The 120,888-nt window shown below is 39.6% G+C and overlaps 3 protein-coding genes across 6 annotated transcripts; 2 read left to right on the top strand and 1 right to left on the bottom strand.

Annotated features, from left to right (window-relative positions):
- The first annotated feature begins 19,892 nt into the window (after window positions 1-19,892).
- Window positions 19,893-20,931, top strand: LOC137297877 (uncharacterized). The gene is made up of 2 exons (XM_067829850.1): window positions 19,893-20,124; window positions 20,360-20,931. The coding sequence occupies exons 1-2, from the start codon at window positions 19,893-19,895 to the stop codon at window positions 20,929-20,931; spliced, it is 804 nt and encodes a 267-aa protein (XP_067685951.1).
- Window positions 20,932-33,100: 12,169 nt separating this feature from the next.
- LOC137299086 (uncharacterized) lies at window positions 33,101-48,936 on the top strand. Its single transcript, XM_067831581.1, has 8 exons — window positions 33,101-33,292; window positions 42,129-42,200; window positions 42,813-42,842; window positions 43,000-43,190; window positions 43,482-43,570; window positions 44,208-44,468; window positions 45,165-45,295; window positions 45,538-48,936. Exons 1-8 carry the CDS (start codon window positions 33,168-33,170, stop codon window positions 47,084-47,086), a joined length of 2,448 nt encoding a protein of 815 aa, XP_067687682.1. The 5' UTR covers window positions 33,101-33,167; the 3' UTR covers window positions 47,087-48,936.
- Window positions 48,937-58,052: 9,116 nt separating this feature from the next.
- On the bottom strand, window positions 58,053-113,769 carry LOC137297705 (uncharacterized). 4 transcript variants are annotated; one of them, XM_067829629.1, is made up of 7 exons: window positions 113,685-113,769; window positions 94,419-94,593; window positions 70,283-72,944; window positions 69,552-69,664; window positions 67,665-67,814; window positions 61,762-61,944; window positions 58,053-61,240 (listed from the first exon to the last, which is right to left on the bottom strand). In XM_067829629.1, exons 1-7 carry the CDS (start codon window positions 113,708-113,710, stop codon window positions 61,070-61,072), a joined length of 3,480 nt encoding a protein of 1,159 aa, XP_067685730.1. In that variant the 5' UTR covers window positions 113,711-113,769; the 3' UTR covers window positions 58,053-61,069. The 4 variants fall into 4 exon arrangements, with proteins under 4 accessions (XP_067685730.1, XP_067685731.1, XP_067685732.1 ...); XM_067829630.1 differs by lacking the exon at window positions 113,685-113,769 and adding an exon at window positions 112,976-113,100; XM_067829631.1 differs by lacking the exon at window positions 113,685-113,769 and adding an exon at window positions 112,831-112,869.
- Window positions 113,770-120,888: the final 7,119 nt, after the last annotated feature.

Genomic DNA, 120,888 nt, shown 5'->3' with positions numbered 1-120,888 from the left:
ATAAAATGAAACAGGCTGATACCCACCCGGTGCATCATGAGAATCAACTTGCTGGGTGTCACCCTCCTGTTAGATATTATGACGTTCATCTTTAAACGCTTGCTTCACTGGAGGATCAATTTCTAGTTTCTGTTCCCCTTCCAGGAGTCCTATAGTTGTATCGTCGAAGAGATCTTGGTAATTTTCGAGAATGTCTGCCTTTGAAACAAAGTCTCCTATCACTGTGGTCTGGAGAATAGCTCTTACATGACTTTGAGAAACTCCATATCTTGAGCACTGAGAAAACCGATGAACCATGTTTGAGGGTCTGCTATAACCACATACCTTACTTGGTAAAATTTAGAGTTCTTCAGGGATTGGGTAAGAGAACTTAGACAATGAACCATTTTCCGGATTATTAGCCATTTTCTGAATTTAGAATAGGCCATTGCCCTTGTATCAATAGTAAATTTTAATGGGCCATTTTTCATTCTAATGTGCAAAATGGCCAACGGCCCCTGCATTTTCTAATCCGCGGTTCTTAGGTTTTATGAGTTTCAAAGTAGTCAAACCTTCTGCAGGAATGATAGTATTGTTCCACATGCGTAACTTGTAACTTGGAGTCTTCAAGCTTTGTATTCGCAGGTAGGTTAGACTGAGATAACGTTACATGTTGCCCACACTCAGTCTGAAACGTTTTGAGAGAGTCATCCACTTCAAGGTGAGTGAAGATTTAGTCTTTGTATTCTTTTACACTGTTTACAGATTCCACTAGATCTAACGTCATTACTTCTTCAATTGAAATGGCACTTAGCTGTATAACATGTTTCGACTTTTGTTTGGAATTGGGGTTGTGTTTGCACTGTTTAGAAAAGTGAGACACCTTACTACAGTTGTGATATTTGTTGCCAAAGACTGGACTAGAATCCCCGTCACGTGCTACTTCTGTTTCGTGGACGGTTAATTTCTTTTCCAGACGTTGTCAATATTATGTTTTGATTCCACATCTGGAAATGGTAAACCATTGTAGATCTCATGTGCATCAGAACCCACACACGTGAAACAGGTTGCTGGTCTATACTTTTGGTCCTGTCCTTGTGTTCTCGCTACAATTTCAAACGAATCCTGTAATTGTTGTCTCCATCTTTTCCAGTTACTACCGAGATTTCCTTGAATTTCTAACCCAGGAGGTAATGGAACATTACTGTGGAAGACTGGCAACTTTGTGTATTTTGAGAGTTAGTTGACGCAGAGCAACTCGATGCTGTCGGAAGTTTTTTTTAGTTTCTGACATTTTGGAGAATTTACATCCTGTGTCAATCAATAATACAGTCTTTTGGAAGTTTTACTGTATTTCCTGTAAATTGAAAGTTTGCAGACGATACGTTTTATCAGGCAATCAAGGCATTGCATACACAAAACATCTGCATACAATATCAAGCACAAACGTTTAGAGAGTGCCTGTTACAGAGTTCGAGAGTGCGAAGGTTTTGAGACGTAATGGCGGGCGAGTATCAAAACCATGGGAGCGCCACTTCACGTTACGATTATTCTTCACTATTCACAACTCAAAAGTTAACTTTAGAGATACGTCTGCGTTCTAGAACATGGACTGAGACTTTTGACACCATGTTTAGTTATCTGTCTGAGATAATCAAGAAAGACAAGAACGCTGTTGACTTTCGACACGACACACACGTATTAAGGTAGCCGCCATAATTACACCGGAAGGGGAGAGCACTCTCAATACCTAAAGACTGATGTCTTTACACAAAATTGTTCATAGACAATTGAAACTCGGTAGACCACACCGTCAATCTTGGCTACAGGGAAAATCCGCCTAGCGGGGAGACATCATTATAAAGTTTTGCAAGGGAGAAGTCATTGCTATGAACAATCCTGAACAATCCTTAACGTTCAAACGTTTGGTTGAAATAAGATTATCATAAACTATAAAATAGTAATGGAATTAAATTATCATCAGCCTTTTGTAATTATATATGTCACGTACAAATCGAAATCACTAACATTTAGTGAGTGAGTTTTATGCTCCTTTCAGCAATATTCATTCTAGCACTAACGTCACGGACTAAAATAGATGAGTTATGCTTGAATCAAGGGTTCAGAATATCACAAATGTACACTTATATCAGGGCGTTCAAGTGTTTTAAATTGGCGATGAAACTAGTGTGGAGCAATGGTTTTCTTTTACTGTGTACATGTCATATTGGATTTCAATAAAACCGAATTAAGTTCTCAAGAGCTCCAACATCCAGTGTCGTGTTGGAGACCTTCACGTTGCAGTCAACGGTGCAGTTGACCTTGGTGGTGTCAATGTAGATGGAAAATGTGTACCACAGGTCATCGGTGGAACCTCTCGTAAAGCTCAAAATGTCCCCTACAATTAAAATGCAATCATAGTTAGTGATGGTTAATAATATATTGTCATCATGCTCGTAGCATTGGTGAAATCCACTAAGCTATGGTCAAGATTAATATATTCAGTGATAATCATTGGTTTAATATCTATGATCCTGGCATGCATAAGGGAGGCAACTTGACACTGTATATTCCACAGATATTCAGACGTCATTCAGTAAGGCTGTTTTAATGGTTTTAATTTCATTACTGTTCGGAATATGATAACCATGATATCTTCATCACAGCTGAGAAAAGGATCAAGGCCCCTTGACTGCTGCAATGGCCAACAGTGATATTCTGTTACAGCACAAGCATTGTCTAAATCGGCACTCATCAAAACTAATAGTGAATCCGGTTTCGAATCCAGCGTGCCGGATTGTAGAGCTGATGATAAATGTGCATTTTCCAAGCAACTGAATTTTTATGCCGGACTGTACAGATGCCGGCTTTGGCAGCTTCAACTGTATTTTCATCTCATAGTGCTTATACCATATTTCTAACATCGTTTTCCTTTGAATGGTACCAATCTCCAACCCAGAATATCAAACCAGAAGCATCCTTTCTAGCAGTTTCTACTTACTGTTTCTGACAACATCTTCGATGATCTGTCCAGTCCGTGACACCATCCTGTACGCCACGTAGCCATCATTGTCCAGCGTCACCTAAAACATTGTCCAACACAGAGTTTAACTTGACCTGTTTGTTGGCTGGTTTGTTACTTAACACCACACTCAGAAGTCCATCTATATGGCGATCTGTAAATAATCAAATCTGGCCCAGACAATTCAGAGATCAACATCGTGAATATACTTCTAAACATCTGCGATATGATGACATATGGCCACCCAATCTCTTTAGTCGCCTCTTACAACAAGTGTGGGCTACTGGAGATCAATACTACCCGGATCGTCATGGTACCTCGACTCTGAATCACTCACATTGACTGCGCTTCCTGCGTCTTCAAGATCGTGGGGCATCAACAAGCCATTCTCATCGTGTATACGGAAGTCAAAGCCAACTCGGATTGGCTCACCAGCATCTCGGCCCGACAGCTCGAGGTACGATCTGGCTGTCGGGAATGTGTCAGGATTTGATGAAGAACTCTGTCAGAAATGAAACGAAAACTTAAAGTTTAATTCAAAACAATACAGAGCTACAACCTTTTTTCATAGTTTGTCAACAGCCAGCACTACATGACCTGTGGGCTTTAACAGTCATGATAAAATAATATCAAAAACCCAAAGACATTCATATAGAATCTTAGTGTTAATAGTGAACTTTCAGATATGTTATCTTCAGATCAGAGTTACTTCCCTTTGGTTTGACAAGAAGAAAAATGGCCCACTTTGTCACTGTCTGCAGTACCTCATTCATTTCGAATACAATACATCGTTTAATATTAGAATCAGTTCTTAAAATTCATGAAATACCACCGCAATACCAGGACAATAGTGAAAATTACCCCTGAAAGTCAACCCTGTGAGATGTGAACAGTCGGCACACTTACCCCACACCTGAAAGCAACCACGTCCCCTTTAAGTTCAGCAGATCCATTTCGAGCATGTTCCAAGAACTTGACACCATTGAAATAGACATTTTCCACACAGCCCACAAAATTATGTTTAACCTCAATCCCATCCTGGTTGAAGTAAGGGACCCCGCCTATGTACAACTATAAATAGAAAAAAGAAGCATCGAACAAAGTTACAATCAAATTAAACAATATGATCTAAAACTTAAAACCATTATCGAAATCGTGTAAAACTTTCTTTTGGTTCCGCAGCTGCATAACTGTCCATTAAATTTGGATGGGATTCTTATCAAATTGATTCTGTGGTGTACATGGTGCTAGTTCTCTGCAATCACAACTGTAATCCTTCAGGGGATCTCAACAATCACTATGGTGATCGGACTGGGGATCTACCAAGGACATTATACATAAATAATCCTAAATTCCCAGTAACAAAGAAAGTGGGGTCGAAAACCTTACATTTAATCATACTCCTTCCACTCACATACATATCCAAGTCTAGCCTGTAGAAGAGCCCGTTGGTTTCCACCTCGGTGACCAGTCTGTCCACTACAACCTTCAACTTCTTCTTCTCTCGAGTGATGACCACATCATGCCACTGGTGGTCGTCAAGGAGACTGCCTCCGATCACCTCAGTACGACCACGGCTTGTTTGAGTGGACCCTGGAAGTGCACACTATCAAGTCATGAAAATATACATAGTCATTGTACCTTCTTGTCGATACACTTCTTATACCTGACCATCTCAGATATTCTACCTGGTAACTCTTCACCAGCCTATTAGCACACTGAAATATCATCGCCTTGTATATCAGAAAGTGCAGATAACAATAACGGGTTTAACATCACAATCAAGATTTCTGAACTTAGTGATATATGTGTATGTGTACATCCGTTTGTACATGCATGATGGTACTTCTCTGAGAGTTATCACACCAGTTTAATATGGATATCGAACTCTGACACAGTCTGTTAAATCCGAGATGGCAAACAGAATAACGTGCAGCGTTTTGATGATTTCTGTATGATGAAGCCGAGAAACTAACCAAGACCCTTATACTTTCATAGCAGGGCTAAAATTCAGAAGTAATAAATGTTTGAACATTATCAGTAACAAAATAAAAGTTAAAGGGTTAATTGGAAAGACAATTCAAATGGTCACACAAAGCCAAAGGTATGATGCAGTTTCTCTGGATTTGAGAAAATGATGACTAGATCGTTATAATAAAAGAAGATCAAAGAGTATAGATAAAAGTAAGCATCTACGTTTCAAAATGGTATTCACCAAACTTCAGGAATAAAACCTCTTCTGTCTCTCCTCAATAATCTAACTGTTCTGGACTGAAGAACGGTTCGTGGAATGCGTATTCGGACATGTTTAGTTAGTGGATGTTTTGTTCTTGGACAGTGTGTTATGCTCGCAAACGCACTACGCTTCGCGGAAAGGACTTCTGCACGAGATTTCCATGCATGTGTCTTATATAAGAACAGTTCGTGATTCTGCAAAAAAGTATTAGTATCAGGGTTAGGTTAGGGGAGTTATGACAATGATTATATGACGTCTGTGTGTTAGATGTTGAACGGTTGACTTGTTAGAAATTAGTTGGTCATAATCGGACCTCAGTGGGATATTGCCAGTGTGCGGTGTCTTACACTCGTTAGTTTATTGTGGACAGACAAGTGTGGGGAAATAAAATTTGGGGTTGAATAAATGGAATTTTGTTTTGTTTTGTAAATTCCACAGCAAAACAAAATGGTAGCAGAGCGTGGTTGTTTTAGGCCTGATTAAGCCTGATTTCAGCAAACACTATCTCACCAAGATCTACCCTGCAGTACAGGTTGCGCCTCCTCATCTCTATGACAATATAATCTCCCTGGTTCCCACTGGCATAGAGAACCAGGCCGTCTGGCTTGTTGGTCTTGAAGCGGAACTCTATTGTCTCTGTCTTAGAGTGCACAGGTTTACGACTGAGATCGAACTGCATGTAGCTGGTTTCGGTGAAGGAAGCAACGTATGGGTCTGGAAGAAGAGCGAGAATGAGTGAGTTGGATTCAAACTTGAACAGAGCATAGTTTCATGACAGGGACACCTAAAATGGGCTTCGCACCACACACATAGTGTACCCATGTGGGTAATCAAATTCGGATTTTCACCATTAGTAAACCCAATCGCCAATGGCTTTGAAAAGTATTGACCCGTGAAGATGCGGGGAAGAATAGGTCTTAAGCAACGCACGCTTGACCCAAAAGGCGACTATGCTTGTCGTAAGAGGCGACAAACTGAGGTTATGATGGCGTCGCAGCTTAAATGGAAAACCGAAGCCTGGGGTGTAACCAAGGAAACATTATTAATGATTAACACATCTTTCCTATTTTGGTCAAGACAACGCTGGAATATAGGTCGCCCGTAAAAAGTCAAAACATTATGAATATGAATTTGAAAATTACAACCAATATTTGCGTTTTAAAGCACTACCACTGTACCGCAAATAACAACAGTAGGCATTAAAATTATTCTGGGGGAGTCTTTCTGGTAGTGAGGACCGAGCTCATAATTTGAGCTACAGTGGAAGCCCTCTCAAGTGGCATTTGTTGGAACTGGCAAAACATGTTGGTATAAAAGGCTTATCGGTGAGCAAGTGAAACATTATGACACGTCAATACATAACGGCACAAGTGACACGCTTCACTCCCCAGTGTACATCAACTACTTAGGCCTAAACCTTATCCAAACTCCTTTTATCAGACAGACAGACACTTTATTCGGTAATATACGGGCTTATGGCCCAGTTTACTGTTGATATATGATGTGTTTATAATGTCACGGGAACACAAATTAAAATAACTATTTAGCGATAAATATATGTTTTAACAAGGTTGCAACTGAATGTCTAACAAGAGGATTTGGGGATGTTAGTAAATTTACCATGAACATATTGTTTTTATGGACATATTTAAAATGTGGAGGATATCTCTCTCTCAGATCCGTATATTTATCGCAAACTAATAATACATGAAATTCATCCTAAATAAAACCCGATTTACAGTTTGCACATTTCATTAGACCAGTATCTCCTTGTTTATGCCTTCTAGAAAAATTGACATTGAAATTGTGTAGGGAAAGTCTAAATTTACACCTGGTAAATGGGTGTATGAGGTCGCGTCAGTAAGTGATCATAAATTTACTAGTTTCTACAGGGAATAAATTCTAGTGCTGATATTGAGAGTATGCACAATTGGAGTGCTGTCGATGTTGAGAACTTCTACTGCATCATCCCTTACTCAGATATTCATGATCCCTGTTTTGTCTAGGGTACTTACTGAAGGGACAGCCGTAGACTTCAAATCTCATGGAGATTAACGTACTCCAGCGCTGCGGGTTCAAGCGGATATACTGGGCTACGATGGGGTAGTTGAGGGTGTTCTGAACTGTCTTCCAGCCATTGTCATTTCCCAAAAACATCTGAAATGGTACACACACTCAGTAATGACATGATTTCAGGATAATATAAACTGGACTAGCAGTCTGTTTAATTCACCTTTATTACTCCTTGTTTTATTGAGTCAGTGAGTTTAGTTTTACGCCGCTTTTAGAAATATTTCAGCAGTATCACGGCGGGTAACGCCAGAAGGGGCCTCACATATTTTACCCATGTGGGGAAACAAACCCGGGTGTTTGGCATGATAAGCGAATGCTTCAATTAGGGTACCCCATCGCCCCACTTCCTGTTGTACTTTTTGTTAAGTAACAAGCAATGTTAAACCTGCAGTGATCGAACCTTACAGGCCTGTATAGGTGTTAGGCAGGGCTGTTATCTTGATACTTCATCATTACCATAACAGCACAACAATGTAACTTATCTGATGTTCTGAGAATCACGACACGAAATAATTCTCATTGTCTTCCAAATGAAACAGCTTTAGGTATGAAGCACTTTGACGATATTCTTAAGTCATGAAGAAAACATGTCACAAACGCATGTACAACCCCTTTATTTCTAATATGCATTTGTTTGTCTTTCAATGCTCTTCATACAATGCTTGGCATTACAAGGCGACTTCCCCTTCAAAACTTCTCTCATACTTGGCATGAAACACTGATAAATGATGATTTGTTTATGGTTTGTTGTTCAACCACAGGCAAACTGTAGCGCAAGTGGGGTTGTGCAGCGTAGAGAATAGGAGTGAAGGAACCAGAATTACCAGAAATTATAAAGAAATACCATATTGCCTAATTTTATCATGATTCTGTTGGAATGTATTTGTCTTAAGTGTCGACGTTGTTGTTAGATCTTTTGTAACATTTATTCTACAATGAACACACTTCTGGCGTAGTGGGCGTATGAAGCATGGGAGGTAACTCTTTATGTATCCCATACGGAATAATAACTTGTTCCTTCACTGCTTTGAACCGGAAGCTGGCAGGGGTAATGGATGCGAAGAACGGTCTGATGGACCTCGAGTGGCGATTAAAATGTTGAATAAAACATATTTCACGTGAGTAATTGTTAAATATGGCGTTGGAAATATGAAATCACAACCTAGTCAGGAATTTGGAGTGTACCTTTGATGGTGGCGATATTATATTTTGACACGAAAATTACTTTTTGAACCGAAGCGAATGAAGTGTGTTGCCAACCTTTCCTCGCTTCGCTCGCATACATGAAGACTGGTCATTTTCTCTATGCTGTGCAACCACATTTGCGCTACAGTTTGCCTGTGGTTCAACACCACATTAAGCTACAGGGCCGTATGGATACAACGACATGTATTAACCACACATTCTGTAACTGCCTTTTAGATTTGATGGTAAAGGTCAATTTTATTAAAAATCCTATCATGGGGAATTGACCACAGTAATCTGCTTGCCTCCTCTTGCAACCAACATGGGATGCTGACGACAAAACTTAGTCTTATCCTACTACAGTAGATAGGAGTTACTCACCTCTGGAATGCCATATTCATTGGTATATCTCCTCCATGTGTTTCTGTCATCAGAATATTCTAAAAAGTATTCTGTGACGTATTCATCACTTCCCTGACGACCTTGAGTAGCCACTGCCGTAACAAAGTATCGAGCTCCAAGGTCAACTCCCAGATACTGATATACATTCTGGGTACCTGCAGTCCACGCCCCTGAAGGAGTCGAAGATAGGGTAATTAAAATCTGACCTACAAACAGATTCTGACATGACTCAAGTAAGTGATAACCAATTTGCTTTGAACAACTCTTTTAAGTGTAGATTAAGAAACATACCTGCCCAAAACATTTAGTTTGGATTACTTGATACATTCATGTGATTTCACAAGGATTCTACTCGCGCAAGTGCATTTCCTGTAATCCAGTATAGCACTCGGCAATATTCCAGCTGTATGACAATGGGCAGTATATAATCATGCTTGAATTTGGTTTTATGGCCTTTCTAGCAATAATCCAGCAAGTTCATATCGGGGAACAACAGGAATGAGTTTCACACATTGTTAGCATTTAGGGAATCGGATTCGAGTCTTCAGCTTGACGAGGTAACACTTTAACTACTGAGCTACCACAACCAATGCACGGACAAACCACTGAGTGATGGTATAAGGGTGTTTAACATCAATCTATAGATATGAATTTGGATTTAAATGAAATTAACGCTCCTTTTTTCTTTTAAAGTCTTTTATAGTGTATATTAACTTTGAATGGGTTAATAATAATTTAAAAAAAGATTATGAAGTGTTTTATTGATCCTGATAGCACAGAAAATTCCAAGTCCACATCATCAAACCTACACATTAAATATTATGACATTAACATGGTTTGGAATGCCCTAATGTCAATTTGTGATTTTTCACTACCTTAGGTGCAGATTTGGGTCTGAGTATCAGCCTGTGAGCAACTAAAGATATATATCTGATTCAGCACAAGGGAATTTAGTCTTCCTACCTGTTGGGTCATTCAGCCGTGCTTGGCTTGCTGGTCGGTTGTTGTTATTGGTGGACGACCACATGGCGCCATCAGAAATCTTTCCGGATCCAATGCCAAGTGGTTCCTGGTTCCGAGCACGGCATTCATCATACTCATAGACGTCACCTAGTTACAAGAAAAGGAGATATTATATATTTATATATAAACACTACCGTGGTTTGATCTCCACTCGCACAAAATGACAAATCAAACATGAGTGAGGGTGTGAGTGTGTTTGGTTTAACCTCATTGTTAATTATGTTATATCCCCGTGTGTCGGCTAAACTGTGGAAGTACCAGATAACATGGCTTTTTGTCACCATACACGTCCCGATCTCTTCTTTAGAGGCAAACAACCCTTTATGAGCATTAGGGTTTGAGATTGGGGTTTGGCTCCCTTTACGATCCTCCGGATTAGAGTGTGAGGTTGGGTTAGGTATCCTTTACGATCCTAATGGTTAAGCGGGCACGTCTTCAGAGGCAAACAATCCCTAGGTTTAGGGTTAGACCTTACCTCAGGGCTGTGGAATCCAAGGGAAAAATCATTTCTCGTCATCCAGGTCCCAAAAACAATGGCGAGAAAAAAAAAGTGAATGGTAAGGGTAGGGCACAGTGAGGAGGAATCAGGAGAAACAAGACAAACCATTGCGCATGCGCAGAGTATTGCTTTAATTTCTTGTGCTTTCGCCTCACGTAGTACTAACAACCAGTTAAACGAACACTTATTCAATAAATTTAGCAAGGATAAATGTACGGTGACTACAGTGGATGCAGGTGTTGCACGAGAAGTCGCGATTGTTTAGTCACGTGACAGAAGCAGGCCCCCTTAGTTGTGTTTCTGAGATTACCGCTAAACTATCGATATCGCTCCAATTGTTTCGCGAGTGGACTGCGTTTGTTTACATTTGAGATGCAATTCCATCAAATTTGCCGTAATTCCTTCAGTTACTTAGTGGGGCCTGAGAAGGTTACAGAGTGGGTAGAAGGAACTGTTTCGTCACTCGAGGTCTACGCATTACTGAGACGAGTAGCTTTGTCTTGGTTTTAGTTTCATTAGAGGCAAGGCCACTGAGCCATGTTTAGCAACTGGGCTGTGTGTTATAAGCGTAGGCCACTGGGCCGTGTTAGGCCACTGGGAGGTGTTGCAAATGTAGGCCATTGGGTCGTCCTGTATATGTAGGTCAATGGACAGTGTGTTACGGATGAGGGTGTATGGAGGACATCTGACGGACTCTCACGTTTGTCTTCATCTGCGTTCCGGGTCGATGCGCTCTTGCTTTGTAAAGTTCAGAATTAAACTTGCTCGTTCTCAAGGGGTAGATAGCACCCTGTGTTTTGAGTATGTTGTACTTGGTAAATAGTTTATGTTCGTTTCAGCGAAGTGTGTTAGGACGCTTGTGATCCCGACGTAGAACGTCCTTAATCCGGCAGAGTGCGTATGAACACCACAAGCGCTAATTAATATGAATAATTGCACCCGCAAGTCAAAACACTTATTATAGATAGTCTCGTTTCCGTTGTACTGGGTTCCGTCCTACTGAGCAACTTAGTGTGATAACTAGTCCAGAATTTTTAGCCAAACTCATTTAACTGGACGCATGAATATTAATCAGTATGATATGAAACGTCTAAGCACTTGTATATTGCAACACAACGCTCCTCCTAATTCTAACAAACACGTCGCACAGCGAGCTCTGACAAACGGACACCTGGAAATCATGGAAACGAGGCTTTGCCGCTAGAAATGACATTATATCAATCTCATTGTGCGTTGCAGAACTGCACTAAATAAGCTAAAATATACATAACAGGTGTAAAAGGTGAGCCATATGCATTGCCAATCATTTTACGACCTCATAAAACAGGAGCAGTCAGTGATTCCTTAGTTAAGGTTTGCTGCCTAAACCTCGGCATAAAATATAGAAATACGGTGTTATTAAAGTATAGAATTAAGATTCCTTTATAAATACATTTTTCTTTTGAAACAAGGACTTGGGATTCAGGATAATTAGAGCTGTTTGTGGTGTCTATGTTCACATTCACACGAGCAAATTCGGATCAGCTGAAAAGTAGGTCATTGTCTGAATAGGTTAATGAGACTCATGTTTCGGTATGTAAAGTGCAGTTCTCCCTACAAGACAATTATGTCACGTATCACATTGTATTTGTGATCACTCTCCACTACTTTCTAAACAATCTGTGTCACATGATCAGTTGAAGACATTACTCAGAATTACATTATAATTGGATCTTTCTCACAAAGCCATAATGAACCCACAATAGCATATGTCCAAGTAGTGTTGTGTAATGGCAGGGACCAAGCATAACCCAAAGTTCACTCACACAATTTCATTCCAGTATACAACTGTACGACAGTCATAAAGATGCATTTTTGACATCTGTCCGACTTTGAAACTCGATAATTACTCTTGAAATGAAACAGGTAATAGAATTGTTCCTACAGAAGACATTGAAAAGTATCGAAAAATATGCATGTATATCTTCAGTCAAGAGACATATTTCGACATTAAATATCAGAAAGTAATCATAGTAATAGCATGAATCACGCCCCATAACGACTAAAATGCCCCCAGTGACTAGATTACTTTTAAACGTTGTATATCATTGTTGCATCGCAGTAATTAAAGCTAATTCGCCATTTTGGAATGTCGGTTTGCAGGTGCCACATCACAAGCCGAGAGCTGTGATGCGGTCCTATATAGGTTAGAATTGATTCTTGACTGTTATAGGAGCGCATCGCTGCTCACGGCAACGACATCAACTGCCAGGTAAAAAATGAAATCAGGGAATAGTCAGGATTATTGATGATCAATAACTTACGTGATCGCTCCGACACTGTAATATGAACAAGTATTGCCACTAGGAGCAGTGTACATTTCCACTTAATAAGCATTGTTAACGGGCAATTCCTTATGTTCAAACACATTCAGGCTCTTCAGCTTGACCTTAAGTACTTTATATATGCATGACCCGGGAGGTCAAATGGCACAAACGGCAGGTCGAGTTTACTTTAACAAACATGGATATGTGCATTTGTTACAGAGCTTGGCCCGTAAAACAACACTTCTGAAACAACAATAGTTTCATTTTCGACTGAAATGCGTATACAGTCATATGCTATCTATTTCGGTTAAAGTAACTTTACGTTCACACTCTCGTTATCACTCTCTCAACCCAGTTCAGTTATGACTAAAAACAACCAGTTGCTGATGATGACGGAAACATTAAATCATCTTTAGCTTCTTGTTCAAAGAAAGTTAAGACATTACTGACGATTTCTCGACACTGAGATGTCAAACGGCAACTTTGTATCGGCTGTTCGGACATGTTGAAAATCAACTGACAAAAGTGCATCCCTTCACAATAATAGACCCAACCAGTTGTGACACGGTCACTCAATGCATTAGGATTCACTGGAACAAGTCAAGCTGAACATGCTTTTTGTATGCCAGTCTTCTGGACACGTGATATTAAAATGTCGTTTCATTGGAGGAAATCCTGAAAAGGGAGACAGTACCAGGTAAGCTGCCAATCGGTTGACGTACCGCTACAAAGTGTGTTGACAAAATCAGCTGACGTACCACTACAAATCACGTGCTTAAGATATGTTGAAGCCATGTCAAAACATTGATGACGCAAGTCTCTTTTCCTGTTCACTGGGTTCCGTCCTATTGCGCAACTTCGTGCAATAACCAGTCCAGATTCTTTAGACAAATTCAGCTGACTGGACTCATAAATATTAATCAATATGATTTGATACATCTAAGCACTTTTATTTTACAATACTAGGCTCCTTCTAATCCTAACAAACACGTCGTTCAGTTTGCTCTGTCGTACAGCGAGCTCTGACAAACAGACACCTGGAAATCGTGGAAATCTCAAAACGAGGCTCTTCCGCTAGGAAGATTTAGCGGTCTGGTACGGAAATAGTATTTTATCAGTTGTCTTATTGTGCGTTACAGAACGACACTGAATAAGCACAAGAAAACACATAACAGGTGTAACCAGTGAGCCAGATGCATTGTGAAACATTTTACGACCTCATCAAATAGGAACAGTCTGTTACGTCATAGCTAATGTCAAATACGATGTTATTAAAGTTTCAGATTAAGATTCATTTGTATGCCATTTTCATTTGAAACAAGGAAATGGAATTCAGTGTTGTTTGTGATTTCTATTTTCACTCTCAAAATTCGGATCGGCTGAAAAGGTCATTGTCTGCAACTTACCGGGAGGACACGAGTAGTTACGAATGCAAACCGCGGTGTACGGAAAGGGACGAGTGTTGACGATGAGTTTACGGAATATGCCGCAGAATTATGATCAGAATGTTTGAAGCGTAAGTAAAATATCAACAACACTGTAACACACCTGAAGTCAAGACAGAACAGGCAACACCACCTCATGAAAGAAATCCTTATAACCTCTACTCACCACAACGCTAGGACGCCTGACCAAAAGAGTCACAGACACACATTTACATAATTGAAAAACACTCCTAAATAAAATACAAATATAAATCTTCCTCTGTATATTCACATTAATACAAATAGTCTCGAGAGACCAACTGCTAAGGTGATATAATTTATCAATTTGATTAAATATGTATACTTTGACAACGTCATTTGATTAGAATTTAGCAGCCCTGTATAAGTAAACGAATAAAGCCCGGCAACGTACATTCTTATTCTTTCACGATCCATACTTCGCAGCGACGGTGCTGTTTTCAATACTCTAATCAATAACACTGAACCAACTATCAGCAATGTCTCTTGCTGATGAGTTTCAAATCAACAAACAAAATACCTTTTAGAATTCGTAAGAGCGAGCTCTCGATTTATTCAACACAGAATAACACGATTATGTCGGAAAACGCAAGCGAATGAAATGCTTGGTGCTACGAGATGTATGCAGGGTGGTGGGGTGTCATCAGAAAGTGATTAAAGCATTCGTTCGTCACACGGGGCCCAGGGTCATGGGTACAACGTGTGCAGGTCATTTCTAGAGTACCCCCGAAGTGACATTGCTTCATTGTTTTTAATTGAAATAAATAAATAAATAAATAAATAAATAAATAAATAAATAAATAAATAAATAAATAAATAAATAAATAAATAAATAAATAAATAAATAAATAAATAAATAAATAAATAAATAAATAAATTCACTCCTTCACTCGCTACAAGGTGTACGCAGTTGTATAAATGATACTGCGCCTTTAAGGAGACAGAAAGTCACAATAGCTGCTTGCTCAACAGGTAACTATAGGCTTTATGTGTTAGTTGTTTTTATTTCACGATTAGTTATTCGAAATAGATTCCGAAATGAATTATGGCTCCGAATGAGTTCCTGATATGCATCATATGAAAATGAAACATAAATAAAGTGGATGAGTGGTCAGAGCTGCAGGTTTTCTTACATTCGCGATTCAAAAACCTGAGAGGAGACATCACCACATCAGTCATCTGAACTGCATCATGTATATTTGTGTTCCAACTGCAACGGTAGCAAACAGTCCGAACACCATACCAAACACCATGTCCAGCTGACCACTGACCTCACGGTATGTCACTTTGGCACCAGGAGAAGCCCTCTTCACGCACAAAATCTGGGTCAGCCAAAATGGCGGCAGTTCCGTTTCCGGTTTGTGATAAAGACGAAGGACCATTACTGTTGCTAAGATTGCAAGAGCACTGAGACACAGAACTGTCGCCAGATACACAGCCATGAAGGACAGAGGAACAGATTTATTCGGCATAATCTGGCTGACAAAACTCATGTAAACAGCCAGTGAGAGCATTGTCGTCAGCGAGAAGGATAACTTCTCACCAGATTCTGCCGGAACTGCAAACACAACCATGTTGAGAAAAGACAAAAGACTGATGGGTAACAGTATTGATAATACGTAAAAGATAGGTTTCCTCTGGATTGTCATGCGGAACTCAACACCACAATAATCTCCACTCAGAACAATCTCAAATGAGGAGCTCTTCATCGTCCATTCACCGTGGGACCTCAAACTATCTGGGATGCCGTAATCTTGATTTGTTGAAAACATTACTTCGTATCGATCGTATTGCACAGGGTACAGACTGATTGATATGGTCTGCGTATCAAAGGGGAACCTCGTCATATCCACAGGGAAAGACGTTTTGAGTGGTCCTCCGAGGAGAAGAATGACAAGTCCGGTACTACCAACTGACAAAGACGCTGTTGAATCTGTAACCATATCCCACTGTTGGACTGCATTGGGAACAAGTAGCAATGGTTCCCAAATGGTTCCTCTCTTTGGAGCAATCTTTTCAATTCCTCCATATTCGCTGGAATTCCAGAACAGAAATTGATCGTACCACGAAAGGCTGAGAATTACTTTGTTGACTATTTGTTCGTTGAGTATATCCATAGACACAAAAGAACCGATTGTGAATTGTATGGATATATTTGTCACGTGACTGTGGTTCCTGACTGGCCTCCACGTTGAGGAGTAGTTATGGGAGAGCATCTTCTCCAGACGAAGTAGATCGTCATGAGACTGTCCCTTTACGAACAGGAAGGAAATGGCGACAGCAAGGCAGAATAATGTATCCATTGAAGATGTTTGCTGGGTTGTTTACAGACGTACGGTGAAGCTGAAACAAATGCATACGTAATATATGTCATTGACTCATTTGCGTCTACACTTCCTAAAATCTTCAACATGACCTTTGAAAAGATGGCTGTAACTTGTTGACCGTATGCTTTTAGGTAGGACGGAATTAGATAGTCGAGTAGATGAAACGGGTAAACTGATTGCAATGGGATAACGTGGTGGTTAAAACGATAGCACGATTCTTCGATGGTTCGGTTTCCCATAGGGCTTAAACATCTGAAGCCATTACTGTTGTCCCTAGTTGAGATCTTGCCTGAATTTATTTAAAAACGACGTCAAACAGACTCTTATTCATCACAGGAAGACTGACAAATAGCTGAGAGCGGTTGTGAGATGGGAAGGGTAGAAGGTATTTAGAACAAACTGGAAAGTGGAGCGGAGAGTAGATGAATCCCTTGACACAGTAATTACATCATGACTCTATCTATGGATACGGTAACTACCCGATCCCTTTAGTCGCTGCTAACGATAACCATTTGTCTCTAAAGACTTATCCGGATCTTCATAGGTCCTGTAAATCACGTGCAACGGTCCGCACTGCTTTTGTTTTGCTTTTTTTAAAGTCACTTTGAAATGTATTTCAGTTACATCGCAGAGTATCTACTTCAAGTTGGGATAAGTCCCGAAGCAACAATTCGTGTAATACTTCCTGGCAAAATTGATCAGAGCTATCTCACAGTTTTCTGTGTGTCCCAAGAAACGAACCCGTGCAGATCTGGGCTAGAATTTGTCTTCAGCAATCAATGCCTGTCACAAGAGGCGACTGACAAGATCGGTTAGCCACAGTTGCTGACTTGGTTGACACACGTCAACGCGTCCATAGATGTTCATGATGTTAATCACTGGATATCCTGCCCAGACTGGATTATTTACAGACAGCTGCCATATAGCTGGAGTGCGCCGTTATCCAGCAAACAAACAGAAACCTGAAGAACGCAGGCTATCTCACAGTCCCTGAACCACAAAATGTTCCCTGCTGCCTAGCCCTCCCTGCAGTGCTAAGGTCCCAAGTGAAGCAAGAGTAGATTTTCTGAGATTGGTTCTGAAGTTCCCATGTGACTGTGACTTATAGGACAATTTGTTATGGATAACAACTTCTTTATTGCGTGATTGCGACGTTTCGATACAGAGTCTTGTACCGTTGTCATTCCTGCTTGCAACGTCGCAATCACGCAATAAAGAAGTTGTTGTCCATAACAATTTGTCCTATTTGTACACCTCAACTCCTAAAATGCCACTCAAACAAGTTGACTGAGACTTCTTTACGAATTAAATGGATTCATTTGTTATCAAAATTATGTATATTCAGAGACTAAGCGCAGCCGGTAGTCTGCTGGGGACGCCGTGTGGCGCTTTCGTCGACTGGCACCGCCCTTGCTTCAACAACGGAAGCTGGGAGGAAGTTAACACAGAATGGACTTACCTCGAACATCACGCTCAACCCAAGACAAATGTTCCTGTTAAATTCACGTGTTAATGTGGTCAACGGGAAACAGGATTCTAAGCATCAACTATAAAATCATTTCATTACATACCTTATTTTGGTACTTGGAAATCGGTCGATTACTTCTGACGATCAAAATGCTTTTAGCATATTAATTGAGCTGACAATGTATTGAAACTAGCGATTTGTATTTGACAATATGTATTGATGTCATATTACAATACTGTCGGCAAGTTTACTCGCCCCGACCCACTAAGATGTCGCGCTAACAAGCAATATTGAGTAACACTTGATTTGGACAAAAGAAAATCTTTAGATTTGATTCAGGTTACGCCCATACCTTGGCACTATATGTGCACCTACAACAGTGCATGAGCTTGTGTTGACTAATGTCTGTTGTGTCTGAATACATCTATATAAAAATATACATCAGAGAAACAAATGATTCCATTTACATCGAACCCGTATGAGGAACCTCAGGAAATCTAAAGTTCCTCCATTGAAAATTGGTACCCGATGGAATAAGACATGTAAACACTAACCTTCTAAACAGGCAGCTTGGGTTAATGGGGCTAATAATAATCAAACTGTTTGGGCGCTGTTTGGGTGGGTGTGCGGGGGCGTCGTACCCACTGAACCCCTCTCTAGATCCGCCCATGGAAGAGGTTATCGTGATCTCAACTGTGCTGCTCTTCGAATTTCACCCATAATGAACACAATGCTGAATCCGTTGAAATACGAAGTTTAAGATGCAGATTCCCATTGTAATCTCAGAGGTCTGATGGCGGGCAAAATAGAATCCAAAATAATTCATTCTACCAACCTTGATACCCCCACCACACAAACAAATCATCTGTCTGTCTGACATATATAACATTCGCGGATACCTAGGAAATATAACATACCTATTTAATGTATGATAAACGACCACGACTCCTTCACTTTCATAGGTGCCCGAAAAGCAAGCTTCTTAAAGGTCACATGCATCGTAAAACACAACTTTGCAGATTCTGGTACCTTTCGGTATGCACTTACCGAAACAAATCATAAAAAATGCCAATTCAACCTATAAAGTTGAAAAAACGCGATGAAAAAAAGCCAGCGAAATCGGAGTTCAAACGTTTCACTAAATTTCTCCCAGCGCTGGGGGGAAAACTGGTTTCAACAGCTGTGCTGCACTGCGTCCGTAACGCATGCGCAGTGAATAGGTTCGCTTAGCTTGAAACAGTATGCATGCCCAGAGTCTGAGGTTGTGAGCAGTAGTCTAATCTTGGTTGTGTACACAAACAACTAAATAATCTACTCGTTACGTAAGAAAACTGGTTGATTGTGGTAAGCAGTCTCTGTCTCAGAGAAAGCTCAGTGTCTAGCTTATTCACACCTATATGTCTGCCTGCCTGTCTGCTAAAGACAACATGCAGTGGTGTCACCCCGGGAAAGCCACATTTTAAGAATGACATATACCGCGAGAGCCACATTTACGGTTGATTGCATTTCACCTACTCTGGACCTTAATTACCTAATCCGATTACCGTTACCTGTACAAGAGCGTCCCGTCTTTCCTTTTTTAGAGCGTCTCGGTATGGGTGATTTCAAATGAAAATATCCTGTTGGGAGTAAGTAATGAGTTAGAGATCAAACATTTTCCTAATTGACATTGAGTCATGGGTGATTTCAAATGAAAACATCCTACTGAAAGTAAGTAACGAGTTAGAGATCAAACGTGTTCTTAATTGACATTGAGAATATCCTGTTAGAAATAAGATATATAAGTGACATTGCGCTCACTAAGTGTCACAATCATGGCAAATGCACCAAAATCAGCTACTAATTCTCGAAATGTGGCTTTCCCGGGCTGTCAGAACCACGTCAGAACCACGACATCATCTCAGACGACATGCTGAAGCAGATCCCATCATTCAAGTCACTGAACACCATTCTGTATCGTCAGAGACACAAGACCTTGCCCCGCCTTCCTGAGAGTCGACCCGAAATCAACCTTGAAGACAAGTACGCAAAGACGGAAGGGGGCGATCAGTTCCTTCATCGTGTCAACGCCGACATTCTGATCTTCACTACAGACAAGAACATCGAACATCTGTGTACTGCAAGCACCGTATTTTGTGATGGTACGTTCTATACATGTCCTAAATTGTTTGATCAGATATATTGTGTACATGCTGAGGTGTCACATGGTTCCACTAGTGTACTGTTTACTGTCCAACAGAAGCGCAGAATGCTACACTCAGATGTTTGAGTATCTGTGTGATCTTGCTGGAAGACAAGGCTTGCAGTTTGCCCCGCATACTGTACAACTGGACTTTGAACGTGCAGCTCACAATGCAGTGAGAGGTGTATTTCCAGCTGCTTCTGTGAGAGGGTGCTTCTTTCACTATACGCAATGCATATGGAGGAGGGTACAGAAAGAAGGCCTGGTTAGTGACTACAAAGAAGATGGGGAAGTCAAGAAGTTGGTACGACGAGCTGCTGCCTTGCCCCTGGTGCCCTGTGACAAGATAGAAGACGTGTGGCTCGATGCCGTTGCGGAATCTCCTGCCAGTCCTAAGGTCACTGCCTTCATGGACTACGTAACCACAAGCTTGGTTGAAGGCCAGGCTTTCATTCCAGAAATCTGGAATCACTTTGAAAATCAAGGGCACCGAACGAATAATCATTTGGAAGGATGGCACAACAAAATCAAGAAACTTTTGAAAAAGTCCCATCCGAACATTTTCGAAGTAATCCAGCTCTTCCAACGGGAACAGTCCCTCACAGAGGTCACCATACTCAGACTTTCAAATCAGCCCAAAGAACCTTCACGTCGAAGGAGATATCGTGCAATAGATGCACGTATAGCATCTTTGAAGCAGCAGCTATTAAACCAGAGTCTCAATGAGATAACGTATGCAGACCATGTGGGAGACCATCTGCAATGAAGTGATTTCAGTGAAGTGACTATTACAGTGGCTATAAGCACACAGCTGATCAAATCATAATTATTTGTTTATTTATTAGTATTTATTTTATTATTTCATTATTATTTCAATATTATTTCAAATGACCCCAAACACTGTAATCTAAATAAAGAAAGAGAATGAGACCATGATATTTGTTGTGTTTACTACGGTAGTTATAAGCACCGTCCGGTTTGTTTTGACAACATACCCCGCGAAAGCCAAATTCTGTAATCACTTGACCGTAACTATTACCGCGAGAGCCACACCAAAATCAGCTGCTAATTCTCGAAATGTGGCTTTCCCGGGCTGTAACCCATGCAGTAAACAGCTTCAATCATTGACCAGTGCAGTTTGAACTTAACACCTATCAGACTATACGACATTAAGAAAATAAATTGTTTTATGACTCGTGCACCCGAGTCCCGTCTCTGCCACATTATGTAATTAGGCAGGTGTGATGCACATGACATGTTTTTATGTCTGTGGGTTGCAAACAAACTACATCCATTTTTTTCGACTGCCTGGATCTGACGGAAACTAGTGCAAACTCTTGTCAGTTTCAAGTCCTGCTTTGTACTTGGACGAATGACAGATTCCAACCACGCAGTAGTTTACCATCTCTACTGAGATAATTTTTGATTGGATCGAGCGCAAATTCAGAGAACATGTATTTTCAAAACCTAACATCTCTATATACATTCTTCATGGATAACAACTTCTTTTAGTGCATATGTTTTTTGTTTGACAACAGTATATGAATCCATATTGAAACACAAAACACAAAAGAAGTTGTTATCCATGAGGAATCTTACTTTCTTGTGACTGGCTGTACTTCTAAAATGCCCATCAAACAGATCATCTTTCTGTACACACAATGAACCCTCAGCATATCAGCAAATGAAACAGCAAATCGGAAGTCGTCGTTACACTTGAGTGCAGATCCACCCGCTACGACTGGGTTCGGTCTCCCGAGGGCTTCGTTTCGGGAGAAGTAAGCCCAAGTACAAAATATTGCACTTTTGAATCGCAATTGTACGCTTATAATTTTGTTTATTTGTTGTTGTTTTTTAAAAAAGCAACAATCTATATTATATGTCATGAATAAGTGATAAATGTATTTTAATTATGTTTGATTTTTTGGTTGCATGTGGCCTTTAATATAACTGTCCAATCAAATTACTCTTACGAGCGAGAGAAATCCTGTGCCATGTTAGCTATGGAGATGATGACGTCATTCCCAAATGATGGTAAGGTGAAGAGGAGCCGGTGGGGTAGCCTAATGGTTAAAGCGTTCGCTCGTCACTCCGAAGATCCCGGGTCGAAACCCCCTATGGGTTAAATGTGTGAAGCCCATTGCTTGTGACCCCCGACGTGATATTGCTGGATTACTGCTAAGGGCTAAGGGACGCTGTCGTCATAGAACAAGCGGGAAAGTGTGGGTTTGGCAACTCTGGACGGGCTCTCCACCAAAAGCGTTACCGTGTTTGCTTGCAAGTGAAAGGTTTTTCTCCGTTTCACAGATGGAAACAGAAAACATCGCTGTCAGTGTATAGTATACCTGTGCATTAATTCTTTACTGTGATCGGTGAGTGAGTTTAGCTTTACGCCGCTCCAGCAAAATCCCAGCAATATCATGACGGGGACAGCAGAAATGGGCTTCACCCATGTACCCATGTGGGGAACACAACCTGGGTCCTCGAGGTGAAGAACGAACGCTTTAACCACTAGGCCCCCACCTGCCCCGCATAGGACTAGAAGTGTAACACTGCGTTCTATCACACACGAAAAGAGAACTCATTTGAATATTGTGAATACCAATACGTAGTTTAGGACGTAGTTTAGGTCTGTCGTTGTTCCTAGCACTATGATTACTGGCAGAAATGTTCATGTTGATGCCACTGCATCACGTCGGGAAGGCACCAGATTTTATACTGTATCCCTGTCCCCAGACCTGTCCTCAGTAGAGCATACGTGGGATGTCTCTAGAATGTAGGCTAGAGAACCAGCTAGAGGTAGTTCTTCAGGCCAAATGGCAAGCAAGAGTTTAAAATGAAGGTACTCATCTTGGTGGGCACCTTGGATATTGGCGTTTAGATTTTACATTTATCACCACTACACTTTGATATCATTTTACCGGCGTCCTTACGTTTGTATGTTCTTGAGTAAAAGCGTTCACTAAGTAACTTTGGCTTTCGGCCCTCTCTAGATCATCTGGATATTTGATTTCGCCGAAATATATGTCACCAACATCGCTTGGTCAAGCTTTCACGCTCTGTAATCGTACTGAAAGCCACTATCAAACGAGCTTTTGCCCTTATGCTCTCCGTGAGGTTTCCGGTAAGTATGTAAATCGGGAGACATAGACAATGAATACCATTTTCTTGTGGGTTGTAAATCAGTCAATGCCACAACAATTTCTATAGATATATTTGTTTACCTAGATAAAAATGAAAGCACTAGTAGAAATTCCATGAATTTGCAAACTTTTATAGTATTACCTCACACATGAATAATTGTATCAATACATTATGAATATGCATACTTTACACATGCCCACTATACTATTATATATATTGTCGATATATTTTATGTTGTAACATGACCATTGGCGAGAATATCAGATGAAGTATAGAAACCGAGAAATGTCACCAGCATTGAATAAACGAATATTATTTATCAAATATTGTTGACTTGTAAACGACCACAACAATGCAATTGTGTATTTAATACATTCAGAACGGATAGCGTCAGTTCGTGTTCGAGTTACAGAAATCAGATATGCTGCTTGCATGTTTCGTTCACTCGTACGTTCACTCGTACGTTCACTCGTATGTTCACTCGTATGTTCACTCGAACGTTCATTCGTACGTTCACTTGTACGTTCATTCGTACGTTCACTCGTACGTTCATTCGTAGAAACCCCGACGGTAATTAGATCCTTTGCAGGAGTAAACACGCTCTGAATGTGATGTGATTCGCATGTTAGCGTGCAAGGCATGAAAATAATTGATATACCTATAATCACAGATCATACACTTGCATGAGGACGAACACACATTTTAATGAATGTGAAGGACGTGTGAGGAAATTCAAATCAGTAACTGAGTATTTACATTGTTCTAAACAATTGTTAATGATAACTATATTTGTGCATTTCAAATACCCAGGGGCGTTAATACCATTAACGTCAATATCGCTTGTTAGAACAAACTGTGATATCTGTGTTGTCTGCGGTCACGTGGTCGGGGCGAGTAAACTTGCCCACAGTACTGATCCTGGCATCAATACATGTTGTCAGGTATGAGACTCGTGTTCAAATATAGTGCGTGCTCAATTATTACATTGAAAGCCATTTGTCAGAGATAATCGACTGTCTTCCAAATTATAATGAATACAATGAAATGTTTTTGGACATGCTGCTCAGATTCCTGTTTTCATTTTGCGACATTAACACGTGATTAGATATAGACACAGGAATATCAGATAGCGGTTCACAGTTATTTTCAAGGTAAGTCGACTCTCTGTGTATTTCCAAATCCTGTTGAAACAGTGATCGCCCTTGTCGTCTTTGACGATATATTTGTGTTCAAGTCTTCACTCAGGAAAGAGTGTTCAAAGTCGAGTGGAAACATGAAAACATACTCTCAAAAGTATCCCCGGTCGCTGTAATATACATGTACATGATATAGTTTCCGAAAGAGCGTTCATTCATTCATTCAAAACGTTTGTTACCTTCGCACCTTCCAGTCTTATATCCTTCAATCCTAACGTCATTCAAACATCGGGGCTAGTCTAGTGGTTAAGGCGTTCGCTCGCCACGCCGAGGACCCAGGTTCGGTCCAACAAACTGGGCACATTGTGTGAAGCCCATTTCTGGTGTACCCCGCAGTGATATTGTTGGAATATTGCTAAAAGCACTAACTCATTTAAACATCACAAAACTGATCCGACCCAAACTCCACAATGGTCTTCCTCTTCCAATGTATCTGAAGGCTGCTACTTCCCCCATTCCATCATTTTTGAGGCAAGGAAGCTAACTTAAGTGACTTTTTTGACACAGAAAGATGACCTTCCTGGCAAAAAGTCGCCTTCCACTTGGCTCTATCAAATTTCCCATGGTAATTCTCAAAAATTCATTAGTGCATACCCGAAGAATTTATACAGTATTCTTTCATTACAGAGCAACGTGCATCTGTAACGCAACCGAGGCAGTATCTTCAATGGATACATTATACTGCCTTGCTGCCGCCATTTCCTTCCTGTTCGTAAAGGGACAGTCTCATGACGATCTACTTCGTCTGGAGAAGATGCTCTTCCAAAACTACTCCTCAACGTGGAGACCAGTCAGGAACCACAGTCACGTGACAAATATATCCATACAATTCACAATTGGTTCTTTTGTGTCTATGGATATACCCAACGAACAAATAGTTACTAAAGTAAGTCTGCTCCTTTCGTGGTACGATCATTTTTTGTTATGGAATTCCAGCGAATATGGAGGAATTGAAAAGATTGCTCCAAAGAGAGGAACCGTTTGGGAGCCAAGTCTACTTGTTCCCAATGCTGTCCAACAGTGGGATGTGGTCACAGATTCAACAGCGTCTTTGTCAGTTGGTAGTACCGGACTTGTCATTCTTCTCCTCGGAGGACCACTCAAAACGTCTTTCCCTGTGGATATGACGAGGTTCCCCTTTGATACGCAGACCATATCAATCAGTCTGTACCCTGTGCAATACGATCGAAACGAAGTAGTGTTTTCAGCATCACAAGATTACGACATCCCAGATAGTTTGAGGTCCCACGGCGAATGGACGATGAAAAGCTACTCTTTTCAAGTTCTTCTGAATAGCAGCTGTTGTGGTGTTGAGTTTCGAATGACAATCCAGAGGAAACCCACCTTTTACATATTATCAATACTGCTACCCACCAGTCTTCTGTCCTTTCTCAACATGGTTGTGTTTGCAGTTCCGGCAGAATCTGGTGAGAAGTTATCCTTCTCGCTGACGACAACGCTCTCACTGGCTGTTTACATGAGTTTTGTAAGTCAGATTATGCCTAATAAATCGGTGCCTCTGTCCTTCATGGCTGTGTATCTGGCGACAGTTGTGTGTCTCAGTGCACTTGCAATCTTAGCAACAGTTATGGTCCTTCGTCTTTATCACAAACCGGAAATGGAACTGCCGCCATTTTGGCTGACCCAGATTTTGTGCGTGAAGAAGTCTTCTGGTACTAATGTGACGTACCGTGAGGTCAGTGGTCAGCTGGACATGGTGTTTGGTATGGTGTTCGGACTGTTTGCTACCTTTGCATTTGGAACACAAATATACATGATGCTATTAGAAGACTGATGTGGACTTCTTCTCTTAGATTCTGGAATCGATATGGGCGACAGTCGTCAAAGCCATTTTGTTTTACCCATTTCTATATCAGAACTGTATCATATACATACACAAAGAACTAAGTTAAGCATCCTCTGCATTACCTCACGATTAAACGAGACCTGACCTTAAGCCTTTGGAGCATATCTGGGACATGATTGGTCGTCCTAAGCAACAAAAAGATCCTCCTGTACAGAACCTGGATCAGCTGGAAGCTGCTTTACACGAGGAATGGCATAGACTGTCCCCTCATAGGATCAGGCGGCTGACAGGGGGTATGAGGAGGAGAGTGCTCCATACAGTCCAATGCAGGTTAATCCCGGTATTGACCTCGAATCGAATCGCGTAAGACGCTCGAAATGTATATTTGGAATGTTCACATTCACCAATAAATTAACATTAAACATTGCAGGACCATACTTGTACAGGCACGGTTTGGTATGTATGAAAATCAGTGGGGTTTTATAAATGAGCACATATCATCATCAGATCAACATAGATTCCAACCAGTGTGTCGGTTTGGGGGCGTAATTAAGTTCTTTTGTGTATATTTAACTATATACCCTGAGCATTTACTCCACTTTACATCAGCTTGTCGTTGGAGAGGAGACGTCAGTAACACCTATATACTGCTGACACTACTGTATTTCACAAAAGTCTAGTTATGAACAGATTATGTATGAACCTGAACGCTCTGAAATGTGTGAATCATCTATTATAATGTCCCACAGCGTTTTGTCATTATTTACAAAAATTCCCAGAAAATCACTTGTAAACAAAGCTCGAAAGATAATCTCAATATTGATCTGTGCAACGTTTTTTGCAACATTTAATTTTGAAAGAACAGTGGAACTGGTATTATCATTAGCTACACACTCCCTTGTCAAATCGGAATTTATACAGTAAGTTCAAACTATCTTTAGATACGTTTTGAAATACTTTCATTGCAACAAAATGTGTATTTACAGGGATTCGTTTAGTATTCTGTGTACGAGACTACACACCAGGTGTGGAATGGAATGGAATGTGTTTATCTCTGCATCTCTGATCACTTTATGGTGAATCTTCGAGATATGTTATGTTCCCATAAGAAAGATTTATAACATAAGTTATATATATTTAAAAATGGCATTTTGATCACATTTTGCAGCTCATTTTTATAGAAGTAGCTCATCTCTGGTCACTTGTCTTGAAGCAGGGAGTTTGAGGCGGCACGGCCATTTTGGCAAGGTGCCTCTACCACTTTGACATCCAGGGAAGTAATTTCAGCATGCGTTGCAGACACAAAATCTTATTAGTTTCTTAGCAGCTATTTTGAACAAAGTATATACTAGGGCATCCACGAGACAAAATGCGTTTACCATAACCAGCCTTATTACCATCGTCTCCCAAAGAGTGGATAAATATAAGAACTGAGTTTCATGGTACCATGAACAGTAGGCAACTTTTACCTGTGAGAGGAGATCCCGATGTATATCAGTCACCCCACTGGTCTGATAATGGTAAACCTTGAAACAACTTGAGATGAACCTGGATCGAATTAAGGACCATTGGTTCCACCCAAAGAATGACATCTATTATAAAGCGTCGCACTGAAAATGAAGTTCACTTAAGTCATTCTGTTTCAATATGTACAGGAGAGGATATAAATAGAGGTCACACTTTTGGAAATACTTGTAAATACTTTTTAGTATGCGACAGATCACTTTGACTGTTAGAACTCCACTCTGACCAATATTTCAGGCATGTCATTTTGATGTGAAGGGAAGGAGTGTGAGAGTGAATTGGACGTAGGTCGTTTTTAGCAATATTCTAGCAATATCACGGCGGGGGTCACCAGAAATGAGCTTCACACGTTGTACGAATCCTGGTCTTCGACACTACGAGCGAACTCTTTAAATAACCATTCGACTACCCCACTGCCCAAATACCGTATGGTAGTGGCTTCACGAAGGTACTCATTTTCCGATAATGCAGGGGAAAACTTTGTCATTGGTGCCTTGCAAAACTACACAGTCGTAACCTAACTTCGCGGATAACCTTGATTCCTGGATCGCGGAAATTATTAAGTCAGCTCGTAATTAAGAACCGACTGACGTCACAAAGCGGTACTTTTGATGTATTACACGCAAGTTCATTCCTGCATTACACGCAAGTACATTAAATATGATTGTCCAGCACTGAGATAAATAGCCCCAGATCACTAATACCACCATTGCCAAATTTTCTTTTTCCAAAATGTCAAGTGAAAAAGATGCCGTTAGGTCCAGCGTTCTCACTTCTCGTTGTCTGCTTTCCTTGGTGTCAATACTTACTGCATTGGGCTGTCGTACATAGTGATATAAAGTAACCAACTACGTAAACCACGAAACAAGGTGACGTCACATTTTGTGGGCATATGAATGGGTGATGATTGCAAATGGCTTCGGTAGACCAACGTTTCATTCACGAGCGGAATATTAGGCATTTTCAGGTTATCAGACGATTGACATCGCAGCTCATAGTGCAGAGTCTCGACATACCACTACCAGCATGCTGCCCGTTTAATCACAGGTGACTTCCCACATACATCTTAACTCATGTTCGATTCACAGCTGGTCATTGTAGTTGTAAATGGCAATAAATGTCATAAAAGATGTGCTGCTTGTGAAGATGAAGGTGTTGGAAATCTTACAGTGGGATAAGGCAGAGAGTGCTATTTCTTTGGCAGACTCAAGAAGAACGGGAACAAACCCATTCCGTCCAAGGCTGTTGTCACCAAAAGTCGCCTTTCACGAAACGTCTGTAGCTTCCGCTGCACAGAATACTGAGTCGAGTGACGCGTGGTGCTCCGGGTTAGAATTGACCTTCAGTATCTCATGCTTGTTGTGAGAATCAGTTGGTCAGGCTTGACACATTGTTGACACATGTCATCGTAACCCAACTACGTAGAACGATGCTCATGCTGTTGATCACTGGGTTATCAGGTCCGTTATGTACGGACCATATAGTTGGAATACTGGTGAGTGCGGCGTGAACTATCAAATCAACCAACCAAGTTGAGTCGAACAAATGTAGAACCAAATTCCTGTCTCACAGATTAAACAGAATCTGACATAAAATCAAGTTACAGCTTTCTTTGAAGACCGAATTCAAGATCTTCATATGTATACATCAATATCCAGCATGACAAACCTATAGCGTAAACTCCTCTTCATGATACACAGGATATTTGTTTCTCACATAATGACATCCCGCATAAATAATACAGGTTCTCAGAAAATACTACAATTTCCATAGCTCCTCGTGAACACACAGTATAGACCAGACAAGTTTCCGGTATCACTCAGAGAGATCAAACACTTTTAGGTTTTTGAAGTTTTTTGATAGCTCAAACTCAGATCGAGGTTCTACAAAATCAATAGGTTGGAAATGAAAAACGGGAGCTACTGATCGACTCAAAGCCTAATAGGCGAAATACGTATGATCCTACTCGTGCGGCTGTTTGAAATTTGAAGAAGGGGGTTTCGGCAAGGAGTAGACATTATTAACTGCTCGCCTGTTTCCGTATCATTTCAGTCGGAAACGTGGCTCGGAGTCGCCACAAAGTTTGCCTTAATCAGACGTATTGTTCACTGGTGGTCAAATGTCCAACTCTCCTTCACTGATTTGTAGCCTGAAGAAACTAGTGACCACCTCATCTGTTGCACTGCTGGGTCTATGAACAGAACATAATAACCAAGCCACACATTATGACAAAAGGGATGACTTCAAATTTACAAATGTTGATTTCCAGCACCTGTGGACTTTGGTGTCGACATTAGAATAGTTTTTGAGCATGCTCAACGTTGGACTCTCACTCAAAACCTGCTTGAGCAGGATTATAACGGTTCAGATTTGTTAAAGCGCTGAAAACGTCTTACAGCAAATATATTGATTACATTTCTAATTTTGACATACAGACATCAGGTCCGATACCATATCCTATAACGATATGTACCAATATTGCTTCCGTGTTTTTTCAAGTGAACATTTTACTTTCCTTTGCATGTGTTTGCGACCTTCTTTGCAAAGATTCCCTTCAACATCAAGACAACAAGAGAACTCGCCTTGCTGATGATTAAACCTTTGTGGAATCCTTTGCATTATTACCTTAAAGGAATGAGTGAGTGAGTTTTACGCCGCTTTTATTCCAGCAAAATCACGACAGGGGACACCAGAAATGGGCTTCATACATAGTGCCCTGTAGGGGATATCATAACACCATGATAAGAAATGTTGGTGGTAATTGATGACAAATGATGCTGATGATGATGACGACGACGACTATGATGATGATGACGATGATGATGATGATGATGATGGTGGCGGTGGTGGTGGTGATGATGATGACGATGATGACGATGATGATGATGATGGTGGTGGTGGTGGTGGTGATGATGATGATGATGATGATGATGATGATGATGATGATGATGATGATGATGATGGCCGCTAATGTTACCCAGGTGTGAATAAATATCGAAAGTTAACATACACCTATTTGCCCTCCGAACATTGAACGGTTATCAGTCATGGTGGATATCTCCATAGAAATGATTTATTAATAATCATATATCTACCAATACAAGTGATCTCATAAAAGTTTATTATTTTTCCTCACAGCTAAACCTATCTCTTGAATAAATATTTTGGTAATTAAGGCACTATCGCCGAGGACATCTGTCAAGATTGTCCTTAATAACAAAATAATCATTCAATGGTAAATCAGTTTCCTCAGGCGAACTCAGTTACTCAATCAAAAGCTTTATGACGGTAGTTTATTAATTGGCTTTCTGTGACATTACCCTATCTCTGCCATCAGTCTGAATCACTTTTAACCTGTCAAGTGATTTGCACGTTGTAAAAGTTCAGACAACAGTAGGCTTCCATGGACACGATGATATTTAAAAAAGTGGGAAAAGAACCAACAGAATTGTACATCAATAATGATGCACTATCTCCCCAGGTTTTTTTGTAATTTGGGGGACGAGAAATAAAACAGATGTATTTTTGTCCGAATGCATGTCAATGTTTGCAGTCCTAATCGCAATACAAAGCATGCAGCTTAGAAATAATTGGTTTATAGATTTGTTTGAGACGAATTCGTCAGTGTAGTGGTTCTTGAAAACGTTGCCCTTGGCAACCTTAAAGATAGCATACCTTCATTCCTAAACCATGTGCCATAGATCAATATCCAGTTCAATATTGATATATTTGTCATGGCTCCACAGGAGCATGACAATGCATGCTTGCATGTTCTTTGTTAAAATATGTTTTATCTGCTATTGGAACAGAAAAAATGAAAAAAATTATATTGAACATTTGTTGTGACGTCATATACCGACGTAAAATAAAATGGCTGTCCTCGAACGGTTAGCAGAATCGCATTGACAAGAAGATGTTAAGGCGACAAAAGCCATGGGTGGTAACAGGACGGTAACAGTTGTATCATGTTTCTGTCTAATTTAAAAATTTGATTATTTCCGAATTTGCTTATCGGGACAAACAGAGAGACAACGAGTGGTCATTGAAGTTACTTACCGACGTGTGTGTGTGTGTGTGTGTGTGTGTCTGTGTGTGTGTGTGTCTGTCTGTGTGTGTGTCTGTGTCTGTGTGTCTGTGTCTGTGTGTGTGTGTGTGTGTGTCTGTGTCTGTGTGTCTGTGTGTTAGAACAATATGTATTGCACACCCACCAGAACCTTTCTCCACAAAGCGACCGTGAAGGGTAGAATAGGCCTTCAGCAAGCCAGGCGACTATGCTTGTCGTAACAGGCGACAAACGGGATCGTGTGCTCAGGCTCGCTGACTTGCTTGACACATGTCATCGGTTCCCAACTGCGCAGATCGATGCTCATGATGTTGATCACTGGATTCTCTGGTCCAGACACGATTATTTACAGATCGCCGCCACATAGCTGTAATATTGCAGAGTGCGACGTAAAACTAAACTCAGTCACTCACTCACTCGCTCACTCTTCCACAAAGCGATCGTCACACTAAAAGTATAATAATTACCATTTTTCAACTTTGAATTGTGACTACTGTAGCGCTATGTGTATCGGATTTCACACAGGAGACAAATGGCATCCATACACAAGGGACGCAAAATAACAATACCAAATAAGGACAAGACACAGTTGCAATTCTTCAGTGGCACCAGGATCTGCTGATTCCCGCTTTGAATCCCAGATTTGTACTGATCACCCATAATGGTTTCTCATAGGTATTCATTTTAAACAAGCAACAAATGGAAATGTGTGTTTTGTATGTTACACGACTCCCACCCCTCACCCCCCGTATTTTTAGAGGGGCACTACAAATTTGACGTCAATAATTCACAATTGAATTTCCTATGTTTCATAATTTTGTTTTCGTTTTTAAGTTCTAAGGTCCCAAAAGGAGCAAATGACTTTTTAATTATTTTTTCCAGATCAATGTAAATGTAGTTTACGGGGAAAATGCAGAAAAAGATATTATTGAAAACTGTTCCAAGACCAACTTCTAAAATGCCACTGAAAGAAGTTGTTCCTCGACCGAATCAAATGCTGCCTAAGTTAATATCACTTGTCGGACAGGATATGCGGGTTAAACCGCTCACACGCACTACTTAACACTGTATGGGTTACGGAAATCTCCGATCATAATCGCTATCGTGTAGCATGTACTGAAATGGGCGCTAAGGTGTGCGCGTCTCGCTACCAACCCAACTCGCGAGATCGGAGCATGCCAACCGAGTAACTAAGGACGCTAGTGCCCGGATGCAGTCGGTAAGCGAGGACACTTCTGTTCGAAAGGCGAAAGTTTCAGACAGTGAATATGACATCGCTTGAAATTCGACCAGCTCGCGATCTCAGTAGAAGAGAACCACCGGAATGGGGTACAGGGAAAGCTAAAGAGCATGTAGATCCGTGGATACCTCGGACACCTACCTGGCATTATTCGTAAGTATTGCGGTAGAGCTAGGCACACCCTTGTGAGTATTGTTGTTATCAGGTGTGTTCTATCAGTTGTGGATTATTGTCACTGAGTAGCTATGTACACAATAATGATCTCAGTATTTGTCCACAAAGCTGTGATCCCGTCTTCAGCTACCGTCAATTATGACAATGATACCATACAACATATACATAATGTATGGTCTTATATATATCAAGCTATATGATGACATTATAAGCATTTAGTTGAAATTCATACATATATTAGACTTGATTAAAAATATGAATATATAAATGAATGCCATAACTTGAACTGTGTGAATATAATATTTATGTAGAATACGTAATTAGAAGATTAGAATTAGAAACTATGATCGTGTTTACTCAAAATACATGTTTACTCTTAATATATGTTGATAAAGACAACATGTTCTGTTTACTCTTTCGTTATCTACTGGCAAATGGCATTAGTCATATCATGTAAACTCATTTGCCACATGCCCTTTAGATCAGCAATCCATCGAAATCACCTTAATCATGGAAACATTTTCCATAGTAACCTTTATTTGGTATTACCCATTAGTCTGAAGATTAATATTTAACGTCGGTAGACAATATCTGATGTCGAGAAGGCACCGGGTATTCTGTGGAGTTAATTAATAGTTAATGTGACTTGCTGTGCGTCCTGAGCGCCAAGGATACGTAAATAGCTACATACAGCGTTGATTGTGATATGTGATTAATGGTGTTTTGGGATCGAAGGTAATGTTGGAATGGCTTCACTCGTCGTTGAGGCGGGAGGATGATCTGTCGTGTGTATCAGAGTAATAGCAGCAACGGCTGTATTATAACCTATAACATAACAAGGGCGGGATGTTTACTGTAATTACTCTTAGCATTAGTGCGTACAATAAATGTTCATATTACACACAGACTGATTGATGGTTCATGGATTGATTGGTGTTAAGAGACATAAGTCTTTCGACTGATAGGTATTTCGACAACAGATTGCCCTGTAATGTAGCACTCTTAATAAAAGCGGAGTAGCTACTAGTCTAACACACCTTGAAGACGACGAGAGATAGTAGAAAAGGAAGATGACGTACACAATGATAGTGAGAAGAAAATTCATTAAACCTTCTGCTGCTTCTAATGACACATCCATCCCTTAACAACAGGAAAGAACGTATATGTACCTAAACCTAACACGATTAACCCAAACCAGCAAGTCGACAAATCGTTCCACCTGACGGAACAGATTGTCGCATTTAAAGTAATCGATAATACCAAGGGTGACGCCATTTGCTATAGCTGTCTTGCATGTCCAGTTAGGCAGAACGACCAATGTTACAACTCCTTTGTATTACCCAGATCGTTTTATAGCTGTATCCAACACCTGGACTGTTATACCATGTTCTTCTTGCTACACTTCCTCTGATCATTGCTTATCAATGTACGTATATCTATCAGTTAGTTCAACAGACATGTTAACCTAATCCCGTCTTAGTGCACTGAGGTCTACATCACACTAACGTGCTATTATCTCTCTTTAAGCTGAATGTATAACGTATACTTTGGTATACATAAACCGCCTACCATTTACACACAGTTGGGTATTCGGTGATTTAGAGTTGTCCAGCTGTATCCGACTAGCATCGTTTTCCCTAGTCTTGACAGGATCCGCTGATCCTGGGTTTGAATCCTAGACTTATCATGATTATGATCCTAGGCCCACTTGCACAAAGCGATCTTCGCGCTATGACTATCTTAAGCCTATATTACAGAATGGGAGTTACAATCATTGTAGTGGTAAGATCACTTTGTGCAAGTGGGCCCAGATTTGTAAGAACACTATACCCATGTACGTGGTGCTCACCTGCATCGTTTCGGGTTTTACTCCACATGAAGCTGGGGTCGGTGGGGTGGCCTAATGGTTAAAGCGTTTGCTCGTCACACCGAAGACCCTGGTTCGATTCTTGATAAGGGTACACTGTGCGAAGCTCATTTAAGGTGTCCCCCGCCGTGATCTTGCTGGAACATTGCTAAAAGCGGCGTGAAACCATACTCGCTCACTTACACTCACACTACTGAGTGAGTGAGTTTAGTTTTACGCCGCTTTTAGCAATATTCCAGTAACATCACGGCGGGGGACACCAGAAAATGGGTTCACACATTGTACCCATGTGGGGAATCGAACCCGGGTCTTCGGCGTGACGGGGGAACGTTTTAACCACTAGGCTACCCCTCCGCCCCTACACTCACACTAGGTCAGGTGAGGTGAAGTGAAATAGGGTTTTAAGTCGTACATACGAATATTTCGCTCATATGACGACGCACATGCATGCGTATGTGTGGTTGCTGTCACTAGCCCAGACTTAAGCTGGGTTTATACTGCTAGCTTACTATGATACCAATGCGGCAGTTTAAGCATGAATACCCGACTCAAACACATTATAGCGACTCCTAGCCGACCAGTCCTTGTTGTACCCATTAATGCCCAGTGCCGGGAAAGGGCCAACAAGTACCATATTATAACGTCTTTGGGTATGATTTTCAGGAACCCGTATTTGCCATAAAGCACAAATAACAGGATCGGGTGGTCAGAAGCTCGACGATGTGACTGACACACGTCATCGTATCGTAAGATCGATGCTCATGCTGTTGATGATTGGATTTGTCTGGTTCAGGCTCTGTAATTTATCTCGCCATATAGCTGGAATATTGATGCTTGCGGCGTTTAACAACGAACCAGTCAATCATTTGAGTCAATCATTTACAGATCACGTGCCAAAATGTCTGTTGTAGTAATGTTGCTCACGCCCCCATTTTTAATCCACTTACATTTGGCATAAATGACCTCGCGGGATGATTGACAGGTGTACATGTCATGCGGTTAACAAGTGTCTATAGAGGGCAACATGTCAATATGTCATTAATAACACCATTCATGGATATTTCACACCCTGGACCTACCACAATCAAATGCCTCTCGCACTCCCTTATTTAATCCTCGTTTGAGCCTCTACCGCTTTCTTAATATAAATGTAGTCACACATTAGATATATGGATCTTTTAGGCGTTACTGACAGTTTTCAGACTTAAGTGATGACAACTGACATGTAGGAAATAACTCAATCGAACGGTTAACCCCGGACTTCACAAAGCGTACTGTAGAACTCGTACATTTTGTATGAATGATCTCGAAGGGTGATTGACAGATGTACATGTCATACGATTAACTAGTATCTATAGAGAGCAACATGTCAATATGTCGTTAATATCAACCTTCATGTATATTTCACACCCAGGACCTACAACAACACCCCTTCCATTCATTGTAACATTGTACCATACCCATTTGAAGTGACGCTGGATTAAAAACGTTCTTCTCGCTGAATTTAATGCAGTAATAATAAACACGCTTCAACCGTTGTCAACGACCACGTACCCAAGCGCGAAGAAGGTTATTGAGTTTAATGTCTATATAGCTTAAAGCTTTGTGCAGCCAGTACTATCTCGATTGACTGTCTGTTGTGCATGTAATATATGGCAGTAGAAATTGCGTGTATTGACTTGGAGGACTTGATTAAGCGTATGTTTTGACATTTGTTTGTAATGGTGTCCTATCAATAAATGGGGCATTTACAGTGTTATAATAAATAGTTTGGAAAGATCGCACAAATAGGATAGACTTAATTTTTTTCTTTCTTGTTTTTACAAGTCTCCTAGGCTTTACGTCTTCCTAATGCATTCGGTTTTAACTAAGTAATGGATATATACCCCTGTCAATAATATCTGTCACATCCCCCCACCCCCCATCCCCCACCCCCATCAATTTTATTTAATGGACTGGGGTGACAATAATTATTGACATGCGTATACGGAGATATATGGTATATATTAAATACAGAAATATTGAATTATAAGTAAAACACCTACACATTCTGTCCAGCAGTGAGCAATGTTGACATTGTTTACAACTAGACAAATACAGACCAGTGTGCGTGCTGTCAGATCCCTTTATCACGCTTAAACGATATTCCAGGTTAAGCACGCTCGTATTAACGACATTGCACTGTGTATTGCATAGAGAAGCTTATTTGCACTAATGCTCCTGTTATTATTATACTAGATATTTGTATAGCGCCGATATCCAGTTGGTCAGTTCAACGGCCCAAGGGCACTTAGTTTTTCCCCCCGATCATTGGATGTCCATCAAAACAGCACATCGTATTTTCAATCTCAGCTCCCTGGGGATCATACAACTCTTGCAGCCTACTAGGCGCACCGAGTTATTGTGGCTTTCCCATCTCTACTAGGTACCCATTTACAGCTGGGTGGACTGGGACACATAGTCAGAGTACTTTGTCCATGTTTACAGCACGTTGCTGTATATACCCACAACTAGGTGTCTGCACGTATTCATGTGGCCTTCATCTGGTCATATATCAACGGATTCGTGGGGTATTTTAAGTGCACATGGTTGTGTACTACACACTATGGGTTATGACAGCACTGCACACAAAGTTGACGCTAAGGGTTTTTACACCCGATCTAGCCTGGCGCCTTAGACAGCTCGCCCACCTCGACCCCATGTTATGGCGCGTTGTGTTAGTTATGAATTGTTAACCTGTGAAGATCCGGGTTAGAATTGATCTTCAGTAACCCATGCTTGTCGTAAGAGGCGACTAAGGGATCGGGTGGTCAGGCTCGCTGACTTGGTTGGCACATGTCATCGTATCCCAAATACGGAGATCGATGCTCATGCTGTTTTATGGCAAGCATGGGTTGCTGAAGGTGTCTGTGTGTGTGTGCGTGCGTGCGTGCAGGGCTTATCCAATGAGCATTGAATCTCTCGTGAAAATGGCGTTTACACACTTTTATCGCTATATTCGCCACTGGTATTACGGTGGGAACCACAGAAATTAGTTTCACACAATGTCGGGAATCGATCCCCGATCTACGAAGTAAATGATCCAAGGATTTAACCAATTGGTTACCCTATCACATCTCTCATACGAAATGTAATTATTCACGAAAGGGGAGTAGCTGTGTAAACTTTGTTCACTGTATGTTAGAATTAATGTGAGTCACACAACATGAAAAACCCATGTGGTATAGAACAACTGTAAAAAAAAGAATAGTGGCATTTATCATGTTCGTTATAATATTATCAAAATACGCCGTAGTCCCGTGCCACTAGTCTGCTGAGACCGTCGATGGTAACGTGGTCAGCACCACGAGAAGCGACACCTGCAGTAAAGGGTTAACAGCGGGGGCTTTATTGACAAGAGACGGTCGATACAAATACCGAATCTCCTGTGACAACTTGAAGCTGGTTTTATTGAAGAGAATGTAATTGTCGGGGTTAAAAGCGTTGACCTGGAGACGCGAATCATGCTTCACGATAGAGAAATGGATAACACGACAAAAGCTGTCAACAAACACATTGTGATATCACCTTGTGTTGCTTTTTGTCACCTGTTATGCCCTCGAGATTTAGGGCGGAAGCGTGGGTGTTATGGCTGTCAAAACGAATCGTAGATGAATATATTCGACCTGGTGGCATACGGTGGAATTAACGCTTGGTTAAGCCAACATAGCAGAATTCAGCGAATTAAGGTTTGTTTGTTAAGTGTGACTGACTCAGTTTTTTATAAAATCCAACGAGGGTGTCGGCGTGAGTGAGTATAGTTTTACACCGCTTTAGCGATGTTCCAGCAGTGTCACTGCAAATTAGTGTTGAATGTTCTCATCAGTTTGAACTGACACGTCAAAATGTGTTTACAGACCGTCACCATATAGCTGGAATATTGCTGAGTGCGGCGTAAAACTAAGCTCACTCACTCGTTAAAACCATAACTAACAATACAAAGCGATCACATCTGGGTAGCCAAGTGATTAAAAGCGTTCGCTCGTCACGCCGAAAACCAGTTCGATTCTCCACAACTGTACAATGTGAAGCCCATTTCTGATGTCCTCCGCAATGATATTGCACAAATAGTGTTAAATCGGCTTAAAACCCAACTCACTCACTAACACTCTCTTGCCATCTGCTGAAGTATATGTATTAATTATGTATCGTCCAATCTGATTTTCATCGATCACTTTGTAGCTATCTATTGTCGTTATTACATCATCCATCCTTCAGTCCATTCATCCTTGTATTCAAATCAGCGACAATGGCTCTGTACTTAGTTGTCGGGAGTTACCTCCCCTTGTAATGCCAGAACCCTGTGATCAGTGGTTGCCCGTTTTGCCATGATTATAATTATTGGCTTGTCAGCTCTATATCACAGACTCACCGAAGTGTTACTCACCTGTATCCCGTATGTGTTAGCTAGGCCCTGGCGATGGGTGGGGTGGAGTGGGGCGGTTCGGTGTTTGTGCATGTGTGAGTAGTGGAGAAGGGAAAGTGAAGGGTCTCGAAGACAGAGATACTGGTTATTGATCCGTTGCGTTATGGTACTGTATTCGTAAAAAACAGAAACGAAACAATTATAATGCAGATCTCCGAATTCCCTGCAACTGAAGTTAATCTATAAATGTAAGTTATGAATTAATAACTATTAATTGGTTTCCTTTAGTGTGGCTCATTGACTATCGTACGCTAATTGCGGAAGTGTAATTGCACTCTTTCGACATGTATTTCTTTCTTCATCATTGACCCGGGCAGTATCCATGGTTACCGTATTTACTTTCGATCTCTTGTCGTTAATTAATGTCCACGTGAGATAACTTTGTTTGTGCTTGATTGGGAATCCGCGCGTTCAAAAAATATCGATCTCAGTGTTTCATTTTGTTTCTCTCTCACAGCCGATCGGGTTCATTCTTTGATCTGTTTAATTATTGATCTGTTGCCAAGCACCAACAGGCTACGTCACAAAGAAACGTCTGTGACGGAGAGTGAGAGCGATGATTCAGTCCTCTAAATCCGATTCTGAACGCTGTCAAACATAACACTTATAACCTCCTACTGGGAGCAAATGTAAAATTCAATTTAAAATTGAAACATTGACACTAAATCATGCTTTTCACCTAACAGTTTTTATGGACAGTTAAAGAATATCACTCTAGACGGTTTGCACCTTCATACGAAAGTGGGGTGCTTGGGAGCTATGTGAGCGGTTTTGACTACACATGTATTTGTGTGTAAAAGTTATAGTAAATATGTGCATTTACTCATTTTTCATTGATTATGTATATTTACTGATTATGTATTTTTATTGAAGGTTTCGTAAAATATACATATTTACTGAAACCAAGATCTGATACTGGTAGAGTTAGCACGTGAGTCAAACAAAGTCTCCAGTCGTCTCCCTTGAATGGAAGGCTTCTTATAGAATATGAAAACAGGTTAGATTACTGATACATAAGAGAAACACCTACACATTCTGTCCGGCAGTGAGCAATGTTGACATTGTTTACAACTAGACGTTACTTTACATGTAAACATGCGAATAGCTCACATCTCCTTTTTGTCATTTCTCTAAAGACCAACAAGGCATGTATGTTGATCAAACTAACCACGTATGTTCATTAATAAACTGAACAAGCAAACAAATCCTTGTCTATATTTCATTCTTGATGAGATCTTGATTTCAGTAGTTGTGTCGAATGAATCAGTGTAGATTTCAATAAATGTACATAATCACTGATACAAAATCTGTAAATATACGTGTTTACATGTAAATATACATATTTCCTGATTGTACATATTTGCTGTAACATATACAGTCATTTCCTTTCATTTTGTTTGGAATAAGAGAAAACAGGCATCAACATCAGTACTGACATATTATCTTCATGTAGATGTACATCGTGGGTGGTCATTAACCACAATTAACTACAACATGAGAACCGTCAGGTAGCGCGACTCTCTCTCCCCTTCCCCTCCCACCCCCCTCCAAAACACACGCACACACACACACACGCACACACACACACACACACACACACACACACACACACACCACTCAAATATTTACTTCTGATAAATAATAATACACACCTAATAATAGATATTACTTATTTATTGATTCTACGAATGCAGCGAAACCTTAATTTCGAAAATAATTTACAACAGTACGACTAGCGACATACAAGAGGTCTTATCACATTAATAAATACTAAAGTAATACATTGGGTGACCTATGCAAGACTGAATGTAGAACACAGTGTGGTTTACCGCTTTCTCGTCATTAATCGCCTCTTTCCGTTGCATTTGCAACTACTCGCCTCTTTCCATGACCTACAAGAAGAAGACCGTGTGGTCAGTTCAGACTGTTCCCTTGTTAGTCCTGGTTTGATCCCTGACGTTGATGCAGCATAAGAAGCTCACTGCTGGTGTCACGGACCGTGAGAGATCCAGCGCCATGGTTTCCATTAAAACGCACTAAGCTTGTTAACACTTGACCGGGTCATGCTAGGCATTCAAACATTCAAATATTATAAATTTATTACTTTCTACAAGACAAAAATCGTAAGTCGTTAAAAAGCATTCACCGTTGAAATATTGGTATCCGGGTACTTGACAAACATTCATAGCATACATCACACTGCACCGTGGAATCTGGATACCACTTTACAAGGTTTGGCGTCTAGAATAGAAAAGTGCAGTACCTCTTTGTTCACATCCTTACTGGGTTCATACGATCTTGAAAAAGCCTGGAATTTGGGCGTCTTAGCCTTTAAAAGCCTGACAGAATCCTATTTTTGCCTTAAAAAGCCCGGGAAAAAAGTTTTGAATTTCGCTGTCCTTGTTAATTCTTTTTGCGTGTGTCTGATGTAATAAAGTTTGGAGTTACTTCCCTTGGTATTACATTTAGGAATTTATTTTCAGAGGTCAGCCTAGGGAGCAGTTGTACACCTTGACCCAACTGAAAAGAAGCAACTTGAGGAAAGATGACCAGCTGTGAGTAACGTTTAGTTTTATAATATAATTGTTAGAGGAAAACCCCTCCATTTTGAATTGATAGAGGCTTCATGGAGGTGGTAGGTTCTGCACCTTAGGACAATGTAGGCTTTAATCAGTGCGTTTGCGTTTCAGAATGGGCTGGACAGAAGGAAAAGATGAGGTTTAGGGAACTGTGAGACAGTCTGCTGATGACATGTCTTTAGATACTGGCGCCTCGTGTGTTCAGGGTTGATGACATAACTGTAAAAGACGACATGGCATGGCTGTAAATCAGTCGACTTGCTCTGATTGGGCACTTTTACCATTAACTAGACTTTAGTGCAACTTTGTTATGTATATTAGCTAAGACTAAATACTTGTCCAGGCAACAATACTATAAATATGAGGTCGAATATGTGCCGCAGGGCGATTGAATTATGTCGGGGGTCCACCCAAAACATAGCGTGAATGTCTGTAAAGAAGGGCGGATTATGTGTTATTATACGTGAATATGGGGTCCCATTGTAGGAGAGTGGCGAGGGTTCTTCAATTTGCTTCTCTGGTAAACACAGTGTCATTCATTTACTCTGATTATACTTATGAATGTGAACATTTTATCTTATTTTTCAGCATTCCTCGCCCACAAGACTCTGAAATGGGGTAAGCAGATAATACCACGAATATGAAATGAACAGTTTGAGAGAGAGAGAGAGAGATAGAGAGAGAGAGAGAGAGATAGAGAGAGATAGAGAGAGATAGAGAGAGAGAGAGTTGAATGGAAAACATATTCGAATAATAAATATGTTGATATTTCCAGGAAGGAACTCATCAACCTCCCCTTCCCCGCTGAGCACCCCTACACGTCTCATATGTCACAGTTTGCTGTGTTCCCCAAATTTGACTCACCGGAAGACCCAAAAAGGGGCGTGGCCGCTAGGAGTCAACAGCCAATCAACCCCGAGATGCCAGCTTCTGCGTTTGACGTCACAATAAAACATAAAACGAAAGGTACAACTTTCGAGTAAATTCATATTTAATTAATGTTATTATGAATCAAATACGAATGCAAAAAAATTGTATTCAGAAATTGGTGAACAATATTTGTCAACACTTTGTGTCCTTTCGTAAGCGGTAAGAAGTTGATAATGACCTTAGTAGCTAGTGGTTAAAGCGTTCGCTCGCCAAGCATAAGATTCGGGTTCGATGCCCACTTGGGTACAATGCCCATTTCTGGTATCTTCCACTAAAACAGTACCAAACCTCTAACTCACCAATATCACGACATGCCTGTTGCTGTAGGTTATGGAGACAGGCACGAGGTACAGGACTTGCCCAAAGAGTCAGAGAAGCAGGCTCTTTACTGGCGCGGTGAAGATTTCTTTGACCAGGTAAATTATTCAAAGAAACTCTAACTGAGGTTATTAAACGGTGTACACCTTCTTTTAGTAATATATCTCCGTTCTTGTTAGTTTACATATTTATAAAACATACCAGAATGATGTTATCATCTATTTCTATTCAAATTCTATATCAAATTTCTCTGTAAATGTTGAAATTTCAAATTATTCGAACGGCAGATACCAGTATTGAAGGATTGTTTCACATATTTTGTGCATTTATCGAGAGATAACAGTCACACGTTTCATAAATGTGTATTCTATAAATAGGCTTAAACACTAAGTTTGGAATTATTTGCAATTATACTATCAATCCCATATCAAAACTCCGAGCACATGACGCAATTCCTCATTGATATGGACAGTTGTGTTCTGATTGACCGGATTGCCAAATTTCGTAAATTATACATAGTATGAGGACAGAATTAGTACTCATTTTCCAAATATTGACAAACGGGATATCGCATCTGAAGGCACAGATCCTTTCTCTTAATATAAATTGTCAGTAATCAACCTAATAAATTTGTTCAAGCACGAATGTTACTGATAGGCCTCTTGAATATAGCTAATATTTTCCTAAATGCGGCATTAAACATCTCTTATTTTCTTATTGTTTTATGTTTTGCAGCTGGTAAAGACTCATGGGAACCGACAGCCATATTACCCGACCCCTCCAAAAGTCATCGCGCCAAACCTACAGGATCGACCAATGGAGATGAAGGTTTCAGACCGCACGGCAAACACACTGAGAAATGTCGAGCGATCTCATTGGACAACTAGTCACAGTCTAGATTATACAGGTTTAGGGCCAAGCAATACCCAGAAACTGGACAATCTAGACGAAAAGCGAGTCCGTTTCCTAGAGACTGGTGTCGAAGATGATAAATTGGTGAGTTGTGTTTCTTTTTCGGTTGATGTATAGCTAGGCAAACGCTTAGTCTCTGAAAATAAATCGTTTTGATTGCACCCAATAATCATATTTAAACAGAAAACGTGCCCAGGTGATACGGGAGATTCAGAACCTGAGGAAAAATAAACTTGCTTCAATTAGTATTTAGCATTGCAGAGAGGGCAAGACTACAGTGGGGGAATTGTGAGACAGACTAAATGAATGGCATGACCTGGGTTACTTCGATGGTCAGTATCTGTGGCTAGTTCCTGGTTGGCCTACATGGTGATCAAACGGAAGCTGGTGTAACATCGTACAATGTTTGCACTTACTGATCCAACAACGTATATGATGAGTTTGTTTTGTCGAAGGAAGCACTAGACCAATAAATCTGTTATTCCACTACCTATTCACCGGTAGCATGAAGATCCGGGTTCGGATTTGTCTTCAGCAATCCATGCTTGGCGTAAGAGGCGACTAACGGGATTGGTGCTCAGGCTCGCTAGATTCGATGCTTATGGTGTTGATCATTGGATTATATATTCCATTATATACAGACCGCAGTCATACAGCTGGAATATTGCTAAGTGCAGCGAAACGTATCGGGAAACAGTGTTTCTTTGCAATATTTATACATTTGAGCGTATTGCATTATACTGCATCAACGGCGATCATGCTGAACACTGTGTGTTGCAGTATCCACGGTCCAGCAATACCTTTGATCCACCGCGGCCAATGGAAGGGCGTATAGCTCGGATGTTGACCCCAAAACCAGCCAATCAGAAGATGATAGAAAGTGGAACACCCGTCAATCCCAACTATCAAAGGTAAATCAATATATATGCAATTAGATACAAAATCAAAGCGAACGCATCTTCCAAACATTACGGAGAAATTGTAATCCCAAATGTAACATACTGCTTTCTTAACTCAATGTAATCCGTATGTATCTTACATTACCTTGAATTTGATGTACCTTTGGCAAAAAGAGATTAAAATATGTACGTTGGGTTTTGCTTATGTTTGAGCCTGAGAGGACATTTTAAAATCTCGCATTTCACTTTTACAGAAAGATGACTCTAACCGAGAAGGAAGAACATCGACTGTTGAATGGTCAGAGTTACATAAACCTGCCGGACAGTAACACTGTTCAAAGTGACACTCTGTGGAAAGAGATGGACATGAGCTTCAAACCCGAACCAGCCATTAAGAAACTGGAGGACCTTAAGGCGACCCAGGAGAGCCAAGACGCGCCCTACCCTCCAACAGGTGCCCCTCCAGATCCAGAAGACAGTTACTTGAAAAAGACTAAATATGATCGTGACAATGAAATACAACAGATGGAGACTGAGAACAGGTGGAACCTTCTGGAGTTGCAGAAACCCAATCATGACATCACCCTCTTGAACGTGAAGTATCAACACGCTACGGACAAGGAGAAACCTCAGACGTTCTATGGCCACGAAGGAAAATACAACGAAGAAAGAGCTGGGTTGTACAAGACAAGCTATAATCCTCAGAGGCTGGCATATTCTATGAACAACCTATCTGAGTCAGGTCCAGAGATCATGAATACACTCCATTCTCACGTCGGGGCTGAGAAAATGCCCACGAAATTAAGTCACGACAATGATGAAGCTTTGAGGGGAAGCAGGACTCTGTGTTCAGCCCAGGCCAATCTTAGCGGGGACAGAAGGAACACCGAGGAGGTTCTTCAGCCCTACCAATTCAGGAAAGAAAACCAAAAACTGACGCTCCAGCCTAATGAATTAACAGCGAAGCCTCTTGTACAAGAGGGAGAGTTTCTACTGAAGGAAAGCACCATGGGGGACAGCTATAATGTCCACAAGTTCCTCCAGGAAAATGAGTTGCCAAGGAACGCTAGGACCGATCCTCAGCAAGTTATGTCCAACGAAAACCAGAGAATCAGCAATGTGAGAAGCAGGTCGGGCAACAGGACTTCCAAGAGCGTGCAGTTCTCCGACAACGTTACTGTAAGAACTGTCGTTCCTGACCAGCCGATAAGGTCTGGGACCGCACCTGCGGGTTTCACACGAGCTACCGGAAGGAGCCAGATGCTGGACACTGACGTGACGAACACGACGCAGTATGTGAGTCGCCAAGCACTATACAGTAAGGAGAACGAGAACCCTATGGAACCGTCCCTGACTCCGAGACATAAAGTCACGTTCCGGGCCGAATTTGAACCCCTGAAAGAACTGACGACATCAAAACAAGACATTATTACTCCCGAAAGAACCTTTAAGAGAAGGCCTAACGCTTTGTCGGAGTACAAAGATGAATTTGGAAGTCTGTCTACAAATTTTATGCCATCGAATTTGAAAAATACCATAGCTTATAGAACGTCATATGATAGTCAGTTCCCGAAGTTCAACCTGGACTTCAAGGACGATTCCAGGTTTAGCTGGGAGCCAGGGTGTGGAGTGCCACGCCCACAAACATCTCTTCTCCATATCCAGAACCGCTTCAACAGGTCTGCTATCAGGCGCAGCTTTCACGGAGATTTCAGAGAAGAAGCTCCGGATCTGAGAAAGAACATTTCTCGTGGGAAGAAGCATGATTTCAACGGCTTCAATACTCAGATTCTTCATGGCTGATTGACGTGCTTTTGTGATTCCTGCATACACTGTAAAGACGTGCCCACTGTTTATCTGGGACAGCGTGTACATTTCATGACGACGAAAATACGTTGATTTCCAGGGATATGTAAATATTTACAACCTTTTCAACATCACATTCATAGGTATTGGATCTCTAAAATGAATCAAGAGATTCTTCAACTTTTATGTTTCTGGTTTGGGGAAGGGGAAAGCCTTTCAACACAGACGCATCATCTGGGTTCATCCACGTTTTGCCCCGATTATGTTAGAAGATTATGTAAGATTACACTTATGTTCGCTCGTCAGGCTGAAGGCCCGGGTTCATTCCCTACATGGGTACAATGTGTGAAGCCCATTTCTGGTGTCCCCGGTCGTGATGTTGCTGGAATATTGCTAAAAGCGTCGTAAAACCAAACTCACTCACCTCACCAGTGTACCCGCTACATGTCTGAGAGTAGCATCAATTCGGGCATTCCTGTCACTTTAAGCAGACATGCGCCATTACTGGAACCCTGTTCAGCGTTTACCAACTCACTCTTCCAACTTTCACTGTATTTCACATTATGCTTTCAGTATTATGGAGTGTTATTCATGTTCTTATTTTTGTGACCTTATCGATTGTTTTCACTTACCACGCCATGACGTTTTTCGACATAAGTGAGAATTTACTGTGGAAAGGTCAATCAACATAAAAGCCCGGCAACAGTGGTTTCAAATGTGCGTCCACCATAAATCAGTCATTTCGTCATCAATGAATCAAAATATCGATTGCATTTACTCAACGATCCTTGACTGAAAGGATAACTAGCAGTATTACTGGATGACAAGAAAGTATTTGATTTTGCCAGTATGGTAATCAACCACTGAAAACAAGATTCTTAAATTGTTTCACTTTTAATCCCTGATATCCCGCCTCCTTTATTGCCTCATTGCGTTTACATTGTTCATAAATAATGATGCTTCTTGTAACTGGGGGGCGCTGGGGTAGCCAAGTGGTTAAAGCGTTCGCCCGTCACGCCAAAGACCCGGGTTCTAGTCCTGACATGGGTACAATGTGTGAAGCCTATTTCTGGTGTCCCCTACCACTATATGGCTTGAGTATTGCTAAAGCGGCGTAAAATGTAACTCACTCACTCACTTCTTGTAACTGATACTTGCACTAATGTGTCGTTAGAAAATGTTTCATCGCTTTTGGAAACAATCTCATCGCTTTTGAAAACGTACCGACAATGAATCATGTTTATGTTCGTTCTCCGAATCTTACAACAAACTCAACTTCAACTGGAGTTTTGTTTTAATATATATATGTTTTTGTCTAAATACCTTTCAAACACTTGCTTTTGTCGCTTACATTTTATTTACAAATGCACATATTTTTTTATTTGTGCAACTAATGCAAAAACTGTCATGAAAAAGTAATCGGAAACAGATATTATCATTACCAAGGGGCATGTTTAAGCACGAAGAAAATTTCATTTAGGGTAAAAGGGTTTTGCGTTTTGACTTTTCATGTTGCCGAAAAAAGCCTTTTCGGTTAAAATAAAATTAAACCCGGATTCTTTAAAGCCAATTGGTTGTTTTATAAGCTATTATGGGTGTGTATCATTGTGTAATATTCCTACGAATGTTGTGTTGTTTGCAATGTTGTTATTTTTCTATTTATTGTGATGCATGACAATTGTACCACGCCAGTATTATATACCAGCAATCGCGCTATAGTAAGGTGTTGTAAAAGGTGTGTCAACTCCAGTGTGTATGAAAACAATATACGAGTTCAAACTGCCTTTGTAACTGAAATTGTTCAATAATCTGTAAATTTCGAAATAAAATTTTTTCTGTGATTGTCATTATTTTCATTGGTCTCTAAAACTCTGATCCCGTACCAAACACACTGGCTAACAACCGCTGCTATGATTGACCTAGGTGCATTTACTTAGTGGGTGGCACAGTGGCTTAAGCGTTCGCTCGTCACGATTAAGGTCTGGGTTCGATTCACCACATAGGTACCATACCTGGTGTCCCCTTCTGTGTTGTCGCTATAATATAGCTAAAAGCGGCGTAAAACCAAACTCACTACTCACTTAATACATGCAAAACAATATATAATCATATATAGTATTAAACGAGCATTTCCCTCTCATTATTCATAATGAGGGGCAAGGTTGACCTGTGGGTAAAGCGGTGCTCGTCAAGCTGAAGACCCAAGTTCGGTTCCCAGTGTGTATTATGTCAATGTTCGGTGTCCAGTGTTGTTTTATGGATGATATGTTTCGAAACTCGGAACATCGCACAGCTTGCGTTTTCACTCGTAATTTAACAAGAGGTATTAAAATATCGAATCGAGTTGCACTGGAAGCGCTCGTTAAATCACATTTATGACCCTGTTGTGACATGGCCTAATCGTCAAATCTCAGATCGTCAAATTATACTATCCCCAAAAAGGAACGCATATGCAATTTGTATTTTGCATAATCTGTTAATTACCTATCGTATTCAAACAATCGTCCTAATATTTAACAGAAGTGTTGATAACATGAATGTACACAATTGCACAAGTAAAAAAATCGATGAGATTTCTTATAAGGATTATTTTGTCCTAAACTCTGTGAAGTCTTTGCAAAATTAAAAAAGGTTGTTAAACAAACTATCATTAAAATATTGCCACAGTTCACAGTTTATTACGAGGGAGGAGTGCGGAGAAAGGCACAGCCAGGTGTTCGAGAAGCATGTGCACAAGTGTCGACATAGTTTTTTATTCATTGACCTGGGCTGTGCTGTGCTGTGCTGTGCTGTGCTGTGCTGTCTCCATGCTTTCTGATTATTTCGACTAAGTACACTTACAATACATTGAAAATCGCTAATAGCACATACGCACAAACGCTCATGTGCACACAAAATCACACCCACACACACGCCCGCGTCTAAAAACCATTTATATCAAAGCGATGTTTGTGATTATGAGACTGATGTTCTGTCTTTCGAAAACAGAACTTACAAATGAATTTACCGGAAAATTGTTTGTTGTTAAACCCCTACTTGTAAATAATTTAGCTTTGACCAGACTATCTGATGATCGACATTATGATGACCAGTCCATGCAAATGGGGATCGATGACTGACTTGTACTCAACTCTGTAAGCGACCAGTCTCCTATAGTTGAAGGAACATACGCACACGCACGCACACGCATACATACACATAGGTTACTTAAGTGCTGAGCAGTTCAACGTACATGCCTGCTTGCTAAGGCAGTCAAAACACAACGTTTATTCGTAACAGAGGACATTTAACAAGCCAAACAACACTCGCGTGATAACCTCCAGTAGTTAGCCGTATCACAAAATATTTAGATAATGTTAGTCAGGATTAACTGCAATTCACGACATTTATGGAAGGGTTTGTAATCACATTTGCAAAATGAACAGACAGAGGGATATTTTTTCACTTTCGAAGATTACGCGGAGGCCGAGGGTTAAAACCAATGACGCATTAAAGGCGCTGGGAAGGCGACAAGAGCTCACGTCGACTATCGAATAGAGTGGGATCGATCTAGCGACATTTATCTTCATTAGTGAATGAAGCGTCCCTTAAATATCTATTTCGTCATCCCAGTAGCTGTTGACAGCGGAATGAACGAGCAGGCGAAACCCGCATGGCCAATATGCTTGACCAATCGCATTTAGTTTTATTCCACGTGTTATTACTAGTGAAAATTGTATTGACGAATGGTGTTTTACAATTGTAATAAAAATGAGCAATCGAAAAAGCTCCAAAGCGATCAATTTTCATTGCGAGTACTTTAATTAGCTTCAGTCGCGTGTTGGAGCTAAAACACCTCTTGCGCACAACGCCATGAAATGGATTAGCAAAGGAACGTCCAACAGTGCGGCGAGATTGCAGTGGGTTGAGGTAGAGGTATTCTCAGCAACATGTGTCGATGAAGTTTCGGGATGAGATTCCGCTCGCCGTGGGTTCTAATCAAGATGAGTGCTAAACACGGATGTCCTGCTATAAGGGGTCTGTTGGTGTACTAAGGGACATGTGGAATGAACTTGGAGGTCCGTTCAACCAGTCGAATACCTTCTTGCACCAATGGTTGGGCTGTCTTTGGTGTTGCACTAGGAGACTCGGTGGCTGTTGTGATTGCATGCCATTAGAACCTTAATATGAAACACAATGTTGCATAAACGTTACTTCCGGTCTGTCAGCGGAGTGAAAGCAAAGAATTTTTCAAAATGCATGAAGTGTTATCCTTTGTTGGTACAGGCGGGAGAGAGGGGATATTGTTGTGTGAGAGTCATTGCGTGTGTGCGCGCACGCGTATGTCTGTGTCTTTGTGTGCCTCCGCAAACACGAGCGGTTGGTTAAGGCACTGAATATTAAGAGCGTTTTGTTCGTGTTTAGTTGACGTTCAAAGGAGTGGCTATGAAAGGCACTTTGTTTTGTTGGTTCACTTTGGGGTACAGCGAACAACTAGTCTGTCTCACAGTCCTTCAACCACATTAATCTAATTACTACCTTGCCCTCTCTGCAATACTAAATCCCTAAATGAAGCAAGTCTAGATTTCCTCAGGTTCTGAATCTCTGCTCTCACTGGGACCCCTTTTCAATTTAAATGAGTTTACTTAAAACTGTATATTCTGAAACGTAGTCTAAACGGAGCACATGGCTGCCAGGGTCTGGGTAACCTGGAAAACAGAACGAGGAAGGGGGAAGTTCAGTATCAATTTCACCAGACTACGACAAGGCGACCGCTGCCATCAGTGTTGTTTTTGGTGTTACACGTATGACTCCAGAGTAATAGTTGGCAGGTCCGAAATCAGGGTAACACGCTCTATTATCATTGTGTACCCTGTGTATGATCAATTAACACGGAGGTCTGGATTATAGAGTCATCGTTTGGCTGCTATTACAGAAGGGTGCTTGAACACTGTAATGGCATACTGCGGGTTCTTTTCCAGACAGGATGGTTTCGGACAATGTCTAAGCCTTCATGTGGCTTCCTGTCGAGATGGATGCTGTCTGATATTTAGGGGTCACCTTGACGCTTCTGGTCAAGACATGACAAGGCACGCATTGTAGGAGTGAGTGAGTGAGTGAGTGAGTGAGTGAGTGCGGTTTTAGCAATATGCCAGCAGTATTCTGGAGAGGGACACCAGAAATGGGCCAACACATTCTATTAAAAATATAATACTGACCAAACGAAAAAGGTAATTAAAGTGAATGAATAGAAAATATACTCATGAAAACCAATAGTGATAGGACGAGACTACCTTAAAACAGTCATCATGACAACAGTCATCACGTCTCCAAATCACGGAACAAGTCATCGACCACGACACAACTGTCAGTGGTGGCTATGGGATCCATGAGATGGGATTATAACCTGACACCGTCACCGCACACTTCTAATGAGAGGCTGGGTGGGTTGTTCCAGTCATGGTGGATAGCAATTCCGAGTTCAAGAGAGAACCTGGATACACAGGACGACGTGACATGGAAATCCGAATCTTGTTTTCAAATGTGTTCTATCGGGTAGAATTCTGGTGAACGAGCTGGTCAGTCCAGACTGACGACTGTCTCTTGAAACATATGTGATATTTGCGATTACACTTTCTTAATGAAGTACAAATTCTGGTACTTTTTGGTTAAGTCTCATTTGGTTGATTCGAACCCGCACCCTCAGATTCAGGCACCTGATCGCCAGCATACAAATTCAGTTGGTTGACCCACTTAGCCACCGCGACTTCCACAAAAACGGAAGTCGGCCAACTGGTAGTTTAGACTGTGTACCCCTTTTGTATAATCATGGACTGTCTCTTGGTCATGGTAAACATCAGCCACCCTGGCACGACGGATTCGTGCATCATCGTCTATGAGGATGGCGTCAGTACGTTCTAACGTACACATCCAGGATCCCATTCTTGTAACACACACCTGCCATCGTGCCCCTCACAAGCAGGCGGAGATCAGCACTCCAAGTCCTGTTGATGCCTTCCCAAACCACCAATGAACCAGCTCCATCTGCTATGTTCGGGTATGTTAACATAATGAAACCACTCTCCTGCTCCTCGCCACACCGTGCACGTCGATCGGTGAAGTCCACTTAATACCTTGACTCACAGGCAAAGTGTAGCGCAAAATGAGTTGCGCAGCAGAACGAAACTGACCAGTCTTCGTATATGCGAGCAAAGTGTAGCGCAAAATGGGTTGCGCAGCAGAACGAAACTGACCAGTCTTCGTATACGCGAGCGAAGCGTATACGAAGACTGGTCAGTTTCGTTCTGCTGCGCAACCCATTTTGCGCTACACTTTGCCTGTGCTTGACTTGCCTGTGAAGAGTACGGATGCCTAATCAGTGACGGCCCAACTGAAACCATGTCCCACCCACTCCAAACGTGCTCGAGGGTGACACCTGGTAAGAGGGATGGGAATGTATGATCCCCATGAACGAAGACCAGCCTCCAGAACATGCTTACGGATTGAGATTCCACAGTTTATTTTTGAGCACGGTTGACGTCACAAAGTGATGACGTTTTGCTGAAGGCGAGAGAAACCGGTCATCATGATGGCTGGTGGAATGTGGTCGACCATACAAAGTCATTGTTTGTTTTACATTATTCATGAAGGCAAGGGGATTACCTGGAGTTGCCTCTTTCGTTCACTCAATATTCTATCAAAATACCAGGTGTTGGCCTTTCCCACATTTAGGATTCATTTTTCATAGTGAATATGGTTTTATGCTTTTAGCAATATTTGGGGAATATCGCGGAGTTTTTAATACCAGAATAAACGCCACACACTGTGGGGATTCAAGACCACAGGTTTTCGAAGCTCTCTTAGCACTAGGACTGTCGTAAGTGCCATACATTAGCATTAATTTACGACGATCTCAGCGCTAAGACAGCCTCGAAATCTAGGACCTGGGCTCCCTTTCACAAAAGTCCCGCAAGCCTAAGGTCTCGTAAGTTTTCTCGTATCATTCCTGCTTCCTATGTTACAGTATAGGAGGTACGAATGCTACGAGAAAAGTTATGAGACCTTAGCCTTACGAGAGTTTTGTGAAACGGGGCCCTGGTCTTTACCTCACGGCCCCGTCTTCACACTTCACAGTTGATTTCTATCTTAGGATCTTAGTTGGGAATGTCTAATTTGCACGTGGAAATAAACACAGCAACAAACGATTAATATGAATCGTTCCACGCCAAGCAATATCCCGTTTCTGTTGACAACACTGAGTTTAAATGGACATGTAATTTAATTCTGCCATTCGAGGATCCCTGTACGACAGGTTTGATTCATCAAAAACAGAATCCATGTAACACTTAATCGGAAACATGGGGGAGTGCTAATACAGGAACATGGTTGTACATTCTGGTATTTTAAAATACAAGTTTCATATTTAAACATGGAAAAGCAGGTCACTGGATTTTACACAGAGTTTTCATACACGGAAGATCACCATAACATTATCCTGTACTTAAACTACGATCACCTTGAAATACCCTGTCAAGGAACACCTCATAAAGTTACAATGCCAATGCAGTGCCACGGGGAACCTCATCTTAAGTGTCTGTAGAATCACCATATCTCTTGATTCACGCCATGGCAGTGTGTCGATTTCAGCCGGTATTAATGAAGTTGATGACCCCGTTTGTTGAGGATTACTCTCACTGATCGTTTTCGGCAAGAAGATGGTTTACGACCTCTATCGAAAACCTAGACGGATCCGGAAAGAGTTGTCTCGCTTGCCTTCAGGGACATTGTAAAACCCGTGGTCACTGAGAATGACTAAATTAAGCGTTAACGTAAGCGGTCATCAATGCGCAAGAACATCTCGGTTCGGTGGGACGTATTGGTAGCTGAGTGTAGTGTGTATTGACGTTTATTTCACACATTCGTGGTGCTTGGCCTTAAATCATCACTTTGCAATACCTCTATCAGTTATCTCCCTTTGATATTTGTCAGGCGATCAATCAATCCCCAGCTAACATCACATAAATGTGCTAGTACTGACATCGCTCTATCCTGTACAGTTGGTACTGGCATAATGTAGGACAATACAGAGCCAGTACTGGACCAATGCTTATTTTGAGTAAGTGGTTCGTTCCCGGCAAAAATGCACTGGGCCATAAGTTGAGTTGTTATCATAAATACAGCACTGCAATTCTTATTCGGCCCAATACTGGCAGTGCATTCCTGTCTGACGAATTGTGGGAAATTATCTCAGGACCATGTCGTCTGCTCTAGAGATGGGGAACAAAAAGCACACAATGACGTTTTAGACACTATAACGCAACGTAATATGTAATTGTGAATCACTTATAGAGACTCCTTTTTCAACTAAGGTTAGGTGTCGAGTTATATTTGGAGCAATAACATCCAGTGTGAAATTGGGCATTTTGAAACATTCAGTATATGCATGTCACGCATGTTGTTAGATCACGGACAACCTGTTGACATGCCTGTTTCAAAAACAAATTCCGTATATGGCCTTGAAAATAGTATTGTCTGATAATCATGTCATTCTGGACAAAACTTCGAAAGATTGATTCAAAAGCAAATGACAGTTTGAAATACTTCAAAAAGAGACTATCACGTGAATTGAAACTTCTTCGCAAAAGGTCATCCAGAAAAAACTCAGACACGTTGGGAATTCGTGAAGTACTGAACTGGATGACAAGGTGCATGATGGCAAAACGGAAATTTGTAAATCTGCCTCCTCAGTGATTATGCTATGTGTGACAGTGATGGTGATTACTTTGATGATGATGTTCTAGTTGACGATGATGATGACGACGATGATAGCGACAATGAAGATGACAATGAGTTAGTTAATGTATGTAATGGTACTCCATCTTTCCTGACAGGAACGCTTGACATAAACGACGAGAAATATCAGGACACAGTACATACGAGAAACCTGAGTTCAAGGCAGCGAATCAGTGACAGAATAATGCATCATCTAGTTTCAAGAATTAAATTCATATGGATAAACTTGTGTTTTCTTCTTTGCTTGCTGAGCAAACCGATGGGAGGTGCCAACCATGCTATCGAACCCGACCATTCGACCCGTTAGTCGAACCCTTCGACAAGCATGGGTTGCTGAAGACCAGTTGTAACCCATGGGTTTCCACACTTGCCACACATAACGTACGCTACTGAAGCATGACGCAGTTTAACATGCATACCCCATTCGAACACTGATCACTGTCTCCAGGAATATCTGTCCTTGTATTTGTCCGTTATTCCTAACACCAAACAGGTTTACAAGAAGTACCAGCTTCGTCTGGATTCGAACAACCGACCGTTCGTTCGATAGGCACGTACTCTCTGTACTTACCCACAGGCGGCCCAAAGGACGACATCTTTGAGCACGGTTGGGAGAATAATGAGATGAAACCTTCATGCCAGAGACAATCATTACCTAGATAGGTTGTTCATTCTGGTGTAGATCTGGTGCTCAATGCAACACCTTACCTTGTCTCATTTCATTAGGGCATCGTTTTCTGCTTTGCTGACGCAGTAAGGAGTTCAGCACAAGATGACACAAGTACCCATTCCGCGATTTTCAATAGTTCTTGGATGTTCGGGCTGGTTTTCCTATACGGCTTTGTGGCATGGGAGACAGGTGGAATATTCAGCCGAGAAGCAGTTTCGAGAAGAAACATCTGAAGTAAGATGGTGAGACCAATGGATGACAACAGAGCCATCGCGACACTCTGAAGGTTACCACCTGGTGACCATCTCGGGGTCACATTCTCCAAGCTCTTGGTGCCAAGCAGTTTCAGTCTGCGGTCAAAGTTTTTCATTCTTTCATTCAATACGGAGATGGCATCGTCTCCTTCGGTAATAACGGTATGAGGATAAACTTATTCTTCAGTCACATTCGCAAAACACCATATTTGCATCATTTGGATTGTTCTTACATAAAATTTCCTGTGCCAGAGAATGAGGACCGGCAGTACCTGTCATGAGTTGACACACTGCAGTCAAACTGTTCCAGCCATATGAGATAGCATCCTGTGGTGATTCTTGTCAAAGCAAACCAGTAGGACAGAGTGTTAGCCACTCCTGTGCAGATTTCCCATGATTTTCTGATCAGGGTAGTTCACCATTTGGGGGAAGCCTGAGAATACAAACAATGCCAAAGTAAGTGTGATCATGTAGGTTTCTTATTTCCACCTGGAACAACGTCATCCTGCGCCAACTTCTGTGTAAAGCACGTCCAAAGAGATGCAGATCACTGAAGTTTACTATTTGGTGGGGAAGCTTCTGAATACAACAACGATCCCCAAAATAGGTGACGTGGAGCCATCATTCAACATTTTACCCTGTGCCAGCTTCCGGTGTAAAGTCCAAAGTGATAAGGTCAAACATGTTCGACCAAGCGAGCTACAAGTTACAGCTATACCTCAGATGGGGGAGCACATTCTGCAGCTTCACCCAAGATAGATCCTTGGGTTTAGGTTGTGCCCCACGCTGAAGCACAAGTAGGACTTGTCACGCACTTAACTGGAGTGACATGATGCCATTGAACTGTAGTGAAAGGAGTACCCTGTTCAAGAGCAGATCCAGAGAGGGAAAGAGGAGCCAGATGGAAACCCTTCATTATCCAAATAGGGTTTGAGTTTGTGTGTTGATCCAGTGATCTGCATGAACATTGATGTACACAATCTTGTAATGATAATGTATGTCAGGAGAACAGTGTTTATGCTTCAAGTCTCATTTAGTATGCGAATCAAGTGCAAAATAAATATGCATATTACGATACATGTAACATCAACAATATTGCAGATTTCCAGTGAATACCATGTTGGCACTCACAAACATGGATCATAATCAGGAATCAGCAGATCTTGGACAAGACTGTGCACAAGAAGTTGTTGTGCCTTAACAAATTGACACCTAACCACAAAATACAATTCTGAAAACGCATCTACTGAAAAGCACCAAGAACTAATTTAAAGGTTTAAAAATATACCTTTATTATAAAAATGTACACATAAGAAACGTATGAAACAATATACTAATGATCCTCAGACATTGTTCCTTATAAGACACAGACATGGCTCATGCTTCATACAGTGGTTTTCATAAAATGGGGTTTTTGAAAAAAAAATATATCAAAATACACCCTGTGTGTTTGTCTGTTGAGCAGTTAAGATGGATCATTTTGTTTACAAGATCATATTTGCATTTATGTTCTTCACTCCATATATATAATGCACACCATTTTTATGGTCAATGCATATTTAAGATGTCTTTAATAATTCCACAACAAAACCCTACCCCCTGAAGGGTTAAACTTTTCAAGTTAACCCATTAGTGTTCATATAACTCTGTTAGAGGGTGTGAGTTTGTGGCACCACAGCTCTTTCTTTATAACCATGGCTAGTTGTGTCGTCCTTATCTCTTAAGCCACTGCCATATTAACAGTTTTTTGTTCAAACTGCCTCAAAAAACCCAAACCACATTTTTTCTTCTAAAATGTGACTCCTATGGAGGTGGTTAAAAGCAAAAAGATATTTCTCCAAACATTTGTGTCGGAATAAATAAAAACAATATGAAGTGTCGCAATAATGTTGACAATTGATCTAAGATAAAACAAGATCTTAGTGGAAGACAAACACAGTTCCTTGCATAGCGCCAGCACCTTCAACTACTCGCTGCAACACAAATGACCTGTAAGTCATTGACTTCTACGCAGCAGTTGGACTTTGCTTTAAAGCTTGTAATTGGTTTAAATGTGCAGTTGTAAAAATAATCCAACGAAAGTGATAACTAACAACGAGTACGAACTTCATCCAAATATCCACAGCTTATACATTCTGCTTAAGTCACTTAATGAGGATGTGCCAAAACTATTTTGTCATTTTTCTGCTTGACATGTAATTCTCACTTGCTTCGTTTCAATGATAATTTCAGTCAGTGACAAAAATTCATCCAAAATTCTGTGGTCATGTAAATATCACTTTGTTGACATGTGCTTCCTCATTTGCTTCATTTCGATAATTTCAGGTGATGACAAAAATTCGTGCAAAATACTTATGACATATCTCCCATTTTGTTATGACTTCATATGTGGTGTTACTGACATTCTCTTAAAGGATATACTACTTGCATAGAACAATAAATGCATTGTGGGGGTCAGCAGTATACGTTTCGTTGATTTCACAGAAGTGATTTACATGTCACATGGTGTGCTAAGCAACTCCATACTCTTTGAGCTAAAAAACCATGCACAGTCTAAAAATAAATATAAGGTTCGCTTTCACAACATTCACCTTCAAGACATACAGTCAATTAAAGATTTTCCAATAAATAAATAACAATCTTGTAAAGATTAAAACATGGCAAAATACCATTTTGCAATTCCAGGCAAAGTCGTATGGACAAAATGCATTGAAAACTGTTTGGTACACATTAGCATTGAATATACTTTCGATAGTGTTGTCCTCAAAACTTATGTTTAGAAAAGCCTGGTATTACAAGATACTATCTGCCTGTCACTAATTAACATAACAACCAGTGTGGGTGGGTGGAGAGTGTTGTGTCGTCTACAGTGAAAGGAAACGAAAGACAAGAAGAGAAGAGTGAACAGTTCATACACATTCCTTTCCGAACTAGTGGGACGATGTCATCGTTGCCTAAGTCACCTTAGTTATTTACATGCATACTGAAACACTGTTTTTGAAATAGTGTGCAACATCTGTATAGTTTGACAAAAATGAATTTCCTTATTCTAAACTGTGTGAAAATTTTCGTATCAGATAATCACAAGATTTTGTTCTGCATGGCCAGGCCGACCATACGATTGTGATCAAAATGGCAAAAAAAAAAAAAAAGAGGAAGAAGCTGTTCAATTAGATGTCTGGTAGTTAGAACAACCTCAAAATGATACTCAATGAAAACACGTGTTCAAGCAAACACAGTATTCTGTGTATAACTATCAAAGTTTGTTTTCACAAAAATGTAGATTTCTCAGTAAAGTCCTAAACTGTAAATAAACAAAACACAAAGTCCTGGCAATGCAAAAATAATCAGTACGTCATGAAACGAATAGCCTCATTATAAAAGAATAAGATGAGAGTGCGGTTTGTTTCAAGCTCTTTTTGGTAAATTTGTTCCACGATAAAATGATATGTACAAAGATGCCACAACGCAGTACATACTTAACAATATATGACAGGTAAGTAGTCAACACAACAATGACAGTGCAATGATCTCATCACTGTCAACAATTTATACCTATATACATATGTATAATGCTATTCTACACGTCGTATATTACAGTAATACACACATTCATTTGTCAGACACAACACTCAGTGATCAACTTGCAGGTGTTTGTGCATGCATCTTCATACAGAAAAAGCTGACAAAATATATATATGTCCTAACTAATAATTTGCAAAAATATATGTAAACATGCTCACAGGATGTGGTTAATTTACTTCATTCGTCGAGGTATATCTTTCTGCAGATACAAGACCTTTTGCAAGTTTTCATCTGAGCAAAGTCACTGCTAGACTATTTTTTGTAGCTTTACCGGATAGTGAAGAAATTGCCAAAAATAGCAACAGATTAAAAATGCAGATTAAAATCATTAAATAATGATTTTTTTTTTTTGTAATCATGTTTAAAATCCCTTTTTTCAGAGGTCTGTTTTAGTGATGTTGGTTGTAGCAGTAAGTAAGGCATGTTTGCTTATAACTAATAACTTCAGCTTGGCACATATAATCAGCTCACAACAGAATCATACAGTAATTCCTTCCTTCGTAAGGCACATGAGTAAAAGTCAAGAGTTATCTCCCTTTAAGCACTTTCTAATCCAAAGGAGAACAGTTTCTACTGTCAGAGTTGTTGACCTTTGATCCTTCTTTCCCCACTCATGGGAAAGTTTTCATCACACAATATAGCTATGTCTTTCCCAAAGTCAAGAGCACATATGAATCAGCACTTGCATAGACCTTTGGGCTACTTGCATTGTGCCCATTTCGGCAAGATGCGTCTTCTTGCATTCGTGAACCAGTAGTTTATTTGGTTAATCGTCAATCCAGTTTGCTTAATCAACATGGCCTTTTCGTCATCATTGGGATAGGGATTGTCTTTGTGGTTGCGGAGCCATTCCAACATAATTGCCACAGCCTGTAAACGATAATTAATCAAATTAATTTCAAACCTAATCAAAAACAAAATATTTTCTACAATTTATCCTGTCTTAAAGACATGTTCTTGAAAGACATCTTTGATGTCCCTAATATAAACTGGGAGATCTCTGTTCAATTCTCGGAGGGAAACATGTCAACATTGTGCCTGACGCATCTTTGTGATAAACACTGAAGCAAATTCCCCTGTAATATCAATGAAGGCGACAATCCAATTAGAATCGTAACTAAACGGCCCAGCGGACAAAATGTCTAACAAAGGCCATGCATGAGTACATTTTTTGAATGTAGCAAGCATACTAAATAAAGATATCAATTAGATTAAAGAACAAACATGTAAAGGTCACATTAAAAAATGTTTAAAAACAGACCATCAACAAACCTATTCACGTAGGCAATCAATTACAATGAAAACTTTACGAGTTTCCAATCTATGAAAATGTTCTGTTTCAATTGACGAACAAATTTCAAACTTTTGGATGAGGGAGTTTGGAAAATTACCTCTTTGGGGAGACTTGGATGTTTCTTTGACTCCGATTTGTTGCTATGGTTACTGTTGTTGCTGATGGCACTGCCAGCCTCGCTGAGGGCATCTTGGGCCTCCTTAATGGAGCGAAATTGCGGTGACGCAAGAGTTGGAAGTCCGATCCCTTTACCCATAGCGGGGATAAATCCTTCCTGAGTCTGCGAAAATATTGATTCAGAGATCGTAAATTTTTAATTGAATTATCATCAAGTTAAAACCCCAGTCTCCTACGTTCTTAAAATGATTAAATTCGAACCAGGTATTTCTTTCCTTCCTTTCCACATTGCTTGTTGAGCAATTCTGGAAAAAAAACTGGAATTTTACAGCGTTTTATTTCTAAGTTAATTACAATAAAATCTCTAGTTCCTAGGAAGTGAGAGCATTAGAAAGGAAGATAATTTCTTCTGGTAAAGGAAAGGGGTTCAGATCGGATTGAATAGAGAAAACGTCTTGAGATGTGCTCACCTAATTTCACACTTCTATTTTTGGTAATTTGATCATCGAAAATACAAAAGACTTTCCCAATGTGATCTAAAAATCACAACTCAATAAAAATTTGAAGAGACATATCAAGGTGGCAACTTATCTTGAATGTGAAATTAATAGTTACTGAACTCAAAGTGGCTAATTCTAATCTTGAAAAGGAATAAACCCACTGGTCAAATCTGGTTTGTCTGCAGATCATCTCAAAGTAGTTTGTAAACAAGATTTTAGAAAATATCCTGTCCGGATTATCCACAGCGTTTATTTGGGAAGATATTGGTCTCATGCTGTCTGGAGGAATTCCTATTAAACATGATTCCTGGTTCGTTTTGGTAAGGTTTCAAAACAAGGGGTGTATGCTCCTAAATAATTCACGTGCTGTACTACAAATCACAGACTCGTAAGTGTCGCACTGAGCTAAACATAAACTAATCCAGCATGTTGGTGAAGCATGTATGTGTTTCAATGAATCCATAAAGCATGGTCCAAATACATGAACTAATGATATAAGTGTCGCCTGCTTCCTTGCCCCAGGCACTGTACCTTCTCTACGCATGACGCACAACTATTTTTTAACTGCTTCTACAGCAGTTTCAACCACATATGCCCAAGCTTTTGTTACTTTTAGCTTCTTTCATGACAGTTAGAACATTAAAAGTGTCACTGTGTCAGTGTTTAAGTGTTTTCTAAATAAATGAAGAGGCTCAATTGCAGGGGAAAAAAGAACCAGTTCCACTCATAGGCTGTCTCGAACACTTGATGATTTATGAACCAGAAAAGCTGAAATACCAACCCAGATGACACTTTATGACTTGTAGAGAATTACGTTTTAAAAAGCGAAATGGCAAAGTTGCAACATAACTGTTTAAGAATGAAAACAAGCACAGACACTGTGACAATTACAATATGTTCACCATGTCAACCGTAACCTCATTTCCGACGAGACAAAAAATGGATGTGGCACCGCCTACATTAATTCTTTCATATTTATTAGATTTATGTACGAAATATCCCAGAACGACAAACTCTCTCAAATCCTGAGAACATACTTCTGTTTGAGAGAAGCCAAAGCATAAATTAAAATTACAAACTAGAGTGCTATGTTGAAAAAAGTTTTGATTATTCAACAAGGTGTATGGCACATTCTCTTTACTGAGAGCAAAACAAACTCATTTATCGTTCTTTCTGTTAAACAGTGTATGTGTAAACGGAAGGTGCAGGTTATCAGCACATACTAACCATTGATGGTTACTGTGAGTCACGTTTATTGTCAAACTATTTTCCAGAGAACATATCTAAGACACTGTTCATGCAAATACAATTAGTGCATCAGTTCCCTGCTTAACACCACTGTTTATTATTCCAACTGACTTGTGAAACACATAACCAAATTGGGACAAGATAATCCAGTGATAGATATTATGAGCAATGATGTACAACATCAGGGTAGACAGAAAATCATTAACCATGACTCCGGCCACCCTGATCTACAACCACAAGTTAATGAAATAAATCTCTTAAAACCAGTAATGGTTTCTAAAACCATACTATGCCCATTGCTCCCACTGCTTGGATCAAATCAAGAATAAATAATTGTCAGGACACATATGTGTAAAATTCATCCTTTAAATAAACATTAACACAGGGATTATCTTCACATGGGCATGATATTACTAGTCATGAGGGGAATAATATTCAAATAACCTAGTCATAATACAAACTACCAACACACCAAATCCATAGCCAAATGACATTCTAATTCTTATCCAACAAAGCAAGGGCTACATATAATTTGAAACTAATTATTAAGAAGCTAAGATTCTAATTTTATATTTCACTGTTCTCATGGTGTTAATAATTCCCCTCCTTACATGGCTGAGGATGGTGATGGATGTATAAGGCTTTAGTTACTTCTGCACTTGGCCACACGGCTAAGCCAACTGCCCCCTCTCCTTGTCTTCAGACCCCAGGCTACCTTCCATACAAACTCCTACAGAGGTGATTTGGTCTGAGATAACAGTCCTCCTCAAGTTCAGTATTAAGGCTGACTGTGACAGGTCTCCCCTCTTTGCATAAGCTCCCCCTCCTATTTCAAATTAAAATTGCCACGGCTAGATGAGGTGTCAGTGTAAAAACAGGTCTTGTTGGGTAAAATAACTGAAGCCTGGTGTTCAAGCATGCATTGTGAAATGTGGGTATTGTTTAGCAGCCTGTTACTTGCATGTACTTTAGATGAATTCTTGTGTGTACTTTTAATGAATTTTTGTGAAGTTTCAATGAATTAGACTTATCACTGAAACAAGGGACATGGGTAGACATGGGTGTGTGAGAGATGAATATAGAATGGTGAGATCAGTATTCAGAGAAAGCACTGAAAGGTGAAAAATGTAAAAATTGGGAAAGAGATGCAAAAGAAAAGGGAGAAAGGGGAAAGGAGGGGAGATGAGGGAAAGAGAAGTTGGAAAGGAGCTGAGGACAAGAGAAGCATAGATTCAAAATCAGCAGGGTGTCAGAGATGACTATACAATGATAAAATAAGGATTCAGAGAAAACACTGAAAGTGGAGAGAAATGTAAAGACTGGAAAAGAGAAGCGAAAGAACTGATGGGAGGAAAAGGGAAGAAACAAAGGAAAGGGGTGGGCAAAATGGAGAGAAGGGAAAGAAAAGATGAAAAAGAGCTGAGAAAATAAACACAGAAAGGATTCAATCTCAAATACAGCAGGGATAAGAAAAAGTAAAAAATCGAAAGAAGATGCAGATGGTCACAGAAGATGGGTGGGGAGGGAGGGCAGGAGGGAGGGAGAAAGAGAGTTACAGAAAAGTAGAGAAGGAAGGAGGAGAAGAAATAGGATTGCACGAGAATGAATAAAAGACTAAAATGAAAGGGGAGAAATGTGACAACACTGGGAGACAGAAGGTGAGGACAAGGAAGAGTGGAAGAGAAAAGGAAGATAAACTGGGATTGAAAAAGCATGGGAAAGAAGGAAAGAATAGGAGGAATGTTGATGGAAAGTAGGTGAGACAGGTGGAAAGCAAAGAAAGGGCTGAGATACAAAGCAAGAGAGAGGGAAAGAGAAAGAAATGGAAAGAAAGAATGAAGCACAACATAATAGCTAAACAGTTAGGGTTGATGGGCTGGAGGCCCATTGTAAGGGAGGTCAACCTCATGAATGGAGGGCCCCGGACTCTGGATAATGGGATACCTTTGGCTGGGCAGAGGGACACTCCTAACCCTTGACAAATTGGGATCTATAAATCCCATTCATAGGTGTAGAGCACTGAATAAAGCTCTACAGGTTTTGTCCACAAACAAAGCCTGGCTTCTGGATTTCATAGGGAACAATGGAAGCGGAGAAGGTTATGACAGAACTAGTGCCTGGCTAGACTGAGGGTGGTTAGCCTGGAGGTCTGGCGAGAAAAGACTGACCTCTACTCTCTAATCTGTATTTACAAAATGACAATGTCAGAATGGAGTGAAAAGATATCTTCAAATTGTAAATCTTAAGTAGAATAATTAAGGGAAATTCCTATGCTGAGAAAGAGCAGCTAAAAAAGTCTTGGGTTGAACTCTAACAAGGTTCAAACAGTTGTGTCTTTGGGGTTAGCTTTGCAACTGTTTAATGAGAATGGATTTCTAACTCTGCAACCCTCTGAAAATTTAGTGTCACTTCCCAGCGAAAACGCCATGATTAGAAATACATTTTAAATATAACACCAAAACTAAAATCCTACAGTAATTAGTGAAACAGATATGACAAAGTCATCATGGGAAAATGTGGGGGATAGGGGCAGACGAAAGTGTCTAAAATAGACAAGAGATTGAATTCTTTCGACATTAAAAGGCACATAGCTTCCAAAAGGACATCTCGAAGATATTTCAGTGAGCGAGGTTGCAACAAAGCTGTTATTTATCCAGTCAGAAAACACAGCTACCAGAGAACTGGGAACATTATGTGGGGGATGAAAATAGAACTTATTTGCCAACGCAACAAGACAAACCATGTTGACATGTTCAGTAGGGGTCAATATTCGACACATTTAGGAAACTGACAGGAACATTTTTGTTGCGCACAAAGCCAAGATTAAACAAAGACCTGCCAGGGCGCTTGGCAAGATATTGGGGGCCATCTCCAAAATAGCAACACATTTTAAAATCTGTTTTGTTATGGATGATAATCAAAATTCAAACCTAAAAAAAAGGTGGCTTTGCTACGAAATAGTGAACACTTTTTAAAGTCAGGATAGTATTTGTAAGATATGCATTTATACCTTAGTATTAATATAAATGTGACGTGTAGCAATATTACAATAAAAAAAAGAAATAGTGACACACAGCAATATTAAAATATTGTAAATATAAGTAAATATTATTATAACATGTTGGACTGCTACATGTAGCAATGTGACTGTGGTGTGACTGTGGTATGTATCGATGTGACTGTGGTATGTATCGATGTGACTGTGGCATGTATCGATGTGACTGTGGCATGTATCGATGTGACTGTGGCATGTATCGATGTGACTGTGGCATGTATCGATGTGACTGTGGTATGTAGCAGTATGGCTGACATGTAGCATTGTGACTGTGACTTGTGGCAATGTGACTGTGGCATGTGGCAATATTACTGAGAAATGCTGGGGTGCTTTCATGCCCTTTGTCTCCCAAGGACCTGACTGCAGGTTCCTAGTAGATGTGCTAGTCATAGCCACAGTGTTAGACATATATACAAAAGGGATTATGATAATACACCTATTTGTATATGCAATGGACTTCTTGTGTATCCTACATTGGAGAGGCTTGGGAATGTTGTACAGACCAGTTTTACTCCACGCAGGACTTGAGGAAAAGGGAAGGGAACGGAGTGGGATAAAAAAGAGGGATGGGGGAGATACTAGCTGTGAAAAGGGTACATTGTTCACCCTGTAGATTTTAAAATCCTGGATATACAGGTAGTAGTTCAAAGCTCATGAATGGAAGCAAAAACATTTCCCTTCATTTACCAAAACTGACAGTGACTTTCCCTTCTTTCCTTGAAACATTAACAGTTGTGTGCAGAAAACTGTAACTGAATGGGATATCTGAACAAAATCAGTCCTGTTTTGTTGCAAAGGAAACAATCCATGATTTTCAGTGAAATAGAAGTAACCTTTATAACACTGCTCACCATATGCCCTTTTCATCTTTACCCAGTGATGAACTTCACCTTTTCAATATGCCCCGAAAGTTCACACTATCACTTTGCCCTTTACTAATATAACTGCAATTCCTAAAGGACACTTCATCCATTTCAACATTGTTTACTGGACATCAATATTTAGTTTTGCTAATTATCAACACTCAATATAAAAAAATGTAAAAAGTCAGTAACAATTTCTGGTTTAATTTCTGCTCACCATCGTAGGATCCATCATGTATTTGGGATCTTTGACTACCTGGCCTACGCCAAGCGAGCCCATTGGCCCTGCAGCCATTTGAGTCCCGCCCATCTGCCCTGAGCTGAGCATCATGGGATTGCCATGGTTTACTGATGTCGATTGTTCTGGCTGCAAGTAAATAATTAACATAATCAATAAACAACATTACCAAATAAACTTAATACCTTTTTCATATAGACTAAATCATGACAGAAGCTAAAATTTGCCAAACTGTGAAAGTTACTGAGTTCAGTTTTACTGATTAAGGATTGTTATTGAAATAAAATTGTTTTACAATGTTACATAAAAAGAATTCTCAATCATATTCACTGGAGGTCATCCATAGATTGTATATTCCTTGATATAAGTGCATACACAACATAATATATCACGAATGTAGCATGTTAATAGCTACAACTTCTCTCCCACAACCATATCCACCAAATCTAGTTGACAAAAAATTAAAACAAAATTTGTTTGAAGTCTTGATCAAAAATTAAAAACCTTTCAAGGGACAAATGATCTATGATCCCTTATTCTTGAAACGTATGTAGCTTTAAAAATGCTTAACTTTGAGCATAGCCAATGTGTTAAGAATGGGCTTAATAAGTTCATAGGGCTATGGACATTTTGAGAACAGCTAGCCCCAACAGGAGAGAAGCAAATTATATTTTGGTTGTAACCTACATGGAAGATATAGCCTTCACAAACCAAACATGGGATCCAAACCTGATCCACCAAGGTTTAAGGTCAGGCCACAGTGGTGAGGTATGATTTTAGGAGCAGGACAGTTCAAGCAACGCTTTACATTTAATCTACACTTTCCTTCTTTCTCCAATAGGCGTGAATACACCAGGTGACTGGCCCCCACTGGGGTGAGGTGATTATGTTGTACCCGGGGAGATTAAGGACCCGTCTATGATTACCTTCCATTAATCCTCCCACTCAGCTAATCTGATTACAGTTTATCAGTGTTCATAGGTAACAGTGTATGGTTACTTGACTATGTTTGCAATCATCTTGACTGAGCTTGCCACAACTCAATTTTAACTTGGCGGCAGACAGCTAATAGCAGTCACACATGGCGACAGCGAGATTCCTTACATTGTTGAACACCTAGTACATTAGTTACAAAACTTACATGGTCAAGAAATCAGCACAACACTTATGCATATCCATATGTCACGTACTAAGCTACGAAGCTCAAATATTTTGGTACCATTCATACTTGAGGATTGTGTTACTGAGACTGAGATACAAGTTCATTAACATACCACAAAAAATATTTATCATCTCTAAACAAATTATGTATATATTTCATAAGAAAAATTTGTCCTGCTTTTTAAATTTTAAATGTTCCAATGAGGCTAACTTCAGGAAGGTGGACAATAAATTATTCCGTAAACATTCCTGTATTACCACAGACCCATAAATATACCTGCTTCCTAGCAATGTCAGAGATAGGAGATCTACAAGGTCAACTTACCATTGACAGCAAAGAGCAAATAAAGTCTCGCCCTGGAAATATTTTGCACTCAAGAATCCGATTCCAATCTTATTTAAATCCCAATCCTAATTTTTAACTCAACCATGTACACCACATGCGGGGCTTATCATACCACTTTTACTGGATCATGCTTCAAGTTCTTGCTTTTTGACAAACAATCTGATATAAGACTGCACTAGCATTTCTCAAAATGCCCTGTCAGTGAAGACCTACTGTGAGAAAAAATGGCTACGTGGAATTCCAATTTCCACGCCTTTACACTGGGTGTTTACAGTAGCTTCATGGCTGTTTTTATTTTTAAAATGGTGAAAAATCGCAACTGTGCCTGTTACTAAGCTGTTAATTATGGATGAACTTACAATACTGTTGCGAACAGCTCGATCAAACTTCTCACAGAACTCCTCAATAGCACTGAGTGATTTGGATGTGGCCTTCGTGTGTTTGTCTTGCTCCTGTCGAACACGGATTTTCTCTGAAAACAATTGAAACATCAGTCAGAACAGGATGAAACCTTTGAAATCTTCACTGTATCATGTAGGTCCAAAACCCAGACATCAGGACTGGTAACCTTAAAACGTTACCAGCGCAAAATGGATTTAACCATACAAAACAAACCAAAAAACGTTCCTCAGAACATGTTATCTAAACTTTTTACAAGACCATTCGGCAAGCCTTGCTGTAAACTTGCACTGTCTTTCAGAAATCTAGCCTGTCTCAGGACAGACCTTATTTCATACACTGGTTTCTTTTATTTCTATAGCATACAAGTCAACAAATCCTGAAAGTGTTAATTCATTTGAAGAGAAGAGTCCTCAAATAATGAAGGACTCATCTCCAAATATCAAGCTAGAAAATAGAGCTCCAAACATATTACAACTGCTACAAACATCTCACATTTTCATTTAGTACTGTTATGATTATGCAGAAAAATATGAGCAGTCAATGTACAGTAAGTATCAATCAACCAAACTGAGCAACCTCTACTGAAATTGCACGACATATGAAAAGTGAAATGTTGACAATGTTGGCTTTATATTCCAAAATGCAAAAGCTATGAAAACTGATAAAAAGCATTCTTGATTTGACTTACCTATTAAGCACTGGTGCGCATATCTTAGGGCATCCATTATGACACTTTCTACTGCAAAATTGCCCTGATAATTTCCAGTGGGAGGATTCCGATGCAAAAAGTTCTGTAAGAGTTTGTCAAACTCTGCTGGCAAGTTGCTAATTAGCTGATATGGGAACGAAGGAGAAGCAAAGTTCATGTCAGCAATTATCAAGTCCCGCAATAGTGGGAACAACGGATGTGACCGGAACGCATTCGAGCGATCTGTTATAAGATGCTGAATGAAAGTCTGTTGAGAAGCAAGCATGGGCGGCCTGTGTGGCGAACCAGTCTTGCAACTCTGGCAATTTGGTATAGTGCATGGTACCATTGGTGACGTCCCAGGTTGCATGCTTTGGGAGCACTGTGGGTTCTGGGGGGTCGACGGGGGCATCATTTGTTGCATGGGGTTCTGTGGAGTCTGTTTCAGGTGGGAAAGTTCCTGCAGGTTCTGGGGGGTCTGGGGAGCAGGTGTTCCCTGGTTTGACCAAGGCTGTGGGTTTCCTGGTCCCATGTTCCCAGCATGCTGCTGCTGTGGCTGTTGTTGCTGTTGACCTTGGTACATTTGAGGATGCATGTTCCGTGATGGTGTCTGACTGCCATTATTGTACATGCTATGATCATACCCTGACGTTGATGGCATGGTGCTATACGGCCCAGTGACAGTGCTATTGGCTTGGGTGTGTATTCTTGGTGTACTGCAAGAACTAGGGGGTTGCTGGAACTGTTGCTGGTTGTTAGAAGAACCTTGCTGTGCTTGTTGCTGGTTGTACGTTCCCGCTACCTGGTTAGCCCCCATCATGCGGTTTGCCCCTTGGTTCATGCCTGCCACTGAGCAGCTGTTGTCATAGTTACCAGACTGCATTGACATCTGGTTTCGGTACATTTCATTTTGCTGTTGAAGTTGCGCCATTGATGACGCCTTCATTGAGTCTGTCACAGACATTCCCCGGTATGCATTCATTTGCTGTGCATACGTTTGGTTTTGCTGATATGCCCCCATTTGGTTAAAGTCACCTGTCTCCACCCTCAACATGTTTTGATTATTGTCAACATAGTACATATTATTCTCCTGGCCCTTGCCAGAAAAGTCAAACTGTTGCATGTTTACAGCAGGGCTTCCCCCACTGCCTGGCCGACTGCCTGGGTTAACTCCACAACTACTCCTATTGGAGAAATCGTAAGGGCTTCCTCCCGGAACAGTGTACGGAGCCACTTCAGACTTCATGCTTGCTGAAATGCGTGGAAGGATTTTGGATTTTTGTGAATTTTCTCGGAACTCCTGATCAAGATCGAAACCACATTCCGAATTAAAACCACCGTTATAGTCCACACCTTGCTGGTTTTGGCACTCAGACCCCGGCTCTGACCCGGGCATGTCAGCAAAGTGAACTGATTTCTGTGGTATGGGTGGCATTGGTGGCATCTGAACATGCCCAACAGTTGCTACACGAGGTGGCTGCACAGAGTTTGATTGTTGTATTGACGGGATCATTGATGACACATCCTCGGTCTTTACATGCAGTTGGTCAGCACTGCCCATAGACATGTTCGAGCCATAACTCCTCACACTACCTGTGTCACCAGAGAAATAGCCTTGGTCCAGAGAATCCAATGACCGACCATACTGAGAGTTTGTTTGCACTGTCAAAGAGTCACAACCTTGAACGTTTGTGTGTGCAGCCTTCGGGTTCATCATTCGTAGGTGCTGCATATTCTGCACATTCACAACAGGAGGGGCGGGCTTGCCCAATCTTTGGTAGTTTGTAGCCGTTGCAGATTTTTGCATAGAGGAAGCCCTATTGGAGCCTATTTGATGTGACTGGCCGTAGTGTAAAGTACCGGACTGATTGCAGGGCAGTGAGTTTGGTGACTGAGGAATATGTTTTTGATGCAACGGGGACTGCTGACTACATGAAGGCAGATTTGGTTTGGGGGAGTAGCACCTAGTTTTGCTTGGCGTCATGGGACAATGTGACAAGGGCACCGTATCTCGACTTGAAGAATCATCACAATGACTGGACGGTGGCACAACGCTGGGCGACTGGCGGCCAGCATTACCAGACGATAACGGACGTTTTGGCGTTGGGGGAGTCTGTGGCATTTTGAACACTTGAGAGGGTAGAACTTGTGGCGACTGAGGAAGAGGAGGAGCAGTTGACTTGGTGGGACTTGACTCTCCCGAGGTAGATGGATGGAAGCGTTTACTGACTGGCGAGCTGGCGCCGCTGGACACCACAGTGGACGTACCGGATGTCACTGTCGAGGACATCACTATGGGACTACTCAGAGGTCGTCCCCAGTTCTCCACTCTCGTACCACTTGAGACCTGTTTGACTGTCGAGATCGAAGTCTGAGATCCGGAGCTGAAGCTGCTACTATTCATGATGGCTTCTGGTGTCATGTATGAATGTGGGTCAGGCATATCCTGCTCCATGAGGAACTCAACAAAGTCCAGCTCCATCCCTTCCTTCATCCCAATGTCCTCACAGATCTCATCCAGCAGCTCGTTTGGGAGTCTCTCATCATCGACAGGCTGAGGCACCGGGGATGACGGGGTGGTTGGGGACCCCAGACCTTCCGGTTCCAGCGCTGAAGCACTGGATGCCGACGGACTTGGCGGAGCCTCTCGGTACTCCATAAGCTGAAACAATAACATCTTGATATAGCTGAATCATCACAGACACCATCTCATATCCAATGAACAAACATTACAAAATGAGATATTTTTGCACACAAGAAACAAATATAAGCTGACATAAATTAGCAATTTGGCATGCTTTATTAAATTCTAAATGTGGCTAAAATTGGGTTGAATGTGAAACATTAAGTACCATATTACAGTCCTAAACCCAAATTCCAGGCTTTTCAGCAACCCCTGTAATATTAACAGAAATGGCATCAGTCATCCCTGAATGCAACATCCCACACCAAAGAAACTTTCAATGTTCAACAACAGGAGTTCCTATAGATTTAAGTACTGTGTCAAAAAACTGTGTGTAATATATAATTGATTACAGGCAATGAAAATAATTGGCTCAGTTAATAAGACGGAGACACCTCATTCAGTACACTAGCTGAACCAAAGTGGCGTCGAGCCTGGCTCAATGTTCAGATAAAACAGCTAACTAACCCAAGAACAAATGGTACTGACTTGATTGAAATTAACACAGCGTGCAGATAAGGCAAACTTCCATGAACCTTTCAGTTAAAAATTTTGAAACTTTCTGGAACAAAACTAAGGTTGATTGATTAACATGAATTTCCATTATCCAACTTCACAAACCATGCGAAATATGAGAAATGCCATCAAAATTACATAGTCAATCTAAAAACCTAATAAAGTTAAACACATTTACAATGTGGAAATATGCACTGACAAAAATACAAGTCATTGCAATGAATATATTCTTCATGCATGGCATACAGCAAACTATGAATGTCTAGAGAAAATAAAATAAACAAGAGATATATATCCCTTTGAGAATAAATTCAAAATGAAATGCAAATACCTCGAGACAGAACACCTCCGATTCTTTCATTGTCTGATAATATTGTGCTATCGGCTAACTAAAAATCATATTTCAAATTGGCGAGCTGCTTCCTCCTCAACATCTGTCAAAATGGCTGACAGAAAACATTGTACATTTTAACATCTCTTGACCTCGCCCTCATATTAAAAGAAATCTGAAAATTACTTTTTTCCCCGCATAATTAACGAGCTTCCTCCTGGTCTGCATGTTATATGTTCTGAAACATGTTTGTCGGAAAACTTGCTCAGTGAATGGTCACTTTTCAGGCGGGTCTGGAGATTATTTACGAGCATCCTGTCGGTGTTGTATGTTTGACCATTAAAAGGCATGTTTTGATATTCATACATTCAGCCTTCAGTGCAAAACGAGCACGTGTGGTGTGAGAAATCATAAATCTCCCTCAAAAGTTTATTCAGTAAAATAACGAGTTCACACAGTCCTTGATCAGATTCAGAATAAATTCTGATTAATTCCCCAGTTGTTTTAACTTGAGAAAAGCTGCAAGTGCAATGTTTAATATTTGGAATATGAATTAAATTTAATGAAATTAAAAATGATTTAAAGCAATACCTTGCAAGAGAATAAATATTTGTCAAAAACAACACATGATTTACTCCTTACGATAACATTACACTTCAGTCCTTTAGATGATTATCTCATGTGTGTTAAATCATTTATCAATGCAAATTTGTCAGCAAGGTTTCTATTTGCAGTCAAAAAGAACTCACGCGTTCCAATTACTCAAATTTCAAGTCAGGAACAAAGTCAAATTAAATTTTAATCAGGTAACACAGAATTTTAAATTAGACATGGCCAAGGTGCAGAGTTAACACAACTATGTAGAAATTTGTAAATTACCCTGAAATGCAGGGGAGCAGTATGAATTTTTAATTTTTGTTTAACCTTTTTAGTCTCACTTTTTGCATGGCAAATTACATTTGTTAGTCGAGGCAAAGTCATTTATGCTGTTAAGGACGGTCCTCGAGTTGCTAGTACCAATGTCAGATATTCCTCAATGTAATGCAGCATCAAGGTGTTCCGAATGCTTCTGAGGCTTTAGAAGTACAGTCTGAAGAAGCACCTGCATATCAAACAATCCAAACAAATACTAAAAAGGACACAAAAATACAGCCATGCCTCCAAAACCAAAACAAATGTTTGAAACATTTTTAACATCTCACCACTAGACTTTTTAACATTACTATCATGGCAGATTTACTACAATACTATGAAAGATGGGTGGTCCTATCTTCCGAGTAATATAAATAAACAGCACCCCCTTTCTATAATTCATCGCTTGTATATACGCCATAATCTGGAAATCAACTCGAGTTCCAGAGTCCAATCCATTTCATTCCCATCACACAGAGCAAGCTCTGTTCCCACAGATAAAATCCACAACTGAAATTGACAAATATTAATGTCAGTCATAATCTGAGATTCTAACATGACACGAACAAGACTATTGTGTCGGTTTCAGAACAAATTTAGGATTATGGAAAAAGCAAGCTAAATGATTCAAGTCAGCCTAACAGACAACAACCCATCTGTTGCGTGCCTGTGTGTTGACAAGGCTTGTATGAAAGGTACGAGTGTGATGAGTGATCAGCCGAGGCAATGTTGCATAGGTCTCCATAATCAGACCCTCTTCACTACCACTTCAGAAACAGGCCAGAAGAATCCTGATCAGAAACCCTGTGGACTCTACTGACCCAAGACAGATAACGTGGTTTGAACAGTGGACAAGTAACTGACTAACATTACATCACTTGGCTCTGTCAGTGTCAAGATGAGTGAGTGAGTGAGTGAACGAGCATAGTTTTCCGCTGCTTTTAGCAATATACCTGCAACATCATGGTGGGAAACACCTGACTGTACTGATGTGGGAAATCGAACCTGGGTCTTCAGCATGATGAGAGAATGCTTTAACCACCAGGTTACCCCACTGCCTCGTGTTAAGAAGAAAAGCTCTTATTTGATTATTATAAGGGGGAGTTTTCTCTACCTTAATCTTCCTCCATACAATCTTACACCAACGCGGACATAACTGCCATACATCATGGCTGTTTCATTGTGGCAGCGCTGAGGTTATTTTGTGGGATCCCGCGCCAGCCAAATTCATTTCTAGACAACAATAAACTTTACAAAAGTGAAGTCCCACAAACTGCCTTTGTTAAAAGTATCATAACTTCTTTCAGAATTGAACAAATTCTCATAAAGCTGAAAACATTTTAAACATACTTCCAAAACGCCTGTTATTCACTTTACCATTACCTTCTTTAGGAACTGAAATCAAATTAGAACTGGCATTTAGATGTTCTTATATTGCCTCCCTAGTCTTGGCAGATTGGCCTGAAAATAAGTAAAATAAATATCTAACCAAATTTGATTGGGACTTCTGAAAAAGAAACATAATTGCACATATTCTTGCAATTTGAACATCATAGGTTTCTGCAACTCCAAAGATGCACAATCCAGCTCTTTGACCCCTCAATGACCCTTTGTGAGTGAGTGAATTTAGTTCTATGCCACTTTTAGCAACATTCCAGCAATATCACTGTGGGGTACAACAGGAATCAGCTCTACACATTGTACCTATGTTTGGCACATGGGCCTTCAGGATGTTGAAGCAATGTTTTAACCACTACAGTCCCTTTTCTGATGGTGGGGAGAAAAGTGTAGATTCACTCCGGCATTAAGTTACCAGTTCTTGTGAAATTTGTGATGAAGCAACCAAATCAGGTGAATACCAGACACATCACATCAGGAGACACCAGAAATGGGCTTCACACATTGTACCCATGTACCCATGTACTCAGACCTTTGCATGTTGAATTAGGGATTTAACCACTAGACTTCTCTAAAGCCCTAAATTATTCAAGGTAAACTGCAATGTAAGACAGTAGAGGTACAAGACATATCGCTGCAATAGCTGTAACTATTGCTTCTGGGATTTATATTTGCAGTACTCAGAACCTCAATGACAATCGTAATAGATTAATATTTAGTCTCTGAAACAGAAAAAGCAGCTACCTTTTACCTGAAAAGGAGTCTAAACGAGATGGGACTTTAGAAATTTTTACTTTCTTTATTTTGGACAAGAGCATCACAGTATCGAATAAATATGCCTGAGGGACTGAGAGACAACCTTCCTATGTTTCATAGCATTATCACACACTCCAAGTCCTATCTGCGACCATTTCTTGTGACACATACTCAAAAAAGTAAGAGACCATTTAAAAACACAATTTCACATTCAAAACAATATTCATGATACCACCCGTAGTACAAAATTCCAACAAACATAATAAACTAAATCAAATTCCATTCCCAGATTTTCAAACCATCATTCCATTTTACCATTCCAACACCTCAGAATTACATTTGCATGGGAAATAATACAATCTAACAGCTTATTCATTTGAGAGGGAAATCAATTCCGGAAGTTCCGCACGGTGCAGACTTGGCCAGGAGGCTATGAGAGGAGATATCACCTGATTAACACTGTCAGTCCCTCCAGGCTTGACTCTTTGGTACCTGGCTCCGAGTCACCCACACCTGCCCAGTATCAGCTGATAACAAACACGTTCGTTTGACCGTTTTACAGGTACATCTTTTGGGGTTAAAATTTACATTTCCACCTGAAGGTATTTTCCTTTTATGGCCATGTTTGTGTTTGGTGCTTTAAACTTCAAAAATCGAAAACTAAGTTAATATATGGATATAAAACACAAAGAGATATAGATAAATGGAGAAGTGAGAAGTATGAAAAAGTAGACAGAGCTCCTGAGACAAGACTTGTCTGGTGTTTACTGTTCGTAAAGTTTACATGCAAAGGAACATTACGCTTCTCAGCTGCAGGTAAGGTATGTATCTGTGTAAAATACACAAAATAAACCAACAATAACTCAGCTGATGGTATCAAATAAATTTTACAGAGCGAAATAAATGAAAGCAACATTATTACCTTGATTAATTGCATTTCTTCAAGAATCAATACTGAAGTACACAATTTAATCTTATTGTTACATTAAGATGATCCATCTGCTGATAAAAACATGTTCATTGTATATTATGACTTCTCTATTTTCTTGTTTTCAACAAAAACTTTTATTTCATATTGGTTAAATTAATTTGGGGTAAATTTACATGAACAGAACTAACTGAAAGTTATTTACAGTGGAAACTATCAGATGATGGCTTCTGGCATTTTGAAAAGAATCTCAGGTGCTAGAGAATGAATGTATGTATCACAAATGGCCTAAATGAATTCATTTAGACTCATAAGAGTCATATTATAGTTTCACAATCATATCAATATACTGTTCTCGCATTTAAAATGGCGCAATAAGTTAAGTCTCCATGGTAACTGCTTAAAGTATACAACACTTAAAATACGTCCAACATTCTCAACCAGATGCACCAAATTAGAAACAGTTGATACTGTTTGAAACGTAAGGAACCATTTAGGTTTATGACATGTTTTCAGCATGATGGACAATCATTGAGTTGTGACAGCTGAGATCTGTGTACTATAACTGAGAATTCCAAATTTTGACTCCTTCATGTCCGAAACCTTTGATGGGCTCCTCAGTTTTTATGTCGTAATGAACACTAGCAGACAAAAGATATTACATGGTCAGTATCTTCTGTATTAAATAACTTTGATGTGTGAGACACGTTTTCTGCTTTAGTACGACCACTGTGGTCTTTGACACATAACAGAAGTAATCTGAGACAAGTTTTATTTTCAGAAAATATTTTAGTGTACTAAAACAGTTTTTCACAAAAATATCAGAACTGGAGTTGAGACAAAAACCAACAATATCAATTGGAATGACAACTTGTGAGCATATACCCAATGGAGAAAGAAAATCTGGCCCCCGTTCCTCAAAGAGGTTGCAGCCCTGTGACAGTCGTAACTCTACGATAGACTTAAACGATATACTTTAAGTTAGACTTTAACTCTCGTAGCCCCTATGATCCCCTTCAGGAACAGAGCCCAGGACTAAATGTCATTAATCTGGACATTTGACAACACATGCAATTTAACTGGGAACAGCAATTTCCAGATTCATAAGGTTCCACAGCATAACGTTTGAGATAGTAATCTTTTTTTTTAAAAAAAAAACAAAAAAAACTTAACAACTTTTATGCTCACTGGAATGGCCAGAAATACAGGGATATCTTTCTATATCTGTTCATGTGAAAAGGCCAATAGCTGAACAAATTTACATAAAGTTTCTTTGCCAACTTTTGCCCTTGTTTTGCTGTCATAGGATGATGGATTATAAACTGCAGTACAACAGGAAGCAAATCTAAAAAAAAAAAAACAGAATTTTTCTTCTGCACTAAAAATGTCACACACAGTGTAGCTTCTGCACATAAAAGTATGTGTTTACGATGCATACCTTGTGCGTTGCATGCCGACACAATATATCTAAACATACATTCCGTGAAATATTGTCTAGGCAAAATCCATCCCTTATCTTAGTACACATCCAATCTGCACAAAGCACACAGGAAGCAGGCTTACAGACACCCATTAAACTTAATGTCCAATTTCAATCATTGACTAGTTTAATTCTGTATTACCAAATTCCAGCCCAGTTAAATCTCGCCATCACCTTAACTGCCATGAAAGAATCAGTAAATCACTTATGTTCCTAGCTAATGTGTGAAAGGTTAACCCTAATGGCAGACAAGATCATTTCCTGATCATCAAATCCCTATTTATCACAAAAACTCCCTCGTTATGCTAAGAACACTACATACAAGAATACTACATTTCCCAAAAGCTACCCCAAGTAAGCCCCCCTTTCAACCGTTGTCAGAAATCCTGTGGTTTTGTGAGGATATATTTCTCATGACAAGAGAGCAAAGAAGCATTAATGGCTGGATATATGTTATGTAATGCTGGCTAGCAAACGTCCTTCTATTGTTGCATGTGATTGTATTTCGATCAGTCTTATAGCATATCACAGTTTGAATCAGCAGACGTAGCCTTCAGCCATCTTGGATTTCTACACACAAACAGGTTTCCCTGCATTACCTTCTTTGCTGTGACTGGTACAAAGTTTCACAAATATTAAATAAATTCTAATTTCACCCATGAAGGAAATGTGGTCCATGAAAAAAGTTAGGAAAGTATTTATGCAAAACCATTCACATGTAGACTAACTGTCCTCAGATGTGAATCTTTGTTTTACTTCCCTCTTTCAAGACGCCTGATAACCCTGAAAAACTTGGCATCTTCTACCAAACTCAGTGTGACTGAACTTGTAAACATATCAATCAAGAAATAGTGTCTTATTTCACTCTGACATGTACAAAAACTTAAGGAACTGAAAAAAGTCCTTTTCTGCCACTTGGGAGCTCCTCTGTTTTACATAAAATGAGTCTGTAGTTTGCTGAACAAACTTAGTAAACAAATAGTCTCGGTAGTTTACACATCACTGAACAAAGGAGTTTATTTTGGCCTACATTTTCAACCTTAACCTTTAATGCTAGTGGTAAACTGGCAAAATGTGAGGCTCTCAAACAATGACCTCTTCATCATGCTGAAGTAATTTGGAAAATTAAAATGAGTAGCATAAGCTGCTAGCCAAGATACCCAAAGCACGGTGACCTGCTAACCAAGATACTCAAGGCACTGTGATCTGCTAGCCTGGATACCCAAAGCAGTGTGATCTGCTAGCTAAGATATCCAAGGCAGTGTGATCTGCTAGCCAAGATACCCATGGTACTATGATCTGCAAGCCAATGTATCCAAGGTACTGTGATCTGCTAACCAAGATACCGAAGGCACTGTGATCTGCTAACCAAGATAAGAAAGGTACTGTGATCCGCTAACCAAGATTCCCAAGGCATTGTGATTCGCTTACCAAGATATCCAAAGCACATTGATCTGCTAACCAAGATACCCAATGCACTGTGAGCCACAAATCAAGATACCTAATAGCTGTAGGCTCTCAAACCAAGATATCTAAGGCATTGAGCTCCAAGCAAAGGTATTCAAGGTGCTATAATTTGAAAAACAAGGCACCTATGGCTTGGAGTGAGTGAGTTTATGCCACGTTCAGCAATATTCCAGATATCCAAAGCACTGAGCTGCAAGCAAAGGTACCAAAAGTGCTATAGTGGTTGAAAACCAAGATACCCAAGGTACTGAGCGGCAATCAAAGGTACCCAAGGTACTGTAGGAGTTGCAAACTAAGACACCCAAGGCACTGAGAAGCAATCAAAGGTACCCAAGGTACTGTAGGAGTTGCAAACCAAGATACCCAAGGTGAGATCAAATTCAGATTATCAATCCTAACCAAACAACCTTACACAAAGTAAGCAAACAAATGTGACAAAAAAAACATTCACTGTTATGAAACTACTAGTAATAAAACTGCAATATTCACCAAAAAAGACATTTTTCAAATTTTGCAATTACACCTAAAATTTTCAATATTGATCCCAAGGCCACAATTTATCCCAATATACTTCTAAATATTCTCATATTATACAAATTCTAAAAATAAATTTCATAGTGGCACAATAGAACAGAAAACAGTCAATATTTTTTTGGCGGCAAACAAAAATGTCTCTCCTCCCTTGTGAGCCTCAGTGTGAGTGCCAGCAAAAACTGTTTCCCTACAGCTGCTTCCAATCACTGTGCACAACACTGACTTCCATCAGAATAAGAAATTCAAGAAACTGGTGAAGTTTTTCTTGTTTCTGGTTACTTCCCACATGGGAGCATGGGGAAGAGCTGAGGGAACAGGGGAAGAGTGGAACAGGGAACGCTGCTGGTTGAACAACTGTTTCTATTGTTGAAACAGACTTGACTTGGGTTAACTTGCAGGGAGTGTCAGTGTCAAGACATTGGAGCATGCTTTGATAGTACTGAAAACTTTCAATTTCATATCAGTTCATTGGTATGTGCTATTAGGACAATGAACCTTCTTCCTTAAATAAATGATGAATGTTTGTTTTTTTAAACATTTACAGCAGAAAACACAGTGATGAAGAGATACATATTCTTTCAGCTATGAAGATTTCGTTTTTATGCCAGTTTTTACAGGTTTCTTTTAACAGGTGATGGAGAACATAGATCTTCCTCTTCACTGTCTCACATTTAACAAGAGACCTCATAAATTCTCCTGCTAAGAAAACCAAGGAACATAAGTGTACAGCCAAGACAATGCATACAGTAACAGGAACTAAATGATCAATTTCACTGTAAAAATTTTATAAAATTTTATATTTTTGTGAAAAATATCTTAACATCTGTTTTAGTCCATTATGAATTAAGATCTTAATCATGTCCCAGGAAACATCATGTTATTGATAACAGACAAAGCAGACTTCTATTCCATGGAACATTGATAAAAAAAAGCAATCTTTAACTTTTTATCAATATTGATAGTTAATAAACAGTGTTCCTGCCAAAAGGTCCTTCTGCACATCAAAATGACTCATTAACAGTGTTTTAATAAATCATATGAACATCTAATCTAAAATGTTATACAAAAATATGCATGTTGCTTTTTAAAAGCTTATGAAAATGGATCTACAGAAAAGTCCTTTGGAAAAATAGAATTTGAAAACTGAAATGACTCTGAATTGACATTTCTCTACATTTACATCTTTGGATGAAAACTAAACCTTTAATTTATGGTGGCTGTAGAGAAGATATCCTGCAGTATGTATGTAGCACAGCAGGTGTGGTATAGAGCTTTAAAACAGATACTGTGAAGTAGTAGCAGTCCTTGTGAATCATGGGAAGAGGTTAATAAGGGGCAATACAGGAAACTCACTGGAGGGGTTACAAGAGCCTGACCTTTGTTAATGGCCTCTGAAATATGTGACTACTAGTGGAGAGAGGGTCTACATTCCGGCTGTAACCCTACACTCACAGTGGCTGTCAGGGTCATTCATAGACTGGGGGAGGGAGAGGACAAGGACACCTGAAGGGACAGGGGAGTCTGGCATTGCTTTTCCCAGTCACTGGTTTTTTTTTTTCAATGAATGAGATGCGGAGGATGAGATGGAAGATGAATGAGAGTGTCCTGGAGCTCAAAAGCAGACTTAAGGTGGGGTTGAGTGGACTGGGCTTCAGGTGGGGTAGAGTAAAGTGAACAGTAGGATGGGGCTAAGTAGAAATAAGAGTAGGCTTGGGGTGGGGTTTAGTGGGGTTGAACAGAGGGGGATCGGGGTGGGGATAGAACAGGATGATGTATCAACTGAAGGCTAAACAGGTTAAAGGTATTTTCACTTTTAATATAATGTTAGAAACTTTAAATGAGAAACAAAAAATGTAGACACTGGATTTTCAAGGACTGTAGTCTCTGGTAGATACAGACCAGTCGCTGGGTTGGGATAGGTTTTTGTTGGAATATGTAGTGAGGTGTTTTATGGGTTGGGTGGGGTGGGTAATTGAGGTTGGATGGGGTGGGGTGAAATCATGTCCTTGCATGGGATACGGCACAGTAGTGTTAGCTTTTCACAGAGTATAGGCAAGCCCTAACAGTAAGACAATGTCTTTTACTTTCATCACAAAGAAGTCCTTGTCAGAGATACAAGAGTTACGGTAGATCAGAGGGACAGGCCTGTGCAGCTTTGAGGAAAGAAAAATGTACCAAGCTTAAAAAAGGAGTCAAGACTGATTTCAGAAGGCCTCACGGCATTGCAATATCATGTTACCCTCAAGTAAATCTTGATTCAGGAGATCAGTGCTTTCATTCAGAAGACCAATGGTCTGGAGACCTGAGCCACTATAAACACAGCAGGGGGAGACAGGGGGTGGGGCAGGAAGCAGATCCTGGGAGGGGTACACAGGTGGGGGAGGGGAGAAGGGATGAGGACCTTAACCCACATCCTTGACCTGCTTCAGTAATGAGAAATACATTCATAAATTGTCTACAGCATATCTCCCATATGAATATGAAGGAGAGACATTATTCATTCACGGTCAACTTGGAATCTACTTGTCTGTGGAGAAACACATATATATCCATTCCTGACTCACTGTACATGATGTACGCTGCTGTAAAGACATGCATGAAAAGTTAGTGTTCTGCAGAGCAATGAAGTATTCCCCTTCTGGACGAACCGTGTGATGAGACAAGTATGTTGAGCAAACATGAGGACTATACATCATAACAGCTTGGTCATAAACAATAAGACATGAGAAATGCTGTCTATGAATTTAAACCCAGAAGCCATCAAGAAGGAAGAGTGCTTGACTGAATATTCATTCGCACTGCAGCAAGTTTCAGATTAAAGAAGCTAAAGTATCTCCTAGGAAAAAACCCAATGTCTTGGATTAACAAGCTGATAAACTTAGATGACTTCAAATGTACACAACTCCTCTCAACATGACCCCAGAAATCATCGTCCAGATCCTTCCATCGTGTCTAAATATAATGTTTCCACTACCTTGTGGCATTAATTAGAATAAATTACAAGATGCTTGAATATCAATTCAAAATCATTTTCAAACTTTTTCTCCAGTTTTCAAAATACACTTTTTGAAATGGTACAAATCATGTACAAAAGAACCCCGTAAAATATTAAATAATAAAACATACTGCAAAAATTGCTTTTAACTCAAAAGACATTGCTGAAGGAAACATATTCATGTCAAAACCATAAACCCTTTTAACTTTTCATTTATCCTACTCAAAAGCAGTATAAAAGTTGGATTCTTTCAAATAACTTTAATCGGTCAAAAATCAAACGTGGATTTTTTAACTTCATTTGAGTGGTTTATAAACATCCAACACAAAGTAATCTTGATAAACTGACTTACTTTTTTCAGAGGTAATACACAGTCAAAAGCCTTTCTATTTGATAAAAGCAACACAATCTGGTAACTTTAAATATATGGTAACAAGTTGTCTCTAAATGAACAATGGCCACTGAGACAATTAAACAGTAAAATATGCTCCTTCTACAATATCTGTCCGACCTGAATACTGTACCTGGGGAACCTTTAATGCCCTGAATATGTGTCTGAAACTTTACATATATCATGAATTGTTCAATACAATGACAATCATGCCCTCAGTGATTGTTTGAAACGTCTGTAAGTACTCAAGTATGCAAACATGACCAAACATTACATTGAAAGCTTTTGGGTCAAGAGCACTTGACATTGCTCAGATTAGAAGCCGAGATAACTTTGCATAATCTTCAGATTTTTTCTTAACCCAATCCTGACCTCAAATCACAAAGATTTTCTTTAGTACACTTGAGAGAGTTCAGTATCTATCTCACACTTACTGGAGAGACTGAATACATAGTTGTTGTAAAATGTAAGCAACAGATAGCGACTGGGTGCTCTTTCCTTATACTAGATATATACAACTCTCTCTTGCTCACTTGGTCCCAGTCATCACAATCATGTTTAGAAATCATTTGATGATTTATCGTCCACTTCAGCTAAAACATGTTTGTCAGGTATTTGCATGTCACTTTTAGACCTAACACAACTTCTTTCTTCTGAAACATGTGATCTTCTATTTCCTGTCAGTCATCAATAGTTTTAATATGCAAGTTCGCTTTCTCCATTATGAGAGTTATGTTTATCAATGTTGGAAACACAGATACATTACAAAGCATCCTGCTGCTTGTGGGAGTATATTTTACACAGGTTTTAGCAACATTCCAGAAATATCACAGCTGGGGCAGCAGAAATCGGCATCGCACATTTTGTAGAAAATCAAACCTGGGTGTTCAGCATGATGAGCAAACACTTTAACCTCTTGGCCACCCACCCCGCACTGTGGGAGAAAGGGAGAAAGTCTGAATGGATGCATGTGTGACCTGTTACCAGTTTTTGTGAACATTAGCGAGTGTGAACTGCCAACCCAACCAAACTGTGTGATTACCAGATACTCAACGACAATGTAACATGTTTTAAAAATAGTCATATTTCTCAGTGCATCTGTAGATGACCTAACTTAACCGCACATGTACACAAAGTATCGATGCATGATACAACAGTATGTAAATACAACCCCAAAGAAACAAACTGCTGGTTTACATGAAGGCATTGTGTTCCCATTACAATCAGAAAGGCAGTGGTATTTGTATGGTTCACCTCAATGGCTGCAGATGTTACAAGTGGGACTTGCTGTGGGAGCTTGAGCAACAGGGGAAGGATGAGAATGATATTACACAACCTCACACAGATCCTAAGAAATGGCCAGCAAGGGATTCAAACATAGGCCACCTTACACAATGTGATTATCACACTAGAGCAGTATTTTCACTCCCAGTCTCAGAGGCTTAAGATCATTCTTGTGGATAGCTTTGTACATGTGGATCAATCCTGAAAGGCAACCATAACACATAGTCATCATAACCCTGGGATATATGTGTTTACTGCAAATGGGTTTGAATCTACTGGACTACAACCGATCCACAAAATATTGCTTGACACCATTCTGACTCTCCAGCAGATTGAACTCCCTGTCCAAAACGAGTTCAACCTGTATCATCTATTCTACAAAGCAAGCATCTAACTTGGTAAAAGGAGGTTATGAATGTCGCAGTCTGATCACTTCATGCAAGTGGGCTCTAATTTTTCTCATACAACTGTAAGATTTGAACGGTCTGTCTTAACCCTGACAGGCTCCTGCTTGACTTTAATTTATGAAATGTTTGGTTGAATTTCAGCATAATATTCCTTTGTCTCCACTTGTCTAAAGCTGATGATTAGCAGAAATTCAAACATTATTATATTATTCAAATAACAAACATTCAAGCTTCATTCAAACTGGGAGACTCAATTCTGGCGTCTTTTAAACTGAGGAGAATCAATTTCAACATGTAGTTAGCTGTTCAAACCGATTTAATGAAATAATTTCAGATTACCCCCAAGTTGTATAACCCTGGTTACGTCGATTGATAATTTCAGCTAAGTTTCCCAGGACGCTTCTGTAACCGTTCACACAAACCCAATGAAGAGGCGAGAAGATGGCCGCCAGTTATGGCTTAAGAAACAATACTTGCATTTAAACCTTTGGGAACATTTCATCATTTTAATCTATTGGCAACAAGCAACAGCAGGCTTCCAATCAAACACACAGTGAGAGATGGGTTCATCATACAGGCTGAGACACTGTTATATAAACATTATAATTACAATGACGAGAAACTGAACTTAGCAAGCAGCTCTAAGACAGGCCCAAAAGTGAGCAAACAGCACCACACAATTCCTTCAATTCGAGTCCTCTCTCCGTGTATTCCAACAGTGTATTTTCTATTTGTATTTCTAAACATTATTTGACTAAGACTTGCTTGTCGTGTTTAGAAACATGACTTTTCAATAAGGATTTGTAGAGTTTTCACGTCATGTAATTTGAGAGAGAAGATGGTATGTTTGGTCTTCCCGAGGGAGGGAAGACACTTCCTCGAGACCTTCCCCTTAAGGACAAGCCATGGGTGATTGATATAAACTATGCAGCTTCCCGAATCAATGCATGATCTGTGACGGATGTGGTAGTTTCGTTGTGTGGGCAGTATTCCTGTTTGCAGCAAACACATCTTGAAGTACCCAAATGACATAACAAAGCTCTTACTGTTATTGATAACTCATAGATTTAATCGACAACCCAGTAAAGATTCTGAGAGATGACAGCTGGGCAGAGAGCTATTTGTACCCTCTGGCAACTTGGCAAGGACCTATGAAAACCTGTCAGGAGCAAGTACAATCAGGTGTTAGTTCCTAAGGCAACAGTTGTCTGAGAGGTGGAATAGCAACAGACCAACTGTCGAAACCGACCTGGCTTCGATGTTACCAAGACATACAAACACATGAAAGCTTATTTTCTTTTGTGAAGGCTGAAACGTCATCCTATTGTTACAGTTTCCTACACACGTTGCTGAATGAGTACGAACACATAGGCTTTAACATGCATTCGCTTTCAACCACTCATTTCCACAACAATCACAAGGGCCATGTCCTCAGGCTTGTTGGAAAGTTTGGGAAGAACTATTCAATGGTTTACAGATAATTTCCAGAAACTGACTAACTTTCATTGATTATACAATTCACCACCCTCTGATATGTGAGGAAGGTATTCTGATGAAGCATTGAACGGATCTGAGTTATATTCGAGAGAGAATTCAACTGTCGGTTAAATCTGCCAGGCTAACTCCAGCTTGATTTCATGAAAATGCGGAAAAACATCAGAAAAGATTTAGCAGATAACATATGGAATCAGTTGGTTCCAAGGACTATTTATGTGCCACGTTTTGTTAAGAAATTGTATCAGTATGTAGTAGTTACCCAGTTTGTTCATCACTATAGCTCAAGTTTGTGTATTTCTGCCATAACGATAAGCCATTGCAGTGGATACTGGTAAAGGCGATACTGACCATTACTTCTGGTCAAGTAAACCTGATGCAACCTCTTGTCATTATGCTAAAAAAAGAGGAAACACACGAGCAACTTGATTTTTACTCAGTGAACATGCTCATGTTTGAATATTCTGAGAGTTGATACAATTTGCTTGTTGTTTCTTCATTACTTATTTTGTGATGTAGATTTCCATTACTTTAACTAAACTTACACCTTTACCAGAAACGTCACAACTCATTTCATAAAAAAACTCCAACTGCAAAACTTATAGAAGACCATTATTACAAAAGTATAATCCCAAACAAGGCAACATAGCTCTAACTCAGTTCAATTTTTCAATTCCACATTTAGTCTCTACAAAGAAATTTTTCAGTCATGTTTCCAAAAACTCTCATATGAGGGTAGCTATGACTAAAATATGTATTCATGGATGATGATGCATAAAAATACATTCAGTGGTTGTAAAACCTGCAACAGTTTTAACACATTTTTTCAGGTCAATTAGTTCACAAAAAGCATTTAGGTCCTATCAACCACTAAGGTCATTACAGCATTTTACACTATTGTCATTTGCCTTCCAGAAGATCAAATTCTTCATCAATTTCAAATATTTCCTCTTTAAACAACCATAACACATGCTCATTGGCCATATAAGGTGGGAACCAATTCAAAACCAGCCAATCAGAACCGTGAACACAATTCAGCCCAAGGGCAATATGTGTTCTCCGGGCTGCATTTCCAGTTGATAGCTAGTCTTCGACAGGTGCAAACCCATTCTTTAAAGCATTAGCATTGTTTGAGGGAGCAATTAGTTGAAATGGATCTTTGGTTGAGGTAACCTGACCAGAGGAATAGGTGTAAATTTCTACACCATCCTCCACGGTGTCCCCTACCTATTACTTTTGTGAGGCCTGAAAGGAAACATACTTATGGTACTGTACTATTATACTTAACGGAAGGAGGAAAGTGTTCTTACGTGTAGACGAAAACTTTGGTAAAAACCTATATTGAGTACCCAATAACCTTAACTTTTCTCAGATTTGGGTAATTTAGAATTGTATTGTTTCAAATCACGAAATTCACTTCAGTTCACATTCTTCCGAAACAACTCATTACACAGAAAATGAATGTTTGATATATAATGTGTCAAGATCAGACATTGTTTAAAATTGATTTTCTAAATGTACAAGATTAACATTTGGTGAGATAATACATAATGAAAATGTTTTTGTATCATGAAAGTTTTGTGATGTTATAAAATTGTGTGCTCTGTCTTCACCTACGAAATGAATCCCCTAAATTTTCATTTCTTTTAACTTCTTTTTTCTTGTATAGTTTTGGGGTGAGTTGAGGTTAATGATTTTTCAAATTTCTGGGTGATGTATCGTTGAAGCCTGGATAAACAAATGTGTCGATTGTTGTTGATGTCAATATTGCGAGATCAATAAAGAAATAAATCAATAGGAAGCTTTTGAAAATCTATGCTTGTCAGCCCGCCCACAATTACTAAATTGTACTGAGAGCAAAAGTAGTCCTCACCTAGCTGCTTATACAGAAATATGACTGACAAAAGTAAAATTGATGGCATAAATAATTAAGCAATATATCCTTTTCAAATGTATAGATCTTGATAACTGATTAACATACAAATGTCTACTGGATAAAGGCCACATCACACATATTGATCAGATACTGTAAACATCATTGCGAAAGTAATACTTACCAAACATGGTGCTGTACAGTAACTGACTCAAAATTGAAATCAGTAGGTAAATCAATTCATTAAAATGTCCACTGAAATTGTTAATACTTAATCAACTGTCCAAGGGAGTAAACATTTACAGAATATGCAAAGAAAACTATCAATACTCCAAACGACTGATGATAATTTATGAGAAAGTTTCGCTTTTAAGCCACATTTAGCAATATCACAGCCTGGGACACCAGAAACAGGCTCCACAAATTGTACCAGAAATTGTACCCATTTGGGGAATCGAACCTGGGTCTGCGGCATGATGAGTGAACGCTTTAACCACTTGGCTACCCTACCACCGATGATAAGTGAAGAACCTTCTCAACGGCTAGAAACATTTTCTGGAACCCATTCAATTAATTCGAAATGATATCACTGACACACCTTCCAGACAATGATAACACCCTGATAACAAAGCGATAATACAATAATGCCTCAAAAAGCTACACCATACACAATGACAAACAATGATAAAACAATTCATCAATACACTGTTCTCAAAATGGTGGTTTTGTGGTAAACTGCTGACCTTGAAACAAACAAGCATGTTTCTCTCAGTAAAATAAAAAAACATTTCAAGACTGTTCACAAATACACAAAATTGGCATCGTGAAGACCTCCTGGGTCTTATAGTCAATTTGTGCTGACAAAGCACTTCCTAAGGGTGTGTTATCACTTCCAGCTAGGGGTGTCTGTGTACGTAGTCATCATAATGGCTATCCTGTGATTAGATGCAGGCTACTTTTCACTGCCCCTGTACAGCTCATGTAAGTTAAACCGCCATTATCTAGTGTTGCTTGGCCTTGCTGTGCAGAAGGAAGCTAGACTTGAACCACCAGTCTTCCAGGCCAGTGCGCTAAGTTACTAAAACACGATTCACTATCTGACGCGTTGCAACAAAAAGAAATTAAATGAATATTAAAATTCTGGTTAACGATTTGGATTGTCCTTATGACTTTCTCACATGGTAGGTTTAAATTATATTTAATTTGACTAAAAAATATGATTTGAATTAAGACATTGTTCTTTTTATCTATTTTCCATTTAGACAGTGTTCTTAAACACCAAAATCTTTGAAACAGCAATGGTTAAACTTACTGTATAACTTCAAAATTGACCGTCAAGTCAAACTCTCTCAGGAGAAGGATCTAAAATTGCTCATACCAGTTAATCAGATGTCTTCTGTTAGCATGAAAAATGTCTGTCTTTAAATACATAGTTTATGTTCCCCAATTGTTGTCAATATCTAAACTTGATCAATTCACAACAAGAAAAGCAGAAACCTAACCACAGGTTAAGAAAAACCTCAATCTCTACTTCCTGCTGCCGACATAATCCTGTTATTATCAGGTAACAATAAAGAAAATTATTTTAGTGGTTCTGGTGAAATTGAGACCATTTATCAGATTCTCAAGACATGTGTTTACTAAAAAGTGCTCTCTTTGGCAAGTCTACACAGGCCTATACTATTTGAGCACAGCAGTAGATAGCAAAGGCCTTGACCTTTCTATCACTGGCTTCAGAGACAAAGGAAAGAGCTATAGGCTCTGGCCCTAGTGTTTTACACCAAGTACAGATTCATCACTAATGCCTTCCCCGGGGAACCTGCTTTTTAAGAGATAAAACACAACCACAAACTTAATATTACTCCCTTTTTATAGATTTTCCTAGCATCTCAGTATCATTATTCCCATAATCTATTATTGGAATGCATAAACTAAAAATTATTGAATTGCCTCAAGTAGAAGTCGTTTTTCAAACTTTTTTCCCTTCATGCGCTTACAGTTTTTGACTCCACCGAAAAGCAAGAGGTTTTATTTTGGTGAAAGTTATAGCACATATTTGCAGCTGGTCGAGCTTGTTTTTCGCCTACATGTATAGGTATCTTGTAAGGTGAAATGGCAAGCCAACTCAAAGGATTGGGTTCGGAACAGAATATGTATGCCATTGTAAACAGCACATCTAGAGTTTCACTGTCCTTGATAAAAGTAAATGGATTATTTTGAACCCAAAGGTTCAACATACAAATCAAGCTTCATACAGTTAAAAAAAACAACCACCAGTATTTATTACACATTTCACATTAAACAGGGCTTTCTGCTAGCTTCAAGCCTTTATAAACATATAAGTCATGTGTGATTTTAATTAATTATTACACATGGTTATTCCCCTCATAAAGTTGATGAGAGTATCCAAATATATTAACTTTGCATCAGAACAAGTGATAACTGTTTCTAAAATCTTAACTATGCATCCTTGTTTGACAATTACACAAAGTGCAACCTCATGTAAAGTGCTGCACAAAGCTTTCCATCCACAAAAAGCAATCACTCATTAGCAATAAAACACCATTTATACAAATATGTAAAATATCTTGCATGCCTTGAAAATAATCTCCAGTGTTGAATAAGGTAAGTTGACTAAAGGCTTCAGCATAATGAACTCAAAAAGAGGAACAAATGCAAAAGAGGAACAATTGCGACTGCACAGGTAGCAGAAACAAAGAAACTTGGGCAATATCTAAACCATATGTTTCAGCCTCTCTCATTCCTCCAAATGTAAGCAAGAGAGTGTAGTTTACAATACAGGTGGGTAAAGCTCCGGGGGCCCTGTCTCTGTATATGTATCTGTCCCTCGTTAAGGCTGTGGAGCCAGCCAGGTAAGAAGCCCCCCACCCCAGGTGTGCCAACTTATCTGATTAAGGCTTGCTTTCCCTTGTGACACATGGAATATCAAAATTCACCTTCTAGTGTCGGACAGTGCATAGACATACATACTTTGGAGAAAGCCGTACAATTTTAGAACGGGGGCTTTAACACTTGCTTTCATGAAATGTCTAAAGGGGATACAAAGGCTTATGTTTACCTGTAGAGTGGGCCATCAGGCCTCATCTTCATCTGTAGACATGCTCATTTACTGTTAACAATAGCATTTAGACTTAAGGACTCCAGCTATTCATATCCTTACACTAACTATTTCAACATTTCTCCACTGTGGTAAACTGAAGAGGAATTTTCACCAAAATACTTAGATAACTCAAAGCCTGGGCCACATACTGTATGTTCAGGCATCTAAAGTTCAAATCAAGCAGAGAGGTAGTGGGTTGGTTAAGGCGTTCAAGTGTTTGCTGCTAGATATAACGACCATGCCTTGATTCCCACATGGATATAATTTGAAGTTGGTTTCTGGAGTCGTCTCACTGTAAGACCGTTGCATGGACACAACATTAACCATTCTCACATGAACTAAACAAAAATCTCATAAGAAATTGATTTGGTTCATGTTTAAATTTAGATAAATAGTCTTGAACAATACATCAAGATAGTGTTTGAGTCTTACGGTTCTCCCTGCTCTTTAAAAAGAAATTAACATCTGATTGCTTTCATGATTTCCAACAAAATCCTGACAAATCTAGCTATCTTAAAAGCCTTAACACCTGATGTTGAACAAAACAGAAAAACTAAGAACACTTGCATTTTTCACATCCGCAACACCCTTTCAAGATTTGCAATAAATACAAATAAACAAAGACACTTCAAAGCCTATGGACGACCATTTGTGGTTCTCAAAGATGGTTAAGTAGCTCACCTTCCCCATCATTAACCTTCATGGGGTACCTGTTCTCCACTTCATATGGCCTTTTCAACATGTTTTAAAAAATATCAGATAATTTTTATCTTATTAAAATGTGTGTACATGACTAAAACATGTTTGTCAGACATTATTTTGTCCCGTTATAACCTTCAAACTACTTACTTGTATCAACTATAACAGGGGGACCATTTGATCTTCTGCAAAGTATACTCAAGGATAAAAATAAGGGATCACACGAAAGCACAAGTTTTCCCCTTATTTTTCCCCCCCGGTATTTTCACAAGCTATACCATACAAAGCTTGTGAAGAAATCTGGGAAAAAATAAACACTTGTCCTTTCATGGGACCCCTTATTTTTTTCCTTCAGTATATGTGTCAGCCATCAGTTTATTATGTCTGGATTAATAATAGTTGTCATTCATTCATTCATTCATTCATTCATTACTATCAACAGTGGATCTTGGATTAATGATAGTTGTCATTCATTCATTCACTCATTCATTACTATCAACAGTGGATCTTTCACTGGAAATATAATCTAAAAGTATGTGGAGTGAGTTTCTCCTGACTTTGAAATAAAACACTTGCCTGACATGCAAGAACAGTCCTAAGAACCTGATGTCAGAGACGGTTACCCCGTGACTGAAACCAACCATCATGGGTACAGTGCTAAAACCCAAGGAGTTGAGGGAAGCAGGACTTAATCCCACAATCCTATGGGACAAATCAGTGCCTGAGACCTGTACCCACTAACTCACGACCCTTAAACCTATGAAGAAAACCTTTGTCTATTTCATGTCAGAATGGGAACATGTTGACGATCAGCTCATTGGAGTCAAATTAAAAACTTGTGTGTTTGAATGTTTAAGATGTACCTACATTACGAAAACTGTTGGTAACATCCTCATCCTTCAGGTCTTTCTTCTCCAGTACAAGTCCCACAACCTTTTTCATGTGAGGGGTGGGCTTCTCCTCTAGGTTGTCCTCCTCCAGCAGCTTAAAGCTGGTGGTTTCCTTGTTTGTCCTCACCGCCATCCCTACTGCATTATGCACACTGAAACATACAGAACACTTGGGTTATCTCCTGCATGTAAAACAAGGGTTATCCTGAGTTACCTACATGTAGGACATGGGTTATCTACTGCTTGTAGGACATGGGTTATCTACTGCACTATGCACACTGAAACATAGATCAGGGTTATCTACTGCATGTAGGACATGGGTTATCTACTGCATGTAGGACATGGGTTATCTACTTCAATATGAAACATAGATTAGAGCTATCTACTACATGTAGGACATGGGTTATCAAATACATTAAGGACACTGAAACAAACAAAACACATGGGTTATCCATTGCATGTAGGATATGGGTTATCATTATCTACAGCATGTGGACATTGGTTATTACTGCTTATTTACTACACTACACACACTGAAATGTACAGAACATCTTTTCTGCCGCATGTAGAACATGGCTCATCATGGGATATCTGTTGCATGGGTTATGATGGGTTCACCCTAATTTATTAAGCACACTGACTCCATACAGGGTTGTCTACAAACAACATACAGGACAACCTTACAACATGGGTTATGATGGGTTCACCCTAATTTATCAAGCACACTGACTCCATAAAAAACACATGCAACAGGGTTGTCTACAAACAACATACAGGACAACCTTACAACATGGGTTATGATGGGTTCACCCTAATTTATCAAGCACACTGACTCCATAAAAAACACATGCAACAGGGTTGTCTACAAACAACATACAGGACAACCTTACAACATATGTTATCATGGGTCAACTCATCTGTATGTAAAGAAAGGGTTATCCCTATTGCAGTATGTATACTAAACATACATGACACAGGTCACCATGGATCACCCACACTACATGCTGCATGGGTTGTCATGGGCTGTCCCCATTGTTTACCCAGACTGAACGATACAGAACACAGGTTTAATTCATGGAGAACAAAAAAAAAATACAGAACATGAAAATCCTTTCAGCATGAATTAAGGCTGAACATTACATCGAGCATATGTCTGCCATAATAGTAAATTCACAGTGTCAACATCTTGTATGTATCAGTTTATATCGACTCACATAGTAGAGACAGTGACAACGCACAGACAAAATGTCAAACTTGTTAAATTTACAAAAAGATGTTAAAAGGCACTAGTTTTTGTTGCCCTGCCTGCAACTTGTGATTAAAAGCATAAAACAAGCACTAATCAACTGACGATCATTACACTGTTATAGTATAGTCTTCATGCTAAATCAGCATTGTGTCTCAATGGGCTAGCACTGTAAAACTGATATTAATAGCAGCGTGGAAAAACAGACATGCACACCTGTATAATTTCTAAAAGCAATTGTATGTAATGTAACATAAGCCTTTTCATCTGACCTGGTAAGGTAATATATCTTTCACTTTACAAAATCACAACCTCACCTGGTAGAGACATACAATCATAAATTAATAGGAATCACCTTTATGTATAGAATCCACATGTGGGCACAAAGGCATGAATGTTCCTGCACTGGGCACTTTCATAAACTTTCAGAATATACTTTGTTGGACAATTTGACAACCAACACCAACAGCCCTCAAACACTGTAGTCCCATCCCATTTGAGGTACACTTCAATTGTCAATACACATACAATCACAAACTGAAGAAGCAACCTTTAACAAAAAACAGATAAACAATAGTTGCCACTATCAGCTATTTCTGCCGATTCCGATCAAAATCATGAATTGTAAGCAGTGAGTGATGCCAACAAGAAATCAACAAGTAGACAGCATCATTAGAACCGAGGAACAAGTGTTACTCTTGTCGAAACAACTGCTTCCTTCGATCTGAAGCTTAAACCTTTTTCTCAAAATTCATCTGTTAGATGTGTCAGATTTGGAGATCCCATTCTGAGTGATGGCCTATCAAGTTGGTTCATGCAACAAGACAGACCCTTCAAATCAATGTTTTCCTCAGTTAAACCCCATAAATTCTCTGTCAATAGTCTGTAAACTGTTCTGGACTGTTGAAAATGTGTGAACATTCTCAAAATCTCTAGGGCAATCTGTAGCATGGAGCCAGGATCTCAATGCTGAAATGTTCAGTCACTGGACCCTTCACCGAACATGGTTCCCAACAGAGGCATTTCCAAAATCATCAGGAAGGTACTTATCCCGTATATTCCTTACAAATCAGAACACAAGCACAATCTGCAATGTCAGCAGCTCTGGTTAATGGTGAGATTCATCATGTCCACAATTTGAAGCATCTACACCAGTGTGGAACATTTTCTGTCACACAGGAAATTTACAGCTCCCTCAGCCAATGCGAGCCATTTACCTTTCATCAGGAAATTATCAGTTCAAGGAGACATGGAAGTCCCCATACAGGACAGCTTAACACATCACCTACCTTCATCAATCGACAATTAAGGGTCGGCAGCATGCTTGGGTTTATAATTCAATTAACAGCTTGACTAATCACAGGAAGTTGACCTCCTTAGTGACCTCCCAGGGGTCAACTCTCACCAACACAAAGGCCACCCCACTCCCTAGCCTAGCTGTGAGGGACTGCCTGACCCCCAGATGTGTGCGATTATACACAGCAGGGGTGGCCAAGCGTGACTGCTTACTGCTTCTTTAGCCAGGGGTGGTTGGGGATGGGTGGTGATTGAATTTCGAAATGTTCAGATAACATTTTTAATGAGCATATAAGTGTGCCTTTTCTTCAGCCCCAGATGAAAATTGCCTTTTAAATGAGATACCACATGTGTGGACATTTTCAAGAATTTGTGTTTTTGCCTGGCTGCTTGTTAACATTAAACTTTAAAAAATTAAATATACAAACATCAGTAGAGTATGAACACAAGAACTGGCAAGAAATCACAATCTGACAAAGACCATAACCTACAAAAGAGGTTCGTTAAGACCCATTTTGAGATACATATCCAGGTCTGAAAGCAAATAATCTCGATTCATAACCATGAAAATCCATCAAAACATCTCCCGAAAATAATTCCCATTTTCCCGTAATCAGATGTGATTTCATTTTAAAGTAAACATGCCAAAACTGTAAATTTGCACACCGGGTTAATTATTCACCATAGCGATTACATGACAAGGATCACTGCATGAAAAACTTTCTTTCAGAATCGCACCAAGGCTGCAAGAGGCACACACAAACCAGCATCCAAACAAGGGTCATTTCTGCAGCCTTTCTGAGGTATGTTTGGTTCTCAACAATGGGGAATAATGAGACTCCCGCATCCTTCAGCACTGACATGCCAGTGTAGACAGTCAGACACATGCAGTGAGCATTTAGACTTAAAACAGGCTTCGATGAACAGTAAAGTTATTGTTCCCCTTTAGAATATTTTAAGATTAATCCCAGATCTAACACCAATGTAATGTTGGTATGGCTAACTTTCAAAATTACAATTGCTACCATCTTCTGGTCGGTCACAAAGTTCTGAATATGTATCTCCTGTACCATATATTACATGATTCCAAAAGATAATTGTATCATCAAGTTCATAGACTGACATATCATGTAAAGAACTTGCACAGAGGTTTCATTAGTAAACTAACCAAAACCATTATCTTTATCAACTGCCATTTTTTAATACCTTCTGATAGATTGATATGAACTTTTATAACAAGCAGGGGAGTTGACTTACAGCTGGCGGGCAAAGGTGGTTAAGATGTTTGTTTGCCATGCTAAAGACACGGGTTCAATTCCTCACATGGGTACAAAGTTTGGTGCCCATTTCTGGTGTCCATTTCTGGTGTCCCTCGTCGTGATATTGCTGGAATACTGCTAAAAGTGCCATAAAACTAAACTCACTTACTTGCAGTTCACTTGTAGAGAGATGAAGAAACCAAAGATGTATCTCAACTTTGTTTTGTGTCTTGCAGTCATATTGTATGAATATCCTTGAATGTATCATAAAAGCTCAAAATGAATTTCTGATGATGTTCTGTTCTGTTTTCGAACCACAAACCGCAATTACATACACCCTATATCCACTTTAAATATATGTCACAGGTGTAATATCAAAAATGTGTTTCATATATAGTACCAAAGTGGGAATCAAACCCAGGTCCCTGATGTAATGAGTAAACACCGTATCCACTAAGCTTCATCTTCGCTTCAAATTTGAGGGCAGAAAGCTAGTTAAGGAGCCAGTAATGAACCCAACGCATCACTTGTAAAAAATACCTTTGAAAACGTGTCAGCATGTCCCGAAAGCCAATCAACAGTGAACTTCATTCTCATTGTTGAACTTTCAAACCCTGAATATGACATAGCAGTCTCACCAAGTCTAGGAGACCTTCAATTTGCCAGTGAGCTTGAAGTCTTTCGTGAACGAGGGGAAAAGAGTAAACTGTATATATTTAATTAAAACCACTGAAGCCTCAAGATGATCGACTAGGGAATTCCTCCCTTGTGACTCAGCGAGAAACAAGAACCTTACAAACAACTTCTTACCATTTAAATATACATTTCCTGTGAGAAAGACAGTGGACAGAACAATACGATGATTCATGCATTCATCACAAGACCAAACTTTCAATGCATTCATGTCATATCTTTGCATAAAGTTACCATATCTCAGAGCTGGAACCAATGAGGGCAATTTTGATTAATGCATTTGAAATTTCACTTGGACTTTCTGGGATCCCTACTTTGCATGGGAAAATTTAAAATGGGTTGTCGTAAAACATGCTAAATTGGCCTGACTAAATATTGATTAAATTAACAAGGATCAGCTGAAGCAACTAAAATGTTCACACGTCCAAACAAATCACCTCAAAAGGGTGCAATAGATGCCGTGAGACAGAAGTAATCATTTTTGCAATAAAAGTTGAAGTTTACGACTAAATGCTCAGAAATAGTCGACGAATCAATAATCGTGTGATGGCAAGGAGATAAAAATGTTAAACATTCGGAAATATTTTTTTCCATTTCATATTCATGGTTTGTATGAATCATTGACCATTTCAATGCAACGAGGAACAATTTAATGCAAAAGAGAAATTTATACCAATCCCTATTTGGATAGGAAATTGGAATTCCAGATAATTGTTTTGGGTGATGTTTATCGGCCATTGTGATTTGTGACTTTAGATTTAGATCCGTTGCACTAGAACTTGTTTTATGGAAACGGGGCAATGAAATCAAGTTTGAGTGATCTTGTGGACTGTTTTGGCACCAACTCAGCAAGATAAATATAAAATGCAATAATATATGCTTATCTGTAAATTATATTGCCCCCTGTAGAAGTTGTACACACAGAGAATCAGACAACAAGTCTCAAAAGCAAACAGATAATTTTGACAATTCTGAACCAATAAGATAAAATAAGCAACACTCTCATATACTTCTTTCCCAGTTTGGCCTCTTCCCAAAAGATCAGACCATTTTTTCAAGAAGGTTCTTTCTCGATGCAGTAAAACACAACCTTATCGAATGTTGAATTCATGACTGTAGGATAGGAGAGTTTTGGCAAGAAATACCTAAATTAACATTTCAGTTGTTTATTTCATGATTAAGAAAATACAACCAACAAACAATTTTACATAGAATTCTTACTACTACCATGCATGATGGCTGACTGTAGGAAGATTGAACTTGGGGCCAGTTATCAAATATGCCGTTCCTCAATGTCTAGTGAGATAATGTTCAAACATTTGACAGCAGACATTTGGGCTGGATTTTTTTCAGTTTCTCAGGAAAACAGCCATAAAAATGTAGCTCATTACAACAAAGCTAAATCCCAATAATCCATTCTGAAGAAATGTGTCTTTTTCTAATTACTGTACAAAAGAACATTATTTTCAGCTTCTTATGAATAAAAGAAAGTTAAATTTGGGGGAAAATTCTGCAACATGCACCTGAACCATTTTTCAAGGAACTCTTTTTTCGACAAAATAAACCTATACTAAAACACGAATACAAAAGACATTGCGACAACACAGAAATCCACCACATTCAACACTCTTGTACCACCCACAGATAGTCTCCCTACTAACAGAGGGTCCCCTAAGGGACATAAAGCCCTGAAAAATACCATTCAGCTCAAGGTGAGACTTAGCAGCAGGTTGAGATGCCCTAAGGGTTTGGCAGCAGACCCCTTGTCAATATAAAACAATGAGACTTGATGTTTTGGCGATTGCCTATTGTCTTTCCTCAATGCATCAATCTCGATGATTGATGGCGGGCACAAGCAAACCCCCAGGGTTAGAAAAATATCCCCTAAACTAGTCTCAAGAGTACTTGTGTCCCACAGAAGGAAAATTATTAAGCTGTTGTTACAAGATGCAAGGGATTTTGTTGTCCTGGAATCTTTGGGAACTTCAAGATGAGGGTTCAATTACAGCTTTGAAGGTTGTGTAAGGTTATGACTAAGAGAGGTTGAGGCAGTTGTGTCCAGTATTAATGCAGACATGTTTCGAAAATAGGTTGAAATACTTCTTCAGATAGTGCATGATCAGACAAAATGCTACAGTATTTGCTTCATGAAGTATCGTACTGTGCAGAACAATGAAGTCCACATTAATCATGAAAATAGCAACATATATGTAACACTTTGCTACTGAAACATTAAAAACGGTATCTTTAAGTCACTAAAACTGGATAAATAACGAAGATCCTGTAACTTAGGTCTACGATTGTGCATATGGAAGAGGAGGTTTCAACCTTGAGTTGACATTTTCTTGCTTGGAGAAAAGTTGCTTTATAAAGTATTACAAAGTATTTCTGTTATGTTATTTGGCATGTATCAACTCAATACTTGTCAGCAAACATATTTAGTATACTGTCCATTTGTATGAAATGATTGTCAGCAATTATTTTGATATTTTGGTTGCTTTTTCAATGAGAGGCAATTCAGTGTTGCTTAGAAATTTGTAAGAAGTTTGCATGGTAATGAGGATGTTCAGTAGAGGTCAAAGTTTGCTGTTCTGAAAATGATGCAGTTTCATGGTTTTTCGTTGCCATTTTCACTGTTTCAGTAGCCAGGAAATATGTTTATATTGCTATATCCATGATTCATGTGGACTTTCTGCATTTTTCTGCACAGTGGGGAAAGTTTTCTTCGATAGGTCTGAAAACTGAAAAGTGTTATACCAGTAAGCTACATATTTGTTGATGAATTCAATTCCCCCTCCTATATTGTCACTCTTTCTCATTACATTTAATATATAAATGTTCAAGTTCAATATATAGGGCTACACCTTCAATATTCATAGAGTGTGAACACTCTGGAATAAATCAAGGTCGTCCAAGCAAATTTCAGTGACACAACCAACTTCATCACTTACAGATTGACTGAAACCAACATCCAACAACAGAATATGGCATAGTTGAAATAGTAATTAAAATCTCAAAAAAAATCTTTATAGGGAAGTGGTAAGAGAGATTTGTCGACTAGCATATAAGCCACCTTAAACAAAAGCACAACTAAGGAATATCTGATACCCAAACTCAGGCACATGGCCTAAAGATGAATTTCATTTGGTGCTAAATGGCAATTCAAGACAAAAAATTGATTTCTGTAAAAACAATTGCTTGAAACCAGTGACTGACCTGCTTAGATATGGAGTCCAGACACCAACCTCATCAAGCATTCCAAACAAGCATTACTCGAAACTATTTATCCCGAGTGTTCAAAAATTCAAGGGAGTGACAGGGCTTACTTTGGAACACAAAAGAAAGGATCAAGCCTTTACAGGGGGTAAAAATTGGTTGAAAAAGGAAACAAAAAACTATGGGAGCATTTCCTGTGATCGCCATCTTCACAGCTACGTTAGGAGGAGACGCAGCATTGAAATTTGGCCTTACAAACTCTGTACTGAAATCATACGCATCACAGACCTGATTCAAAGCTCTATTATCATTATTAAGCCTGATTTATGAAAACTGACAAAGCACCAGTGTTATTTAGCAACATCCCGCCCCTTAGCCCATATTCAGGTCAAAAACCAGTCATCCTTATAATATAAGAGACTAGATCTACATGAGGCAATCATAACCGTCGAAGTTAATGTAGCAGAACCACATTTTATGGCTGTATGATTATTAAGTAAGCAAAAAGTCACGCGATAAATTGTCCCGTAAACTTGATATACAGTAGATATCACCAAAGAATCGCTGGTGTGATGATTACAAATTTTGTTTGTGTTCACTTTTTTGTGTTTAAATATTTCTAAATATACGACTGAAATTAGTTTTTCTGATCACCATTCATCATTTGTTTGCAAGTTCAAAGAGGTCAACACTTTCCTAACATCATTACATGCCACAAAATGTATTTCCAAACCAATGATCCTAATAATGAATGTGGCATAGTAAAATTAATATTGCCTGAATGAGAATCTATAATAAACAATTTAAAAAATGTATATCTCAAAATAGATAAACTTTGTCACATGTATTTTAGGTAGTCCTTTTGGCCTTCCAGCACATAAGGCTGGTTTTATGAGATATTTGTAAACAATTTCAAATTGAGGTAACATGGCAATGAATTTACAGAAACATACCTGTCCTCCTTTCGTATGTTTTCTATTCTTTAATGAAACCTCCATGCTTAACAAACTGAATCCATTGTGCACTCTGATCCACAAACCTTCATTTATGCCTGTATAAATTACACAGATTCCATGTCAAATACCTACAACTTTATCCAATGTGTGAAACAGTCCCACAGCAAGGTGACATACCTGTGAACACGCCCCTGGCTATTTATCTATCACAGATCTATACTGCCTGGGGACAGATTCAAGCTACCTCTAATCCTGTAACAGGAAAATAAATCCTCTTGTCTTTACCTGGGCAGTTAATTGCTTCAATCATGAAAACTATATAGGTCTTAATTATCTATTACAATTTTACAGAGGCAAAAAGAAGATCCTAAAGAGGACTTGAAAATCGCTGGAGGGGATGGCGATGAGACAGATAGTGGTTTACCATCAGGAGCTCTGCCTCAAGATAACATTAATCTACATCAGTTTCAATTGGGAGGCAGGTGCAGATATTATCTGAATCGTACAGAAGTTTGGTACTCTTCCACCACGGAAAACATCAGTTTTGTAGGATAGAAGGTAAACAAATGGCGTCAAATTAACTTTCGGAAAACATGCACTGAAATACTTTGATCCTTCATTCTTTTTTGTGTTGATAATATAATGAACACTAAAGGAAAGAAAATTCTGTTCTTAGAGAGCAAGATGTTAGACTGTAAATAATTCACTAGTATGTGGTCTATAGTATGAGAGTGAGTTTAGTTTTATGCCACTTTTAGTAATATTCCAGCAAACCTCATATCAAGGGACACCAGAAATGGACTTCACACTTTGTACCCAAGTGGAGAAATGAACCGAGGTCTTTGGCATGAGTGAACACTTTAACCACTAGGCTACTCCATCGAGTAACTATAGTATGAGTCCTGCTATTGCTGTTTGATGAATCTGCTACCCGATCAGACATTGTTCCTGTTCCATTCTCCATGTGGTCAACTGTCCAGTTGATCATACTGTGAGTTAGTGAGGTTTTATGCCGCTTTTAGCAACATTCCACAAATACCACAGCTGGGGACACCAGAAATTGGCTTCACACATCATACCCATGTGGGGATTCAAACCTGAGTTTTCAGTGTGATGTGTCAATGCTTAGACCACTAGGCTACCACTTTTATCATAACAGAACACAGTGATTAGTGAGTGAGGAGGCAGCATAGGGATTCATGTTGCATAATATAATAAAAACAACATTATATCATAAGATAAAGGCTGGCCATCACAGGCACGCATCTATGCACTTGTGGTAGCAATACTAGTATGTAGTGCTGATTTGTTTTTTTAAATACCAGCCCATCGTTAAACACTGATACCCAACTCAAACATACAAAACTGAATCTGAAGGAACCAGTCATGCACACACCAACACTCACTACAATCTGACCTACAACACATGAGAATTCAATTTATAAAGTCACACTAACAGACAGACCCCAAGAGTTACATTATCCAAAAAATATACAAATGTAAAGAATCTACAAAATGAAAAACCACAAACTGAGCCCTGAACAAACCTTATTTTCAACATCTGACAATAGTGACATCAAAATCTTTCATGACTATTTAATCTATTCTTGAGCGTAGGCGACAAACTTAACCCATACTGGCAACATGTAAATTAGCAGCTTGATATGAATTTCATGTCAAAACACCTTGGAGTTGCCTGTCAACACAGTCCACATTTGCTTTAACTTTACATGAAATCTATTCATGCATTACACCATAATCAAGTCTTCAATGTTTTTCTCCTGTTGAAAAGTTGTAAAACCTTTGGACAGCTATCTACCTATCAACTAGTCAACTAATCTAAAGAAACTTCATTTTATTTATTCAACACAAAACAAATTACCTTTATTCAAAGAGGATAATTTAATAAGAAACTCTTTTGTTTATTACATTTTAACCATTAAATACATCTGGAGCTTAAAGCTTAGAAACTACTGCCAATAGAGAAACAAGTTCTTGTTTTAAATCAGAAATAGGCTTCACACATTGTGGCCATGTGGGCACTACAATGAATAAATATTTTGTTAATGAAATCAATATTTATGTGCTGACTACAAAATTTAGAAATGATGAAAGTAATTCATTTAGAAATCAAGAAAATCATTAATGTGTATTGACAATGTTGAACTAGTTCACACAAACAACACAAAGTGATTGTTTTGACATTTATATGTACTAACAACATTGATTAAAAAAAATGGGTCCAGTGATTTATGGCGAAGCAGAATGGCCAGTTTGTATACATTAATGCATTTGTTTGTACACACACATATTAACAGGCTTGGATGTTATATTACTAAGAGGCATGGCTCCAGTCCAAACTTGTTACGATATTTAAAAAAAGACATCTCATTGAATTAAATACCCAAGCTATAAAACGAATGAGAATTTGTAACATTGACAGATGAACCTAGCTTTATGCATCCGGCAATACAAATGAATTGAATTTTTACAACACTTTAACATGATGAATGAACAGTTATACATCTTTCAGGATTTTTTCAGATTTTCAATTTACAAATCAAAAGTTTAAAACCTGAAATTGATGAAATTGAAAACAAAAATTTAACAAATTGTCTTCAAACAACAGAAATTGTTTTGAAAAAAAACCCTTATAATTCTGTCAGTTTTACTTCTCATGGCAGCGACTTTAAAACAGTCTTAAAGAACCACAGTGATTTACCACTCTTAAAATACCAAGCTCTAATTCAATATAGCCCACATTCTTGTTTAAAGATGCTTGCCTAATGAACGGCATGTGTCTAATCTAGCTGCTAGATGTGAGAATTAATAAACTTCCCAAACAAAAATACAATAACAAGCTCTTCAAGCCAGACATGCCCGAGAGAAGTTTAGCAAAAACACATGAGGCTCTCTGTGACCATAGCCCCTATGAGGGGGGACTCGCACTCGGAGCTTCTAGATTGTTTACATGGGCGGGCAACACAAACACAGCAAACAAACAGGTAAGACTATGAAAACAATAGGGCAATGCGGAGGCGGGGCAAGCGCTGAAACTTATCTCAGGTGCCGAACTGTTCCAATAACAACGGAATGAAAATGTTTGAACTGGGCCCTAAATGAATGGAGGGGGTTTTGTACATCCAGGGAAAATCTCTGCTTAGGTGGAGATTGTTTCTACAACCGTTCGCAAGGTGTAGAACTGATTATGTAGTCGATGTCAGGATAAACTAGTGATAAGATTATGCACTCTTGGTGTCAAGATCAGCGGTCTGGTTTTAATTAAGCATGCATAGTGTTATTGAATTTTCTACTGTGGGAATTTGGTGAGAAAAGGTTATGTTTGCTGTGGACATGAAATAATAAATAATTCTAGAAAGATAAATGTGACAGGCTTCGAAACGCATGGCACATACGCCTATCCTATATGAATGTTTCCAGAAAACAAACTTGTACTATTGACCAACCATCTTTATGTAACTTCTAATGATATTTAATTAGCTACCTACAAAGTATTTACAAAACATGTTTTCACATTTGTTGGAATTAATTAAAAGCTCATGTTTTTGATAACATATGAAAGATATACAACCTTCAGTTCTGCATACAAAATTGAATACACACCGGAGAAAAAGAATGCCATTTCTAGAACCAACAAAATCTGGGTTGCAGCGTGTTCTTGTTGCCGATAAATAAGATCTGCAGTTGAATAAAATATGGATTGGGGTGTTGAACTCATCCCAGTGAAAAAAAACTGTTTGGTTAGCCTTGAAAAAAATATATTGAAGTGTTACAAGCATATCAAATATTCATATGTGGGTGGGACAATCAGAATATGGTGAGCAAGCTGTTAATCCGCATTCCATGCCAAGAGGAATCAGAGAGTGTTTCCGCAGAATCATTCATGAAACAGTCTCAGCGATTATTCAGTGAGCTCATACCAATTTTGGTAACACGTCTTTAAACCCTTTTAAAGCACTATGTTCTTTATATGGTTACATTATGAACTGCAACACTGATTCAATGGAGGATTCAAGTATTTTCCCTCAACACAGAAATGTCCACTTGATTAAGTGCTAATTGAATAGCCATGAGAATCAATAGGATCATCCATTGAGAAAATTTAATGGAAACGCGCCCTGTTTCATGGCTGGTGTGAGTCTGAATACATTCTCACATATAACAGTATGTGAAGAATGTATGACCACAGATTACAAAAAAATGGCCACAAGTGTTTATTCAAGAAATATTTTTGACAAATTTTCATACATTAACTAAAAATTATACATTTACATTTTTCCTATTCCATGTTATTATTGTTAAACTTATGCTCTTTCTCTTGTCCTTTCATGCATGAACATATTCCATATTTACACGCCAAGGTTAGGAAGAGACTGAAACTGTATTCACTTTTCACATAAGGTCAGTGTATGACAAAGCCAAAATTGGCCAAGTTGGAATTAATAGATCCCCACCATTGGTGAAACCATAAAGATAAGTATCTACAAAATACTAGTTCAACAATAGTACTACTCCTTATTAGAGTCCCTAACATCAAACTTTACCAGAAGTCACAGGAATAACAACGATGGATCTATATTTGCTTGTTGCTGAATCTTTAAACAAAATTAAAAACACTCCAAGTGTCCATTTCTTTGTACATGTCAAGGCTCTTCAAAAGTAGTCACAGTAACAAATTAACCAACTTAAATACAAGGAGGACTATGGCCATCCTTGGTACACAAAGGTTCTTCAAACAGGAAGAATATGGCAAAGCAGAATTCCTTTGAAAACTCCAAAAGCAACAAAAACTGGCTTAATGAAAAACATCCACAACCAATTCCCAGAAAACACCCAATTACATAGTTGACATTGGACAATGTTACACAAGTCGAAGCCTTTCAAAAGTAAACATTTCAACAGTATCCAGTTCCAGAAAGGTCTAATCCGGTTTTCTAACATAAAAGAAGCTACACATATCTAATTAATAGAAAAACTCGCACAGAAAGTTAAAACTGGACATCAGTCTAAGACACTTCCAAATGACAAGCTTCCAATTGATACAAGCCCTGCAACAGCATATCAACAACATCGTACCAAGGGATCTTGAATTAAAAACTCATTTTCATGGATTTTTGACTGGGTTTGATAGGGTTACTTTAGTAATAAGAAAAAACTGGGTGATCCTAATCTTCTTTCGATTGGTATATCATGAAAACATCAGAGATTCCACAGCCCAAGAAACAAATTGCTAGGTCCTCTGCTGAAGTCATAAACGAAAGATTAGACAAAAGACCATAAACCCCCTGGAAGGGATGAATAGAGCATAGCCTCATTACAGGATTCTGCTTGTGATTATACAAGTTTTACAACATGGCAATTACCACAGAGCTTGTTAAGAGTTGAAGCAGAACCTTGTATTGTGACGCCTATTGCAGACCGAACTTCCACAACAGTGCGCTACAGCTGAAATGAATCGCTGTGCCGAATATGATATGTGATAATTTTCATTCTGTACCGATGTGATCATTTTACAAAATGTTATAATTATCTGATCTGAAAAACTGATCTCTTTAATAGGATTTCAGTCCAATCATGGATTGATATTTGAGTGAGTTTGGTTTTAACTCACATCAGAAGAGTATTTCAGTGATATGACTATGGTAGCTTGATGTGAACAATAGCCTGAAGAGTTTCAGGATGTTATTTTAGGATAGAAATGTAGCTCTTGGTCATATTGCTCATAGACACAAAAATCTGATGAGCGGAGAAACAGACACTATGAATTAATATCACATTTAGGGTTTAACATCCTGTTCAAGGGTACTGCACTTAAACAGCAGTATGCATGCAAGTGTGTGGGTCTGTTTGTACCGGCCGTGGCTTTTGCATGTTATATCATACAGCCCACTGAAATACCATGTAATAAACATGTACTCTAACTTAGACACAACCATAGCCTCTCAAAGCGGACCAGTCCTGGGTATAATCCCGAAAAGCTATAACCAGACAGTGTAACAACAACTGAGTGAGTGAATGAGTATGATTTTATGCTGCTTTTAGCAATATTCCAAAATGATCACCAGAAATGGGCTTCACACACTGTGTTAATGTCATCAGGGTACATGGGTACCTACTTATATGCAACTACGGAATCTCCAAGCTGATCAGTCCTTAGTTGACATCTCACATGCACTGATTAGTCAGGGTAATAACAAGTACAAGTTTCCGATGGTATTGCCAGCGGTTTGTCCATAGGCGACCTTGAAACTACAGTATATCCATTCCAATGCACAGAATGAAGAGCTGTCTGTCTGTTTGTCTGATGATGTGATCTAGGGAGACGACAAAAAGAATAATGTGGTCTTGAAGTCGATTCAGAAACAAATCAAACTGTTTTGAAGTTAATCATGTGCACATTTATTATGCCCCAAATTTACACCCTGAATCCTTCTCAAAATGCTATATTGATGACAAAAGATTCATTGGTCTTTCTTCCAGCTTGATGCAGTCGGTGGATTTAGCCACATTTGATGTGGCAGCATCAGAGAGAATGTATTGAACTATTAGATATACTGGGCCTAGATTTTCGGAGATCTCTTAGCGCTAAGATAGTTGTAGTTAATGTTAATGTATGGCATTTACGACCATCCTAGCACTAAGACTAAGAGAGCTTAAAAAATCTAAGCCCTAAACTCTTAACTATTAGATGCATTGAACTATTGTCCTCTACAATAATCCAAGACTAAGACCAAGGACAGACATGACCACTAAAAGACCAGTAAACCTCTGTGAACTAGTTATTAAATACTAAAACCTCTTTTATAAAATTTGCTAGTTTAAAACAAGCTGCTCACTAGCAGAAAATGAATCGTCTATGATAGGAACCTTTCACAAACATCTCAGTGCTGTCTTGAAACTCAACCAATATACATTATAACCACCAAGCTCCTATCAGCTAAGATGCATGATGTATGACAGTTGTCGGACCCAGTAATGTCGATTAATTCAAAAGAGAAACAAATTTTGTGTGAGAAAACTTCTCAGATGGCACAACTGTATATTGAACACACGAACACAGACAGCAAAATACCTCAATTTAAAAAACAGCTTCCTCTCACAAAGCATGATTTTTTCAAGCTGAATTTGAAAACAAATACATCAAAATGTAACCCTCTAAAGATCGCAGTCAAACGAAGGTGGAGAGCAATTCACTTGAGAGATAATATGTGATGAAAACATCCAAGCTAACTACACTTGGGCATTAAATTGAAAAGCTATCAACTTTTATTGTATGTATGCACTATTTGTGTGGATCTAAACAAAAAATTAGCAGACTTGCTGGCTTCACATCATCGATACTTTATGTATATTTGAGGATAGGGAGCTGAATGTTTTCAAAGCCAAACCATGAAGATTCATGAGTACAAAAAACCAGCTTCATAAAACATATATCAAATACTGAAAAGTCAGTGCTAAAACTTAATATTCTATTCACAGTGGAATCATTTTAATTTCCATGAAAAATTCAAATTTATGACTTACTGAATTTTTTAGTTTTAAAAAAGTAAAAAGATGTGTGCTTCACATACTGTGGAATACACAATGTACTGACAATACTAGTATGATATCTATCTTCAGAGCACTTCTAATACTGGAGTCAGCCCAGACAGCTTATCAGAAGAGGAGATTAGTAAATTGACCTTGTTATTTGAGCCTCAAAAATATGATTTAAACAGCTTGTATTTGCGCCTTTTATCAAATAACACAAAAATTTACAAAAACTGCATTTTCCATTTAGGTGATTCAAATCATTACATGACAGAATGAAAGTAATTCATGGAAACTATTATACACAGGAAAAGGTTGTCAATATTAGTTTTTATACTAAGAGTCACCCTGAAATCACAAACATCAATCATACACGACAACACTGATCAGATAGATATATCAATCAATACCTCATTGTAACAACAGATGTCTTTAGCCGCACAGGAAAAGTTCAAACAAAATGATCCAGATGAAAACAGGGGGCCTGATACCACCAATGCAGTTTCACCAATGGGGAGTGAGGATTGATTTTGATATTGGAGCTGTTAAAATGTAATTATCACCATGTTATACTTGCCGCAGACCTTGTATTACATCTTGTTTTTACATAACAAGTTTTTACACTCATGACAAGAGCTTTAGCAAACAAAGCATAAAAAAGTTACTTCTCAGCATTATTTATTTCCAAAATTAAATGATTTATTTGAGGATGAAATTGTATTTCCTTAACACACATTTATGTCAAAAGCTTGAAAACATGCATCACTGCAGAGTGTATTTGGACAGAACTTGCAGCAAACTTAGAACAGATTTTGAGATCAAGCTACTTCACAAATAACAGTTAAGCATGTTTTAAACATATTTACTAAGTATATAAAGTTATTTAACACTCCATAGATTTCAATATGCAATAATACTAAAATGACAATGTAAACAATAAAACCATTGACAGTGATAATCCAAGTCGTAATATAGATAGACAACCTTAGGCAAGTTACCTACATGGTATGAGTTTATACACATCTACAATAATATAAGGGTTATTAAATAATGAACATATAAGTCTTATGACATCAAGATCATTCAAAATAGGGTTGTGTGATGTGTCGCATGTTTAGCAATAAACCCATAAAGTTTTATTACAGTGGGGCAAACCCACGAGTTGTGTGCATTATCAGTGACTCATGATGAAATAACCTGAGAGTATCCTCAATGACAGAAATGAAATTACGTTACTGCTTTGGAATTTTTTTCTCACCCTAAAGTTATCCATAAATAAGAATATCTTGAAACAATATTTGTATATTAATCAAGAATGCTTTCAAAAACGTCTAATACAATGAGACATGTTGGGAATACAGCTTAAAAAAAGTACAAATTAATGCTTTGGGTGTTGTATGTTGAGAACTTAAAGCAAGTTAAGTTTTAGAAATAGGTGTTGTTTTGCATTTAACATGTTAACATTAAACATGTACATTTTCGAACAAAGTATCAATTATAAACTATGAAACATGAACTGATTTAGAGTTTCTTCAGTGCATTAAGTTTGACGAATTTGATATGAAATAGTGTATGTATGATGGCATAAAGGTTACAAACAATTGTATTCCTTTCGTACAAATCTCACCTCAAAGATACAGAAGAAAACCAGGTTGAAACAGAGCTCCATTATTTCCTAAAAATAGACAGCATTCTCACTAGCAGGCCAGAGGTTTAGTATAGGGTAAAAAGCTGGTCTGGGGGCCCTTGCCTCTCGCTTCAACGCAGTGTTGAATGTCAAAATCTCAGGAGCAAGTATGCATTGCACCTGTCCAAAACATGTGCCGAATCTAGATCCTAGCCGTAATGTTCACACACAACTTCGTATACTTCTGAAAAGTGACAGGCGTACTTGAATATCCACAACTGAGAACAAATGTTTCTGCTTCTGTAATGTCGAATAAATGTGACCCAGCAACCCTATCTGTCGAAATGATTGCCCCGCGAGCAGTCACTGGCGAAGATAGAACAAACAATGTCCAAAAGTCAACAATGTAACAATTTGCAAACAGTTCTGAACAATGTTGCTTTTACGTTGTATTCTATTGCAAAATATATCATGCAGGAAGACTGTATAAATCCCGTAGCGTTTCAGTAGTTTCAGGTGACATACGAACACAAAACAATTCTTACCCGAGTTTTTTTCCGATCGGATGCCAAGCGGTAAGGTTTGTCAGTGAGGCGAGCGAGTGCCCTGAATCGGCATGTAGAGGAATGCACAGGGGGCGCTGACCTATTTACGGTAACAAAGAGCGGCCGAAGCAAAAACTTTACCTACCCAACATCTACTGTGAGGAATATCCTTAATCCCTGTTCGAAAAACTCTCAGTGTATTGCACAGTTCCTGAGAGTCGGCTACTTCATGCCTGTATCGTTCAAAGATGGCGGTGAATGGCAGGCTGTGACGTAAGAGCCGAGAGAAATCGACATCGGGGACTCCCCGGAAGTCACCTATCAAAAAGCCCGCGAAACTCTCGCACAAAGAACCCCTCCGTAATTAGATCGCAGGTATAGCCAATGGGATCTCCGGTTGGAGATTGTGAATGTAAACAAATTTAGCTGTCGATGCAGAACGGCATTGCTCCTGACATTTCTCTAAAAGCATTTGATGAAAACTATTTCGTTTTCCGAAAACACGTGCTCTTGTTGCCCTTAGCTAGTCCAACATGGGCGCTTTGTAATGAGGCACTGACTATCTTCCAACAAAGCGAGCACCGTTCGCAAAACACATCGGTCATGATTTCGAAAAGTTTAACTCAAGAAAAAATGTCGTGTTCACTATGAACATTACTATCTACAAACGTATAGCAAACACAATTAACTTGAATTTTAGCTTACAAGGCAAATTATAGATAAGTAGTATCTAAATCACATATAAAATGCTGGCATATATTGAGTTACACATTCCTGTAACATATATAAATTCATAAAACCCATTAACATTTTTGTACTATTAATTTAAAGCTACATAATAAAAATAATATTACCTCGGCGATCGGATAACTGCTATCATTTTAAATATCCTTTTCTTTAGTCACAATCTGTATCATGGAATCATAAGCACAACCCTCGTCTCACATCACGACGATAACATCCAAGCGATATCTTCATGTCACTCTGATAACTGACGGTTAGATTCAAAATTGTTTGTTGACAAGAGCTCGCAGTTTGATTGGGCACATCTGCCGTCTTCTCACCCTCTATATATCCTCTCCTGGCGACCCCGCCCCTTAGACTAATTATTGATCATGGCGATAATTATATAAAATAAACGACGGGGGGAATCCAAGCCCCGAACACAATAGGCACGCGACTGTTACGAGCCTCTCCCTGCCTAATTTAAATTTTCCTCAGTGAAGCTTTGTTAGAATATTCCTCTTTGATGTTTGATTTATTGCCAAGCGATAGAATCACGGACGAGTTGAGCGCGTGCTCCGCGCGAGCCAGTGTGTGCACCTGTTCTTCTAAAATGCGAGTTCATCGGAATTTTCCTATTGTTCATATTAAAATCGCCGAGAGGCCCGACCTTGAATCGCACCCGACAGACCTGATGAATAGACAACGCTCCAGTTCTTTTTAGATTTTTATTCTAATCGCGGCTTTCGTTCAGAATTATAGCGACACACTTCGCTTTTTATATTCTCCGCAAGTCTGTTTTATTTCTTGATCTGACAAAATGAGTGGTTATTTTGTTATTCCGAAGATAATAAAATTGAAGATTAAAGAATATTGTATGAAAGGCTGAAGAAGAGGGAACGTTTACAGAGAAGGTCGGTCTGGTCGATATGCGGTTTGCGAGTTGTTGAACTGTGTCGGTATTTAATCCTATAAGTATCAATACAACGCATGCGATTTGTACGCTCTACTAAGTCGGGATAGTTGGAGCTAAAACCTGCGACATTATAGAGGGAGACAACGAGTGAGTGAGTTTAGTTTTACGCCGCGTTTAGGAATATTCCAGCAACATCACTGCGGGGACACCAGAACACGGGCTTCACATATGGTACAAAAGTGGGGAATCGAACCCGGGTCTTAGGCGTGACGAGCGTCCACTTTAACCACTAGGCTACCCCACCGCCCCAAACAGGCAATGAAGAAATGTGTGTGCGTTTGCGTGTGCGTTTGTGTTTGCGAGTAATTTCAGTCACAAACAAATCGATGGTCATAATTAACCATCTGCCCACCCACCCAAACACCCACTCACTCACTCGCGTGTCCCTAGGACAAAGCGAACGAAACAGTTTCAATGCAGTCTTAACACTAATTTAAAGAGAAAGCCCAGGAAGCCTAAAAGTCAAAGATCTCATGCACTTTGGGTCTTGTGCCCATTTTGTTCTGCTGCCCATTCACTCATATTTTCCAATTAGGTTACCCCACATAGAATTAGGTGATGCGGAAAATGCAATTGCTTAATTAAAAAGAGGAACATAAAGGCTGGCGCTTTATTTTTACGTATTTCCTGGTGTAACGCCACAAGAGACGTCGTGGACGGTAGTGTTGTACCAGGCTTTTGTCATGACAGTTTAGTGGGATATGAAGTAAAAAATGTGTCCCCGGTAATATCGACACACACAGTGTATATAGTGTGAGTGGTATTCAAAAATAAATTGAGAAGACATACTGTAAATATTGTGTTGGTTTACGAATGTGTCAGGAAATGAAATCGATCGATCAAACTCTAAAGTTGTTGGGTGGGTGGTGGTGGTGTGTGTGGTGGTCGGTTGGGGTGGAGTGTGTGGGTGGTACCTGATAGTCTAGTGGTTCGTTCTCCTCGTCGAACACCCGGGTTCGATTCACCAAATGGGTATAATGTGTGAAGCCAGTTTCCGGGGTACATCCTCCTCCTCCCACTTCCCCCACCCCCACCCCTCTCACCGAGATATTGCTGGAATCTTGCTAAAAGCGGCGTAAAACCAAACTCACTCACTCTGGTCCATGGGCGAAAGAAACCAAGGGCATCGTGTAACATCCACCAATGTGATACTGATGGTTGGGTCTGCAACCGAAGAGGTAATGGATGGCTGTTGCTGCTCCGCGTACCTTTGTCTGAGGGGCGAGGACCCCCGGACGGACTTTCATTACACCTTGGACAGATGGCAAACCGACTGTTCTTCTTAATCGATCTCCCTTTAGTTAGCCCGAACAGATTGGGACAAGGTGTTGGGAGGTCCTGCGCTTATGACTTCACGGATAGGATGGGGTGGGTCGAGGATTTAAAATTTGAAAATTGGAGGATTGAATTAGCAGCGGTTGGTTGATTGAAATTCCGCAGGAAGCGAACGAACGTATTTGACGCCTTCTTCGGCAACATTACTCAACTGCGTCACAGCCATGGGTACCCAGATGATATCGGGGGGAGCAAAACCACATTGTAATTTAATGTGTGGGCTCAGGACTAAGCCAACGGGCTACGTGAGTGAGTATGGTTTTACGCCGCTTTTAGCAATATTCCAGCAATATCATGGCGGGGGACACCAGAAATAAGCTTCACACATTGTATTCATGTGGGGTTATTAACCACTAAGCTACTTCACCTTTGTCCTTTAGGGTACGATCACATACCAAACCAGCCAGGTTTTAAACAGCGTTCGGTCAGAGATCGTCATATGTAACCTGTCTGCATGCAGACAGCCAAATGTGCGTGAAAGGCACAACACAGGTTAATGAATAAATAACTTTGTCGGCATTCATGCACGTGCTTCTCGAACACCTGACTGTCCCTTTCTCTGCACTCCTCCCTCGTAACAAATAGTAAACTGTATCTGTATTTTAATGATGCATTGTCAAACAACATTTTTAGTTTTAGGACCCAAATTCTGCAAAAACCTCACAGAGGTGGTATGATGTTTTGATTGTGACCAGCACTTTGAGTATTTCATGTTGATTATTTTTCGAGTTCGAGTACAATTCATCGATCCGCTTTTGAACCAAACGGACTATACACACTTAACAATTGTATTTGACAAGAAGACCAAAGGGTATAAAAAGTACCGATGTTGCTAAAACGCAGCTTACATACAGTCCAGATCACAACTATGATACCTATCTGAGGGTGCATCGCCATCGAATAACCATTGACAATAATTGAAGCATTTTAGCCTCGGGCTTAATAATGAAAAATGACCTCAATGGTAACCAAGTTATAAAACCACAATTAAGCCCAGGGGTTAAATCCAGCAAATGCACATAGTGAATGAATATGGTTCGAGTTTCTTGACACAGTTTAAACTGATGTAGTCATAGATCAACCTTGATGCCAGTGTTTGTTTGATGACGTCATTTTGCTTTCCACCTAAGACAAGCCCCGGTACTTCAAGACCCGCCTAGTGCAAGAGTTACGTTCAGTCGCACCGGCATTGTTTCAGACATATAGCGACAATACAAATTTTCATAACAAAGTTTAAATGAGTTCTATAAAAACATTTTTTCATTGCATTATTATGTACAAACAAAAAGGGGAATAGCACCGAATCTGCCATTCACATTACATAGTAACACATTACATAGTATAAGTGACAGACTATGGTAAACTTGAAATTAAATAACCCCCACACTTTGATGAAAACTCCCGACACATTCTATTCTGCTCTCACAGAATGAGTCCGATTAGCTTTTTCAACTTCTCAGGAACTGCGGTGCGGTGCGGTGCGGTGCGGTGCGGTGCGGTGCGGTGCGGTGCGGTGCGGTGCGGTGCGGTGCGGTGCGGTGCGGTGCGGTGCGGTTCGACGTGGCGTATTCTGGTGACCAATGAGCCCTGTATACATGGAATCCCGTGATTGCACCACGAACGTTGTAAATACCGATGTTCACCAAGTCTTTAGGCGCATGGGCTAGACTAACGTTTAGTTTCTGAATATTTATTTGTTTTTGATAGAAACAAACAATTCTCTTTTATTCTGAAAAAGATCCTCAGTGAGAAGGGAAATTCAGAAACTGGGGAAATATATATTTGTTTCATGCAGGGCTTTAGTAGTGCAGAAAGGACCGGGCAAAAAAGGAAAATCACGAGGTTCACGGACTGTGAGACAACCCCATGGACTTAAAAGGGGAAAAGATCCCGACTTTAGGCCCATTGGCTTAATTTCGTACGGGGTACTATTATACAGGAAATTCCAGAGGGTCTGTTCATTTCTATCCACCGCAAAACGTGGATATATACTTTATGTAACCAGGCAGAATGTTTGCTCCCCATTAAAAGTTACATATGTTCGAACCCAGGCCAGCGAACGCCTGAACCATAAAGCCATCTCGCCCGAAGGTTCCCGTTCAGCTAACACAGAAACTGAAAGAAGTCAGCATGATGTCATGCCATGTTCGGTGGTGAGAAATAAGGTTGTGGGCAGCAGTTTCTGCATCACTCTCTTGATTTGATTACAGCGTGGTGAGATGAAGTGCATTGGAGAGCGGCTGGATAGTTGGAGATAAAGGTTTGATGAGGCTCCATCACATATGACTAAGAACGGCCATGCTGAAATGGGTTAGTCTGGCTAGGTGGCGCTGCGGAGGCTCAAGCCTTGTTCCATGCCTGTCTCGGCGCGGGTCAAGGACGCGAGTCAGGCGAAGTCCTAGAAATTGTTCTGTTCATCCGGCAATTGTTGGGTATTTTTCTGCATGGCAAGCTTTCCCCATGCTTTTATTGATTATTATTACAAATGCTAGATTGCATAACGTCAGACGGTTTTTTGTTTTATTCATAACCTCAACGCCCGAGAGTAATATGTGTTGGATATCTGCTGTAACAGTTTATACATAGGGTGTTAGAAGCAAAATAGTGAGGAAAGTATAAATGGATCACTGGAAATTATTTATGACACCGGGTGTCAATACTCTTTGGACAGCTCAAACTGACCACTGAGGTGAATGGGTGGGGAATTGTTTGATTGGTTGGTAGTGGTTGTCATTTCTCAACATTACATCCACAGGTCCAAATGATGAGTAGTGTCAATGTTTCGAGCAGATTTTGTCGTCATACACCATGACCAGCCTGTAGAACCAATAAACGATTTTCCGGTGTACAGCCTGGGGGCACGGAAAGGATATTGGTAATAGTGTCTGGGGGGCATGTGAGGGTGAATGACCGACGTAAATCCCGTCGTCAACAATATTTCACATACATCATTTTATGTCACATCCATGTAAAGGACAAACCTAAGGATCATAATCTAAGACTCCAACCTACGGATTGCAGATCATTGCAGCTGAGGGATGGAGATCAGGGTCTCCTTTCACGAAGCAACCTTTAATAGGGTTAACTTAACTTCCATTGTTTAACACTCCACTAAGGCTACCTTAGTGATTTACGATCACCTTAGTGCTTTTTGAAAGGAGGCCCTGGATTGCATATTACAAAGAGGTCGTAGGTGTAGCAATTTAACGTAGGCTTTCGATATCAGTAGAGCTAACGTGGTTTCTTGAGACGGGGCATTGCTCGGCGACTAACCAGTTCTTAAACTTTGATTGCTTGGTTAAACACGGAGATAATAGTTTGAGTGAATGAGTGAGTTTAGTTTTACACCACACTCAGCAATATTCCAGCTACATGGCGACGGTCTGAAAATAACCGACCCTGGACCAGACAATCCACTGATCAACAACACGAGCATCGATCTGCACAATTGGGAACCGATGACATCAGTCAACCAAGTCATCGAGCCTGACCACCTGATCGCGTTAGTCGCCTCCTACGACAAGCATAGTAACCTTGTATGGAAAGCATGGGTTGCTGAAAGTCTGTTCTACCCCGGATCTTCACGGGTCTCTGGCAATGTCACAAACGTCTGGTCGTCTCTTCCGACAGACATCTTTCACATATGTAACTAGTGGAGCGAAGCACTATGAACATTTTATTGGGCTGAAAACACTGCTGAGTTGAGGTCCGAAACACGGACATGTTGCAAGAGTCATATACGTGACCATCCAAAAAACAGTTCCTGCCTGTGTCATTCTAACGACCTTGGGTACATAAGTATATTTTTTGCCTTTATTGAATAAAACACAGGCCTATCACTGAGTTCTCTAACCAAAGTAAGGGCGTGTTAAAGGACGTTCTTTAAACTGTCGATCAGTAAAGCAAAGCTCTGTCAGTGCACCGCTAAGAGGCAAAGTAGTGAAACGGGCTCGAATTCTTTTTATGTGCTTGTGCTAATGAATGAATTATTCACACTTGTTCTCAGCTCAGAAAACTCCAACGTATATAACCGAAAATCACAACAGATAAGCGCTTATTAACATCTATCGCAAACCTCAATGCGTGTTCAGCTAATGACCCACGTGACACGCGGAAGGATATGCTTAAACAGCGGAAACACTTCACGACTTATTCTGCCGCGGATCTATGTCAAACGCTCGTGTTTGATCTGATTCAAATACAAGTTACGAAGTTCAAAAGTCTAGACAATACGGCTTTAATGACAGAGAAATATCAATCCGCGTGGATTTTTTTTTTAAATTTGGCGTCATGCCCCTCGGGTCGACCATTTGACCTTGCATTTTCAGTTCACCTCCATTAACTACTTGTTGTCTCCTTCATAATGGCCATTATGACTGCTGGCGCGCGGAACCTACAGTGGCATACAGTCGGAGTCTCGCTCAACAATAGCTCGCAGACAATCAGAGTGTTGTTTAGTGGGGATGATAGGCACATATTGCACGATACACGCCTCTGTGGGCTAAAGGGTAAACGATTGCACTGATGATAAGGCTGTGTACTATCTAAAGCTATAGGGAAACCATAGGTCAAACCTTGACACATCTCCGTGAGTCAGGGGATATTTTACTGATTAGAGGTCGGAAACTGATCTCCATATTTTCCACCCTCGCAATGAAATAAAGAGTCCTGAAATCATGCGTTCGCACTTTATGAAGCAGGTTTGTGGTGCACACTGTTTAATATAACGCTACCGCTCTCGAATTGCTCTTGAAATATATAATGCTGGTTTCGGGGCTCACGTGTACTGTAGAATATGCCCCGTTCACGTATAACTCTTAAATCACAATGTCCACTTCAGAGCGGAGCAAACAAACATACTCGCGACTAAAGTAGATCCTAAAGTCTCATTTGCAAAGTACCAACTATGAGTTCGCTCAATAATTCCCTTATACCTTATAATACGTACACGGACAAGAACGTCGCTCGAGGTACAATATGGCGAAACAATTAATTACCGGAAATGCCTGTAGGCTGTCAACTAA

Source organism: Haliotis asinina, chromosome 10 (genome assembly GCF_037392515.1).
Source record: "Haliotis asinina isolate JCU_RB_2024 chromosome 10, JCU_Hal_asi_v2, whole genome shotgun sequence".
In the NCBI taxonomy this organism is placed as follows: domain Eukaryota; kingdom Metazoa; phylum Mollusca; class Gastropoda; order Lepetellida; family Haliotidae; genus Haliotis; species Haliotis asinina.
This window is presented reverse-complemented; position numbering and strand designations above follow the sequence as displayed.

Excerpts from the sequence above, each read along its gene's own strand:
- LOC137299086 (XM_067831581.1), top strand. The coding sequence starts at position 33,168 with ATGACATCGCTTGAAATTCGACCAGCTCGCGATCTCAGTAGAAGAGAA. Across the intron at positions 33,293-42,128 it reads ACACCTACCTGGCATTATTC|AGGTCAGCCTAGGGAGCAGT; the intron begins GTAAGTATTGCG and ends ATTTATTTTCAG. Across the intron at positions 42,843-42,999 it reads CCACAAGACTCTGAAATGGG|GAAGGAACTCATCAACCTCC; the intron begins GTAAGCAGATAA and ends TGATATTTCCAG.
- LOC137297705 (XM_067829629.1), bottom strand. The coding sequence starts at position 113,710 with ATGATAGCAGTTATCCGATCGCCGAG. Across the intron at positions 67,815-69,551 it reads GAGCTGTTCGCAACAGTATT|CCAGAACAATCGACATCAGT; the intron begins GTAAGTTCATCC and ends ATTTACTTGCAG. Across the intron at positions 61,945-67,664 it reads ACATGATGGATCCTACGATG|ACTCAGGAAGGATTTATCCC; the intron begins GTGAGCAGAAAT and ends ATATTTTCGCAG.
- LOC137297877 (XM_067829850.1), top strand. The coding sequence starts at position 19,893 with ATGCTGAAGCAGATCCCATCATTCAAGTCACTGAACACCATTCTGTAT. Across the intron at positions 20,125-20,359 it reads AAGCACCGTATTTTGTGATG|CTGCTTCTGTGAGAGGGTGC; the intron begins GTACGTTCTATA and ends GTGTATTTCCAG.